This window comes from Ruditapes philippinarum, unplaced genomic scaffold, assembly GCF_026571515.1.
Source record: "Ruditapes philippinarum isolate M1 unplaced genomic scaffold, ASM2657151v2 ctg5539_1_1_1_1, whole genome shotgun sequence".
NCBI classification, from domain to species: domain Eukaryota; kingdom Metazoa; phylum Mollusca; class Bivalvia; order Venerida; family Veneridae; genus Ruditapes; species Ruditapes philippinarum.
The window spans coordinates 7,847-131,791 of record NW_026864389.1 but is presented as its reverse complement, the minus strand read 5'-3'; the positions used below and the strand labels follow the sequence as shown (position 1 = coordinate 131,791).

The 123,945-nt window shown below is 32.4% G+C and overlaps 3 protein-coding genes across 7 annotated transcripts; 2 read left to right on the top strand and 1 right to left on the bottom strand.

Moving 5' to 3' along the window:
• Positions 1-6,759: 6,759 nt before the first annotated feature.
• On the top strand, positions 6,760-34,629 carry LOC132725433 (uncharacterized). The gene is made up of 8 exons (XM_060710569.1): positions 6,760-6,850; positions 15,792-16,058; positions 16,876-17,049; positions 19,563-19,787; positions 27,888-27,947; positions 28,695-28,764; positions 29,389-29,556; positions 29,811-34,629. The coding sequence occupies exons 1-8, from the start codon at positions 6,769-6,771 to the stop codon at positions 30,097-30,099; spliced, it is 1,335 nt and encodes a 444-aa protein (XP_060566552.1). The 5' UTR covers positions 6,760-6,768; the 3' UTR covers positions 30,100-34,629.
• Positions 34,630-48,665: 14,036 nt separating this feature from the next.
• LOC132725432 (EF-hand domain-containing protein D2-like) lies at positions 48,666-58,566 on the bottom strand. Its single transcript, XM_060710568.1, has 5 exons — positions 58,495-58,566; positions 58,224-58,416; positions 56,307-56,454; positions 52,393-52,530; positions 48,666-49,758 (listed from the first exon to the last, which is right to left on the bottom strand). The coding sequence occupies exons 2-5, from the start codon at positions 58,385-58,387 to the stop codon at positions 49,603-49,605; spliced, it is 606 nt and encodes a 201-aa protein (XP_060566551.1). The 5' UTR covers positions 58,388-58,416; positions 58,495-58,566; the 3' UTR covers positions 48,666-49,602.
• Positions 58,567-58,598: 32 nt separating this feature from the next.
• Positions 58,599-112,243, top strand: LOC132725431 (uncharacterized). Of its 5 annotated transcripts, none has more exons than XM_060710564.1 (4): positions 58,599-58,681; positions 93,034-93,148; positions 106,847-107,156; positions 108,180-112,243. In XM_060710564.1, exons 3-4 carry the CDS (start codon positions 106,868-106,870, stop codon positions 109,472-109,474), a joined length of 1,584 nt encoding a protein of 527 aa, XP_060566547.1. In that variant the 5' UTR covers positions 58,599-58,681; positions 93,034-93,148; positions 106,847-106,867; the 3' UTR covers positions 109,475-112,243. The 5 variants fall into 5 exon arrangements, with proteins under 5 accessions (XP_060566547.1, XP_060566546.1, XP_060566549.1 ...); XM_060710563.1 differs by lacking the exon at positions 58,599-58,681 and adding an exon at positions 68,789-68,940; XM_060710566.1 differs by lacking the exons at positions 58,599-58,681; positions 93,034-93,148 and adding an exon at positions 93,951-94,052.
• Positions 112,244-123,945: the final 11,702 nt, after the last annotated feature.

Here is a 123,945-nt window from a genome sequence, read left to right as displayed (position 1 = left end):
CAAATTTAAGAAGTTGCTGGTTAAACCACTTCAAAGTAACATTTCTAGGAGAATTTATAAAGTTATACATAGTGTCTTCATGTAAATTAAAAATGGCCATGTGTATGTTCAAAAGTAAATTTAATCAGGCTGTCTATGTTTCAAACCATTTCCTGAATTTTTACTGCAACAAAAATATTTCATGTAAATTGATTAAAGAAGACAATTTTGAAGATTGATATTTAAATATCACAATAAGGAATCTATCATAGCATACATATTATTGGCTGTATTAGATACAGTAATTTATTTTGTTAACATTATTTTATCTTCATAAAATGAAAATTATCTTAAGTTTTGAGATTTTGATATGTTGGTATTAAATGCATGCAAAGAAAAACATTATTTTGGTGCTTTAATTGCTAGTATGTGAGAACAATGTTCTTGTCTTGAAAGGTAATGGATTGTTGGTACACTTTTATTAGATCTGATGTAAGCTTACATTGAATGTTAGTTCATAGATTAAATTTAATGTTGATACATAGCTTACATTGAATAATGGTTCATGGGAATGTAAACATTCCTTCTGAATGTCAGTTCAAATTAAATGTTGGTACATCTGCATGCAAACTTTCATTAAATGTTGATAGATTTGAATGTAAATCATCATTGGAAATTGGTACATTTAAAACTTATCTATCATTCATCAAAATGAATTATGACAATTTTCAAGTTGTGATTGTTATTCTTTTTCTGTCTTTTTTACACAAAGATGACTTTATGATGGTAAGGGCTTGATATCGGAGAAAATAAAACTTGATATATGTATTTACTTACATGGATTAAAACTAGATGTAAAGTTGATATAGTTTTATCAAGATAGAATATAGGTCACCTCGCGTTCCCAAAAAGAAGTATTTCGCATACGTAACTTAATATAATAATCAGTTCAATAAAAACAAACGCTTTTCTTAAGCTTTCGACGTTTAGTCTTCTTCAGAAAAAATGACGTTTATAAAATGACAAATGACGCAACGTCCGTTTAACTATACGCTAAACAGAACGTGACGTTAACGCGGGAATAAAAAACTTTGTCAAATAAATACAGAATCTTTCATGAATATAAATACAGCAATATACAATAAATTACACATAAAATATGGATCTGCACATGTGATTTTTTTTTTTTTTTGATTTTTTTGCATACGTAACTTAAGTAATTCTTGACGTGTATGAAGTGAATCTTAAATTATGTAATTTTTGTTGTTATTTTTATCTGTAAAAGTAAATGTTATGAATATTGTATGTTTTAGTGTTACTAAAGTATTTGTAATGTAAAATATGAGATAAAATTATAAATCATTTGTGACTTGTTTATTTTCTTTGCTTGATCTCAAATTATGCCTTAATTTGTAGACTGGTCCCAAATATTGCCTTAATCTGTAGACTGGTCTCAAATATTGCCTTAATCTGTAGACTGGTCTCAAATATTGCCTTAATTTTAGTGTGTAGACTGGTCTCAAACATTGCCCTACTTTGCTGACTGGTATATGATTAGAGAATGGAATCTGTTATGTTGAAATAAATTATGTCTTCAGTCTTTTTTAAAATAGAATAATACATTTTCCAATCATGAGCCTCTTTCATGAGGCTTAACTATTACAATATGACATAAATGTGTACACATATGACACATAAAACAAGATTCAAAAAGAAACCAATCTTATGGACAAGACCTTCTAAAATATTTTACTGACCTTGAGCTTAAAATGACCTTGACCTTCAAATTATTGAAGTCATAATTTTGTTATTTATGTACGGATTTGATTCATACTTTGACAAAACAAGACTTGTGGCCAAACGGACATGTACAATAATTTAGATGCGTGCTTGACCTTTAACCCATTACCACTGGAGCATTTTGTGAAAAATGGCTGTTTTCATTGAAAAGCCTCCTGTTACAAGTTATAGTTATAGCTATTAAACTATAAACAAGAAATGTACCCAAAGGACATGGGTGCCCGTACATTTCACTGTTTTGTTGATCTACTGATTCTAGGTCATATTTTTTGGGTTACATGTGACACAAGTTGAAAATTACAAAATCTTTTACCAAGTTAATGACAAAAACTTTACAAATACTGAATAAATCCACAAGCATACTCCAAGGTGCAGAACTACACATGCTGACCAACATTCTTGTATACTTTCAGGACTACAGGTCAAATACTTTTTGAGCTCTTCATGAACAAATCTACAATTTATACTAAGTCAAGGGCAGTACTTCTAACACAACTAAAAAAAATCATCATTCCTGTAAAGTTTGTTAATTCTAACTCAAGATACACATAACAGAACACTTGGAATGGTTTTTACTTAGTCAAGGGCAATAACTCTGAATATGGCTGAATATACTGAATAATCCACAATCAAACCCCTGGTGCACAACTACATAATGCCAACCTCTATTTCTGTAAAGTTTCATGGCTAGGTCAAATCCTTTTTAGCTCGACTATTTGATAAGAATAAGTAGAGTTATTGTAGTCACCTGAGCGTTGGTGTTGGCGTAACCACTTATACCTGAGTCCTCAAATATTTTCAAAGTTCATTGACATATGGCTTTGAAACTTTGCACACTTGTTAACCATCATTACCCCAACCCTAAAGACAGGAGGAGGTAACTGTATCAAGCATTTTGACAGAATTATGCCCCTTTTTTTACTTAGAATTTTCGTTTAAGTTTTTGTAACACCTCAAATATTTTCAAAGTCCATTGACATTTGGCTTTGAAACTTTGCACACTTGTTAACCATCATAACCCCAACCCTATAGACAGGAGGAGGTAACTGTATCAAGCATTTTGACAGAATTATGCCCCTTTTTTTACTTAGAATTTTCGTTTAAGTTTTTGTAACACCTCAAATATTTTCAAAGTCCATTGACATTTGGCTTTGAAACTTTGCACACTTGTTCACCATCATGACCCCAACCTGTAGACAGGAGCAGGTAACTGTATCAAGCATTTTGACAGAATTATGCCCCTTTTTTTCGACTTATAATTTCGACCCCAACCTGTAGACAGGAGGAGGTAACTCTATGAAGCATTTGACAGAATAATGCCGCTTTTTCAACGTAGAATTTACATATAAGTTTGCATACCACCTCAGATATTTTCATATTTTATTGACATCTGGCTTTGAAACAAGTTGAAATTTTATACTCTTCTTTGAGAGCATAATAGGACTCTCTCCAAGGCCTATAACTGTTACATGGATTTAAAGAAATTTTTTTTGCCCTTTTGTTAACTTAGAAAATTTTACATTATCAAGGCTCTTTTACTATCAAGCACTTAGAAAAGTCATGAGTTGCTGTCCTACCGACAGCTCTTGTTGAGATATACATGACACAACTTGAAAATTGCAAATTTTTACTAAGTCAAGGGCAATAACTCTACAAATACTAGATAAATTCACACACAATCAACTAGGTGCACAACTACACATGCTGATGAACATTCCTGTAAAGTTTCATGACTATAAGTCAAATACTTTTTAAGCTATGTGCGACACAGGTTGAAGATTGTCAATTTTTACTATGTCAAAAGGGCCATAACTCTGACAAAACATAATAAATCCACAAGTGAAATCCTAGGTGCAAGATTTCACATGCTAAGCCACATTCCTGTAAAGTTTCATGACCCTAGGCTAAATAATTTTTGAGCTATGTGCGACACCCATTGCAAATTTTGCTAAGTCAAGGGCAACAACTCTACAAATACTGAAAAACTCCACACACAAACATCCAGGTGCACAACTACCCATGCTGACCAATATTCCTGTAAAGTTTCATGACTAGGTCAAATACTTTTTGAGATACGTGCGATACAAAAGAGAAATAGCTCGATAGTTTAAAGCAAGCTCGAATTGCACGTTTAATGGGCTTATACAGATCTTGACAATAAAACAAGCCAATTGAACTGAACAAAATTCCTAAATATTTGTAAGATGTTATATTTATTTCTATAATAAAGATAAATTGGGATCAATTAGGTGAGGAATTATCTGATTCCTCCGAGTTAATCATAATTTATTTATTTCTAAAGAAACACGCGTACAACAACAACAAACACAACTCCTTTACATCCAAGCTTGATTAATTGATACCCTAGACGCGCCTCAATAGAAAATCCGTCGCGCTACGTCAGTCTAATCGGCAGAGATTTGGGATTTCCCTACAGTACTCTTTCGATGTAAACAAAACAAAATCGGTACGTTACGATACCGAAATCAACTTGATTTCGGTAAAGTTACCGAAATCAACTTTTCATTACCGAAATCAACTTATAAAATCTCAATTAAGCGTTTTATTATATTTTTTTCATTATAATATATTACAATAGGTTAAGTTTGACTTTCATGCAAAATATCAGTTCGAGATAATTATTAATAATGAAATTAGAAACAAATAACTAAATATCAAGATTATTCCCTGATTTGTCACGAGCCGAAATATACGTTACAATACCGAAATCGACTTGTAAAATTACAATTAAGCGTTCTATTATATTTTTTTCATTATAATATATTACAATAGGTTTAGTTTGACCTTCATGCAAAAAATCAGATCGAAATAATTAATAATTATGAAATTAGAAACAAATAACTAAATATCAAGATTATTCCCTGATTTGTCACGAACCGAAATATATGTTACAATACCAAAATCGACTTGTAAAAGTTAAAATAAACATTTTGATAGATCTTGTTTAATTAATTAATATAAAATCATTCAAACTGAACCATAAACAAAGGAAAATAATATTTAATTATAAAAATGATGATGTTATAGACGGATATGTATATTATATCATGATTACTTCCCTTGTTATTAATGTGTTGCATTACCGAAATCAAATCAGATTTCATTTCAAAGATGAGAACAACCCCTAAATAATTTGCATGAATTTCAGAAGTCTATGAAAAAGGTATTTGAGTGAGTTTTAAATTATGAATTCATATCGCTTATTTTTAATTTTTAGATTTTCCCTTTAGTCAGATAACTTAGCAGCGTATCATCTCTTTGATGTTTCTTAATGATTTCAAAATACAAGATTAAACAAAACTGTGTTTGAAGTTATCCGCCTAATTTAGATCACTATTAAAATAGTTGATTGGAAATTATCACAGTATTTAATTTAAATCTGTGGCCGAGTTGTTAAGGTCGTTGACTTCAAATCACTTGCCTCTCACCGCTGTGGGTTCGAAGCCCTACAGGGACTTTGGATTCTTTCATGTGAGGAAGCTATCCAGCTAGCTTACGGAACGTCGGTGGTTCTACTCAGGTACCCATTCGTGCCTGAAATAATGCACGGAAGGGCACCTGAGGATTTCCTCCACCAGTAAAGCTGGAACGTCGCGATATGACCTATACTGTGTCGATGTGACGTAAAACCAAAAAAAAAAAAAACAACAACAAAAACAAAATCCAGTGATTATGATTTGATTAAAATAAAAAGATGTAGCGGTAGCCAATTAGCCATTCATTATAACACCTTTACTAATAAGGAGCAAGCATACACGTGCTATATGCTTGATATGACATGTTGTGTATTACTGTATTAAGTAAGGTGCGAAGTAATTAAGACAGGATGTATATAAAGATAATAAGTCGGTATTATTATTATATATGTATACCGACAATAAATAAATTTTGATTTGATTTGATGTACAGTTGACATACAATTTAATAAAAGATTAAAATGAACCATCTGTTTATTTCGTAATAAACATTTAAATAAATGACTAAAATATAAAAATATTATAGTAAAGAGTCCCCATAACATGCGTTAGTGATTTGTTAATATATAGTTTAACTGTTCAATAAAAGAAAGACACAAACTTTCCAATTTCCAATTTTACTGCCTGATACATTATACTATTTTTATGGAACATTTTTAGTGCAGGCGAATTATATATCTGTATTCAACTTTATAATAGAAAATCATAAAGTTCCGGTTGAAGTTGGATATTTTCTTCATAAAACATAAACATGTACAAAATTTATAATTATCTTTAACTCATATTACAGAGTATTTTATTTTTCCATCATAGTCCGATCATAGCTTTTTGAAAATACGATTTGATTAGAAAATTGTTATGCACGACAATCACGTGCAGATATATAACATGCTAATGTGGCGGTATCAGACTTTTTCTTAAATCATTATATACATTGCATTCTAATATGAAATGGTATTCGTCTTCTAAGACATTACATGAAAAGCAATTTCTATCATTTAAAGGTGTACTATTTGATTTAGTCCATCTACCTGATTCTATGTGCAATCTATGAGACGATACTCTTAACCTAGTGAGATCTTTACAAAACAGTTCAACGCTGATAATATTTAGATATGGTTGAAACTTAAAAACAGAAATATGTCTATAAAATAGAGCTCTACTAGAGTTATCTAATCTATTATGTACTAATTATATACAAAATTTAACTTCACAGCTGATTTCGGTAATGCTAAACACATAACGGTTTGTTTATAACAAAGGGAAGTAACTTAATAATTACATTTTTGTTAATAACATCATTAAAATAGAATATTTTCAATATATTTTTTAACTGAAAGTCTATTTCACTATTTTTCATCAAATAATGAAGAAATAATAGCAATATTTTAACTAGGTTGGTTTTTACGAGTTGATTTCGGTAATGAAAAGTTGATTTCGGTAACTTTACCGAAATCAAGTTGATTTCGGTATCGTAACGTACCCAAACAAAATGGCGGACAGTGTTAATTGCTGTGTGAAGTTACTGTATAATTTATTTATTTTCTACAGCATCGCTGGCTTTATCTTTTGTAGTGAGTATCTATATTTGCTGAGTTAATATTTTGCTTTTAATTTAATAAACTATTTGTTCTAAAACGCTGTATCTTAACAATAAATGCGTATTTTTAAAAAATATTTTATACTGTGTTTATTTTGGCAAACCTAATTTCTGAAATTTCTGTGTTACTGCACTGAAATCTTATTATTTATTGTGTTTTCTTATCTTAAATTTCTTATAAATAAATGTTTATCCTACAGAAGCCGGCAATGGTTTCAAATAATGACTACAAAAGAGAGAAAAAATTAATATATTAGGGAAGTAGATCAATTCTAATTGGCCTTAATTAGCTAGTATTTTGCTAAGGTGGTTGTCATTAATTTGAATTTTCTTAAAACTTGAGGCTGTCATTTTTGGTTTTATCGCATACTCATGGGTACAAGTTTTCAGGTATTTGCCTGAAGTTAAGGTTTTTGAAAGCACTTTTAGGATGTTCACTAGTCATGAAATCATGAGGGTCATTTTGAAAAGTATTGACCACTTTTACCAACTACAATACCAAATCCCCATGATTTTAACAAAATTTGACCCTCAAGTTAAAATCCTGAGGCTCAAATCAGATTTGATATAAGAATGGATTTGATTATTTGTAAGCAATATAATTAGTATAAATTTTGCTTTCTGTGGAAACAAATATTCCATATTTCTGATTCATTAAGGCAAAAATCTCTCAGAACCCAGCTTTGGGATGAAATTGGCTTAGCGGTTTATGATGAGATATCATTTAAAGAAAAAGTTTACGGACGGACGCCGGATGAAAAGCAATCACAAAAGCTCACCATATTTTGACAACTAATATTTTGTAAATTGAAATTTTATTAACTCTAAGACTGCTAATGGCAACAGAAATTACTCCTGTGACCAGTGCAGTTCAAAAACTTACTGGCATATCAATGCCATCTGATCATGATCCTCAGTATTTACTATTCAGTCGGTAAAACTAAATACTTTTGAAATTTTCCATATAAAAAATGAAAAATGGTCATGCCCAGCTAGTTTAATCAAATAAAGCTATTTAACATAACAGTTATTGCTTATACATATTTAATATTTATAAGCAATTTAACTGTTATGTTTATTAAATAATTTAATAATTTAAAAGCTATTTTAATTGGATTAATTAATTGGATATGACATTCATTTATCTTTTTATATGTAAAAAAATTAAGATTTGGTTTTAACAGAATTTATTTTAGTTTGATTGTGTAGGAAGCTAATATATGTGCTTAAAGACACACTTTCTAATCGGTTCCTGGAACCAAACACTACTGAGCAATGAATGTATAGTTTCTTGCTCAAGGAAATAACAACTTGCCCTTGATGGGGTTTGAACCCACGCGGCTAACCATCATAAGATTACTAGTCTGACGCATTAACCACTTAGCCATTAAAATTTTCAATTAAGGTTTATAAAAATAATTACAAATATGTGTCATAGAATTAATAATTTTGTTTCTAAATTCTCATAAATTTGATTTTTATAATTAAAAAATGTTAAAGATTGGACAGTAATCAATAAAGAATCTGGTGAGATTGGACTGGGCAGCAACTTTACAGGCAAGGTCTTATCACTATATTTGTCTTAATTCAATCATTGAGCCAATAACACAATCATTGAGCCAATAACACAATCATTGAGCCAATAACAATAAACATGATTGTATTTTCTTGACAATTTAGTAAAAACAAATTTTTCTTCATATTTAAGTGCAGAAGGTAACAGTCTCAGTCGCTTGCATTTTCAGTATCACACTGTCTAAAGATTGATTGTTATTTTTTTGACTATACAAAAGTGTTACTGTGTACGTGTATTTCTCTATTTTGTGATATAACATTGATGACCTAGATTTGAAGTGTTCATAGGCCACATAAATAGTACACAAGTAAAATTATACATCACATAATATACTGGTACATATAAACATGCTGGAGAATCTAGGTCAATCATTTCACATGCATTAAAACCTCCTGCATATACTGTATATCACTGCCAATTTTCTCACGAGATTGAAACATTTACTTCAGTCAGTTAGTTCTCTAGTAAACAATGTCATTATATTGTGTTTGTACTATTATATATAATTTAACAAGCATTGAATTTGACAACAGCTTCATTAAAAACAAACACAATATATTTTTAAATTATTTTTTCTTTAGACTTGTAAAGAAATAGTTAAACAATATTTTCGTTAAATATACAATTATTTAATTATTCTAGAGGTTAACTTCTCTTGTTAACTACACTACAAAAGTCAAGGATGCACAAATTATATTTGACATTATTTGATATGCTTTTGTTTTTATCAATGATTTTTTTCTGTTTTGTTATCTGAACATAAGGAAGTATGAAGTAGTTATTTCCGCTGTTTTGATAGATATAATTTGTATGCCTCTTGAATCTTTGTGCTTTTGCCTTTATTTTTCTGATAATTGTGCAATACTTCTTGTTTTTATTCCGGTCAAAGTTGTTAAAAATATTGTCTGATTCAAGTTTGTTTTGCTTTAAGGAAAACTAAAATATACTGAGTCAGAAGATAAAGAATTTTCATAGTTTCTCTTCCATTTTTTTTCCTGTTCATAATTATAAATAAAAAATAATGTGCTTTTAAAATTTTTTCTTAAATAAAGATCAGTTTAAAATCATCAGTGAAAATTGGGCAGGGTTCTAAAATTTAATGTTTTGATTCAAGAACAACCATCAAAGTACATTGCCTAATAGATTAAGCCTAATAAATAGGCTTGACTGAAATTTCCTGCTGTCAAATCGTTGGAAAAAGATATCACCCATCCAACAAAAGTCTTAAACTCTGACAAGACAAGGTTGTGTCTAGCCAGTGATTTTTTCCCCTGTATTTTACAGCCGAATAAAGGCTGTTTCCCCTAACTCAAAATAGGTATATTTTCCCCTAAAAAAGGTAATATTTTCCCCTGAAATGCCCTGTGGTAACAGCATCTGACTTATTATATCCGCTAGAAGACAGAAAGCTGTCCCTATAGCCTCTGCTATGTGCCATGCATGTTAAATTGAATTGAAATTGAAAATTTATAAAATGTGTGGGTAAATTCCATTCTCAGTTGTTGGAATTTGATTTTCCCCTTTTCTGATTTATCGCGCTTTATTTTCCCCTTCAGAAAGCCACAAGTTGTTTTGAAAATTGGGAAAAAAATCACTGCTAGCTATCAATTCTGTCATTCCTGGTTGAACTGTATAGGCATACAGTTGGTATAGGCATACAGGCATACAGTTGGTATAGGCATACAGTTGGTATAGGCATACAGTTGGTACATGTATAGGCATACAGTTGGTATAAGCATACAGTTGGTATAGGAATACAGTTGGTATAGACATGCAGTTGGTATAGGCATACAGTTGGTATAGGCATACAGTTGGTATAGGCATACAGTTGGTATAGACATGCAGTTGGTATAGACATGCAGTTGGTATAGACATACAGTTGGTATAGACATACAGTTGGTATAGACATACAGTTGGTATAGGCATGCAGTTGGTATAGACATACAGTTGGTATAGGCATGCAGTTGGTATAGACATACAGTTGGTATAGACATACAGTTGGTGTAGGCATACAGTTGGTATAGGCATACAGTTGGTGTAGGCATACAGTTGGTATAGGCATACAGTTGGTATAGACATACAGTTGGTATAGGCATACAGTTGGTATAGACATGCAGTTGGTATAGGCATACAGTTGGTATAGACATACAGTTGGTATAGGCATACAGTTGGTATAGACATACAGTTGGTATAGACATGCAGTTGGTATAGGCATACAGTTGGTATAGGAATACAGTTGGTATAGACATGCAGTTGGTATAGGCATATAGTTGGTATAGGCATATAGTTGGTATAGGCCAGAGCTCCAGATAATTTTTTTGGCCAAGGGGTTTTTACCCCTCAAAATTTAGAGTGAGGGGTAAAATGCATATTCTGAAAAACTTAAGGGGTAAAATCTGTCAAAAAAGCATTTGCAGTTTTTATGAACAAATTAAACTTACTGTTTTGTTTGTTCGTTTGTTTTTATTTCTTTTTTTACAAAAACCTTTACAAATTAAATACTGATTTAATGTGAAACAATACGAAACATGCCATGTAAAGTCAGACTTCCAGAGTATACTGGAACTCAAGTTTAGGATACACAGCAAAATTATCAGGGCTTCCATTTTCAAAATTTGGAAGTCAAAGACTTCAAAATCTCTGATATTGGAAGTCACATTTAATAGGTAAAGAAGGAAATGTATTGATTTTCGGAAGTCACAGGCCAAAATGAAGGAGTAAATGACTCCCAAACTTCCACTAGTGGAAGCCCTGAAATTATTTTATTTTCTAGGAGTCAATATTTTTCTTTCTTTATTTCTGTTGGCATGTACCTTATCATGTACTCCAGTTTGAACAATTATAGTTGAAATTAGAATTAAGATTTTTTTTTATCTTTCCTTAAAAAAAAGTATTAGTCTGAGAGAAAATTGTCCGTAACTGTAGACTGGGTACGAAAATATTGAGTACAAAACTGCAGGTGAAAAACATGTTATTTAATTCCAAAAACAAAAGTTAAAGAAATTGAAATATATTTTTGTTTATATTGAGGCATAAGCATGTCAATAGATGCCTAAACAAACTTAATACTGTGTTAACTCCTATGATGATTATCTGGCACAAATTTCATCAATAATTTCACAGGTTGATCTATGGGAGTTACCTCCCCTTCTGTATTTCCTGCTACTTTCGTTTTTAACATGCGTTGTTGACAACAGAATTTTTAGTTTTCAATGCAATAAAATTAAAATACATTGTATTTTTATGCTCAAAACATTTTCTTTCTACATATCAAATGTTTACACTTCTATTCTTTCACGCATAAATTTTGACATACGAGCGTATTTTCATTTTGTTGTGCGTAACTGTGACGCACGAATTTTGAAAGTGATGCGTATTTTAGATTTTCTATGCGTATTTTACGCTTATACGCACGCTATCTGGAGCTCTGCCTATTATAGGCATGCAGTTGGTATAGACATACAGTTGGTATAGTCATACAGTTGGTATAGGCATACAGATGGTATAGGCATACAGATGGTATAGGCATACAGTTGGTATAGGCATACAGTTGGTATAAGCATACAATTGGTATAGGCATACAGTTTGTATAGACATACAGTTGGTATAGGCATGCAGTTGATATAGTGATACAGTTGGTATAGACATACAGTTGGTATAGTGATACAGTTGGTATAGGCATACAGTTGGTATAAGCATACAGTTGGTATAGACATACAGTTGGTATAGACATACAGTTGGTATAAGCATACAGTTGGTATAGGCATACAGTTGGTATAGACATACAGTTGGTATAGGCATGCAGCTGGTATAGACATACAGTTGGTATAGGAATACAGTTGGTATAGACATACAGTTGGTATAGGCATACAGTTGGTATAGGCATACAGTTGGTTTAGGCATACAGTTGGTATAGGCATGCAGCTGGTATAGACATACAGTTGGTATAGACATGCAGCTGGTATAGACATACAGTTGGTATAGGCATGCAGCTGGTATAGACATACAGCTGGTATAGGCATACAGTTGGGCCACATAAAGACAATTTGTCACTCAAAGTTAGTCAGGTCAACAGCAAGAAAGGAGAAGACTTACACTTGGATGTGACAATAGCACAATGATTGTTGTGTCTGGTCATTTATATGTGTTGTTATTCATTCTTGGATTCTCTTTGAAATGATTTGGCATGCTGAGAATAAACCAACATTAATAATTTTATCAAATTTAAATATAAATATAATACCAAAAGATTTAATTAATGTTTGTTTACTCTTATAATACTCTTTGAATAATAACTATATGCCTTCATTGCAAGTGAAATAGGGCTATTGTTTCTTTACTGGGCTCAGACTGCATGGTGCATTTGTTGGTATCTAACAACAAGACGTCCTGTTGAATTCACACCATTTTGGATAAATCTAAATGTGAATGCATAATTATTGTTTCACAAAAGAAAACAAAACTGAAACCTTCATAAACATGTATTTAAATGAGGTATTCACTGCTATCCCACCAATGATTTTCCATGAATGACATACTACCGTATCTTGAGAGTTCCTAGAAATTGTAGGAGGAAAATTACACCGGAAATTAGGAAATTATGCACAATGAGGAATTTATATATGTAATTAATTTTCTCTAATTTCCTTATTCATTTAATTGATTGAACATCATTTACCAACATTAATTCAATAGGTTGAATTGTAAAATATTTAAGAAAACATCTATAATATGTAAATTTCAATTGGCAAGTCAAAACAAGATTTGCTGGAGTTATGTTTACATTTATTTCCTGATAAGGCAAACTTGTAAGAGTACATCATGATGGTTTCAAGTTAGTTTTGTTGATAGTAGTTACACTTAAACACAACTGAAATGTTGCTGACTAAGCACAGCTTGTTACAAAGAAGATAAAACTTTAATTTGCAAAAATTATAGGCAAGTATTGTTGGCCTTCATTTCATTAGATTGGCCTGTAAAATTCCTTGAATTTTTATACCAATTCGGTTTAAATCGCACACCTATTAACAATAATAATATTTAGTGGAAAGCCTGTTATTTTACAGTTTCCGTTTTAAGTATTTAACTACATACAATTCCTTTTTTACGGGATTATTTGGGAAATGTTTCTAAAACTGCTATAACAATAGTTTTTGGCTCTAATTTTAGGTCAAATTTTCCAGAAATATGATATATTTTCAATATTTATAGTGTTATTCATCTTTTTGGTATAATGCATGTACTTAATTTTCTCCGAGGTTTTTGACCGATATGCCAAATTCTGCAGTTCACTGAACTCGTGTTTTATTAGATAAAATAAACCAGAGAACTTGTGGGAACAAAATTAAATTAACTTTTTGTAGTCTTATACATTTTGCATCAATTATATACTGCACTCGGGGGTGAGGAAAAAAAGACATTCAGGTTGGCAAGATAGTTTGATAGATTGTATACTATACAATACAAATTTTGTACTTGATATGGGATCCCTATAAGTAATAAGAAATGAACTGTTTCAAATTTAGGGTCTGCAATGTTTGTGCCTCTATTATCTTGAATATATGTTGAAGTAAGACAGATTTTCATTTACTTAAAGAAGTTTAAACACAATCATACAGGGCACATCTAATGAAATTAACAACAGAAATTGTCAACATATTTTTCAATGAATGAAATGAGAACCTTTCACAGTCCACAGACCAAGTGCAGACTGGATTTTTTATCTCGAGGGTAACTGTTAACAGTGCTTTTTAAAAAGGCTGTGTTGAGTTTTAACTTAACAGCTACCGAAAGCCAGTGATTACATGTATGTGTCTGTGACCACAGGGAAATTTGTCCTTATTTTATTAAAATTATATTGTATATTTATTGGGAAAGGGAAAAAATGACAGAAGCCCCTGTATCTGTGACTACAGCCAGTGTTTGATTTTTTCTTACATTGTATTTAAAAAAGAACATCACAAAAACTTTGGTTTTTATTTTATTCTTTTCCTTATAATAGTGTATATATATTAATTCACAACTTCATTCATAATGTCGACACATTACATCATACACTTGAACAGCTGTTGATTGAACAATCCCTTGCCATTAGTGTATAATTAAATAGCTTTAAAACTTGTTTTTATCCGAGAGACTTCATAAGTGTAACCTAAAAAATAAAACAAACATGCTTCACTGGTTTCATTGAGGTTTCAATTAAAAACTCAAAGATGAGCCACACAATCGTACGATGTGAATGCCTTTATGGATGTAGCAGAGGTTCTGAAAGGGTCTTTAAATCTGTAAGCTATTTCTAAGAAACTATTTTTTAGCCAGAAAATGTTTTTAATAATGTTCTTTTACCTCTGAGGGATGGCTTTATTTCGGGTCATTTTAGTTAGATTATGATATTATTATGTTAATTACAATGTGTATCAATCCATGTGAGTTCAAAAAAAAATTTTGAGGCCCCAATAGGGTAACCCTTATTATTCACTCAGTAATAGGTATAAGATGGTTTGGGTTATATAAGCCTACCCCTCATATGAACATGTATATCACAATTTTTATATCACATTGTAATAGTTAGAAAGTTCAAAATTCTTGTCTTAAATAAATGTGTGATACATTTGGGGGACAAGGCTTACCACTAAAGCAGTGAATTTGAATTTTTAAATGCCATTCTTCCACATTTAAGTATTGTGCATATTTTTTTCTGATATTAAATTATTCATACACATTAATTCAAGAAACAGTGATTAGCAGTTTAAACTTATTCTTGGTCCTTAGCCTGTGATGTAATTGGTCTTGTGACAAAAAAAGGTGTTTCAAGTTCATGCGGTACATTTGAAATTTTTTATTTGGTTTGACATTGCATACTAGCCACTAGGCCTGGATTATGAAAAAGGATAGTATCAGTTCATTTTAACCCTCACATTTGTTAATCATTCTTTTTATGGCAGACTTACTTGACTGAATTAGGAACAGTGTATCCCTCGTTTAGAAATGAACATCCATCGCGTAAGAACAATATGTGTTGAAATCATAATTTAATCATGTGCAGGAAGTGGCCAAACCACTTCTGGTGAAATTTGATAATAGTATTAGTATATCTTAAACCATACTTGTATAAAAAAAAAACTATTTTTGAAAAATGTTGCCTTAGAAGTGTGTCTTCCAATATATATTACAATGCTTTTAAAAACAAAGAACTTTTCTATATACAGATTTGTAATTATGATTGTTCAAAGAGTTACAGATATGCATGTGTTTATTAATGTAAAATACACTGAATCAATTTATTTAAACAGTTAACAAGTATTCCTACATACATTATGTTTCCTCTTCCATATTTCAGATGAGTTAGATAGATGCCCGAGAAACCTTCCGAGGGACCGGTATTTACGAGTACACAGGGATAAATGTTATAGATTTGAAACTAGAGAAGTGAGCTGGACCTCTGCACGAGACACATGTAGGCGTGCTGGTGGCGAACTTATTACTATCAGACGCCGAGATATACAAATTTTTGTCGAACAAACAATGAGCCAGATTTGGTCGAAAAATGGAATGTGGATTGGTGCACATGATAGAGACTCGGAGATGGACTGGTTTTGGGTTACTGGTATGTGCTAGAATGGGCTACATGTCTGTTGTATCAGTTTTTGTCACTATCCAAGACCTGTAACACTTGACTGAATTAACACTCTTGGTTTGAACTTTTAAAAAGTTCTGGTTAATAAGGTTTTGTAACCAAGCTATATCTAAACTACAACAGAAGTTTTTTATTATGTCTTCTAGTTTATTATTGTTGGTCACTGTTTTAGACCCATAACTATTTACTTTGCCTGGATTAATTTCCTTTGCAAACTTTGAGAAAACCTGCATTTAATGGTTGCCTAGTGGTTAAAGTCTTTGATATGCAGTCACTTTCCTTCACCACTGTTTGTTTGAATCCTGGCAATGGGTTCCTTCATGTGAGAAAGCTGTCCAGCTAGTGTACTAAACATCAGGGGTTCTACTCAGATGCTGGTTCGAGCCTGAAATAATGCGAAGAGAGGTACCTAAAGTACCTTCACCATTAGATATTGAAAGTCGCCACATGACCTTTACTGTGTTGGGAGGACATAAAATCCAACCAAACATTTTCCTGTTTTGAAATAGAAAGGAGAAACATACATGTACATGTAGCCATATACACAATTTTTTTAATTACCAATAGTCATCTACTGTATCTAGTATTACCCACTTATAAGGTGCATTGTTTTATAAGGCACAGCCCCAGTTATCTCACAGAGGGATTTTATGTACATCCTGAAGAGTCATTTTTTTGCTTCAAGACCTGTATGTGACTGAGTGAAAATAAACATGAAATTTAGAATAAGGTTTATCCAAGTTGCCTTCATTCAAAACTTAAATTGTATATCTTTGTACTTAAAAAGGTGAAAGGACAAAGTCAGGGTTTCAGAATTGGGACAGAGGACAGCCTAGCTGTTTTCTACTAAAATTTATGTGCCATGAAGATTGTGCTTGCCTGAGGAAAGATGAAGGTTACAAATGGCATGATTATCTGTGTAGCTCGTCTATGTATGAGTACGGCTATGCTTGTCAGTTTAGTAAGTATAAATATACTTAACATTTCTTAGATGTGTAAATCAATACAGAATAACAAAAATTTTCACGAAAAGAAAGAGATCTGAAAAAGGCTTATTATGAATCAAGAAAGCGGTATAAAATATAAGTTTTTTGGTATCACAGTAGCAGTACAGAGTATAGAGATATAAGTCATCGTTATATGACAAGGTTCATGTACAATCTGACCCGACCATCCATCAACACTACCGTAAATATCAACATAAATGTGTATGAAAATATGACTGAGTGATGGCAAGCATTCAGCAATTTAAGTACAAATACTCCTGGTAAAGAATAAATATTTACTGTATCAGTAATATGAAATATTTTAATTTTTAGATCACCAGATTTATAGTGTAATCTAGGGTCCTTTGGTCTGTACAATAGAATACAAAGTAATACACAGAGAATATTAAATGAGTGTAATTTCAATATTGAATTTATTCAACAAGTTGAATAAAATTATATTGTGTGAGCATAATATTATTTTATTCAACTTGTTCAATAAATTCAATATTGAACTTACACAAATATAATATTCAATTTATCATATACCAAAAATAAAGACCGTTTAAAGTGAAAATGAATCATTTCCATTGAGGGGCCTATAGTGTAACGCTTACATTTAGTGTGTCTGTAGACTAACTCACTTATTATGCTTGTATAACGCAATGACGTCTAATCAAAATATATGCACGGCCGTGCAATACCATTACGCTGTTGTAAAAGTGGCACGGATGTGTGATAAAATGAGATATAATATCATGCAATACAATGCTATATATTATACTAATGTAATACAATATCATGCAATACAATACATTTAACTGACTCTTTTATTGCAAAGTCCTAAATTCTCCTTATATTTGAGACATTAGACCCTGGGAGCTGCTTGCATTAAGATTATTCAGAATTTTTAAACAATTTAGCAACCATTTAAATTACTTTTACTAAAATTGGTCTGTAAGATTACTTTTACTAAAATTGGTCTGTAAGATTCATAAGGACTATCTGCTAAAAATAATATGTGTGAACACCATCGTACATTGAACATATGTCTAAATAATTTTATTCTTGTGAGTGTGATGCAACGTGATTGGTAGCCATCTTGTTTCTATTGTGTTCATTTGTTTGGAAAAAAAAATAAAGATATCATATTTGGTTTTCAAATTTCTGTTTAGAAAAAGAGGTTAAAATAAGTAGACATAGAGGATCTTGTAACCTGCTCCACATATCCTAAAATGATCTTTGCACTGAATACTCTTTGTATTCATTGTTAGCATCCAAAGTTCATATAAACATGTTTCACCAACAACAAAAACAAATCAGGAAGGAAGTTATATATATATTGATATTGTCACCTGAGTGCAGTAATAGATTAACTCCTTATATAATGTAATAGGAGTTAACTGTTTACTGCACTAAGGTGACAATGTGATTTATCACAAGTAGGTTAAAACTGTGAATGAGAAGTTATTTAGATGTTGGTGGTTGTTCTCTTTTATTTATATGGATTTCCTATTTTGGAAGCATTTTTACCTTTGAAATTAAGATACAGCATCAAAACAAATTTAGATACTGAGTTTTGTTAACCATTTACCCTGCTTGTATGGAAATTATATCATTTTGCTTTTGCCACCAGTTAAGAACCAGGCAGCCTGCACATCATTGAAGTCTGACCAGGTTCTATACTGTTGGCTGACAAACTTCATTATCTTGATATCCCCAGAATTGATAATGGCCTCTTCCAAAAAGAATTGAAAATGGCCTCTACCAAAAAGAATTGATAATGGCCTCTTCCAAAAAGAATTGATAATGGCCTCTTCCAAAAAGAATTGATAATGGCCTCTATCAAAAAGAATTGATAATGGCCTCTTCTTAAAAGAATTGATAATGGCCTCTTCCAAAAAGAATTGATAATGGCCTCTTCCAAAAAGAATTGATAATGGCCTCCTCCAAAAAGAATTGATAATGGCCTCTACCAAAAAGAATTGATAATGGCCTCTTCTTAAAAGAATTGATAATTGCCTCTTCCAAAAAGAATTGATAATGGCCTCTTCCAAAAAGAATTGATAATGGCCTCTACCAAAAAGAATTGATAATGGCCTCTACCAAAAAGAATTGATAATGGCCTCTTCCAAACAGAATTGATAACAGCCTCTTCCAAAAAGAATTGATAATGACCTCTTCCAAAAAGAATTGATAATGACCTCTTCCAAAAAGAATTGATAACAGCCTCTTCCAAAAAGAATTAATAATGGCCTCTTCTAAAAAGAATTGATAATGGCTTCTTCCAAAAAGAATTGATAATGACCTCTTCCAAAAAGAATTGATAATGGCCTCTTCCAAAAAGAATTAATTATGGCCTCTTCCAAAAAGGATACTGGACAAATACATTTAAAAATTCAGCTGGTAGAGAGTTAAATATGTTATTATAAAATAATATAACCATGTGTGGGAAATTCGATTTTTTTAAAGTTTGATATTTTTCCAGATTTGCTCCCACCACCTCCAACAACAACAACTTCTACGACAATAAAAACAACAACAACAACTTCTACTACAAGAAAAGCAACAACAACAACAACAGAACCTATCACTGTAACAAAATTACTACCGACTGCTGAAATAACTGTCGGAAATATGATAAAAGTGTTAACAACTGTATCTGATGTTGAGCCTTCAACTGTGTCTAACGATTCTATTTGGATTGGTCCTGGTAAATTAACTTGTAGAAATTACATTATTTTGTATATAACATATTTTTAATCATTTGTAATAGTACATACATAAAGCAGTAAAAAAATCACTCTACATTCCATACATTTTAACATTACAAGCTTTATTTGTTTATTTGTGAGGACACTGTAGGATTTGCTAAAATTGATTAATTTTTGGCGTCCGCGCCGAAGCGCGGCGCCTTTTATGTAATGAAATCAGATTTTGTGAAAGGGCGACAGCAACTTCTCGAGCCTTTTATAGTTGTTCATAATAAAAGCCGATCATTCCGATCGGTATGAGGGTGCTTGATTATTAATTAGTCACGATATGTACAATGAATAGCGAACTGGAGAATTTCGCAATGCAAACATTTTCAACTGAAATCACCTTTTCCGTCAATAAATCACGCTCTTCGGGGTATTTTTATTTATCACCTTGCAGCAAAATCGTGACCGGTCCATAACTTTGTTACTTGAAGTTGGATTTTAAAAATATTTCACAGAAATGATCACCATATTGAGACGACGTGTCGCGTGCAACATTTGGGTCGCTACCTTGAAGGTCAAGGTCACAGCATGACCTTGCAGCAAAATCGTGTCCGGTCCATAACTTTGTTATTTGAAGTCAAATTTAAAAAATATTCCACAGAAATGATCACCATATTGAGACAATGTGTCGCGCGCAACATGTGGGTCGCTTCCTTGAAGGTCAAGGTCACAGCATGACCTTGCAGCAAAATTGTGTCCGGCCCATGACTTCGCTATTTGAAGTTGGATTTAAAAAGTATTTCACAGAAATGATCACCATATTAAAATGGCGTGTCGTGCGCAACATTTGGCTCGTTACCTTGAAGGTCAAGGTCACAGCATGACCTTGCAGCAAAATTGTGTCCGGCACATAACTTCCTTATTTGAAGTCAGATTTTTAAACTATTTCACAGAAATGATCACCACAATGAGACATTGTGTCGCGCGCAACATTTGGGTCGCTACCTTCAAGGTCAAGGTCACGGTATGACCTTGCAGCAAAATCGTGTCCGGCCCATAACTTTGTTACTGGAAGTCGGATTTAACAACTATTTCACAGAGATGATCACCATATTGAATGGACGTGTCGCATGCAACATTAGGGTAACTACCTTGAAGGTCAAGGTAACAGCATGACCTTGCAGCAAAATAATGTCAGGCGCATAACTTCGTTATTTGAAGTCGGATTTTACAACTATTTCACAAAAATGATCACCATATTGAGACAATGTGTCGTACACAATATTTGGGTTGTTTTTAGCTCGACTTTTTTTTTTTTTTTGAAAAAAAAGTAGAGGTATTGTTATAGTCAGGTCGGCGTTGCCGTTGCCGTCTCCGTTGCCGTTGCCGTCCGAAAACTTGTACCTGGATCATAACCTTTTTATTTCTTGGTGTATTGTCTTCATACTTGGCCAAAACAACCCTTGGGACAAGACCTTTCAGTAGACCACACTAACCTTGACCTTCATCCATAAATGACCTTGACCTTCAAGGTTAAAAGTCCAATTTTTGCTTGTTCATGCTGTTATTGGCTGTTACTTTGTTATTTTTAAATGGATTGTCTTCAAACTTGAACATAATAATCTTCAAGGATATCCCTTAAAAATAACCAGTCAGACCTTGACATTCACTCATCAATGACCTTGACTTTGAAGGTCAAATTATTGAAATTTTTCATTTTTTTTGGCTATTATTGGCTGTAACTTTGTTATTTTTGAATGGATTGTCTTCAAACTTGAACATAATAATCTTCAAAGATAACTGTTAAAAATATACCCAAAGACCTTGACCTTCACTCATTAATGACATTGCCTTTGAAGGTCAAATTATTGAAATTTTCATTGTTTTGGCAGTAACTGACTGTAACTTTGCTATTTTTGAAGGGATAAACTTCATATTATAACAGAACATTCTTAAGGACCAGACCTTGTTGTTTTATCAAACCCAATTTGCTTGGGCTCTTTAATGACCTTGACCTTGAAGGTTATATTACTGAATTTTCTCAGATTGTGCATTTATCGGTGTGTGTGTGTATGTATAGTATATGTATTATATATAAATATATATATAAATGTGTGTGTGTATATATATACATATATGCAGGTATATATATATATATATATATATATATATATATATATGCATGTATATATATATATATATATATATATATACATATATAGATATATATATATATATCAAATATATATATATCAAATATATATCTATATATATATATATATATATATATATATATATATACATATGAATATAATTGCGTCATGTTTTTCTATTTTAGAAATTGCGTCATTTTTTCTATTTTTAGAAATTGCGTCATTGTTGCTATATTTAGAATTTGCGTCATTTTTTTTTCTATTTTTAGAAATCGCGTCATTGTAGCTATTTTTAGAAATTGCGTCATTTTTTTCTATTTTTAGAAATTGCGTCATTTTTTCTATTTTTAGAAATTGCGTCATTGTTGCTATATTTAGAATTTGCGTCATTTTTTTTTCTATTTTTAGAAATCGCGTCATTGTTGCTATTTTTAGAAATTGCGTCATTTTTTTCTATTTTTAGAAATTGCGTCATTGTTTCTATTTTTAGAAATTGCGTCATTGTTTCTATTTTTAGAAATTGCGTCATGTTTTTCTATTTTTAGAAATTGCGTCATTTTTGTTCTATTTTTAGAAATTGCGTCATGTTTTTCTATTTTTAGAAATTGCGTCATTTTTTTCTATTTTTAGAAATTGCATCATGTTTTTCTATTTTTAGAAATTGCTTCATTTTTTTTCTATTTTTAGAAATTGCGTCATGTTTTCCTATTTTTAGAAATTGCGTCATGTTTTTCTATTTTTAGAAATTGCGTCATTTTTTTCTATTTTTAGAAAATGCTTCATTTTTTTTTCTATTTTTAGAAATTGCGTCATGTTTTTCTATTTTTAGAAATTGCGTCATTTTTTCTATTTTTAGAAATTGCGTCATGTTTTTCTATTTTTAGAAATTGCGTCATTGTTGCTATTTTTAGAATTTGCGTCATTTTTTCCTATTTTTAGAAATTGCGTCATTTTTTCTATTTTTAGAAATTGTGTCATTGTTGCTATTTTTAGAAATTGCGTCATTTTTGTTCTATTTTTAGAAATTGCGTCATTTTTTTCTCTATTTTTAGAAATTGCGTCATTGTTGCTATTTTTAGTAATTGCGTCATTTTTTTCTATTTTTAGAAATTGCGTCATTTTTTTCTATTTTTAGAAATTGTGTCATTGTTGCTATTTTTAGTAATTGCGTCATTTTTTTGTCTATTTTTAGAAATTGCGTCATTTTTTTTCTATTTTTAGAAATTGCGTCATTTTTTCTATTTTTAGAAATTGCGTCATTGTTGCTATTTTTAGAAATTGCGTCATTGTTGCTATTTTTAGAAATTGCGTACTGTTGCTATTTCTAGAAATATGCTTAATGTTTCTATTCATATATATACAAAATATATAAACAAAACTAATGTGTCAAGACAGACCAACTAAATTTATAAAAAGGAAACATCAATATATGTTCAAACCTTTCTATGTTTGCGTTTAGAAAAAGTAAAAAGTCGAGCGTTGCCCCCGCCCGGCGGTGGCTCTTGTTACACTTTGAACTTTGTCTGTGACATAACTGTGACACAACAAGAGGTATACCTTCCTGTGTCCAAAACCTATTCGGGGAGCATCACCCGGTTCAACCGGCTCTTGTTTCATTTGTTATTCGTGTTTAGTAAAGATGCCGAGGAATTATTACAAATCAAGTACAAAAAAGTTACAAATCAGATTTTATGAATAATTCAATTGATTGATAATTTAAAAAATGATAAAGAAAAATACAAATGTACATGTATACTGGTCGGAGAGATAACTCCGACGCATAGATAACCCCGACACTTCATAAATATAATTGTTTTTGCTTTGTTTTTCAACAAATAAGCACATGATCACCTAACAGTATAGGAACAGGACAGAATGTGAAGTTTTGTTATAATTTGGTAGACTTTTTAATGTTTTTCAAATAACCTAAACTTTTTGTAGGCAAAAACTGCTTCAAAACGTTCTTTTTACTAAATTACAGTAAGGTAGTTAGAAATGTATTGACCACAGGCCACTGACTTGGGAAAGATTTTTGAAAAATTGTTTAAATATTTACAAAAAATAGATAAACCATATAAGATGTAAAAATAAATTATTGATGCTGATTTTCCAGTCATTTTTTACTTAAAATTTTAAGTGTCGACTTTATCTACTGTTGTGGGTTTAAAAAGACCATGTTTTGCATACCTCATTCAAGACCTTAAAGAAGTACAGATTCCATTTTCATACATAGTTTTTGTGGTGTAATGTAAAATCTTTGAACTGAACTTTGTTTAGGTGGTTCAATATTTAAAATATACTGGAAGATAATTAAAATATTGCAAAAAATATGTGATTTAGTGTCGGAGTTATCTCCCGAACCAGTATGGTTTAAGAATAAACAATATTATATATTGAAAGATTAACCATAGTTTACTGACTTTTTCCAGTTAAGTTTTGACTTAATTATAATCGTCGGTCAATATGACAATTGAATTCTTAAAACAGTAGTAAACGTAAAAACTCAGTATTAAAATAGCGCATAAAACAAAAAAAGAAAACAATATTCATAAAATCTGTATTTTTTATTAAAATAAATATTACAATTATTGTATAATAAACAATTATGCTCAACATGATCAACATGGTAATATAACAAATGTCATATTGTTACTAAGTGTGAACAGATACCTTAAGAGGGGGTCTTCGCTCATAGCGATAAAATAATAAGGGACAATTACACAAGTGTGGTGCTGATCATACTTTACACATATAGATTATAAATGATTGTATACATGTATGTCCGTTGCTATTAATAACCACGATCATAAAGAAATAACAAGTAATATTCTAATTTCTAGCATGCCAATCAAAGTTATAAGTAATGAACAATGTCTTTCGTCCGTTCATTCATAAGTGATGTACAATTCTGGTAAAAACCAATGAACCATTGAAAAGTTTATAAGAATATCCTGTCATCATATATCTACTAGTTCATCTACACTTGCTGCATTTCTTGCTTGGACGCCCTTTGATGCTTTGCATCAATGCTTTTCTTGTGTATTATTTTAATGGTTCATCACTACATAAATTTGTATTGGCCAAATATTGTTGGCATTCGATATATCAAATTGCATTGACCGAATCTTGAAAGCATTAGATAAGTAATTATGCCCCCACTTCAAAGAAGAGGGGGTATATTGCTTTGCACCTGTCGGTCCGTCGGTCCGTAGACCAAATGGTTTCCAAGTGATAACTAAAGAACGCTTAGGCCTAGGAACTTCAAACTTGGTATGGTGATTGGTCATGACCAGCAGATGACCTCTATTGATTTTAGTTCAAAAGGTCAAGGTCACATTGACCTTGTAAGTAAAAACGGTTTTCGATCAATAACTAAACAACGCTTAGGCCTAGGAACTTCAAACTTGGTATGGTGATTGGTCATGACCAGAAGATGACCCCTATTGATTTTGGGGTCAAGGGGTCAAAGATCAAGGTAACATTCACCTTGTAGGTAAAAACGGCTTCCGATCAATAACTAAAGAACGCTTAGGCCTAGGAACTCAAAGCTTGGTATGGTGATTGGTTATGACCAGCAGATGACCCCTATTGATTTTGGGGTCAAGGGGTCAAAGGTCAAGGTCACATTGACCTTGTAAGTAAAAACGGTTTCCAATCAATAACTAAAGAACACTTAGGCCTAGGAACTTCAAACTTGGTATGGTGATTGGTCATGACCAGCAGATGACCCCTATTGAATTTGGGGTCAAAGGTCAAGGTCACATTGACCTTGTAAGTATAAACAGTTTCCGATCAATAACTAAAGAACGCTTAGGCCTAGGAACTTCAAACTTGGTATGGTGATTGGTCATGACGAGCAGATGACCTCTATTGATTTCGGGGTCAAGGGGTCAAAGGTCAGGTCACATTTACCTTGTAGGTAAAAATGGTTTCTGATCAATAACTAAAAAACGCTTAGGCCTAGGAACTTCAAACTTGGTATGATGATTGGTCATGACCAGCAGACAACCCCTATTGATTTTGAGGTCAAGGGGTCAAAGGTCAAGGTCACATTGACCTTGTAGGTAAAAATGGTTTCTGATCAATAACTAGAGAACGCTTAGGCCTAGGAACTCAAAGCTTGGTATGGTGATTGGTCATGACCAGCAGATGACACCTATTGATTTTGGGGTCAAGGGGTCAAAGGTCAAGGTCACATTTACCTTGTAGGTAAAAACTGTTTCCGATCAATAACTAAACAACGCTTAGGCCTAGGAAATTCAAACTTGGTATGATGATTTTTAATGACCAGCAGATGACCCCTATTGATTTAGGGGTCAAATGTCAGGGTCACATTGACCTTGTAGGTGAAAACAGTTTCCAATCAATAACTTTAGAATGCTTAAGCCTAGAAACTTCAAACTTGGTATGATGATTGGTCATGACCAGCAGATGACCCCTATTGATTTTGGGATCAAGGGTCAAAGGTCAAGGTCACGTTGAATACTTAGGCCTAGGAACTTCAAACTTGGTATGATGATTGGTCATGACCAGTAGATGACCCCTATTGATTTTGGGGTCAAGGGGTCAATGTCATATTGACCTTGTACTTAATGACGGTTTGTTACCAATAACTCAACAACTCAAGTTGCCTTGGTTGATATTTTTATATTTAACTAAAAATGCTTTGGGTATACACATTTGAAGGTCTTATGTAATATGTCACTTGGCTGTCATTAATGAGGCCTACATGATTCATAAAATTTATGCATATATTATTTGTAAGATTTATAATAACTTAAATTGCTGCACACAACCTATGGGGTCACAATAATTATTACCTTGTGACTAGTCATGACCTGTAGATACTAGATAACCCTTATTAATTGTTTGTTCACTGGGTCAGAAGTCATGCATAATAACCTGATCACATGACTAATTGACTGCCGATAGGAGGCATACATGTTTTACAAACATATCTTGTTTGTAATGTATTGGACATATGTTTTTATAACTGATTTTCACTGCGTCAAGGCACAAAAGTATTATTGCATATCAGACAGAATTATGTACTGTTTACACCGATGCTAGAAAAACTTGTCTAATCTAACATTCTCCTTGTAAGACTAGTCGCATGTTTAAAATGATGTTGTTCCCACGCGCCTTTTATAAATGAATTGCGTTCTTAGGATGACGTCATCTTGCCTTTATTAGTGATGTTGTAAAACCATATGCTGCTATAAGAAAAAAGTGTTAAATAGAGGATATTGAATGAGTGTAAGTTCAATACAGAATTTATTGCACGAGTTGAATAAAATTATATTATGCGAGCCTCTAGGAGCCTCTGGCGAGCATAATATTATTTTATTCAACGAGTGCAATAAATTCAGTAATGAACTTACACGAATTTAATATTCTATTTATCACATACCCAAAATAAGACCATTTAAAGTGAAATAAGAGTCATTTTTCATTGACGCGCCTATAGTATAACGCTAACATTTAGCGCGTCTTTACACTATGTTTGTATTACGTTAATGACGTCACGTCAAAATATATGCACGGCCATGCAATACCATATTTACGGAGTCGCAAAATCGGCACGGGTGTGTGATAAATGAAAATATTAGTTTAAGAAATTTCTTTTCAAAATATTATTAATTTGTAACTCACTAAACTGTTTAGTGGAAATTTGGCAGAGCCTTGTTACCGACGTAATCAGTTACCTTTCAGTTAGATATTTCCGGTCTGTACCCGCAGCTGGTGTAAGATCCCTATAATTTGTATTGGCCAAATCTTGTTAGCAATGAGAATAATTGATTTGTTTTAGTCTAATCTTGACATTGATTCAGCTCATTTGCATTTGCTAAATGAAAGAAATATATTTATGTTGGTTGTTTGTTGGAGACACGTTAGACGGGTGCATGTATGTATTTTGGGCTGTGTATTATTTATAATTTGCTGTGTTGTTTTTTACAGGCAAAATGATCAATGTTGAAAGTCAGAGATTGTCAAAAGAAGAGTCAAATCTTAACACAGGTAACATTTTAGTCAATTTTTCATCACGGTTCAGAACTGTTCACTATATAGGGGAGAAGATGTGTTAAGCAGCCAGATAGCTCAGTGGGTAGAGCGGTGGAATGGTACTCTGAGGGTCCTGGGTTTGAGTCACAATCAGGGTGCACATTTTTCTCACCCTGTGACAGTTTCATTAATGAACTAATGATTTTAAATTTTGAGATATTTATCTTGAAACAAATTTGTGAAGTCTAGGTAGATGATCTGTTTTTGAAGCATGTCATTAGCTAAAATTATAAAAAGTTTCAGGTTCATTGTTGTTTTGCAACATTAGCTTAATTAAGGTTCTTGTGTAAAACAATATTGTATACCCATTTTAACAAGACATTACATAGGGTTAATGCCTAAAGGTTGTTACTGATCTGAAAGAAATGTCTTGCATCTGAAGTAAATGAATCATATTACATGAACACCAGCACATAAAAAGAAGACTAAGATATCATATTACCACCAACAATCCTTGATGTACATGTAATATAGACCATCCAAATTGCTGTCAGTGAAAACTTTAAATAGATAAGATGATATAGTGCCATCAAGGATCTTCAATAAAGACCATCCAAATTGAAAAGATTATATAAACATTATTTCATTTGATGATATTAGCCTCAAAGACTTCAAAGAAGGACATGATCATGATAAAAATTTAATGAGATGAATTGGGGAAAATTCAATATTAAATGTTTTTTCTACCCTTTCTAATTTTAGTTGGACTTGTGGTAGGATTTGTTCTTGTGTTCATTGTTGGACTTGCTGTTGGTACTTTCTTTTGTAGAAGGTAGGATATTTAATTATCAGTTATACCTTTGTTAAAGACTACTGCTAGAAGTACTAATGGAAGGTGTTTTCAAAATTTGAAAAATATTTATTGATATTTTTAGTTTTTACTTGAAAATTCTGTTATACCAATTTCAAAGCAGGGCATGTCCATTATACAAACAGGTAAGGCATATCCATGATGCAAATTAAGAGGTGTAAGGCTTAATAGATGATGTATGATGATAAAAAAACCAGCCGGTCTGCTTCTACCTGATTCACATGGTTCTTTAGGCCTAAATTAATCTTTACATTTCATCAAAAAGACCTTAATTCAATCTTTGCCTTAAAAATGATCCTTAAAAGTCCTTGAATTTTTGGCTTTAATTTCTGTACAAATGGTGATGCTTTATACATGCTTGAAATAAAAAAAATTGTACAAAAGGAATGTTCACAATGCTGTGTGGGTTCAAACCCTGTCAGGGGCAAGCCCTTGTGTCCTTGACAAAGAAACTTTATACCCATTGCTTAGTAGGGGTTGGTTCCAGGAACAGATTTGAGAGTGTGTCCATATCCTTATATGTCATGACCTTTTACACATAAAAATTCTTATTTTTCTTTTATTTATTCCTTTCAAAACTTATAGAAAATACAGAAAAAGGTATGAAGAGTCATTAAATGTTGGATTCAATAATGTATTGTACACTGCGGCACCTGTTCATGAAACACAACGAAAGGTCAAGGACACAAATACATTGACTTTATCTGCTGCTGCTGCAGGAGATTGTACGTCTGATGATGAAGATGATCATAAGTATGTGTTGCCATAGTTACCTTTTAAAATAAAGTGGTGTTATGATTGAAGGAAATTTTAAGAAAAGCTAATGAAAAGGATGTATCTATATTTCTTATTTATTTCCTCTGATATATTTCTTTGCTGATAACTATAACCTTTAGTATTTTATGAATTACGTTTTTTTTCCTTCAAAAAATTACATGTAATAACATTTAAATTAAATGCTTGTTTCTTCAAGTAATTTATGTTTATTAATTATGGTTGTTTTTAAGGTATGTTGATATAGATGAGGTTGCAGTTGGTGGCAAGTGTGTAGAGTTACCCCCCTGTAAAGACATTAACAGACCTGTTGTAGTTGCTTGTGTGAAAGAGAACATCTATGACACAGTCACAACACATGAGGAGGCGGGGCATGATCATGATATGGGTGGAGCCTGTAGTGAGGATGCTCCACCTCTCTGCCCTGGAGGACATGTTAAGCAATTTGCTCCGGAGTTTTTGAAGAAAGATACCGATGTGTCACAAGCTTATTCTAATAATTTATATGGTTATAATAAATAACTTGGAATGTTAAGACACATATTTTGTAGATTATGTCTTCCCCTATATCTAACATTGGATAGTTTGAAAAATCAGAAGAGTCTAGATAATCATGGATAGAGATTCATGAATGTACTGTATTTTGTTTTATAGTTATTTTATTCAAATTACATGTATCAGGTAATTAAGACATTAAGTTGGTCAGGTTGTAAATATGTAGATGATTTCATATAATAATTAGTATTTTCATAGCTTGATTTTTGACTATTTTTGACAATCAGAATCATTGGTACAATGTAGACATTTTTTATGAAATTACAAACAATATCAGGGTAGTGCTTGTGTGATTAATCATGTAATAAATTAACTATAACCACCTACAATCTGTTTCTAACTTACATTTGGCATCTACGAAAATCATGGTCACTTACAAGCCAGTATAACCATGACCAGTCTTACTAGATTGTTTGTAGTCTTACAGGATTATTTGTCGTCTGCTGCTCAACTATTTTTTAACCATTAACCTGCTGAATTTCTTAAATGGTCTCTTCCAGCTTTCAATTTTGGAACTGTCTATTATTAAATTTAGGTAAATCAAGATGAAATTTTAAAGTTGGCCAACATTATAGGGCCTGATCATACTGCAAGGCTCTTTACTGATGACAAAGACAACAGGTTAAAGTAGATCATTTTACTATTAGAGATTTTAAGAAGAAAAAAGTATATTATGTCAGTAGAATAAAGGTAAACTTCAATATATTGCTTGTTACAGAATATTGCATTTTTGTTGTACAAGTATTTAGTTTTTTGTTACTTTTAAATGATGTGGGTGAATATTCAAATTTTAAAGTTTTACATTTTTGTTGTTGTTTGTAATTTGGTTGTTATTGGAATTCACCTTATGTTAGACCAGGTGTGTTCTTTTTGCAGTAAGGTAATTATTCAATTGTTACAAAGTGTCCACTAACTAATGATTACACAATGCATTACATTTAAAGTAAGATCTAATTTCAAATACATTGTATTAGGACTTCATTTCCACTGTCATGTTTTTTTCCATGACCAATGAAAATAATTTTGTCAAAAGGAAGAAATTAACCATTGTGCAATATACAACATTTTATACTGACTGTTTTCTTATACTTACATACATGTACTTGTTAAATAGTTCATTCAGATATGTTAATAGAGATGTAGAAACTGTTAGGATATAATGGATATAGTGTATTGTTGTAGCTAAGCAATTTTAGATTATAGTGGTACATGTATCTGAGATTGTGTTTACAGATGCATATATTAAAACATTATATTTTCTGATCTCGGTGGACATAATTATAACAATAAGTTATAACTTTGTTTATATCCAGCCCTTCAGATACATTGCAATCTCAAGGAACAGACCTTTATAGGGCAATTACCTCTTTTTTTTTACAACAGTTTCATTTCTTCCCAAAGTAACACTAAATGCTTATCTTTGCTTGTATTAAGCCAATTAACAGATCTTTTTTTGCTGATTTCCTACATTTCTGATTACAATGTGAACATTTTGACAAGTTATTTTTTGTTGCTAAATTTACCAATTTTTAATCAACATTGGATAATTTGTCATATTAAAATACATGTACATGTGAACAAAAATGATGAGATAAGATACAAACTTTACTACCTTAACCATTCCAAATTTTCCATCTTATTTTCTTTTCATGTCTAAAACATTCCCTTTATTATGCTCATTCAATTTTATTTTTCATTTAATAATGTCAAGCATACATTTCTCTCTCACTTAATGTTATCTGTCCATTCACTTTTAATGGGGGTGGGGCGGGGTGATGAAAATTTGCTCTGCATTGTTTTTTTTAACAAGATATAAATATTGCATTCCACTAAGGGTGAGAGACAAGTTCTGGCAACAGAAAACAAGAGATGTTCAACCGAGACACATGATGTCAAGCCATGTGCATCAGTAAAGGTTGACATTATCTTGTCACTGGTAAAGATATTGCTCTATCACTATTAGTGGGATGTAATACATATTTCGTTACATGAAAAAAAGATCAAAATACCATATCAAACATAACAACTAAAAACTAAAACGAAGACACAAGTACACACGTTATGGGTGTGGGGGATATTTGGTATTTTTATTGGACAGACAGTGATGTTGCCATGTGACATTACAGAATGATACTCACTAACATAACATATTAGGGCTGTACAGTATATAAATCAGATGAGGTATATATATATATATCAGATTTTACTCTTTATCCATTTGTGCCATTGTAGCTTAAATCCATTTAAATCAAGTAATTCAAGTTAAAAGGAATAATGTGACAAAATCAGGATGTATTTTTTTAATATCATCAGAAATCCTAGAAATGCTATTAGGTCAGTATGATAATGTTCTGTAAATCTGTGAGCTTGTATATTTTGTTATATACCATGAAGTACTGTATGTTTAGTGTTTCTTTATACATATACATGTACATGTATTATGTTTTAATTTTTGAAAGTATTTCATGCAAATTAGGTGCTCATTCAATATAATTAACTATGTAATAATAATTATTGAGTGTAGGTTAAGAAGATATTTTGAGGAAAGTAATTTACATTACTAGCTATGTAACAAATATATATATTTGAAGTTTGGTTTATATTTCCAACTTGTTAAGTTATTTCTTTTTCTAGTCCTCCATGAAATCATAGATCAAAAATATTCTGAGAAATGTAACATGATATAAACAAACCTGCATCCATTTAAAACAGTAAATATATATACATGTATGTGTGTAACATGATAACAAGTGTCTTTAATTTTATTTTTGTTAAAGTCTTTAGATTATTCATTTTTTTATGCCCCATTTTAAAAAAAGGGGAGCAAACAGTGATTGGATGGTCCAGCTGTATGTAAGTCTGATTATCCTTGTCAGGTCAGTAATTTGAGAAGAAGTGAACTCTGTAGGGATATTACTTGTGGCCAGTAGATGACCCTTTAACATTTTTAGGTCATTAGGTCAAAAGTCAAGGTCAGTGTGACACTTAATTCTTTGTTCAAAAGAAGTTGGCCAGTCTTATGCAACTAAGTAGAGACATTGCACATGTTCATTAGATGACTTTTATTGATTTTGAGGTCATAAGGTCAAAGGTTAAGGTCACAGTTACACTGTAAAAGTCCTTGTTCAATCAGTACATTGAAATGGAATAATCCAGTCATATGTAAATAAGGAGGGACATTGCTCATGTCCAGTAGATAATCCCTATTTATTTTGAGGTTAAAGGTCAAGGTCACAGTGAGAATTCAATCAATTACTTAAGAAATATTTTGATGTGGTTTGACAAAATGCACAAGAAAATTGGCCATGGTAAGTAAATGATTCCAATTTGTTTTGAGGTTATTAGGTCATGGTCACTGTGACATTTTATATGAAATACTTTTATATAAATTATACTTGACCTTGAAATATGATTAAGCAATATGTGACAGACATAGTTACTAAGTGGTGGCATAAGATTCCTTTGGACACATTTCTGGTTTTTGAATTTATAAGTAGATAATTTGTATAGTAGTTTTTATTAAGCTGTAGTATTTTTAAGCTTATAACTTAGATCTGTATACTGCAAAAAAGTTTCAAACAACAAACTAGTTGAAAATCATCAACATGTATCTACTTGCCATTGATTTACATGTACAGGTTCACGTTCTGTTACAGCATATCAATAACATGTCGTAGGTCTCTTTGTTTCAGGGAATGCTGGGAAATATTTATACTATGACATTATGCAAGATGCTTTCAAACATTTCGAATTTTGTCAGGAATTAATTAAACTGCTTTAAATGCATTGCCATCTTTTGCAATCAGAATACAGTACATGTATATGGCCTAAACATGTTATTATGTTAACGGTGTTTTCCAGAATATAGGTTTAAAAATAAAGTATTAATATTTTGTTGTATATATTAGAAAATTGCTTAAAGATCTTGTTTAATATGATTTCATTTTATGACCTTGAGATCATTTTTTAAAGAATATGGCCTAAAGCTTAAATCTGTAACTATATGCAGTTGATGGAATAACAAGAATATAGCCTAAAGCTATCTTTAAGTACATATAGTTGATGTTATAAAATGAATATAGCCTAAGACTAACTGGTATTTTTAATAAATTGATGTTATGATAAAGTATGGTGTAAAGCTGGTATTATTACCTTATTGATGAGACTACAAAATATGGCCTAAAGATTATAATATTGCTGGTAACATCGAAATTTTAGATCTATATTCATTGACTACAGTGTTAAACCTAGACACATGTATTATGAATTGTTGTGTATTTTGATATTGATGCTTGATAAACAGACATATTGGTAACTAAAGAAAATTATTTTACTAATATAAGTAGATCTTTATTTTTCAGTCTGACTTGTTCAAGGCATAGTTAAATGTGCTGCTTTGTGATAGAATATTGTGTACATATAATATACGTAGCTAGATTTTTAGATAGTTGTATATATATTTCAGTGAATTGTTTATACTCAGTGTATTGTATATACTCTAATTTTAGATTTTATGTAATCTGTAATGACAATTAAATAGATGAGAATTCAGGGGCGGTAAAATTATTTGCGTGTATAGGTTGTCCCAGAGCTTGTACAGACAAGTGATATTTTTCCAAGAATTTACTCTTAAAATATCAAATGGACAAGTAAAGAAAAGTTTCAGACAAAACAGACAAGCAAGTCAGATTTTGCCTGGCCCCGAGTATGGAATACTTACAGTCAATTTTTTTTTATATATCATTGTATATTGCCATTATATAGAAATTTTATAAAGATAGAGATGTTGTAATATTATTAGTCATTCTCCATTTTATAAATTCGTTATATATTAGATTTGACAATTTGGGGGTTACCATTATTAGCTTATAATTGTCCATGACGCTTTTGTGCCCTAACTGTCTTCCCTATCTTGTCCCAAATATTGGTAAAGGTGGGTAAAAGGCAGACAGGGCTTTATCTATTAAACATCTCAGTACAGTCAAACCTGTCTAAAAGACCAGTGGTTTGAATATTAAAGCTTTTAATAGACATGTGACCGATGTAACTTATAAAAGAGGTCATTTCGGTCATTAATTGATAGATCAAAGCAGTGTATAGGCATCCAGTTAGCTCAATAGGTAGAGCGTTTGACTGTAAATTGGGTGTTCGATTCCCGGAGGGCGCAGCTCACTTACTTTGGGATTGATCATGAAATCTTTTCTACAGTCATTCGCACTGTAACTCTGCTACAGTATGTGCAGAAGTTTCAGTCCCTTGCAAAAGTGAAGGCAACTAGCACTGGTAAACTGCTTGACAGCCTGCCAAGGAATGATGCGGGGGCTGATCTGTGCTCTGTCGAATTCAATGGGGCTTACTGCCATGATCCAGAGTGAAAACTACCAACACTACCACATCAAAGCTGTGAATTTGAATGATGTCTTTCACTAAATGTTTTAATTGGTTTGAGAAGAGGTTGTTTTGCACAGGTTTGACTTTACTTTGTTAACGAATCTCTGTGCCAAATTTATTAATATTGTGATTATTTTGTATTGTAAATATTTGAAATATACTAGTAGTTATTTATACTTTAATAGCTAGTGCAGGGGCGTGCATGTAAGTTCTTTTGTCCTTAAAATAAGCCCAAATTAAATGATACATCTTTGATGTCTCACAGAAGTCTAAACTACAGACTGCAGTAATTAATGAGTTAGTACTTAACAAGACTTGAAATAATGGATTAAATTTTAAAATCGTTATTGTCCTCATACACAATTACTGATGTAATGGTTTACATAAAGAAAAGTTTTTTCTTGGGTTGTTGATTTTTTCCCCCAAAAAAATTAACTACAAAGGTATTGTAAGTTTATATTTGTGTCAATGTTTTATAAAAAAAGGCGAAAGTATACATCATGCCAAAGAGGTATATTACTGGTACTTTTTATAAATGAATGATGTTGTATACAATAATTTACATGAACATGTAGTTCAAATATTGAAAAATGTTTTTTTTTTCTTTTTGAAATTATTGAATATATTTGATGTTGTGATCTTGAAATATAAATCAAAGTTTTTGTTTATATAATATGTAAATTTATCCACAAATTTCAATTTACAAACTGCCATTTTAAAAAAATTCTTCATTTACATTATACATTTTTTTGTATCAGTCATCAATATGTCATTATTCATGTAGAAAATTAGTTAGAATAGATTCTTTATTATTCATTATTCATCTTCTTTATTCATCTCTGATGCTTCACTATAATTCTCTGATGCTTCATTATTCATCTCTGATGCTTTATATTTTTTCTCTGATGCATAATTGTTTATCTCAGATGCTTCATTATTCATCTTCTTTATTCATCTCTGATGCTTCACTATAATTCTCTGATGCTTCATTATTCATCTTCTTTATTCATCTCTGATGCTTCATTATTCATTCTCTGATGCTTCATTATTCATCTCTGATGATTCATTATTCAGTTCTGATGCGTAATTGTTTATCTTGGATGCTTCATTATTCATCTTCTTTATTAATCTCTTATACTTCACTACAATTCTCTGATGCTTCTTTATTCATCTCTGATGCTTCATTATTTATCTCTGATGTGTTGATGCTTCACTATAATTTTCTGATGCTTCATTATTCATTTCTGATGCTTCACTTTAATTCCCTGATGCTCATTTCTGATGCTTCACAATAATTCTCTGATGCTTCACTACAATTCTCTGATGCTTCTTTATTCATCTCTGATGCTTCATTATTTATCTCTGATGTGTAATTGTTTAGGTCGTTTTGGTACAACATAAATCTTGTTTTATTAATTCTGAAGACTGTTTAATATTCATCATTTGGACTTTTAATGTAATGTTGTAATTTAAACTATTATTCATTCAAGAAACAAAACTATTTATCCTAGCTAGACTTTGTAATATTATATTGTAGAATCCACGAATTTCAGTGCTTATCCTTTTAAGATCATTGTATTAAATATAGACTTCATAAATGTAATAATAGTTTGACTATTTGAAGATCAGTAAAGCTATTTGATAATTGTTCAAAGTTTCGTATTTTCAAACATCATATCTCATTAACTACCAAAGATATTTACTCCACGTGATCTTTCTGGATGATTTTGAAAAGGTCACTCTCCATGACATATGATTTTGACTGAATTTTATCCCATTGTGAACATAAAAAAATTCTGGTAAGATTTTGTCCAGCAAGTTTTCCCTTCAAAAGTCACTGACTATATTTTCTTGGAACTTTGCACATGTCGTCAGAATCATAATACCTGGGGCCGAGGTTATAAAGAAATATTCTAATCTCAAACTCATATTTCAGGTATTTGATTGGTCAAAAACAGGCACAGAATGTAAATTGACCAATGAAAATCCTGAGATTCGAGCTTGATCTCAGAAAATGGTTTTATAACCTTGGGGCCAGGTCTCTTTCTTTCAAGATCTTTAACTCTAGCATGATTTTTTTCTTGAATTATTTCCCTTGATAAATTTAGGAAATTTGTGTGATCCCCTTGTTTTACTATCAAGGACTGAAAATTGTTGTGTGCAATGATCTGTCAAACAGCTCTTCTTTTTGCCCTTTGTCATTATTATATATTTAGCTATAGAAATATATTAACTTGCATAAAATGATCATTATTCTTTAATTATGATAAAATCATGGTATTACCATTATCATTTTATCATGTTGATTTACTTGCTTTATTAAAAGGATAAATTTTTTAACCAAATAAATGGATTAAGCTTAAAAATGTGTTTGTTATGAATTTATGTAAGCTTGTGTCCACTTATGTTGAAGATGATAGTGCTGACTGGTTTTCCCTTATATTATTAGTTATAAAGATTTTTATCGGGTTATATGGCCCTATTGAAAATATATTGCAAACAACCATCTATATACAGCCATATGACCTACTACAAATATTTATAATGAACTATGTCTCCCAAAATTTTTGGAGACATATTGTTTTTGCCTTTGCCGTCTGTCCGTCTGGTTGTCCGTCCGTTCACATTTAGCTTATCCAGCCTTCACAGGTCAAACTACTGGTTGGGTTTCAACCAAACTTTAAAGGAGTGATCCGTACCATCCCTAGTTGTGCACATCACTGGCACATTCTGCTTCGCTGCACAAAATGGCCACCAGAGCTAAAAATAGAAAAATCTTGTCCGGCCTTCACAGGTCAAACTACTGGTGGGATTTCAACCAAACTTTACAGAAGTGATCAGTACCATCCCTAGTTGTGCACATCACTGGCACATTCTGCTTCACTGCACAAAATGGCCGTCAGAGCTAGAAATAGAAAAATCTTGTCCGGCCTTCACAGGTCAAACTACTGGTGTGATTTCAACCAAACTTTAAAGGAGTGATCCGTACCATCCCTGGTTGTGCACATCACTGGCACATTCTGCTTCACTGCACAAAATGGCCGCCAGAGCTAGAAATAGAAAAATCTTGTCCGGCCTTTACAGGTCAAACTACTGGTGGGATTTCAACCAAAATTTACAGGAGTGATCAGTACCATCCCTAGTTATGCACATCACTGGCACATTCACTTTGCTGCACAAAATGATCTTGTCCGGCCTTCACAGGTCAAACTACTGGTGGGATTTCAATGAAACTTTCAATGAGTGACCATACAATTTAGGAGACATTTGTTTTTGTGACAAAAACCCTTCTAGCTTATGATACAGCAAGTATCATTATTTAGAGAAAAAAGAACAATTTTTTCTTAAATCGACAGCAGTCCTGTATATAGAACTACATGTATATAAATGTTACAATTATCCAATGAAAAGAGACGTTACAAACATTCAGTATTATAATAGTTTGTATCCTCACAGGTGATCATGATTCAAGAACCTAGTCTGTTGTGTGAAAGTGAAAAGTAGGTAGTAACTTCTGGAATACATCTGTTCTATTGGGAAATCTACCATAATAAAACAGTTATTAAAGGGACTCCACTGAGGTTTTGTGACATGACGGGACTGGAAATAATTTTTTGAGATTATTACTCCATTTGATGTAGATCTATACTAATAACTTATGTGCAAAATATCAGATCATTAGCTTGCTCCGTTTTTCCAGAATAATTGTTATAATAGTGAAAAATGACCAAAAAATTGAAAAGGGTTTAAACGCTTTTCACTCAAATTGGACTGAGCATAGCACAAACATATGATTTTTGATATACAGTATGTTTTGTATATTTCTTGGTTATATTTTATTTGTAATTCTGTTTTAAGTGCTAATGTTGATCTATATGAGAAATTAAAATTTTATATTTTTACGCTTACAAACCTCAGTGGAGTTCCTTTAAGAATATGGGCTCAAAACTTTTATGTATGATGAAATGTAAAGTTATGCTGATGGGGTAATTGTTGTCCCGGGTTTCATATAATAGAACCCCTGTTCCCAGAGTATCTTTAAGTACCAGTATACAAGACAATTCCCACTCCATAAATAAAATTCATTGATATACTGAACTAAATACACAAACAAGAGCCGGGTGATGCTCCCCGAATTAGGTTTTGGACACAGGAAGGTATACCTCTTGTAGTGTCAGAGTTATGTCACAGACAAAGTTCAAAGTGTAAAAACAACCAAAGTGTTGTCTCAATATGGTGATCATTTCTGTGAAATAGTTGTAAAATCAGACTTCAAATAACGAAGTTATGGGCTTGATACAATTTTGCTGCAAGGTCATACAATGACCTTGACCTTCAAGGTTCTTGCAACAAGTCGATTCAATATGGTGATCATCTTTGTGAAATAGTTGTTAAATCTGACTTCAAGTAACAAAGTTATGGGCCTGACAAGATTTTGCTGCAAGGTCATGCTGTGACCTTGACCATCAAGGTACCGACCCAAATGCTGCTCGCGACACATTATCTCAATATGGTGATCATTTCTCTGAAATAGTTTTAATTCCGACTTCAAATAATGAAGTTATGGACCAGACACGATTTTGCTGAAAGGTCATGCTGTGACCTTGACCTTCAAAGTAGCGACCCAAATGTTGCGCGTGACACGTCCTCTCAATATGGTGATCATTTGTGTGAAATAGTTTTAAAATCCGACTTCAAATACGGACGGACGGAGGGACAGCCGAATGGACAACCCAACCACTATATGCTCCCCCTGAAATTTTTCGGGGAGCATTAAAATTGATGTCCAAAACAATTTACATAAAGCTGGCTTTCTCTACCACTATGGCATTCCATTTTCATTTGGCTCCCCTTCCTTACCAGTAACCTCTAAGGCTATACAAATAAGAATACAAGTCAGTCTGCTTGACTTTAGACATCATTTTGTTATTGTTTTTCTGGTTAATTTTCTTTCAGTTTTACGACATCACAACAAATTATGCGCCATGATCAAAACAGTTGCAAGGTACACGGAGGATGTGCAAGTGGTACCTGGAATGACAATAATCCGAATCGCTACAGTTTGTAACTGTCCACATTTTTTGAGATAATGTTGGCTTCACCAAAACAATTTTTCATACCAACTTTATGACAGTGATTTATAAGGGAAAACAAATTTGATATTTGATTATTTAATGAACATATCGAAAATGCATAACAGACGCTGTAAATATAGAAGCATTCTTGAGCGGCATCACAACAAAATGGACCATACAATAATGTAAATCATTCATCATTATTTTGTTCTATTTTAAAAACCAATACATTGCAATTTCATATTGTTTGGGTTTTTTTTCAAAACTTTTCATTGATAGAGTGACTCAAGAAGTTGCAAAATACGAAGATCATTTTGTGTGAAAGCTGATGTTATTCTTTCTTTATGAAGATGTTACAGAGTTAAATTCACATATATAAAATCAGATATTTATGGTATCTACATGATGATGAAGGAATTGATTGTGTGGGGAACATATTGTTGTGAGCTGTCTCGTAGAGTAATTACAATATATATAACTATAGTAACAAAAGTTGTATCCAAAGTTTACTTTTTTTTCAAAAATCAGGAAAAATCTGAATTAAAAAAAAACCTCCACAACAATAACAAACAAAACAATGTAGAAATAATGTAATTATTGCCACAATTGATTTTATTGATATATTTTAATGAGCAACCGGACACTTTTTGAACATTTTTCCATAAAGATTTCATAATTTCAAACCTAGAGACCTGAAAATTTGACACAGAACAAATAGGTTCTTCTCTTAACTAACAAACTAGTTTGTTTATTTTTGATTATATTGACACTTATATCTGAGGCTCATCAAGGAGGGTATCAAAATTACCTATATTGTCTACACTACAGTACCATGTGTCCCGACAGATATGTACATGATGTGATTTAATTCATTTAAATGCTTGGGCGTTTTAATTTTTTTTTTGACATGATATAAAATATTTCAGCAGCAAATGCTGAAGTTTTGGATATTCTATTGTTTACTCTGCAAATAATTATAGCTGGTATATGAGGTCAGGCATTGCACTCCTAACCCCCAAATTTTCAATGTCAACATTCTTGAAATAGACATTAAAATATTACCATTGAAATAAATCTAATTTCTTAATTATAGAAGAAACATGCATTTATTGTTAAAAATATTTTAATTAAGCATTTTCGGGCCGTCCGGGTTTGGTGGTTGTCCGGTTTTGGTGGTCCCCAACAGTAGTTTAGTAGGTGTCATACTGATATCATAAAGGCCACTGTGACAAGTTTAAACCTGAGGTATATCCTGACTTAATATCAATAATTTCCTTGTTCAACGGCGTTCTCAAAAATACCTACTCTTATATAACTTTGTTAGGTTTCCATCCATTTTATTTAGGCCTTATAATATACAAAAAAAAAGATGTTGTATAAACTACCTATATATACTTTTTAGAGAAAAAGAAACAACAACAACACAACAACAACAACAATAAAAAAATCCAAAATTTTAAGATTTGTTCTTTAAACGATTTCTAATATTCATTTTCTTTCAAAGGGAGACAATTCAGGTCACAATAGCTTGAGGATATTTTTCAGACAATATTATTATGACTTTATGTAACATAAATTGACTAACTTTTTGACTGATTTTATGCAACAATAAAAACATGTAATATTTCTTACTTTGAATATACAATATGATGGTACATGAACTTGGTAAAAGGTTTGAAGTAATAACAAACATCTTGATAAAACATGTTACAATAATTACTACTGATTAACTTTCACAACAAATACTTGGCACTGTCTGAAACATGACATACTCAGAATTTATTTATAAAATGAATTGTATAACAATACAAATGTATTAAATTTGTTTTCTGAATAAAAGACCTCAAAATTTTATTCCTTTTTCACACTAAAATTGAAGGCAGTAATAAAAACAACAAATAATTTCCAACATTAATTTTCAAAACAATTACACTGTACAATTAATGAAATCAAGTACCTTACATTAAAAACTAATTAGATATAAAATGAAGCTGTTAGACATAAATGTACATGTAGCACCCAGACAACATATACCAGTTTTTAATATAATTATAATAAAAATGTATCCAAACTAACACTGACCCTGGTTATAAAGTTATAAATATAACAAAACATGTTAATGAAACAATTAACAAATACCACAAATATACTGGCAGGGATGATAACTCTGACTGTGAGTTATTTTTAACATCTGCTCAATCTACTTTCATTTTGAAAATAAAACTTATATGGAGTATTTTACCTTATCTTACCTTATTTTATTAAATTTCAACAGGTGGTCGACACCTATAAGACAGTCTGTACCTTAGTTTGGCATGTTCTTTAATAAGATTAAACATTCACTTTATTGGTTGATAAATCAAAACAAATCTGTAAGTAAATTAAATACAGATATGATATGCACATTTTTAAGTGAGCCGGATGGAAATTGATAACTGTGCACATGCTTACATATTTGTAGAAATGGAAGGTAATACATGGATACTTTTTTGAAAAAAAAATCCAAAACAACCCTGCCATTTGTCAAAAATTGCTTTATTTCATATACCTTGGATTTCCATTTATTAATAGTTATATGTAATAAATTGGCATAACAATCAGTCAGAGTTATCTCCCCTTCACATATAAGATAGAGTTATGATCAGCCAGAGTTATCTTCCCTATACATATAAGATAATTATAGATTATAGATAGTATTGCAAATATATGACTAAAATAGAGGTTAACACAGATATGTAATATAAACTAAATCTGAATACATTGTGTATATGATAAAGAAAGCTTTATTATTGGTAAAATAAAATGTTTACAAATATATCATTGAAATAAAATACTGATGGATTTAATTGGGATCAAATTTTCGCGGAAAGGTCCATTTGGGGGTAATACAAATTTCGCCCATTTTTGAATTCGCTGGAAGTGACTGAAAATATAAATTGCGTCACCATCAGTAATAAATGGAAATTATCTAAGATATAGGCATGGTATTTTCTAAGCATTGCTTTTTCAATTTTAATACTTAATATAGATCAACAGTTTATTTCAACCTTGTGTCAAACATACAAATGTACAGATTAACAAAGAATTAATTCAGTCGGACAATTATAAAAAGAATTGATTAAAACTGCTGATTAGTTCACAGTTTTAAACAGCACTTGAATATAGAACCTAATTCTATTTCACCATTGTTATAAATTCTGATGATAAATTAGTTTTGTTTTCACACTTCAACTGAAATCTAAAAACTATTCTGTATTGTGTATTTCTATTGATTTTTTAGAAAAACAAAAAATATTAATCTGATTCAAGAATTCTAAGTACGCTTTATGAACTCGTAATCAATAATATAGAAATTCTAATTACATATATTGTACAGAGCTGAATGTTTACTATGTAACAATATACGAACAGTAACATAGCATTCTCTTTAACAAATACTCCAGATAAATAAAAAGAAATTGAAACCATTGACTAGTTAATTCATTTTACTCATTAATTACTGACAAAACATTTTAGTTTCTAGGGAAACAGTTTTCCCAATAATATGTCAACAAGTAACATTATACTTGCCCAAGTTAGAATATACATATTTGAGCCGCGTCACAACAAAACAGACATAATGGGTTTGCGATCAGCATGGATTCAGACCAGCGAGATCTGCGCAAGTTCTGATAGACCATCGTGTTCGTATCAGTTCTCTACATAGTATATGCCGATTTGTTAAGCAAACACACATGGTTTTGATCAGACTGCGCGGAATCATGCTGGTCCAACCATTAGTGTGGTTTGTCATTACAATGACAAAATTTGGTGCTAAGTTTCAAAAAACATTCAAGGTTCTTTGATGTATGTAAAAATTCAAATCTATTCAGGTTTCTGACCTATGGACTCTTAAGCTACAAATGTATCATCTAAAAGGTAAATTTAAAACATAAAATACAGTAACAAAAATAATAAAACAGAATATTGATATAAAACTGAAAGAAAAATCTTATCAATAGATTTCCATTAGAAACATTTTAAAAGCACTAATGATATAAACCTTATTTCTATTTAAATTTCATTGTATAATTCAAGGTAAAGATTAGTTTGTCACACATGATAATGGAAATTCATATAAAAACTATTCTGTATATGGTACTTTGCTATGATTTTATTAGAAAACAAACAAATATTTTACTGATTACAAACATCTCTATACAACTTTATAATCTATTTATATATAAGAGTTATTGCTTTTACATATATGTGTAATGGTACTCAATTTACTAGTGGTAAAACAAAACAACAATAACATAATTCTTTAACAATTTAACAAATAACTCCATATAAACAAACCAAGAAATTGAAAACCCATTTCTTTTTAGATACCGGTGACAATTGACTAGTTAATTCATTTTTACATCAATTAATTTACTGACAAAGAAACATTTTAGTTTCTAGGGAAACAGTTTTCCTCCAAATAAATGTCAACAAGTAACATTATACTTGCCCAAAGTTAAGAATATACACTATTTGAGCCGCGTCACAACAAAACAGACATAATGGGTTTGCGATCAGCATGGATTCAGACCAGCTTGCGCATCTGCGCAGTCTGATCAGGATCCATGCTGTTCGCTATCAGTTCCTCTACTTGTTATACCGTTTGTAAGCAAACAACATGGTTCTTGATCAGACTGCGCGGATCCATGCTGGTCGCAAACCCATTATGTTGGTTTTGTCATTAACTATGACAAAAATTTGGTGCTAAGTCATTCATATTATAAATTACAGTCATGACAATTCAAACAGATAGTTAACTTCAAACATGTTCAGCAACAAATGATTAAATGATTTCTTAGACATTTGAGAATGTAAAGTTAAACATTTATATGAAAAGAAAATTGTCATGGCTGAACAGTGAAATAAATCCTGAAAATGAAATTATTAACATAAACCCTGAATATGAGTTGTGTAACACAATACACAAAAAGTTTTCTACATGTCATGTGTGGCTGATGTAATTTATGTTAACAATAGTGGGAGAATAAAACGTAACAAAACAAATAACCTTTTTATAAAGGAAGTTTCAGAAAACACAGGGTATCTTTACATTCTGGACACAACACTAGATATGAAACCAAACCTTGCGATTATTTATGGCACATGATAAGACTAAGGCAAGAGTAAGCAAGAGCTGTCAGTAGGACAGCTTGCTCGACTATTCTCAGTGCTTTATAGTAAAAACAAAAACCTTGACATTGTAGAATTTTTTTAAGTCCAAAAAGGGCAATAATTCTGTCGAAAATCCATGTCAGAGTGATGGGCCTATGACAGCGGACTATAATCATGCTCTATAAAACATGTGTGAAGTTTTAACCCATCTCCTTAAGTAATAAGATACCAACAACATAAAACTTAATCAAAGATAGAAGCAGACACCTGGGGTGAGTATAATAGCTTCCCATATTCTTCGAATAATCAAGCTAAAAACATCATCTGATTTTGGCTTCTTTCTACAACAAACATTGTTAATTTTTAATTATTATTTCTCAAATACAAATATACAAGCATTTTTATGTAATTAAAACAATGAAGATCAGCAAAATATACTGAGAGTAAGCTTATATTTATATTCAAACTTACTCCAGAACAAAACAGAATAAATTGTTCTTTTGGCCTAGAAATAATATTCAATGGAGTAAAAAGACATTTAGAATTTAAAAAAATGGATGAATGGAAACTGATGAATGGCAACTAAACTATTAAAAAATGACTTACTATCAAAGGAATACAAATGAAATGTTATAAAAAGTAATAACTATAAAAACATCCTGTTGATTTATGAAGACATTACACGATTAAGAAAATAATTGCATTTTTTTAAGTAAAAGAAAGTTGTAAAAAAGTTATTACAAGAAAAAAAGATTATATCAAAGGAGAAATAAAAAAGAATAAAATAAACTCCATAGGTATGTGGTACCTAAAGATGCAGATTTTACCTTCATAATAATAAGGTTTTTACATGTCATTGATATACATGTATTATGCTGCCACATATCTTAAATACTGACTTGTAATTTTATTCTAACAGACAAAAAAACCACAACAAACGTTAACTGACAAAAAAAAAAGGTTTTTTTTTAAATGAACATTTCATTCCATTTGTTTTGTTTTTTAAATTATAAGACAACTAAATAGCAAAATAAACATGTGACTATACAGCTAATTCTAAGAGACAATTTAAGGATATAAAATTATACAGATATATAATAAAACAACATAGAGAAAATAAATAAAGATATACAGACACTTGATATACTGCTATACAGATCTTAGACTACATGTACTTAAATATAATTAACATGCTTAATTAAAAAATGCAGAAATAATTCATATATGTAATACACACATTAACAAAACTTTCCAGACTGACAATCTGGTATTATCAAAGCATCAATTTTATTTTTTAACAATACACATGCAGTTTATAGTTAGCAATTAACAAAACAACAAATATTTTCATGAAAGCAAATTATCGGCAAGCACCAAAGCAATTTCCTGAAAATTTATCCCTTACATTGTATTTACATGAATAAAAGTAATTATACATTTCAATCACAACAAAGTATATAAGTTAAGCCTTTTTTTCTTCTTCTAAAATGTGCTTCCTATACTTACAAATGCTGGTAAGATATTTGAAAACATGGAACAGATTCTTAAAAGGTTTTGATGCCCCCCCCCACCCCACACAAACATCACACCTCTCCCAGCTTCCTTGCTTAAGAACAGGCTCTGCTTATATTAAAAATTTGTTCACGAGGACATTTTCTTTATAATTTATAACAAAAACATAAAAGTAAAAGATTCATATTGCATTCAGAGATTACAATATTGCATAATATTGCAAAATTCTACACCTCAAAAATACATATAACAATAAACAGTACTGTTTGCATGCCTTTTATCTAAATTACAAAATCTCAGGTAAACTTCTATTGAATAAATGATTTAAATGTGAAAAGGTGTAATTAGGATAAAAATATAAAAGAAAGAGATTCAAAAAGTAAGAGAAATGCAATAAAAAAAGTTCAAAAGTGTTATTGTTCTTTTAAGTTTTAATAATGTTTTGATTTAAAAAATAATATATCCCAAACAGTGATTTTATTGCTAAATAAAATCACTGTTTGGAGTTCGGATGTGAGGAATTTTATTACGAGGGCATAGCATGTCACATGGTTACATTACATGTCTAAATATAGAATTTCAACAGTGATTTGACTGCATAATAACCCACACTTTCAGTCCTTCAATGTTCAGTAGGAAAAAATGGGGGTCGTGTTTTGATTAAAATATAATACCTCTTACTAATGAGTTGTCAAAACATTTACAACATTGAGCAAAAATGCACAATACTGTCAAATATTTAAGAAATTACATTTGATCTTAAATGCAGACATACTTGTCAATTCAAGGGTCATAAAGATACAGAAGTGGGCTATAATTGAAACAAATCATTTAAAATTCTTTTTAAATAGAAAATGTACATATTGATCACAGTATGGCTCAAATCAATGCCTTTATAAAGAGACAAACACTTTGACCCATTGAATGACCTTATTTAAGGGTGACCTCAAAAACTACATGAATATATATATATTTCCTGCAAAATTTCTTAAGAACACATTTTAAATGTAAAACTTCTTTGAAAAGCAATATTATCTGATCAGATCTTTCACCAAATATAAACCAACAGTGAGGCCCTGTAAAATAAAAATATTTCAAAAATTGGTGGGGTGAAATATAAAACATGAAAAAAAAATCTACAAAAACATTTCTATTCAATGAAGAGAAAACATCATTGGAAACAAAACAAGAAAAAAAAAAGATATTTAAAATAAATACTGGCACTGCTTACACTACTCTATATTTAATTATTCAGGTATCCAATTATTCAAACTTATTTCCAAGGAAACAATCTACACATTAAAAAAAATTCTTACAAATTGCAAAAAAAAATAAATAAGTTTATTACATAAGGCCCGAGAATACTCAATGCAACAGTTTTAAAAGAGATATGATCTAACTTTGGACATAATGAGATATAAGTATGTATACATGACAAATGGTGTTCTTAAAGATATGTTGGAATGAATGAAACCTCTCTGTAGAAAATTTCACAAAACTATCATGATTCTGTATGAGTTTTAAGACAGGAACTGTCCTGACCTTTTATAACACATTTTACAGATAGTAGTATTGTTTTTTTTTTCTCGTAAACATCATATACCAGTTATGTTACCATTACATACCAGTTATAGTTCTCTATCCAACATATTACATGTACTGGTCTATACAAAATTCAACCAGTACTAGGTCTCTATCAAAATTTCAAAAAGGACTAGTACTGGTCATCTGTCAAACAGTCAACAAAAAATACCATACTGGTCCTTTATCAAAGATTCAACATAATCAGTACTGTTTGTGTGTCAAAAATTCAGCAAATACCAGTACTGGATCTCTTATTAACCTGTTCCTTCATATTAATTTACAGAAAAAATACACAACTCCTTTCCACTCAAAACATAATAAATATCTCGTTCTCCTATAACACCCAGCTGAAAAACCTACATGCATTGTCTATTTTGATATAAATTATACATGTACCATAAAAATAATAGATGAAAATTATTATTGTTTATAAATGAAGTTATATTTTTAAAAAAAAATTATTCTGGTTGAAGTGAATAAATAATTAATTTAATATCATTAATAAAAAACGTGTTAGCTTATTTCTAAATTATTTTTTTACACAAGGAGTAATTAACTTATCATAATCAAAATTATCATTATTGAAAGAAATAGATAAATTTTTAAGGAAATTATCGTCAATGAAGAAATCATTTATTACTAATGGCAAGAAATAAATATTTGTGGTTGCAGTGTCATTAATGAATTATTGGTTAAACACATCCATGGTTGATGTAATTATAAATGAAATAATGTCCAGATCCATTAAAGGCACTCATGATTTCTGAGCCTCGGCCTGTGCAACAAAGAAGTTAGCTTTGTTCTTGAAATCCGCCTTCCGCACCTTTTTCTCCTCTGCCTCTTTCTTCCTTTGTTCTTGCTCTTCTTTAATCTCCTCTTCAAACTTCTTACCATGAGTCTGCGCTTCTATCTGTAATTAAACCAGAAATTCAAATCATGGTGAAAATATGAGCCGCATCACAACAAAACCAACATAATGGGTTTGCCACCAGCATGGATCCAGATCGGCCTGCGCATCCGCACAGTCTGATCAGGATCCATGCTGTTCGCTTACAAACTCTATTATAAATAGAGAAACTGATAGCGAACAGCATGGATCCTGATCAGACTGCGCGGTGCGCATGCAGGTCTGCATCCATGCTGTTCGCAAACCCATTGTGTTGGTTTTGTCATGACGCGGCTCAAATCATGGTGAAATTATAAATATCACAGTATATAAACAAGTCTTCTTGCTGTTATTGCAAGAAAGGTACAAGTTAAAATTAGGGATGGCAACGAATACAAAAATCAATACTCAAGTACTCGGTCAATTTTCCGATCGAGTACTCGGTTACTCGGATGATTTCCAGTGATTTTCAAAGTTTATTTCACAGTATCAACACCGTCCGCATGCTACTTTTGTTTTCTATTTAAATTCATAGAATTCGTAACTAGGACTGCACGGGAGACAAATTAATTAAAATTAATTCAACAACATTATATTTTACAACGTTTTAATAAATGCAATATAAAGTTTAAAACATGTAATACAGTTCATATATCTTTTTTCATCTTGAAATAATATAGACTGATCAGCGGCAACAAAAGTTTAAAAGGGTCTAAATACTAGTTACCTTTATCCCTACATTCATAATAGCAATCGGCCCTTTGTTGTTCTCAAAATAGTTACTTCTGCTACAAACTGTTACACAATTAAAGGTAATTAAGTATCATAAGAGGCTGGATGACATAAGTGACACAGGTGCGCGTGTCAAACTGTTGATCGCCTCGTTAAATTTATGATTTTCGCACCTCTGCTAGGATGTTTTGATTGCATTGAACAGGTGTTTATGAAGATGTCTGCACATCTCCGAATTTCTGAACTAATTGGACACACCAATCTTTCTAAATCGTTAAAAATATAAATTATATATTTATTCCGAGTAATCGAATATCAATTTTCGGACGTTTGATCGAGTACTCAGTTAACCGGTTACTCGTTGCCATCCCTAGTTAAAATATATAGGCTCCCAAGTAAGGTACAGTGATCGGAAGTAACATGTGCTTTTACTGGCAAGTCAGGGTACAAAATTGAATTATATATGCTCACAAGACAGGGTATAGTGATTTTGTTTATATACTGTGAATATAGATAAAGTGTTATCAATATGTAACTATTCTGGAATTTAAGAGAGTGCTATCTACATGTACATGTACTACTTAAGTGTTGTTCTGCATTATTTGTATTTGAAACAGGGAGTAAAAAAACAGTGTTTATAAGTACTGTGCCGCTATGATAATGTGAGAGTGACGTTGCATTTTTTTGTGTACACAAAAGTTTACAATCTTTATCTGAATAGGTAAAACAGGGTTTTTAGAAGCGAATATAGTACAAGATAAAAATCAGAATTTTAAATGTCTTGATGGCAAAGTTGGTAAAGTCATTGGGATGCAATACAAATAAAAATTTTCACGAGTTCGAGCCTCACAAGTTGTTTAACTTTTTCTTTTCTTTTTGTTTCCCCATTTATCAATTTTACTGAAGATGCAAATGAATCAGAAAATACGCTAACAGTTGGTCAATTTATCGATATTTTAATTTATATAGCAAGCCTGTGCGACTAAACATAATAAACACAATATGATAACTGTTTTACACCGTAATAGTGGACTTGACCGCGGCGTCACTAAATAATTATCCTAAATGTATAGTAATTCACAATCTTACTTCAGGTATAAACAGACAAACACACAAACCATCAGTTTCATATTAGCTAGTTAACTAAATGAAATGATATTTATTAAATTAATAGAGGTGAGTGATAGTAATTTTAACCATTTTCACCATAAAGTTTTATGTTGCAGCACCATTAAATAAATCCTACATAATTTTTGCACAAGGAACAAAAATCCTACTTTTACAAGTATCGCCAGTAAGAAAAACCCTATTTTTTCAAGTATTGCTGATTCAAAAAAAATCTTAAGAAGCAACTCATTTTGTTGTATATTGTTGTATATAGAGGATATTGAATGAGTGTAAGTTCAGTACTGAATTTATTGCACAAGTTGAATAAATTTATATTATGGGAGCCTCTGGCGAGCATAATATTATTTTATTCAACGAGTGCAATAAATTCAGTAATGAATTTACACGAATTTAATATTCTATTTATCACATACCCAAAATAAAGACCATTTAAAGTGAAATAAGTCATTTTTCATTGACACGCCTATAGTATAACACTAACATTTGGCGCATCTTTACACTATGTTTGTATAACGCTAATGACGTCACGTCAAAATATATGCACGGCCGTGCAATACCATATTTACGGAGTCGCAAAATCGGCACGGGTGTGTGATAAGTACCAATTACAAAACAAAAGAAAATTCAAAAATACAGGTAGCCTTGTAAATTTTGATCATTAGCTTTACAAATCAAGCCATAAAAATAAATTTTGAAGTTTGTTGTGAAGTGCAAGTTATCATACAAGTTACAACCATCTTGCATCAAGCACTAGTACTATTCCTTCAATCAAGTTCTAGCAGTAATAATGACACAAACCTTTGCAGTAAAGAAATTTTTGGCGCCTTTAACTCCTTCTTTATCTACATCTATCTCTGTAACATTTCTGTATAGCTCACACAACCCACTGTCCTCTTCTAGATCACCTGCAGCTGCTTTACGGAATATCAACAGAAACTGAAATAAGACAAAAGTAAAGAATGTAATCAGACAAAAGAAGACATATTAGCAGTAAAAACCTCGAGGAAAGAATAAGAGATCCTACATGTAACTTTGCTCACCTAAGAAAATCTTTTTCTATTTTTAGCTTAGCTTGCTATCTTGTTCAGCATGTTATATTGATTTTAATTATTTTTTTGTACAGTAAATATCATATGGATCATTTCTTATATAAATTTTTTTATCAAAATCTGCATGATGGTTCAGATTCAAAAGACAAGTTTGTTCAGCAAAATATCTTTCCTTTATTGTTTCAGAATGATATATACAAGAGCGATCAGTGATCACATGTGTCGCCTCATGATGGCCAATTTCATGTTGGGACAAGTTTTGTGACAGACGGACAGACAGAAGGACAGTGCACAACTATACTTGGTACTGATCATTCCTGTAAAGTTTGGATAAAATTGCACCAATAGTTAATGAGGAGTAGTCTGGACAAGCGTATGTGTACCTGGCAACACACCGAAAAAAACACCTATTTATCAAAAGTCCATAACTCGGCCAAAAATCATTCAACAGGAAAACCTGTGAAATGTGTGCAAGGACTTGAGCTAAGATCAATCCTGTAAAGTTTCATTGAAATTGCATTAGTGGTACAAGAGAGGTAGTCCGGACAAACATTAAAAATAAAAATTATTAAAGGGCCATAACTCTGACAAAAATCATTGAACCGGAAAATGCTGACAATATGCACAGCTAGACTTGGTACTGATCATTCCTGTAAAGTTTGGATGAAATTGCACCAGTAGATTATGAGGAGTAGTCCGGACAAGCTTTTGTGTATCTGGCAACACACAGAAAAAAACACCTTTTTATCAAAGGGCCATAACTCGGCCAAAAAATCATTCAACCGGAAAACCCGTGCAATATGCCCAAGGACTTGAGCTACAGATCAATCCTGTAAAGTTTCATTGAAATTGCATTAGTGGTATAAGAGAAGTTGTCAGACAAACTTTAAAAATAACAAGAGCTGTCAGAAGGACAGCGCGCTCGACTTTTTTAGTGCTTGCCTATAAAACAAAACTTTGACAGTTAAGGGCACACAAGACTTTAACTAGGAATTTCTAAGTACAAATCAAGAAACATTTTCACAGAGTTATCTTCTCTTGCTTACAGATAGGTCTCATGATGGCACATAAGAACTCCAACTTCCAAAGTAATATCTCAAATGGTTAAGTCAACAAGTGGACAAGAATGAAAATCTTAACTGAGTTTCTAAGTCAAAAAGGGCCATAATTCAAATAAAATCCTTAACAGAATTACCTTCTCCTGCCCATGTTTTGGGACCATGATGGTAAACAAGTATTCCAACTTTCAAATTAATATCTCAAACAGTTCAGTCAAAAAGTGGACTGGTACTAAAAACTTAACCAAGATTCTAAGTCGATAAAAGGCCTTAATTTTTAAAACAAATCCTTGACAGAGTTACCTTCTCTTGCGTACAGATGGGGGTAATGATGTGAAATAGCATTAAAAGTTTCAAAGCAATATCTCAAAGGGTTAAGGCAATAAGTGGATTTTACCCATATTCAATGTATTTTCTAAGTCAAAAAGGGGCATAATTCTGTCAAAAACCTTGACAGAGTTATGTCCTCTTGTCTGTTGATGAAGGTCGTGATGGTAAACAAGTATGGTCAGTTTCAAAGCAATACCTCCAATGGTTTTGAAATAAAGTGAGGTGGTACAAAAAACTTAACCAAGCTCAATACACTTTCTAAGTCAAAAAAGGGCCATAATTCTGTCAAAAACCTTGACAGAGTTATGTACTCTTGTCTGTAGATGGAGGTTATGATGGTGAACAAGTATGGTAAGTTTCAAAGCCATACTTGTAATACTTCTGAAATAAAGTGGGGTGGTACGAAAAACTTAACCAAGGTGTGACGCCAACGCCGACGCTAACGCCGACGCCGGGGCGAGTAGGATAGCTCCCCTTTTCATAGAAAAGTCGAGCTAAAAATTATTAAAGGGCCATAACTCTGACAAAAATCATTGAACCGGAAAATGCTGACAATATGCACAACTATACTTGATACTGATCATTCCTGTAAAGTTTGGATGAAATTGCATCAGTAGTTTATGAGGAGTAGTCCGGACAAGTTTTGTGACGGACGGACAGACGAAGGAGAAGTGATCCCTATATGTCGCCACTACTCCGTAGAGGCGACACAAAAATCAGTAGGCTGCAGATAAGTAATTATTGAGTATGATCTGTTTTCTGAACAATATCTATATACATGTTAAGCACTGTTGGCCACCTTGTCCAAAAGGTCTGTTCTTCACATATCATTACTTTACCACTACGGAAGAGTATGTTTCAATAGAAACTTGCATAACAACTCAGCTACGGATATTATCTAATACTTTACTATATTTAATGCTGATTTTCTAATGTTTTGTTCACAGACTGAAATGATTGAAAATTTTTTAATGGGAATATAACCAAGGATTACTTCTGAAGTTTTATCAAAATCTGCACATTGGCTAAATAAATATGTACTTGTTTCTATTTTGAGCTCTGATGGATAATCTTGTTTAGCTTCCGAATCACTTTTGAGTTTCATTAAAATCTGCCCTGTGATTAAGACCAATTATGCCTCAGAAATGCTTTTAATTCTATTTCTCAAAAGCTTTTTATATTTTGGTGTCCTTTCTAGTATCTAAAATGTTACTCATTGACCAATTACCTGAACCATCTTTTTTCAAAAAGTACAGTTATAGTGAACTAGTACATGTATATTGTATGGAAGTCAAATACTACTTTGTTTACATTTTGCTACTTTAGTGACAAATTATATCACATCTATCGCTACTTTCTTGAGGTAACAACCATCTAACATTCTCTAAAACCATTATGTAAACATTGAAAGATTCATGTCTGCCCCTTCTTAAATTAAAGAAGTAAATAAACTGTTTATGAAGCATAATGTGCCTTTAGGGAGATGTCATTTAAATTTTTTTTTCATTTTTCTTTGTTTTTTTTCTTGATGTGGAAGCTACATGTATTTTGTTCAGTTGACTGAAACAATGTTAGGTAAAGTCTATGAGAGGATTATTCATGTCTTCTTAGATAACAAAAGGTTAATAAGTAATTTAGTAATACATGTACGGGGGCACAGAACTTTTGGCCATTGATAGAATTACTGTAATGAAGAAAAACATTTTATGGGCAGTCACAGTGACAGTCAATGTTTTTATGAACTGATCAAAGTGTCACCTGTCACATGTATGAATATATACTTGGTCTACAATGATGACTAATCTGTAAGCTATGTATAAAGTGACATTATGCCCATCATAGTATGAATGGTCAGTGAACACGTAATAATCAAAATAACTTGACCTTTTGCCATAATTGTGTTCAATTCTATATTTTACTATGAAAAAAAAAATATATATGGAAATTTCTATAAATATCTTTCAGAATGTATCAGTAATGTTGAATTCTTTAAAAAAGCATTTTTTTATAATTTTTGCCATTTTAATATTGTACCTTAAACATACTTCATTATCAATTATTAGTCAATAACAATTTTACATGTAACAGTCAATCTTTTTGAAATAAAATTACTCATTCTGATTTCAACTCAACATGATACAAAAAAAATTAACTGTATGTCATTTGTAGGAGGGGTCCATTTGCCTGTTAAGGCACAGAACCTCAAACCCCCATGATGACTAAAGTTTCCATTTAGCAACCTGTACACACAAATAAATATTTATGATAATATTACCTCACGGAAGCTGATTTTACCATCATTGTCTTCATCTACTTCTTTGATCATAGCTTTTAGTGAGAGATGAGTTTGTGGAGCCTTCAATTGTTCCATCATGTATTTCAACTCTTCAAAGTCAATAAACTTATCCCCTGATGTGTCATACCTAAAAAATAAACATTTTATTTGAGTTTATTTATACTCATCACTAGTTGCCCATATGGGTGAGTCCTCCAGCTGAAGAATATTAAGTCATTTAAATTTTGGAGGCGAGTGCAAGATACAGATACAGAAATATATATCCCAATTCCAGGAGCTTCTCCTGGTCCTTTTGCGTGCAAAGTGTTTAAGCACTCATTTTTTTACTTATGAAAATATTTTTGAAATTTTAAAAAAAATAATCTAGAGCTGCTTTGATAAAAATCATTCATATTATATTCTTAAATACCCATTAAACCTCGAAAATGGTAATAATTAAAAAAAAACACACATTTTCAAAAGTTTTTTTCTTTCTTTTATTTTTTACGTTCTGTTACAATTTCCAAAATGTTATTCACTGGCCATATAGCAGAGCCAATTTTTGCTTCCTTTGCATTTTGGGAATAAATATCTGGGCTTTTTTTCCTTCTAAAGCAGGGGCCATTATAGGGCTGATTCTCCAAAGAAAAATTCTTTAAAATCATGCAGTTTTCCCCATAAATTGAATTTATATCAAGTTTTTTTCTTCCCCATTTGCAAATATATTGTGTAATTTTCCCCCAAAATTAAGGGCAGGGCTGCTTCCCCAACCTGTGAAAAAAAGCCCTGAATATGCATGCAGAAGGAACTAGATGCTTGGCCATTTCCTACCAGTATAAAAATATATATAGAAAGCTAACCAAAGTCTTAAACATCAAGCCAGATACTATCCAGATTCATTGGACCAAAAATTTGTGTATATACATTTTGGAGTCTGCAGTCTTTATATTATACGGCTAGATGGTTTTTTTTTATTTTTGTTAATTATAAAGACATTGTGTAAAAACGTTAAAAGATTACTGACTGTTTATAGAGCAGTCTAAACATTTATGCACCATTACCTAGTCTATTGCATTTAAAAACCAACCACTTGTATGGAACATTAGAGTAAAATGTGTACATCTATATACACATATGATAAATATATTGTTTAACAAGAGGTTCTTGCTAGGAGGAAGTGCCTGATGTCTGAAGTTAAATTGATTTATCGTATAAGTACCTAATCTCACACCCAACCTATTCTCAAACCTTTCATTCATGTGCTGTTCTTTTTTTACTAGAAGTGACTATGATGTCCTGAACTTGTGTGCATAAAAGCTTAGTTTCTGACAGACATGTCTGCTGATGTCAAATGAAAACAGTGCATAGGAACAAATATTTACATAACATATTTTATTACTTAGCGTAATTTCATACAAATTGCTATTACCTTTGTAAGTCCCATAAATACACCATTAACAATTTGTGAAAATGAATATTATAGACAAAAATATCTTAAAGCAGGTAACTGCATTGTGTAGGGTACTTCATTGTCATGTGATAGTCATATAACAATCACTTCATTGGCTAAACTAAACAGTAGAATTTTAGAGATACTTGAAGGGGTTTGAGATTAGGTTCTTTATTTTAAGAGGCCATGTTAGTTTTAAAACAGAGGGTTGTGCTTTTCCAAGATGGAAATAGAGCTTTTTTAATAGTTGAATTTCAGTCAAATTTTACAGAAATGTTACATAAAGATTAAAGTGTACATATGTAAAGAATTTTTATATAGATATATTTTTATTTACATTAAAAGACCTCTTGAATGCTTAGAGGTTTGAGAACTGGTTAGTCCACGATAATCCCTAAAGAGTAAGGTTACTGAAGTTTTTACTGGTAAACAAAGTTGTATACATTGGATAAAGCACAATGACTTACTTTTTAAATGTCTTTTGGAAATCCTGAATTTGCTTTCGTGAAAACTCTTTAAACTCTGTGTATGGATTGAACACTGTACTTTGAGGCGACAGACTTCCTTCTTCAACCCCTTCATTTATGTTCACCCTTCTTTCCAACTTTTTTGCAAGCTCGTCTGTAGCCATATTTGGAAGATCTACTTGTAGAATTTTTCCTGAAATTAAAAATAAGTAAATATTAAGGAGTAGAGAAGATTAAATCAAATATTAAAACTATTTTCGCCGTGACTTACGTTCCAATTTCCTGGTTCAAAGCAATCGCGTTCGTGTTCGAAGGGAAATCCCGTATCACGTGACAATTCCGGAAGTAAATTTTGGAAAAACACCTATATCACGTGACATGTTTCGTTCGGTGGGAATTACGAAGTGTATTTCGATGTTTTTAAGCGGTTTTTAAAGGGTAATTACACGTGTTTTAAGGTAAAGCAACGTTTCGTATAGTCTATTTATCATTTTTCTTGAAATTACAAAAAGTGTAAGTTCAATAGCCTTACTGGTTTTCCACTAACTTGAATTAACATATTTTTTTTCTTTATAGTAAATGATTTGTACCCATACCATTTCGTACTTAAAATTTTATGCAAAATAGTTTACTAGCCAACCAAAATTCCTTCAACTATTCAAGGGCAAACTAATAGAAATGGTTATAAACTGCATACGTGTGAACTCTTCCACTTTTAGCCGGAGACTTCCTTTTCGCAGGCCCGTCGTCACGATTTTGTGATTGGTGCGGCCAATTTGATTGGTTTTAGGTAGAATCTAGAGGGGTACGGGGGCATGCTCCTCCGGAAAAATTTTTTATTCTAGGATGCTCTCAGGGGCGTTTTCCCGTATATTTGACACAGTTTACAGCCTGCAGCTGTACATGTTATAGTAATATGTCAATGTTTTTTTACAGATTTAAGTGCGTGATAAGTTTAAGGGTGAAATTTAATTAAGGTTCGCATGACAGACGGACAGGTGTACATAAAAGATGAATACATGTAATTGATATTTGGCAAATGAAAAATAAACAATACCTGATGTCATTTTAATTCTTTAGAAATTAGATGCATTTTTATCTGATTGATTGGTTTAATGGTTTTAGGTAGAATCTAGTGGGGTAAGGGGGCATGCTCCTCCGGATATATTTTTATTCTAGGATGCTCTCCTAGAGAATAAAAGAAATATTACAGTAGGTGGATCATTGTTTAGCATAAATCACACAATGGTATAAGCTTAAATAACAATCAATAACATGATGGAAGAATAGCACATTACGAGTCAACAATAACCACTTTTTGTTTTGCAGTAACTTGTATTTTGTTAACAATAATCTTACACAACACAGAGTCTCATTTTATGTAAATTTTCCAAAAACACATCGCCGTCGTTCTCTGGTAGTAATGAATTCATCGGCAATTACATGTAAGTTGAGTGGATCTGTCCAGTTAACACCATTAGATTGTTCAATCGTACTAGAGACATTGTCGATCTCAGGTATGTTTTAATTCTTCTGAACGCCGAGAATGTCCTTTCACTGGTAGCATTAGTAGCAGGCATTGCTAACAAAATCTTTACAGGGCTCTCGATTGACACGGGGATCCGGGTTTTGACTAGTGAAAATCAGGAAATGCACAAATTTGACACGTGATAAAATCTGCCCAAGAGTCAATTTGCCACATGGGATTTTCAGGTATGCAATAATAATTAATACCTAAACTCCACCTCTAATTACCTATCAGATCCTACATATGTTCAAACAGTCTGTGCGAAAGTCTGTCGGTCTTCGGACCTAGCCTACTAAAAATCAGGAGGGCCACAACACAACGACCTCAGAGAACAGTGCTCGTTCTAGCACCGACTGTTTTGAAGCAAATTTCAAAATGTCGGGTAGAGTAACAGTACTATTTTCTGATTTGTCAAAATGTGAACGTAGCAGCTGAAGCTTCACATCTAAGAGGATTTAACTCAATACAGGATAAGAGCAGTACCTCTAGACGCTTGCAGAAATCATGATCACAAAATAGACAAATATCGTTTTTTTCGCCGATTTTTACATTTTTCATTCATTATCATACACAAATCGGTGAGAAAAGATGAATTAGACATATTAAAGTTCATTCCGTTGGGTGAAAAGGCAAGATGTTAGCATTTTATGATTGAAGCGCCTTGCCCGGTATATACCGGAATACTTTATTTAGTGTGGTGCTCCAATCCTTATTTTAGTCTCACACCATCTAAGATGTCTCGGTTAATATCGTTACCACAGAAATCACAAACAAAACCAAGTTCTCTTGTGGACTCGTTCTTCAAAGGTTGTACGGCCTTTATAAGTAAATTCTCCACGTTTTGAAGTATGCGATATCCCAGTTGGTCAAATCTCTCTTTAACACTGGCGTCATTATGGCAAGATTGATTGCTTCAAAGTACTTAGGCCGGAACACTTCCTGCACTGTAACGGGATAGTAGCCAACACCGTGCCCCATCTCGAATCGTGTGGGCGCCTTTCTCTTCCGCGTAACATTTGTATCGTTAACACCGATGAGATCACTCTCACTTTGAAGTTTAATCCATAAAGAATCAAAACTGTAGTCTGATCTCATGTCTATCAAACTATCTAGAGTCCGTTTTGCTAGCCGCTGACCCTCTGATGCTTACAATGAAACTTGTTGATGAGATTTTCTGAGGTTGTCTGTCAATGCTAGGATGTTGTGTGCACTGAAAAAATACTCGAACTTGACTTCGTAGGACCCCTACATATACCTGGTCAATTAATTGTGTCCATTTGTTTCTTCGCGTCATGTTTGTATATTACCGCGCATTGCATAAGGAGCCAGTTAAGTGTCAAATTGCTAATCAGCGATGCCTTGTTTTTTTTTTTTTTGTTTTACTCAATTTTGGCCAAAATATTGGTCCGGCCAAGGCCCGACCGGCCGGACCATCGACGACGGCCTTGTTTTGGGAGGCTCCCATTTTCTGCAGGAGGTGGCTAGCAGTACAGGCCCGTATGGCTAGCCAAAAGTTCTAGCCATATGTGAGTCATGTACGACTAGCCAGGACACACTGTATTGTCTAGCCGTACAACACTTTTCAAAATTTAATGAAAGTCCAAAATGCATACATGTTATTTTGTGTCTTTAAACAAACATTTTAACCAAGTCCCCGCATTTGCCCTCATGTGTTCACTTTAATAAAGATGCTCTGCCATTTTGTAAAAAAAAAATGAATACAAAGGTAATGCAAGCGTTGTAATCTTGATAAAAGTGTCAAAGTTGCATGTTACAAGTTATAACATCGTTGTTGTTTTTCATGCTTATGATTTGTTGTTTTATTTGAATGAAAGATGAATTATTAAATTATTCTTGTTAATCAAATAAATAATCATAATGGCAAAAGAAGCTTTTTCATAACGGCATGATCGGAGTGGAATAAATAAAAAGAACATTGAAAAAAAAACGGAGAAAAGCAAAAACCAATTGTATAATTTTTAAATGCAGTTGATAGATATCAGACATAAAAGCACAATCAATTAGCCTTAATTAACCCATTACTTCATGAGCATTTTGTGAAAAATGGCTGTTTTCATTGAAAAGTCTCCCGTTACAAGTTCAAATTGCTATAATACTATAAAAACTGCTTCAACACTAATCAAACTTGGCACAAATGTTGACTGGACCATTGCCCTTGAAACAACATGTTCAGGCTTAAATTTTCTGTTACCATGGCAACAAGGGGACATCTCAAAATTGCCAAAAATCACTATTTTGCGTTGATTTTTTCCATCAAAACTGGTTTAAAATTGGCCTTGGCTATAAAGGTGAGCGATTTCATTCAGAATCTTGTAATAACCACTAACTTTCACTGCTTTCACACAAATAACAGTCTGTCCTCAGGTGAGTGCTTTTGGGCCAACGGTCGGACCATTGGCATTTGATCTTCATAAAACTTTGTCAGAATGGTTACATGTACGTGTGAAAATAATTTAAATATTTCAGATGAGTTTAAACTAAAGATGTGTTGATAGGTTTACACATCAAAATTAAACAAAAATATTATTAACTCTATTTAGAGACGAAGAAAAACCTTGTTAAAATCTTTTGACATTTTATTAGACATGACTTGATATATTATTCCAAGATAAGTGTACCATTTAATGTAGGCCTGAACCAGACTGGCCTATTGTGTGCATGTTTTCAGATCATTCCCTTGCCAAGTTTTCTCAAAATATTTAAATTTCATTATGCAAAATGATCCCAAAATCAGGTTAAATTAATAAATGCATTACCTATCAATTTTCAATTTAATTCCGAGTATATAGACGATATTCAAGTTTTTTCTATAAATACACGATTTATTTTCATCCAGTGGTATGAAAATAATATTTCATGAGTGGCGGTAGCCACGAGTGAAATATGGTAATTTTCATGCCACAAGATGGAAATAACTCGTGTATTTATAGAAAAAAACTTGAATTTTCTGTTTATTATATACATTTTTCTCTTTTTTGACACTAAAATTTGAAAGACATTCCCTTAAATTTTGTGTACTGGCAGAATTTAAAAGAAAGTAGTCTGGCAAGAAACCAGTGAAAATATGGAAAATATGTTTCACTACAGTGAAAAATAAATTTTTACAGTGAAAATACGGAAAATGAAAATATGCATTTTATTTCATCAATATTTCTCAATATTTCATTTATAAGTATATAATAAATTTCTTTATTACCCATTGCAGTTTTTTTTATTTTATAAGTGCTTCCCTTGATTTTCAAATTTAATGTTTTTAGGCTTTTTGACCTTAGGGGAGGTCACATTATTTATTTGATATTCATCAAGAGTTAGAGTATAACATTTGAAATAAAGGGCAATTCATGTTATATGTACAATAAATATTTTTTCTATTAAATAACAGATTTAAGTGAAGTTTATATGCATTTTTTACCAAAGAGCTATAAATTTAAGTGGAGTGGAAGCTATGGCGTCATACATAAAATCTGTTATCAGGCAGGTTCACGTTTTTACGTGATTTTTCGAGACCACCAGTCCTTATACAGGAGAAATTTTACCGATACTTATATATATGTATGCTGCCATGTTATCTAAATTTTGTTGAGCTAATCAAAGAACAAGTTGCAAAAATGCATAAAAAGTAGTAAAGACCAAGAAGATATAAATAATTCTCTGTAATGGATAAAAATGTAAATAAAGTTGGTTAATTATGTAAAACAAGATTGTGAAAAAAAGATCATGTAAAGAATTGTGGGTCAGAATTTGAAATTTTTCTAATTTTAGAATTTCTTATCCCTGTGTAATAATAGTCTCCATTTTTAGCTCGACTATACGAAGTATATGGAGAGCTGTCCTACTCGTGTCGGCGTCCGCGTCCAGATTTCAGATTAACTTTGTCATTTCTTAAGGTATAAACTTCAAACTTCAAATATATGTTCCTTATCATCAACCACATTTCATGTGACAAGGTTCATAACTCTAGCACCAATATTTTCAGATTTATCTCCCCTTGAACTTAGAATTTTCCTTAAAAAATACTATTTTTTACTGTAACTTCTTTATTTCTTAAGGGATCAACCTCATACTTCAAATATATGTACCTTATCATCATCCCCATCTTATGTGACAAGGTTCATAACTCTAGCACCAATATTTTCAGATTTATCTCCCCTTGAACTTAGAATTTTCCTTAAAAAATACTAATTTGTACTGTTACTTCTGTATTTCTTAAGGGATCAACCTGATACTTCAAATATACGTACCTTATCATCATCCACATGTTATGTGACAAGGTTCATTACTCTAGCACCAATATTGCAAGAATTATCTCCCCATAAACTTAGATTTTTTACTAGAAAAATGTTATTTTTTACTATAACTTTTTTAGTTTTAAAGGTATGATCTAAATTAAACTTCAAATACTTATTCTTATCATCAATTACATTTTATGTGACAATGTTCATAACTCTTGAAGCAATATTTACAGATTTATCTCTCTTTGAACTTAGGATTTTCTTTAAGAATTATTATAACTTCTTTACTTTTTAAGGTATCTACTTCAAACTTCAAATATATTTCTTATCATTACACACAATCATGTTGTGTGACAAGGTTCATAACTCTAGCATGACTATTTATAGAATTATTCCCCTTGATCTTGGAATTTATGTTAACAAATGTTATTTTTTACTATAACTTAATACATAATTATACATAATTGATTTTTCTTTCATAGTTTTGTCCTCCTTTAATACTGCGTCCAGTATTTTATTAGTCGAGCTTCGCTGTCTCCTGTGACAGCTCTTGTTACTAACTATCTCCACACACTGCCATGTTATTTAAAACCTCTTTATATATAAAGCAATTCATCCATTTACCGTTGTTATTGATCTTTTTTGCTAACCCTCTTTATATGTTTATAAAGCATATTGCTCATTTTGTTATAAATCTTGTGTGCTAACCCTCTTTATAAAGCAATTCATCCATTTAGTTATTGGCGACGCCGGTGAGCGGCGTCGTCTTATATGGAATGCTTTTTATTTTTGCCTATGGAAGGAGCTGTTATTATTAGCAGTTAATTTCATGTTGAGTTAATTAGATTTATTTTGATTCGTAAAAATCAAGTAAACAAATATGTTGTTATATTTGTATTTAATAACTTTATATAAAAAGCATGTGCATTGTGATATTATTTTCACGAAATTGCAGGCTCAGTTTAACAGCTTGTCCCTTAGCTTTATTGGCAATACTAAAACCCGGATTTCGAATATCGTTATGGTCTACATTGATGCCGTATTCTTTTTCATTCATTTATTTATTTTCAAAATTTTCCTACAAGAAGAACGTTCACCTGCAAATGAGTATAAGGATAGGTAATGGAACTGTTGTAAACGATTATCCTGTTGATTTTATCCATATTACGTTTCTCTATTGCACAGAATGATTGTTTTTACAAAGTGTACCGGTATCCGGATGTTGAAAGCTATCCGATTTTCTGCAATAACTGCTGTCACATGGTCATCTATTTTTTTTATGAATACTTAACAATTAATTTGCATGGCTTAATAAAACTGACTGAGCTGCAACATTTCGTAATTTTAATGTTTAGGGTGTTCTTTTGGGTTTCATGTTTTCTCTCTTTTAAGGGGAAGTAACTCATGTTTACTAAATTATTTGTTCTTTTCTGTCTACTCTATCTTTAGTATTACTTTCTATTTTTTGTTTTTTTATGAAATTTACCAGTTGTAAGGTCATCAAAAGCAGAGAGGCCCTGATGAGTGAATATTGATATATATTTTTACTGGCTTGATATACCCTAGACCAGATTTTTCTAGTTTGTTCAGTTGGAACATACCTATAGGTATTCTGCTAGAGGCATCTTCTAATCACTATGTGAAATTATCATTTTCTATGTGTTTGTATATGAATTGTTACTAAAATAACCTTTGGTAAAAATGAAAGGTAGAATATTTAAGCTATACATATAGGTGCTCATTTTAAACACTTGATTACATTATATGGAGTTAGTTATACATTGTATAGTAAAGTCTAATGGAAGGTTAAAAGAGGGACAGTATTTGTTACTGTAAGAGATATGCATTTAATGTTTAGACACTAACACAACTTAATCTGTATGACATGATACAGACTATTTGAGATTATTTTTTACTTTAATATACTAAACAATATCATGTACATTATTTCTTTTACCGCCTCCGTGGTTGACTGGGGTTAGAGTCGATGACTTCTAATCCAGTTACCTCTGGCGTGGGTTCAATCCCCGGGAGATGCTTTGGTAGTTTAGCGCGGAGGAAGGTTGTCTAGTACTGGTGTAACTCTCCAGGAAAGATGGTTAGGAAACTACCCGCCTATATGACTGAAATACTGTTGAAAAAGGCGTAAAATGAAACAAACAAACAAACAAAAACAAAATAGTTTTCTTTCTACAAGATTATGAATTCCTGTTAATAGGATGTTATATTTATTTTTAATGGAACCTGAGAATTATTAATGTAATGTGCATACAAGTGTATCATAGTATATGGATATAATGTGTATTTCTGTATTTAAAGACTTACAGTTATGATGGATAGACTTGCATTTAAATTTATAAATGATAATGCATGTATTGATCAGTCTACAGATTATAGTTCTTTATACCCAGTGTTAGCTGGCTAATAATAGTATCTATAACAGAGTTTATATATTCTACTAGATTTTGAATTCCATCCATTAGTACCAATGTTAATGTTAGGATTTCATATTTATTTAATAGAAACTGGGAATTATTAATGTTATGTGCATACATGTATATCTTAGTATATTGATATGATGACTGATGAGACTTATAATATTTCTGAATTTAAAGAGTTACAGTTATGTCATTATTATTAAAGGGATGAGACTTTCATTTAAAGTTATAAATGATAATACATGTATTGATTGAAAATGTCCTGAAACTTGGATCAAGCAATATAATTGTTAAAGTCTCAAAAAATCATATTTTGAATGGTTATTCTAATTTTTTTCTAACATGTGCATAGATTGAAAAGGACAGCTTCTGTCTTATCTATTTGTAATGGAGGGACACCGGTCTCAATTTCCAAGCTTAGGTCTCTTGAGTCAACCCGGCAACAGACTTTTCATAGAGTAGATTTTTACTTGCCCTTGAATAAATTTGTACACTAAATTTTATAGCGGGTGATTTTTGCCACATGAAAACCAACAAAGTACAAAAAAGTAACCGGGCGCCAGACACAAAGTGGTGTGTTTGTTGCATTTACATGTTTTCGCCCAGTGCCCTTGATGCAAAATACAAATCAGCCTTCATAAAATTTCTTATCATAGAAAAAGGGTTAGTTTTTTATCCGTACAAAAAATAGATATTGTACATGTATTAGCACAGTTATGTTCACTTTCAAATTAACCTGTTATAAATAATGGCACAACCAATAGTTTACTGTCTAAGCCCTTTTTAGTAAAAATAATTATACATAATATATAAATTGTTATTTTAATTTAGACTATGAGTATGTAAGGTTTTTATTTCTCAATTATTAATTAAGAATTAATTATCTGTTAATTTAAAAATCTAAATATCTGTCACGGTTTAGAACTGTTCACTATTTAGGCCAGAAAATGTGTAAGCGGCCAGATAGTTCAATTGCTTACAGCCGCGGTACATTATTCTGTGGGTCACAGGTTTGAGTTCTGGTCAAGCTGAAAGTTTTTCTCATCCAGTGACTGTATATAACCATGAGTTTAATTCACTATGCTCTGTAAACATCAGAAATTCAAGGACATAAACCAATAGAGTCGGGAAATATGTTGTGGTTTAGAACTATTTCATTATTAAGAGAAAATGTGTAGCCGGCCGGATAGCTCAGTTGGTCTTCTGAAAGTCATGGGTTCGAGTCATGGTCAGGCAGTTTAAGTCAGGGTTTAGAAGTGGTTTTTCAACTGACACATGTTTGATTCATTTAATAGATTGTATTTTATTTGAAATGGACAAAGGCAGTATTGCATGATACTTTTAGATCTACAAAAAGCATTTGATACAGTTGATCACACTATACTGCACATGAAGAAGTTCTTTTTCTTCTTCTTCATGGAACTTCAAGCATCTGCCATATGTAATGACATTCTTACATGGTTCAAGTCTTATCTCTGATAGCAGCTGGTTGATGTGGCTGGTACTCCTTCTACTACTGCTCTGAGTACCTATAATGTCCCCCTGATGTTCATTTTAGGTCCTCTTTTATGTCTAATATATGTCAATGACATGTCTGCAACCTAAGCAATAAGCTTTTATTATATGCACAGGCACAAGTATCAGACCTGGGAAGAAAAAATATGACCAGATTGATAAAAAAACTTGTGTTCATCTTAAAATTGTCACAAACCAAAAAAATGTAAACAATGACCCCCTTTAAAATATACTTTAAGTTTATAGTATATTTTTAAAGGGGGTCATTATTTACATTTTTTTTTTTTGGTTTTTGACACTTTTAAGATGAACACAGTTTTTTTATCAATCTGGTCATACTTTTTCTTCCCAGGTCCAATACTCGTGCCTGTGATTATATGATGATGACTCAGGTATCCTTGTATTTGGTAAAATAAATCGTAAGATTAGTTAATTGACTATAAATTGTCTTTGTATCTTGGCAAGACAGAGTCTTTTCTTTTTGGTTTAAGTTTCAACTTAAACTGGGCCTAGCCTCCAGGTCACATGAAATGGTACTGCTATAAAGTACACATCTTTTGTTAAGTATTTAGGTGCAAACCTGGATCAAATTCTTTTGGCGTCGCCCTTTGATGCTTTGCATCAATGCTTTTCTTGTTGATATTTTGTGCTAATCCTCTTTATTGACCTTTTTTTACCAACCCTCTTTGTATATATAAAACACATCATCCATTTAGTTATTTATCATTTTGTGCTAACTCTAAATATGATTTCAAATTATTTAATGTTCTCTTTTACCATCCCTCTTGGTGTATTTTAGTACCATCATACATTATTGAACTTTTTAACCGCCCCTCACATTTCCAATACACAACAAGAGCATCATGTATGTTGGATGTGTCAGCTAGTAACAATATCACTGTGACTGTGCTCAGCTCAGATCAATAGTCCACCGGTTTCTGTTGTTCTTAAAACATGGATGTATAAAAACACTTGAACTTGAGGTAACATTTCTAGTTATTTTTTCCATAATTAAACTCCTGAAAACATTTTATCAAAGACATCAGCTTGACTATAGGGAATTTATTTATTTGCCTGTTTCAAGAAAGAATAGCATGAATAGCTAGCAACATTGTTTTATTCATAATTGTTTACCAGTGGTTGAATCACATATGCTGGGAAAATTGAAAACAGAGCTCTTAATCATATATTGATAAGCTTAGAGAGTTGTTTTATTGCAGTGTTTTGTTTAATGCAGTTAGTTTTACTACAAGATGTTTATTTATTGTTAAAAACCATCTATTAGAAGGATTGTGTTTTTAATGAATGAAAACCATATATTTTTTTATTGGCAGACTTTAAGAAATCTGAATTTTGGTTTTCAGTTATTTTCCAAATTGTGCTGAATTAATAATTAGATAATTATGACCTTGATGTGTACATTGTAATAGTACATTGGAATTAATTATAATTAAAGTGGTTTTAAGATCAAACAATGTAACTATGTCATTGCCAAGAAAACACTATTTTTTAATATATTATATATATACAACTGATTTGATGTACATGTACTAACTTGCATGCATAAATTAAAAAAATTAGAAGATTTTAATGAATTATCATAATTCATTTCTTTTCATTGTGACCTGTTGACTTGATAATTGGATAATTTTTAATATGAGGGTCATCCTTAGTTTTTACCCCATCCACTGTTGTTGTTGAATTAAAAAAAATGTAATTTAAATGCAATTCTTGTTTTGTCCCTGATGAAAATTTTTTGTTTTTTTTTAATCAATTACTGGTAACATTACATTACAATTGTTAATTTCTACTGAAAAATAGACTGTAGATTTATGACTAAAGAAACACAGTGAAGAACAGGGCTACATGTATATAAAACAAAGAAATCTTGACATTAAAGACATCCTAAATCATGTGTATATTGGAGAGGGGGTAGCTTATTAGGTACAAAGGTATCTAAGCTGACAGCTGTTTCTAATGAATGTTGCATGTTGAACTTACATTAACTATTTGACACTGATAGCCAAAGCTTCCCAGTCACTGACTCACACTCATTCTTTGTCTACCTGGCTGTACTATAGTCTATATAATAAAAATGTTATTGTTTCTACTCAACCCAACAATCATATAAATTAGCTGCTTATATTGTAGGCTCTTACTGGTAATGATTGTACAGCCAGGTTCAAGTTTTCCTAAATAGTTTACATGGATGAAATATGATTACAAACTGTTTTAAGTTTTTCTGAAAAACTACACTAATGATTTGGATTATAGACTAGTTCAAGCATTTCTGAAAAGTTACACGCATGATATGTGATTAGAAACTCAGGTTAAAAATTTTCTGTATAGTTACACTAATGATGTGATTACAGACTGGTTCAAGCTTTTCTGTATAGTTACACTAATGATATGTGATTACATACTGGTTCAAGCTTTTCTGGATAGTTACACTAATGATATGTGATTACATACTGGTTCAAGCTTTTCTGGATAGTTACACTAATGATTTGTGATTACAGACTGGTTCAAGCTTGTCTGGATAGTTATACTAATGATATGTGATTACAGACTGGTTCAAGCTTTTCTGTATAGTTACACTAATGATATGTGATTACAGACTGGTTCAAACTTTTCTGGATAGTTACACTAATGATATGTGATTACATACTGGTTCAAGCTTTTCTGGATAGTTACACTAATGATATGTGATTACAGACTGGTTCAAGCTTTTCTGGATAGTTACACTAATGATATGTGATTACAGACTGGTTCAAGCTTTTCTGTATAGTTACACTAATGATATGTGATTACAGACTGGTTCAAGCTTTTCTGGATAGTTACACTAATGATATGTGATTAACAGACTGGTTCAAGCTTTTCTGGATAGTTACACTAATGATATGTGATTACAGACTGGTTCAAGCTTTTCTGTATAGTTACACTAATGATATGTGATTACAGACTGGTTCAAGCTTTTCTGGATAGTTACACTAATGATATGTGATTACAGACTGGTTCAAGCTTTTCTGGATAGTTACACTAATGATATGTGATTACATACTGGTTCAAGCTTTTCTGTATAGTTACACTAATGATATGTGATTACAGACTGGTTCAAGCTTTTCTGGATAGTTACACTAATGATATGTGATTACAGACTGGTTCAAGCTTTTCTGGATAGTTACACTAATGATATGTGATTACAGACTGGTTCAAGCTTTTCTGTATAGTTACACTAATGATATGTGATTACAGACTGGTTCAAGCTTTTCTGGATAGTTACACTAATGATATGTGATTACAGACTGGTTCAAGCTTTTCTGGATAGTTACACTAATGATATGTGATTACATACTGGTTCAAGCTTTTCTGTATAGTTACACTAATGATATGTGATTACAGACTGGTTCAAGCTTTTCTGGATAGTTACACTAATGATATGTGATTACAGACTGGTTCAAGCTTTTCTGGATAGTTACACTAATGATATGTGATTACAGACTGGTTCAAGCTTTTCTGTATAGTTACACTAATGATATGTGATTACATACTGGTTCAAGCTTTTCTGGATAGTTACACTAATGATATGTGATTACAGACTGGTTCAAGCTTTTCCTGATAGTTACACTAATGATATGTGATTACAGACTGGTTCAAGCTTTTCTTGATAGTTACAATAATGATATGTGATTACAGACTGGTTCAAGCTTTTCTTGATAGTTACACTAATGATATGTGATTACAGACTGGTTCAAGCTTTTCTTGATAGTTACACTAATGATATGTGATTACAGACTGGTTCAAGCTTTTCTGGATAGTTACACTAATGATATGTGATTACAGACTGGTTCAAGCTTTTCTGTATAGTTAACTAATGATGTGATTACAGACTGGTTCAAGCTTTTCTGGATAGTTACACTAATGATATGTGATTACAGACTGGTTCAAGCTTTTCTGTATAGTTACACTAATGATATGTGATTACAGACTGGTTCAAGCTTTTCTGGATAGTTACACTAATGATATGTGATTACAGACTGGTTCAAGCTTTTCTTGATAGTTACACTAATGATATGTGGTTACAGACTGGTTCAAGCTTTTCTTGATAGTTACACTAATGATGTGTGTATGTGATTACAGTGAGTCTGGTTCATGCTTTTCTAGATATACATTGTAGTTTAATACAAATGTATATTGATGGAATGTAATAACAGTTTCTGAACAGTTTCATTAAAGACTGGTTCCAAGCATAAATCTGAATAGTTGCATTACAAAACATTGGTATTGATCATATTGGACTGTGAATTAATAGGTTCTTGCATGCATTATTAAATTATTTCTGCTCATGGCTTAACAAAAAAAACCCAAATGAAAGAGAAATTTCTATTTTTATTCTATGATTTAAAGGTTAGCAAGTTTGTATGAAACTTTAATTAGAGTATGAAGCATAATATGTATTAATATGTTATATTATACTGTCACTATTCATTATTGATCATGTAATTAAGTTACAAGAATCATGTAATTGATTATTTTAGATGGAAATCCATAATTTATTGGAGACATTTTATTTTATTTACAGTAACTGTTGTTACAGGGTCAAATATTTTACACACTGAGGATGTATAAAAACAAACTCTGGGCATAGATTCGATGATTTTTAATTAAAAAATTTCAAGCTAAAAACTGGTAAAATAATTATACATCTTATGAATACAATATTAAATAACATATAAAAAACAGAATGTTATCAAACAAAACACATGTATACACAATAAAATTAATGCAGAATAAGAAATACAATAAATAACTTAATGGTACAATTTTTTACCCGCATTTATTTTGTTCTATTTCAGTATAAATTGAAATAAAGTAAACTGGAAAAATCTTAATTAAATAGGAATGTAGAAGATTAAAATAATATTCAACTAGTGAAGGTCAGACTCATAGGAGATGACAGCTAGTAAAAAGTGAGTGGGACAGGAATATTTAAAAGAACCAATGAAAATCTTTCACACATAGAAACATATATAACAGATAAAAACAACTGGACAAATGCAACACAGAAAGAGTGACAAGTGTTCACAATATTATACGTGTGAGCTCAAAATGTGCATCAGTGACAAAGATTGTCTAGTTACTGGAAGTTAAACATACACGGTAATAACTAAACTTTCCGACTATCCAAATAAAATATTTCTGCTTAAACAAAATAATGGAGAGCCATAACTGCAATTAATACTTAATTTCAATTTGTAACACAGTAAATTACTTCTTCCAACTTGCTGAACCCAAAGTGACTAACCTTTGTGTCCAGTATAGAGCAGGCCAGTCTGCACATTTAAGCACTGTGACAGTCCGACCAGGTTCTGTGCTGTTGACAACTCAATATTTGTAATTTTGATACTAAATGAAATGGACTGTTCCAAGTTTAAAGCAGGTCAAGTCCATTAGTCTAACCTCAGCAGGTTAAGGGTTAATTATAATATACATGAAATGATGATAGCTGTCACAAAATAGGTGTATAATCTGAAGCAGCAACAATTTCCTGTAAATTGATCTTTTTCAACTCAAGGTACAAAAGTCAATCTAATTTTATGACATTTTATCAGGGCAATAAAAAGTTTAACATGTGAATGTAAAGTTTTTATACAAACAATTACAGTTCCCAGGCAATTCAGTAATTTAATTCACCAGATAAAGGCATGGAAATTAAGCATGTTAAACTTGCCTGTACAAATTTTACATTTGGAAAACACTTAGAAAGTTACTGCCTCTTTGCAAATGGCCCTTTTATATCTTCACATGTTTGGTGTAATTGTGGCATTATATATTAATGTCTAGTCACTCAACTAATGTTCAGTGGTTAGCTGAAAGCTTAGATTTTATTCTTAGGAATGTTAAATAGTGAATTCTTTAATGCCTACAGCAATTATGTTTTGTGCAGACCTAAATCTGCTCTGCCATGTCATGCACACAGACTCTTAGGGGTCAGATCCTGTCCCCCAACGTGATACGCCCCTGTAAACACTCTATCAAAAATATTTTTATAATTATTTAAACACGAATTGGACATCTGTTTCAACGATAAACAATTTTTACATATATGAAAAAAGTACCATATACCATCAAGTCTCAATAAAGAATAATTATATATAATTTATGGCAATCTTAAAGCAGACTGATTAGATTGGTTAGCTAGATGGTTGCTCTCAGGTGTGAAGGATGCTGACCGCCTCAGCTGAATATCTAGAGGGATAGGGTAGCTGCTATGTCTGGGTAGATAAATGGCTCTCTAAGGCTGGCTCCTTGGGTAGGGTAGATACATGGGTTAGGTTGACGCATGGGTTGGTCAGCTGGCTAGATGGATGGCGGCCTGGCTACTTATATTGATATGTTATGATTGCTGCTACAAAATAAATAATGTATACTGCAGTATTGTTATAAATTCTTCTCTCTCGTAATTTATAATTTCTACTAGTTCCATAATTTCACATATTTGCATAAAATAAACAATAACTGTTTTCCATTTCATTTCACCATTTATTTATTTGAAAGTGTCCTAAATTTCTAATCTACAATTAATATTTAAAGTTTCAGAGTTTTTCTTCCTCACACATGGTTGATAAGTCACTCAATTTTACTATTTAAAATCTCTTAAGATCTCATTCTTGAAACTTCCATCTAAAATCTGAATTTTGAATCTTCAATCTAGAAACTTGAATGTTAACTGCCCCCAGAAAATCTTGTCCCAGTATTTATATGAAATACCTTGTCTCTCCATATTTGGAGGTTACCTTAGTGTTAATTGACAAATTTAAGCCTTCTATATTTATGACGACAAGTGTTGATCAAGTAACTGTACCAGAAACAAACAGACTGATCCTGGAATATTTATGATGGTAACCAATGATTGAGTTCCCTAAACACAACAATTGCAGACCTCTTGTCCATTATTTATGCAGGTACCCGTTGACAGAGATACCAAACTAAAATCTCCCAGACTGATACACAGTCTAGCCCCAACAGATTTATAGTAATAAATAATGACAACAAATGAGGTCTCAATTCTCATACAAACTCAATCATTAAATCAAACCTTAACCAGGTGCCTTGCTAAAACTACAACACTCCCCCAACCTTAAAAAGCTTAATTGTCCCAATTAAGTTAATAACACCAAACAAAAATATAGAAATGAAACAAAAATCAGTGACTATTCAACCAATCTTACTCCCAAAATGAATAGAAGTTTAACAATAAAACATTCTCAATTAACATATAAACACTGCATTAACTAAAATAAGCATTATTCAAATACGAAATTCTAAGAAAATACTAAATCTACAGAAATGTTACTTCTGTTAACGACAATATTTTTTCTGACTACAATTATACATTGAATACTCAAAACAAACTAATTAAAGTTCTTAAACAGTTATTCAACTTTTAACACCGTGTTTTAATATCAAAATGAAACATATTTTGTCACTCAATTATATAATATAATTGTTCTGTTGTCCTTTTTTTTTCTATTTCACAATAATATATCCTAATTCAATCTTTCACACATTGTCTATTTCTTGCACACAAAGTCCTGGTGCCTATTTATTTCTTAATAAATTTTAACAAATGTGTAAGAATTCTTAAAAGGCACAAACTGAATATAAGATTTGTTTGGTAGTCGTCTCTACCATAGAGTCCTAAGTGCCAAAATATTAAACTTAATATTTATATATATCATAATTAAAATTAGAAAATGGCACTGATTGTTAAACTGAAAATAAAACACTTTAAAATCCAATTTGAACCAGAATCGCACAATAATATTCCAATCGAAAATAACACAAATTAATATTCCAAATTGAAAAGAATCACAAGTTAATATTCCAAATCAAAATGAATCACAAATTAATATTCCAATTTTGAAATGAATAACAAATTAATATTCCAATTTGAACGAATCACAAATTAATTCCGATAGTGTTTTATATCCAATACATATTTTTGTAAGAACAACGTTTAAAATTCCTCTTTTTTTCACTATTTTCTTTACACTTTCATATTATTCCAATATTAATTCCCTACACAATTCTGAATAGTCGAAAACTCCGAAATGACTGCAAAATCTCAGAGTACCCTTATATACCCAACATGTACTCCTTTGAAATCAAAACTTATTGAAAGATATTTTACATGATGATTCTTTATGATCTTTATGTTCTGTGCTGGTATGGTATGTGTTGAGTCCTATTCCTTTTACCTCTTCTTACTTGTTGAAAATCTGATTCAGATGCCATCTTCTGCATTGTCTTAGTTTCTTTGATTTGTGATTTATTGTTATTCTTGTTGATTCTCGCCATGTTTGATTGCCAATTTGTCATTCGATTTCCATAGTAGTGTTTCAGACGATCATGATGTATGACTTTTGATTTTGTTGCAGACCCCATTTTGATTTCAAACAGAACATCATTAATTTTCTTTGTTATGATAACTGGTCCTTTCCAGATAAAAGGTTCAATCTTCTTACTCCTACCTTTCACTTTTGATTTGTCCCAGTATAACACTAAATCTCCCTTATTGAATGAAGTTTTATGTGCTCTACTGTCATAATCCTTCTTTTGGCGATTTGCATTTTTCTTGAGAGTTTTCCTAGCAATTGAATATGCCTTAGTCATTCTATCTTCAAGTTCTATTACATAATCTACATGTCTTTGTTCTTGTTTCTCTAATATACACCCCATTGATATTTCAACCGGTAACAATACTTCTCTTCCTAACATAAGCATATTTGGACTAAATCCTGTGCCTGGATGAACAGTACTTCTATAAGCTGCAGTAATCAAATTAAGATTTTTGTCCCAGTTTGTTTGATTTTCATTAACATAGGTTGTAATCATGTTTTGCAAGACTTGGTTAAATTTTTCAGGTCCTCCATTGGCCATTGGTCTGTAACCGGATGTGCGTGTCTGATTTATTTCCAGCAATCTGCAAACTTCATTAAATAATTTTGATTGATAATTAGAGCCCAAGTCTGAATGAATATCTAAACACATGCCATATCGAGACAAAAACTCATACACTATTTTCTCGGCCACAGTACTAGCAAGTTGATCTTTTATTGCATAACACTCCACCCATTTTGTAAAATTGCACATTATAACTAGGATATAAACATTGCCATTATCGGTCTTTGTCATAGGTCCCATGATATCAGTACTGACCCTGTCCATTACATGTCCAACAGTGTATTCTGATAGAGGCGATCTTGGAGTTTTGTGAGGTCTTTTCCGAAATGAACATTTCTCACATTGTTTAATGTATATTTCCACACTGTGTCTTAATTTATGCCAATAGAACTTGCATTTTATTTTCGACAAAGTTTTTGTAATTCCCAAATGAGCGCCTGTAACTGAGTCATGTGTAGATACCAAAATTTCTTTTTGTAAAACCTTTGGAACAACTAGAAGCAAAGTCTCTTCTCTTGTGTTGAGGATATATTTTGTAAACAGCACTCCATCTTTCATCACTAGTAAGTCATAATTTAACCAGTAATTACGTATGCCTGGAGAATATCCAGCTATCTTGTCCCTGGAGGGTCGTTTGTTTTCAATAACCCATGTTATCACAACTCCTAAATCTGGGTCTGCTCTCTGTAATTTTGCCATCCCGACTGGTGAATAATTAATAGTGTTGAACTGCTTAAGACAACCCAAGTTAGATGCCTGAGCTTCATTTTCCGATGAAACAACTTCGCCACCTAGTATGGAATTTACGTCTTTGTCAACCACTTGTGTATTATTTTCACCCATGTTGAGATTGTTTCCACTTCTTTCACCACGCGAATGTAGGCTTTCACGGAAACGAAGTCGACCAATGCGATATCGAAAATACTTCCTTGCCCTTTTTATTCCATGGAAAAGTGATTTTAAACAACTCATCAATTTTATAATTTGCAGCTGCATTAACACGAAAATATAACTCCAAAATGTACATTCATTTTGTGGTTTCACTCGTAACACAACAGGTTTGATACTTTTCCCTTCACCTATGTTCCTATCGAACAAGGGAACAACATTATCAAATTTGGCAAAATCCGACCAAGACTCGTGTTTCTTCATACAGGTTACACACCCTTTGCACGGTAGATATTCCAAGATTGTTTTTCCATCATAACAGCTACACTCTTCTGGTTCACATGACATTCTAGAGAGACTGTCAACATTTGTATGTTTTTTTCCACTTCTATGTTCAATCCTAAAATTAAACTGTGACAAAACTTCTAACCAGCGAGCCATTTGATCTGTCGGCGACTTGAATGACATTAACCATCGCAGACTCGAACAATCTGTCCTCAAAAGAAATTCTCTCCCTAAAAGGTAGTGTCTAAACTGAGTAATAAAAGTTACAACACCCAAAAGTTCTCTTCTAGTTGCACAATAACGTCTTTGAGTTTTGTCGAAAGACTTACTTGCAAATATTATAGGCTTCTCAACGTAATCTTGTGCTTCCTCTGACCACTGCATTTGTGATAAACATCCACCACACGCAAAATTACTACTATCAGTGTCAACAATAAATAATCCATTGTCTTGCGGGTAAGCTAACACATCTTCACTTGTAAGTGCTGACTTTAAATCCATAAATGAAGCCTCTTGTTCTGATCCCCAAATAAACGCTCGACCGGCCTCCATTAAGCGATTAAGAGGAGCTGCCCTCCCACTATATCCTTTAATAAAACGTCTGTAATAACCGCAAAATCCTAGAAAGCTTCTTAAATTTGTCAAATTTTGTGGTACAGGCCATTCCTTTACAACCTTAAGTTTCTCCTCTGTAGGGCGTATTCCAGAACTATCAATTGTATGACCCAGTATATTTATACTTTTCTGTAATAAGGTGCATTTACTAGCTTTTAATTTCAAACCATTTTTCTCAAGTCTAGATAATATTTCATCTAATCTATTTAATGCTCCATCAAAAGTCTCTGCAAACGTACAAATGTCATCCATATATATTATCATTGTCTTCCACTGTAAATTTTTAAACACTAATTCCATACATCTTTGAAATGTGTGTGGTGACCCTGTCAAACCTTGCGGCATGGTCACATACTGATAAAGTCCTCCTCTACTTGTACGAAACGCAGTCTTCTCACGATCCCTTTTATCCAATTCAATCTGGTAAAACCCCGAAAGTAAATCCAATGAACTATAATAATTATTTCCTCCCAACGATTCAAGACAAGATTCTATTCTTGGTAACGGATAAGCACATTTCTTGCTTAAATTGTTCAAACCCCTGTAATCCACACAAACTCGTACACCACCCTGAGGTCCCTTTTTTCGTACAAAACATAAAGGTGCAGACCAAGGACTCGTGCTCTCTTCTATTATTCCTATGTCTAATTGTTGCTGAATGATCTTTTCTTCTTGTCCTTCAAAAGCCTTTGGTACACGTCTTGGTGGAATTTTGATTGGCCTGACATTTTCTGGAACTTCAATAGTATGTTTCACAACAGAGGTACGACCTAAATCTGTAGGAGAACTTGAAAATGCATTTTTATGTTTTTCTAATAGATGTTTCAATTTTTCCTTTTGTAAATTATCAAGATTTTCTGAAGATCTCTGATATAACTCTTTTAATTCACTGTTCCATTTTGTAATATCGCACTTAATATTATCCTCATTTATTTCGAAAGTTGCTGACAATTTGCAGTCATCTAAGTTCACATTTTCTTTCAATAAATCTTCTTGATTTAATTCATGCAAATATCCCAATAATGACCCCTTGGTTAATTTCACATTTCTATCAGAGGTATTAACCAGTCTTATAGGAATTGAATTGCCTTGAAGTTCCCTTGGGGATACTAGCACACTTCCCATAAAAACTTTATTCACTGGCCATTTATTTTCCAAAGGGCAGATGATGCCTAATGATGAGTTAATTGTTCCTAGATTTATTGCCTTGCCAGGTATAACAATTTCTGAGTTTGCTGGAATTGATACCTTTGACCGCGTAGTAATTTTCACCGCTCTTAATGGCACTTTCTCCACAAATGTCTTGCATTTTCTCCCATTTAATTTTAATCCTTTTTGAGCACTAAGTTCGAAATTATTTTCATTTAAAAAGTCTAACCCTATTAATCCATCTTCATGAATATGTGCAATAAAAACCGTATACTCAAAAGTTTGACCTGCATTTGTAAAGGAAAATTCACACTGACCAACTATAGTTAATAATCCATCATTTGCGACTTCAAAGCGCACTGAACGATCAACATCAGACAAAATAGGTCGAATATCTTCTGGAATTCTATAATAAAATGCAGACGATAATATTGTACAACAAGCTCCAGTGTCTATAACAAAATTTGCATTCACAGTATCAAAAATTTTTACAGGCATAATAAGCGAAACACCATTTGCATTAGCACTCCTACACTTAATTGTCTTATATACAATGTCATTGTCACTGACCAAGTCTGGGCCGTAAGGCTTGGTCTGAGTTAGTTTCCCTGAGACAGTTGATTTGATGGACAATCCCTAGCATAATGTCCGAGAGTATGGCATTTGTAGCAAGTGACATTCTTGTTGTCTGGTTTATTTGACTGACGCTGAATAAATTTCTGGTTGTTATTTGGCTTTAAATTCAATTGATTTGCTAGCTGGTCAATCTTCTTTCCTAATGATGATTTCAGATCTTTACCAAAATCTTGAAGACGGGCTTCTGTGACGTATTCTTCCTTTTTATCAATACTCCTGATCCGAGGACCTCTTACGTCATCCCTTATACTTGTATAGTTGTCTAACAATTCTCTAGCATGGTCTATTGTCTTAGGGTCTTGCATCCCGATGAACAAAGCTGCTTGTGAATCTTGAAGTCCCTTCAAAAAATGACGCAAATTTATGGTTTCTCGAGTGGCATTGTCAGCAGTTGGGTATCCCTTAATTACCAACCTTTTTACGCTTGCAACATACTCAGCCAGAGTTTCCTTCTCGCGAAAATATTTGCGATTTTCCAATTCAGCCAAATACGAAGCAGTAGATCGTTTTTCTTGAAATCTTGTAATAAGTGCAGTTTGAAGAAGATTGTAACTGTTCAATGTGTCTTGTCCCACTTGCTTAAATATGTATTCTGCAGCCTCGCCTCGCAAACTGTTTTTCAGACGGAACAGTCGCTCATTGTTGTCCCAATTGCAAGCTATAGCCATGGCCTCAAATGGATTGATGAAGCTTTCCCATGAATTTTTCCCATCAAAAAGAGTTTGTCTGGGGAGTGGAACGTCATACTTCCTATGTGAAATTCCGTTTGAATTCCCAATATTTGACTGTGAACCATTTCTTTGTGAAAGAGCTATGTCTGCTTCAAGTTGCCTTATCTGATTATTTTTCTCAATGCTAATGTCATTAATTCTCTGTTGATACTGATTCACAATTTCATCTCTCTGTAACATGGATTCTTGCTCTTTTTTTCTAATAATATCTTCTAATTTTCTATTTTCTTCTTCTGCAATTCTCAGTTTTTCATGTAATAACTCAGTTTCCGATAAAACATTGTCACCAAATTGTTCTTCCACAATAATTGAAGCTGCACCGGTTTGTTTCTTTGGTCCCATTTTAGTAATTTTATAATGTACAGTTCAAATTTACGTCTCTTCAGATAGTCACTTTAAAATCTTTTCTAAACGTGTTAAAGTCCAAAAATCCCGTTCGCTGCCACCAGTGTTATAAATTCTTCTCTCTCGTAATTTATAATTTCTACTAGTTCCATAATTTCACATATTTGCATAAAATAAACAATAACTGTTTTCCATTTCATTTCACCATTTATTTATTTGAAAGTGTCCTAAATTTCTAATCTACAATTAATATTTAAAGTTACAGAGTTTTTCTTCCTCACACATGGTTGATAAGTCACTCAATTTTTACTATTTAGCTCTTAAGATCTCATTCTTGAAACTTCCATCTAAAATCCTGAATCTTGACTCTTTAATCTAGAAACTTGAATGTTAACTGCCCCCAAAAAAATCTTGTCCCAGTATTTATATGAAATACCTGGTCTTTCCATATTTGGAGGTTACCTTAGCGTTAATTGACAAATCTAAGCCTTCTATATTTATGACGACAAGTGTTGATCAAGTAACTGTACCAGAAACAAACAGACTGATCCCTGGAATATTTATGATGGTAACCAATGATTGAGTTCCCTAAACACAACAATTGCAGACCTCTTGTCCATTATTTATGCAGGTACCCGTTGACAGAGATACCAAACTAAAATCTCCCAGACTGATACACAGTCTAACCCCAACAGATTTATAGTAATAAATAATGACAACAAATGAGGTCTCAATTCTCATACAAACTCAATCATTAAATCAAACCTTAACCAGGTGCCTTGCTAAAACTACAACAGTATACAAACATAAGTTACTTTATTTCAGTGTAGATAAAACCACTGACAAGTGTCTTACAAAATATATGGCTAAATAGACAGTGTATAAGTGCAACTGTTTTTATTGATGTTTGTAAACTGGTTGCATTCCCACACAGTGGTTTATTTTATGATGCATTTGCAAATTAATATTGTTTGTAAGCTTTTTTGAAATATTGTTTTCTTACAATATGTTTAAGACTATTAATTATTCAGGGTATTATAACTCACTGTCTGAAGATAAATTTTTGATAATAATAGTGTACAGATTGATGTGATTTGATGTTTTCTTCAGTTTCAGAAATTAAAATCTGTAATTATTTTCCTCTTACAAACTTGTATTTATCAGAATTAATTAATTATTAATATGTAAAGTTGTTAGACAATATGTATTGCTATCAAGGTATAAGCAACACAATATCAGACTTTATACAAATCTAAGATAATAAAGAAACAAAAAACAACAAAAAATCGATATGGAAAGAAAAAAGGTTGTCTGTGTACAGACCTTGAAATGTTTGTTTGTGTGCCTACTTTATCTTGGGAAACAACATTATAGTAAGTCTGGTATACATGTATATACTTACTACTGGTTGTAATTTGTCAGGTAAAATAATGATAACCTTTATCATGAAGGCAGCCAGCTGGAGTCGTAAATTCCATGGGAATTATTGTAAAACATAATTTATGGGCCTTGGAATTTCCTTGTCTAGCTGTTTGGCCTATTTTAACTTTCCATGGTAAAACATGCTTTTTTTATAGTGTTTCTGAAAATTACAGTCCAGAGTACACTAAATAATTATTTAAAAATTATGAAAAAATTTCATACAAAGATAACTTTTTAAAATAGATAATAAAAATTATGCTGAACTTGAAAAATTGAAGAATAATGATAAAATATTGGATATATATATATATATTTCCAATGTTGTGATTTTGTTAATGGAATCACCAGGTACTGTGTAACAACATTCTAAGCATTTTTATAATGGACTTGTAGCCATGCATTTTATCTTAGCAACCAACAAAAAATCTAGACATTATGATAAATAGAATGATTTGTGTAATGCTATACTGTCTAAATAGAGAATTAAAAGTTACCTGCCAATCATAGAATACATTCAAGTGTTGACAAATTATTGACAGTTTTCCTGGAAAATAAAATAGGTTTATAGAATGATGTAATGTATCAATTATTGCATTGGACAGATTAGAAAATAAGATAATCTTTTTGTCTGAGATGATATTCTTTAGTGAAATTTAACATATGTATTTTATTTTAATCATGACCATTCTTGATGTATAAATTGCAAGTACCATTTTAAACATGGTTTTTTATAAGCATCTAGTATGTTGTCTGTAAGGGTAAATTAGCACTGAACTAATATGTTCATGAATAAATCTTTCGGCATGGCAATAAAAATCGACAGATTTTGCTGTTGGAGGAGGGGTGGGGGGGGGGGGGTGGATTTTCATGATTTTAAAGAAATTTTGTTGGAGTGATGTTAGCCTGTATCTTTCTACAGCTGTAGAATTAAGTAGAAAAACACTGACCCTATAGTGTACAGTAGCTTCATTCATAAAACAAATATGCATGATAATAGAGAATTTAAACAGAATCCCTACAGAAAGCTTGATAGTTTAAAACTATGGTAGAGGAACGCCCTTTTGAAGACAAACATTTTGGTTGTTGCTTACAGAGGTTAAATTTTAATAGTGTGAGGGTTTTACACCATAATTGTTGTACAGAGGTGATTGCTCTATGGAGGGCAGCTTTGCAGAGTTTGATCATAACATATATTGAAATTCCAATCAAAGCACAAAATGCAACATTTAATATGTTATCGGTTAACCTGAAGTTTGGGTAAATTTGTAAATAAATCATATTTATTATTTTCTGTAATGCATTGTTATTTTGGAACATCTTTTATCTTGCCAAACACTTCTTTACACCAAGTTACTGCAAACTGTAGAAATTACAGATGCCAAAATATTGCTGTATATAATTATAAAAGATGCAAGCAGTAAAACAAAATTCCTGGCATTACTATGTTGGTTTTTAGCTCGACTATTCGATAAGAATAAGTAGAGCTATTGCAGTCACCCGAGCGTTGGCGTCGGCGTAACCACTTATGTTAAAGTTTTTGTAATAGTTCAAATATTTTCAAAGTCCATTGACATATGGCTTTGAAACTTTGCACACTTGTTCACCATCATGACCCCAACCTGTAGACAGGAGGAGGTAACTCTATCAAGCATTTTGACAGAATTATGCCCCTTTTTCGACTTAGAATTTACGTTAAAGTTTTTGTAATAGTTCAAATATTTTCAAAGTCCATTGACATATGGCTTTGAAACTTTGCACACTTGTTCACCATCATGACCCCAACCTGTAGACAGGAGGAGGTAACTCTATCAAGTATTTTGACAGAATTATGCCCCTTTTTCGACTTAGAATTTACGTTAAAGTTTTTGTAATAGTTCAAATATTTTCAAAGTCCATTGACATATGGCTTTGAAACTTTGCACACTTGTTCACCATCATGACCCCAACCTGTAGACAGGAGGAGGTAACTCTATCAAGCATTTTGACAGAATTATGCCCCTTTTTCGACTTAGAATTTACGTTAAAGTTTTTGTAATAGTTCAAATATTTTCAAAGTCCATAGACATATGGCTTTGAAACTTTGCACACTTGTTCAACATCATGACCCCAACCTGTAGACAGCAGGAGGTAACTCTATTAAGCATTTTGACAGAATTATGCCCCTTTTTCGACTTAGAATTTACGTTAAAGTTTTTGTAATAGTTCAAATATTTTCAAAGTCCATTGACATATGGCTTTGAAACTTTGCACACTTGTTCAACATCATGACCCCAACCTGTAAACAGGAGGAGGTAACTCTATCAAGCATTTTGACAGAATTATGCCCCTTTTTTGACTTAGAATTTACGTTAAAGTTTTTGTAATAGTTCAAATATTTTCAAAGTCCATTGACATATGGCTTTGAAACTTTGCACACTTGTTCACCATCATGACCCCAACCTGTTAACAGGAGGAGGTAACTGTATCAGGCATTTTTTTTACTATCAAGCACTAAGAATAGTCGAGCATGCTGTCCTACCGACAGCTCTTGTTATTCATGACTTTGTTGATCATATTAATGAAGCACATTTAAAAAATAACTATGATACAGTTTATACAGACAGAAAAATAATTAAGAAAAAAATATTGAAGATAAAAAAAAAATTCACCAAGTGTTTTCCAAATGTAAAATTATTTACTACAACTATAAGTTTGTTTGCATTTACACTGTGTGAAGTTTATTATGATAATTTAATGTCATAATTTGATTCTATTGCTATAGCCTCAATATTTTCTTAAAGATACAAAAGCACTTGACCTGATGTTTGACTTAAAGGTGTTTTTATTAACTTAAGAAAACATTTCTTTAACATTTATATTCAAAGTTGTTTAAACATGTAAATCCATTCTTTACACATCAACCTCAGTTTGTAAGATTATTGCTATCAGGACAGACATTTATTATTATTGGGTGTTTGTCAGGGTTTTAAAGTAAAAATTGTCACTGATATTGTTTAAACTTGGATTCAGTGTTTGAGACAGGTTTCCTCACCACCCTAGCGAAAAAGAAATCATGTTATATGATTAAACATGATAAGATGTGTACAAACATGTTTTTTTCCTCATTGACCATGTTGGTCAATCATGTCTTATAAACATGTTTGACCATCAAACATGATTGTGGATGAAAATTACAATTTGTTCAATAAAACATCTGTATTTATTTCAAGTAATATTATAATGACTTTCAGGGAGAGGTAAAAATCATAAAGATTGTTTTTTTCTGCAAAAAATCTTACAAGAAATCAACATATTCAATCATGAATAAACATGATAAATTTATAAAAAAAAAAATCAAACAAATCTCTTTTTTTTCTTGTTACTTTCATCAAATAAGTTATTCTTTTGGATAAAAAAGTATCCATACATTTCAACTTTGTGTAAAAATAGCCATAAACACTTTAATAATTACTGACACATTGACCCATTTACTACTAAGAGAATAACATAGTCATACATGATCAAACATGGCTGAACATGAAAAATTCCAAGTTGATATTTTTTAACAAATAAGCATTTTTTAAATTACATCTTTCAGTTTGATGTTCAAACTCAGCGAAGTTCAGAAAGTAGGTAATTTTTTGGTTAAATTTCCCAGTTACAAGAGCTCTGACCGCAGTGTGTAAAGCTGGTATAAATATGACTGATTCAAAACTAGTTAAAGATCTTTGGTTCAAAAAAACATAGAAAGGACTTAATAGCCAAATGAATTATTTGTTGGCACAGTTTATAATGGACCAAATCTGCAATCTGTAATTATTCACTTTTTTGTGCCCCCACTTTAGTGTGGAGGGGGGGGGGGCATTTAGGTTTACCCTAAGTTAGTCCATCCGTCCCTTACGTCAGTCCGTTCTCATTTTGTGTCGCATGTAGCTCAAAAAGTATTTGACCTAGAGTCATGAAACGTTACAGGAATGTTGCTCAGCATGATAAGTTGTGCACCTGGGGTTTATACTGTTTTGTCAGAGTTATTGCCCTTGACTTAGTAAAAACTGTTCCATTATGTTGTGTTATTTGTTCCTTGAGTGCTTGAGATAGAATCAACCAACTTTACAGGAATAATGATCAACATCACTGGGAAGCTGTGCACCTGGGGTTTTTGCATGTTTTAGATTTAATTGCCCATGACTTAGTATAAATTTTCTGTTATCAACTTGTAAAAAGTATTTGACCTGTAGAAAGTCTAAAAAGAATGTTGGTCAGCATGTGTACTTATGCACCTTGGGGTTTGCTTGTGGATTTATTCAGTATTTGTAAAGTTCTTGCCCTTTATTTAATAAAAGAATTCTAGTTTTCAACTTGTGGCATGGTTGCCCAAAAAATATTTGACCTAGAGTTATAAGATTAACCAAACAGTGGAGTGGGGGCACCAATATCACGGGCACTTTTAGTCATAACAATTACACTATGACATTCAGGTGTGTATGACACATAAAACTAGCTTCATAAAGAAACTAAAGCTTGGTTCTAATATTTGTCAACACAAATAACAAAAGAGAAATAAATTCAGAATAAATTAAGAAACTAGGCAACACAAACAATTCATTACATATATAGTGTACTTCTGGTAAATCTTATCCATGAAACTGTCCATAAGAAACTATAGATATTTACTTGTGAAAATATCTTGAAGTCAGGGGCAGTAAAAAAATAATATAGCCGGTCTCTGTATTAGGGTAGGACGTAAAACGAATAAATTTTCCGAAATATATGCCCAAGCCTTAATATATTTATAATCTCTTTAGGAATGAAAGTTCACTAGCCTTTGTTGATATAAATTAGTTTAATAAGAAGCTTTTTATAAACTTTGACATTGTTTTACTCCAGTTTTACACTGTATACAAAATCTTTTCTATTATTTATTTAGGATTTGATTTAATGTTATATAATGATGGTAAGTTTTTACAATTGTTACTAAAAATGTGTTTTAAGGTAGTCTTACTGTAATATGCTTGCCCGCCAAAAAATCTAACATCGGTCAATATCGAAGCTAATCTATTAATTCTGGAAATTAATTTTTTTTTCGTGAAATATTCAGGGCATTAAATTGTTTACAATAACTTATTCTTTATTGCTATGCACCAAATTCCGGTTATTAACAGTTAAAAATTATTGAATACTGAAGAGTGTATAAAATAACGTTCTGGAATTTGGAAATGACCGGTGGCCAATGTTAGAATTTTTTTTTGGGGGGGGGAAGGGCATTACAGTATGACTATGTAAAAAAACTATGTGAATTAATAACTTACAGTCAATGAAAATTTTCAATTCTGGATAATTATTCATATTTCCGGTCTGTCTTTCTTTTTTAATACATAAAGATAAATAAAAAGTTCTTACAAACAGAAAACAGGATTTTCAAGCTTAATCTTATAATAATATCTTAATTTCAACCCCTTGGCTAGTGTTTTTGCACCATATTGCCAAGATGAAAATATTTCAGTGCACTACTAAACTGCTTTGAGAGTGGAAGATAGTCATTACCCACTGAATACTGGAATTTCTGTAATGCTGTTACTTTGTAATACCTCAAAAATATGTACAAAGTTGATTCTTTTAATTTATTTCTGTTATTTTTATCACAATAGCTTCATTCACTGTTAAACATGTTTTGCATTTATATATTCAATTTATTATATTTGTATACAAACAGTCAGTCAGCTGAGGTGGAAATTTTTGTACCTTTTAATCTTTCTAAGCCGGTCTTTGAGCAACTTTTGGCTTTTAATAATTATGACTAAGGATTATTGAGCAGGTCAGAATTAAAAGTTTAAGAGGATAATAAAACTATATAAATATTGATAGACAGAAATTCCACAGTTGTAAAATAGAAAATAGAATGGTTGTTAACAGTTTTCAAGGGGTAAGGGGACATTTTGACATAAAAAAGGGTCAAGGTCACAGTCACATTTTGTGTAAAATATTCTATTTATCACATACCCAAAATAAAGAATGTTTAAAGGGGAAAAAAGTCATTGACACGCCTATAGTGTAAACGCTAACATAATGCGCATCTTTGCAGTTTGTTTGTATAAAAACAAATGACGTCACATCAAAATATATGCACGGCTGTGCAATATTGTTTTTACAGAGTCGCAAAAGTGCCAATGATATGTGATAAATTATGTCAGAAGAAACTGTTGAAATGATTTTCAAGTTTTCAAGTTAGCAACTTCAGCAGAAAATAAGGTATTTTAATATCATCTGTTCTGCAGCACATGATCTGCTCAGCAGTTAAACAGTTTGCTCAGAATATTTGCATCTGCTCTATAAAGCCATGTTAACAGATTTACTGTGAACATTTGTTCAGCCTATGATGGCAAATCAATGAGATATGTCCATCAGGATACAAACATGCTGTACATTTACATCATCAACAATATAATGATTAGGTTGACAATTTTAAAGAAGAGCAGAGCATATTTATCCTATATATATCTTTGCTACCTTACATTGATTGATTACAAATAATAATGTTGGTGCTATTTCATTTTCCATTTACCTTTTTTTAGGCATTCACTTGTTATATACATGTACAATGTATAAATTGTTTGTCACCTTGGTGCCAATATGGGTAACTCTTATCTGAATTCATACTAAATTACTCCCCTTTATGACAATAGTTCTGAATATTGTGGAGAGTTGAATTCAGTTTTTATGCTGGTTTATAGAGAATAAGACCAAACCATTTATCAATCAGTCTCATAATTATTAGATAAATCATTAAATTAATCAGGTAGTTTGTATCAGTGATAAGTCACCCTTCAAAGTTTGTGTCCGTAAATGGGTCTAATAATTTCACTGATGCAGAGATCGGGATAGAAACGCGCAGTGAGCAAATTGCGCATTGGAACAAAACACTGCACATTTAAATGCAAATATAATGTACAGTACAGTGCTCTGTAAAAGATTGCATGGTAAAGTAAAACTCTTACTCCAGATTAAATTTTGTCATTTAAACTTCAGCAATTTCCTTTTATAAGAATATCAAGCTAAAAGTTAAAATCTGTAAAAAATACAAATATTTATACAATTGCCGAAATAGGATTCACTAATTTTGAAATGCCAATACAAACAATACCTACACACAAGGGGCTCTAATCCCTGGCATCTTAGGTATCCTTGCTGCTGGAAGTGAATGTTATAATTATATGGGACGAGTGTAGGCCAGCCACTTATTACTGACCAACTTAAATACTTATCCTGATATATTCTTATATTTATCATCTGAATAATAAGATGCAACAAGTTAACTGTTTTATGTGAGAGTCAGACAAAACTGTTATTTTTTACTGTATGGCAATAGCAGTAACATGGTTTTAGGAGTTTTTTTCACTTGGCTGCTTATTTTGCATAGAAATATAAACCTAATTATAGAGACAAAACTTAAAACAGTCTCAGCAGTTCTTTACATATACTGTACATGACTAATACAAGATAATAAGATATGATTCCACTTATTTTGCTTGTCATTCAACACTGCTGCAGCATTTGTCATTGATTTACTAAAATTTGTGATTTAAGAACGACCACATTCCTATAATATGTATCATATTGATGCTGTTGTGTGATATGTAACTCTTACAACACTTTAAATTGAAACAGATGATTTCAGCAGCCAACAGAATAAAGTCAGTGTCACTGTACATTGTAATCACTGTAGCATTCTCAAAACAAAGCTCTTAGTTAGAGCTCTAACATATTACATTGTGACAAAGTTATATATTGTTGGATGTAAATTAAAAATTTTGACATAATATTGCAAATTAATGTATATTTTTGCACAAATTAGAGTTATAAAAGGCCTAAAAAATACCAAATTGAATCTTAAAATTCTATGATAACCTCACATTTGAAATAAATAAATGTAATAAAAAATCTTTGTACTGATGCCAGGTTTTTTTCTGGCCCATTTTGATGACCGATATTGGATCATGTTCCCAGTACCAAAAAGTTTTGTTTTTATCTCCAAATTTCAAGGAGAAAACTCCCAATTCAAGAACAAAATATAGAATTACACACAAAGATAAATAGTGTTTTTCATAAAATGCCATTTCATTTGCCTAAAAATAAGCAAGCTGTGAATTATGATAAAGTTTGAAACAGTTCAGACCTGTATTTCATTTGGAAATGTTGCTACCAACATAGTGTTGTATTTTTAGCTCACCTGTCACAAAGGGTGAGCTTTTGTGATCGCTTATCGTGCGGCGTCCGTCCGTCGTCCGTCCGTCCGTCGTCCGTCCGTAAACTTTTACTTTAAATGACATCTCCTCATAAACCACTAAGCCAATTTCATCCAAACTTAACAGGAATGTTCCTTTGGTGGTCACCTTTAAAAATTGTTCAAAGAATTTAATTCCATGCAGAACTCTGGTTGCCATGGCAACCGAAAGAAAAAACTTCTTTTAAAAAACCATAAGAGCTAGAGCTTAGATATTTGGCATGAAACATCTTCTAGTGAGTGTCTACCAAGTTTGTTCAAATAAAAGCCCTGGGGTCAAAATTGGCCCCGCCCCGGGGGGTCATTGATTTTCCCTATATGCATATAGTAAAAACTTAAAAAATCTTCTTTTAAAGAACCCAAAGAGCTAGAGCTAAGATATTTAGCATGAAATATGTTCTAATGGGTGTCTACCAAGTTTGTTCAAATAAAAGCCCTGGGGTCAAAATTGGGCCCGCCCCGGGGGGTCATTGATTTTTCCTATATGCATATAGTAAAAACTTAAAAAATCTTCTTTTAAAGAACTCAAAGAGCTATGGCTAAGATATTGAGCATCAAACATGTTCTAATAGGTGTCTACCAAGTTTGTTCAAATAAAAGCCCTGGGGTCAAAATTGGCCCCGCCCCAGGGGGTCATTGATTTTCCCTATATACATATAGTAAAAACTTTAAAAAATCTTCTTTTAAAGAACCAAAAGAGTTAGAGCTAAGATATTTAGCATGAAACATGTTCTAATAAGTGTCTACCAAGTTTGTTCAAATAAAAGCCCTGGGGTCAAATTGGCCCCGCCCCGGGGGTCATTGATTTTCCCTATATGCTTATAGTAAAAACTTAAAAAATCTTCTTTTAAAGAACTCAAAGAGCTATGGCTAAGATATTTAGCATCAAACATGTTCTAATAGGTGTCTACCAAGTTTGTTCAAATAAAAGCCCTGGGGTCAAAATTGGCAACGCCCCGGGGGTCATTGATTTTCCTTATATGTGCATAGCAAAAACTTAAAAAATCTTCTTTGAAAAAACCCAAATAGCTAGAGTTAAGATATTAAGCATGAAACATCTTTTAGTGAGTGTCTACAAAGTTTGTTCAAATAAAAGACCTGGGATCAAAATTGGCCCCGCCCCGGGGGTCATTGATTTTCTTTATATGTGTATAGCAAAATCTTAAAATCTTCTTTGAAAAAACCCAAATAGCTAGAGTTAAGATATTAAGCATGAAACATCTTCTAGTAAGTGTCTACAAAGTTTGTTCAAATAAAAGCCCTGGCCCGGCCCCAGGGGTGTCATTGTTTTTAACTATATGTGTATAGTAAAAACTTTAAAAAAATCTTCTTTTAAAAAGCACAATGAGCTAGAGCTTAGATGTTTAGCATGAAACATCTTCTTATGGGTGTCTACCAAGTTTGTGCAAATAAAAGCCCTTGGGTTAAATTGGCCATGCAACGTTGGGGGGCGGGGTTGGGGGGGGCCTATATACAGGTGAGCGACCTCAGGGCCATCATGGCCCTCTTGTTGTTTGATGGGGGTCAATTTAGTCTCTGAGAGGCTGAAAATGTTAATTTTGTATTATAATTTGGCAATCATTTTTTACCTGTGTCATTTTGGCATCCTCAGTGTTAATGATCAATATTGATCCTAATTCTGATTGGGCATTATAAACATTGCAAGCTGCATGGTATTGTAATCTGTGGTTTATTTCATCAAAGTTTTGTTCCATTCAAATCTGCATTGTTAAACATCTTGTGTATTGGAATAATTTACACGTGCCTTTCTTCTTCAGTAAAGGGGAAAAAATGGGAACTGAATTCAAGAACTTCCACCAGTTTGTTTTGACCTTGAAAGTCACAAAGATGGAGAAGAGGAAAGATTTTATAAGAATTATATTTTAATGTCAGGTAAGTGAATTGTTCATATTTTCTTGGCACAAACATCATGTTTATTTTGCTGTTGTGTACAGCTTTGAATATCGAGCCAAGTTACTAATACTTTGTAATGATAGGTTTTCTATTAAAGCATTATAAAGTGAGATTTCGTAATAAAGTGTTATCAAGCGAATCAGTGGAATGAGTTAAATGTGAAACAACAACATAAAAGGAATTTCTTTCTTTAATATCACATGATGTTACATGTATGAAGAAAAAATTGACAAAAATCATCTTTTTAATGCTATTTTGGAAAGTACAAATCACATTGTAGAAATAATTACAATGATGTTTAATTACACACCTTAGATTATGTATAATGATCATATTATTATTGTAAAAGTTTTTTTTTAATGAAAGTGTGTCACTGTTATAAAATACAAAGTATTTTTCTTGCATTATTGAACAGGTGGGTGGGGGTATGAGACTAACTCCTTCATTGAGAGATTGCTTACTTTCACCTTTTGTCTTCATAAAATCAGATAAACAAAGGTCAAATAATGAAAGGTATCAATGGTAGCTATATTATATTGGTGCAATATTTAAAGGTATGTGTAAATAACAGATAAACTGAGGAGATATATCTCTGTATATAGGAGATATGGAGAACGTTAGAGAGGGAGAATGTTATCTTGCTATCAGCTTATCAGCCCGCTGACTGGGGTTTATTGAGGGGGGAGGTTTTGAAGTAACTTGGTATCTTTATCCATATATACATTCTGATTTTAAAGAGATAAACCACCATTTGTTAATAAATGAGACTAAGTAAAGCAAGAGTTGTTATTGGGATTAATTATAATTTATATATAATTTTTATATTACTTAAGTTTGTGTTGAAAGGGAGTAATATTTAAAAGGGAATAGCTTTATCTAGGAGGTGAGAATTTTTGTTAGACAAATAGAAATATGTAGATAACTGTAATATTTAAAGACAAAACAGCTAGAGTTTGGCGAGTTAATGCTATAGAATGACATTTTGACATTGTCCTTATCTTGCCTCATTAAGATAACAACTTCTTTTACATTTACATTTATCTTAAAGAAACTCGGAAAAAGAGCCCCCGTCCATTTTAACTCTTAATGCCTTAGACAGTAAATAGTAAAATACATGTATTTAACCTTATTATGTCTATTTTCAAATATCAAGAAATGTCTTTGTCCGGTGTGCAGCTTGCTCACACAGCTCTTTTTCATCTTTAAAAGAAAAATCATTATATTTGTTGATAAAGTTAATTGATAAGAAAACAAAGACTTAGGTGATAATGTAATAATTATGGTAATAGTTGTAGATATGACATACAAGTTGAAAGATTAGATACTACTGTTTTATACTGACACTATCTTTGTTGTCCATTAGTTCAGTTAGATATAAATGCTATAAAAATATGAATCATTTTGATGTTACCATAATTGATCTTAATATTGGTGTGAACCTACATGATTTTTAGCTCGTCTGTTTCAAAGGAAAAATTTAGTTATTATGACCACTGCACCATTGTTGTCATGTGTAGCCTATTTAACATGAGCATGAAACTTTGAATACTTGCGTATCATGACAAGTTGCAGTTGTTAGACAAGGGGCATTATTCTGAAAGCAACATTTTTGGAGTTTTGCCCCTTTTTAGCTTAGAATTTTTAACAGCTAAGTGTTAGCACTGTTGTGGTGCTCTTGTTATAGTGATATCTTTTATAATTGTTAAATACTTTCATCCAAAGGGTTGTAACTTTACATGTGTATACCATCCATGCACCATAAATTCTGCCCACCTTAACCTCTTTAAGGTCAAAGGGTCAAAAGTCAAGGTCACTGTGTCCTCCCATATATGAAGTTTATGAACCATGGCTTTATAACATAAGTCCTTCAATCTTCAGCCTTCAACTTACACAGAGGTCAAGGGTCAAGGTCACCATTACCCAAAATAGCAAATATTTACTATGAAATCTACAGAGTGTAGACGGTTATATCTACTAAGTTGCCCATGATACCTGAACTTCTCTCCACAGAGAGGCACCAGATGTGTTTTTACACCATGACTCTTCTAAATAGACCCCCCCCCCCCCCCCCCCCCCCCCCCCCCCCCCCCCCCCAAAAAAAAAAAATTTAATAAATACAATTTTATGATTGTTTGAAGAGGCCTATCAGTGTAAAATAAAGTTAATAATTAATATAGAGAGTGTGGAATTCATTGTACATGTATGTACAATCCAGTGCTTCTGAAGACAGAAAATATTTTATTATTCTGTAGATAGTTACAAAGACATTTAACATTGATACTCCCTAATTAATACAGTCTTATTTAGATGACTTTATTATGTTGTTATTTAATTTAGAATTGTCTGTGGTCACATTATAGTGATTCAATATAAAAATGCAATAATTTAACAGAAAATTTTCAAAATAGAATCACTCATTCAGTCAGTCAGTCAGTCAATAAATAAATCAATCAAACAATCAATCATTGATCAATCTTTATTCAGCAATCGACTGGTCTGGCTAAAAAGATATGAGTGGCACTAGTTCATTATAAGTGACAATCAAGACAAGTTGTTGTTTTTTTGGGTTTTTTTTTACAAAATTTATAAAAAAAACACCAACTTTTTGCCTGCAGACAACAACTGATGTATACCAATGCTGTACCAGTGCAGACCAAGATCAGCTAGCTGGCAAATCTGTACAGTCTGATCATAGTCTGTGCACTGTTCACTATTTCATTTGTGTGTGAAATTTTCCTTTAAAAGGATATATGTTTTTGTCCAGATTGAAAGATTGACAAGTGCATACAAAATATTTAGTGGTCTAAAGGTGCCCAGATTGAAAGAAAGACAAGTTCATTCAAGATATGTAGCAAGCTAAGGGTGTCCAGATTGAAAGATGGACTAGTGCATTTATGATATTTAGCGGGCTAATGCTTAATAAGTGGTTATAAAAGTTTTTTGTCTTTGTATTTAATTTGTTAAGACAGAAGGCAATGATTAAGATGTACAGGAATGTTTTACAATTTTAAAGGACTTTGAACGCTATGACCTTTTAACCATGACAATAGAGTGAAAGTTAATACATTTTTCCTCCTATGTTATAATTACTGTAATGTAATCTTTGTTTGTAAATGGGAGTTATTGTTTATGTGCAAGTTTTGTACTTGTTTCGGATATGCAACGCGTGTAATACATCTCTGTTTTGTCTTTTGATGTCTTGATGTTAAGATGTTGTTAGTGTTGTGTAGATATTATCATAATGTTATAATAACCAGGCTAATGTTAAAATATTCCAGTGGATTGATTTTAACATGTGTTATTTATAATAATAGCTGTACAAGATGGAACTTTTGTTGTAAGGTAATGGCTATTTTTTTTTTTTTATTTTGTGTGTGTTGTGTTTTTGTGATGATTTGTTCATTTTTTTGACATGAGAAACATGTGTTTTATGGAAAATTTGTTGTGATGAAAGATTTATTGTTTTATTTGAGGTTTGGTTTTTTTTACCATTAAAAAAAAAGAGCATTTACTGTCATTCTGCATCTAAAATTTTAATAAATTTTTTTGTTTTCCCATTGAATGTTACCATTAAATTTCTCTCTAAATAATTTAACAACATGGATATATTATGATATGTTAATGGCATAATTTATATGATAAAGCAACAGTTATAGTAAGTCTTGTTGTAAAGTAATAATATATAGTTGTAATATATTTGATATTGACAAAATCTTCTCTCTTACTGTCAAGAAATAATTGATGAATATAGCATCAGGGCACTCAACTGTAACCAACAGTAATTATACCCCCAAAAACGAAGTTTGGGGGGGTATATAGGAGTCACCCGGTGGTCGGTCGGTCGGTTGGTCGGGCGGTCGGTCCGTCCAGACGTCCGTTGCATTTTCCTTGTCCGGAGCATAACTTGAAGACTAATGGTTGGAATTTAATATAACTACACACAATGGTCAAGCACATTGAGAGGAAGTGCAGTGCACAAGAACCATAACTCTATCTTGACTAATTACAGAGTTATTGCCCTTTGTTACTTTTTCTTGTCTGGGGCATAACTTGAAAACTACTGGTTGGAATTCAAAACAACTTCATACAATTGTCAAACACAATAAGGGGAAGTGCAGTGCACAAGGACCATAACTCTATCTAAAGTAATTACAGAGTTATTGCCCTTTGTTACTTTTCAATTTTTTTCTTTTGTCCGGACCATAACTTGAAGACTAATGGTTGGAATTCAATATAACTACACACAATGGTCAAGCACATTGAGAGGAAGTGCAGGGCACAAGAACCATAACTCTATCTTGACTAATTACAGAGTTATTGCCCTTTGTTACTTTTCCTTGTCCGGGGCATAACTTGAAAACTACTGGTTGGAATTCAAAACAACTTCATACAATTGTCAAACACAATAAGGGGAAGTGCAGTGCACAAGAACCATAACTCTATCTAAAGTAATTACAGAGTTATTGCCCTTTGTTACTTTTCCATTCCTTTCTTTTGTCCGGACCATAACTTGAAGACTAATAGTTGGAATTCAATATAACTACATACTATGATCAAGCACATTGAGAGAAAGTGCAGTGCACAAGAACCTTAACTCTAGCTTGACTAATTACAGAGTTATTGCCCTTTGTTACTTTTCCTTGTCCGGGGAATAACTTGAAAACTACTGGATGGAATTCAAAACAACCTCACACAGTTGTCAAACACAATAAGGGGAAGTGAAGTGCACAAGAACTGTAACTCCATCTTGACTAATTACAGAGTTATTGCCCTTTGTTACTTTTCCATTCCTTTCTTTTGTCCCGACCATAACTTGAAGACTAATGGTTGGAATTCAATATAACTTCATACAATGGTCAAGCACATTGAGAGGAAGTGCAGTGCACAAGAACCATAACTCCATCTTGATTAATTACAGAGTTATTGCCCTTTGTTACTTTTCCTTGTCCAGAGGATAATTTGAAAACTACTGTTTGGAATTCAATACAACTTCATACAGTTGTCAAGGACATTAAAAGGAAGTGCAGTGCATAAGAGCCATAACTCCATTTTGACAAAATACAGAGTTACTGCCCTTTGATACTTTTCCTTGTCCAGAGCATAACTTAAAACGTACTGGTTGGAATTCAAAACAACTTCATACAACGGTCAAGCACAATAAGAGGAAGTGCAGTGCACAAGAACTATAACTCCATCTTCAGTATTTATAGAGTTATTGCCCTTTGTTTCTTTTCCTTGTCTTCTGGACTTATTACAGAGTAATTCAATAAAACTTCATCAATGGCCAACCACATTGAAAGGAAATGCAACTTACAAGAACCACAACTATCTTTAATTGCCCACAATTATAACTCTATATTTCAATTCTTTTACAAGGTATTCTGTTACTAGTAACATCCTCATTTCCGAAGCAGTCTTTTGGGGGGGTATTAATCACGTTTAGTGATAGTTCTAGTGTTAGCATTTACTACCAGTATAGAGCCAGGAAGTCTGCTTGGCTATCGGACTCCATATAACTGTTGGGTGACTTTAAATCTTTCAAAATTGATAATGGACAGTGTATCATAAATGGAAGCTGTAATGGAAAAAAACAGTTCAAATAAAAAATTCAGCAGATTCAGAGTTTAAATCGGTGTCATTTATTTGTTTTATTATTATAATTGCTCCAGTTACTGATGTCTTTTATCAACCAGTCATCCACCTTATTTATCAAACCTCAAATCTGAAAATGTATTCACAACCACCCAATCTTAACACTGAATTAGGGGTTTTCATTATTAACAGATTGGTGATCCACATAATCAGTTAAAATGCTGTTAAAATTGGTTTAATTTTCAGCCTGTAGATTAAGATATCCCCATGACCATTAGCAAAATCTTTTTATTTTTTCGTTGGCACATCTAATAAACATTTAGTTTTTAACTAGGTACATAATTTTAAATGGCTAGCTTACAAATTTTGTCAATATGGCTTTATAGCAATAGATCAGGCAATATGTGTTAGCTGCATATCAGACAATTTGTGTTAGCCAAACATCAGTCAATTTGTGTTAGCGACACATCAGATAATATGTGTCAGCCACACATCAGACAATTTATGTTGGCCACACATCGACAATATGTGTTAGCCATACATAAGACATTATGTGTTAGCCACACAACAGACAATATGTGTTAGCCACATATCAGACAATTTCTGTTAGCCACATATCAGACAATTTGTGTTAGCCACAGGGACAATATGTGTTAGCCACACATCAGGCAATATGTGTTAGCCACATATCAGACAATATGTGTTAGCCACACATCAGATTATTTCTGTTGGCCACACATCAGGCAATATGTGTTAGCCACATATCAGACAATATGTGTTAGCCACACATCAGACAATATGTGTTAGCCACACATCAGACAATATGTGTTAGCCACATATCAGACAATATGTGTTAGCCACACATCAGGCAATATGTGTTAGCCACACATCAGGCAATATGTGTTAGTCACACATCAGAGAATTTGTGTTAGTCACACATCAGGCAATATGTGTTAGCCATACATAAGACATTATGTGTTAGCCACACAACAGACAATATGTGTTAGCCACACATCAGACAATTTCTGTTGGCCACACATCAGGCAATATGTGTTAGCCACACATCAGGCAATATGTTTTAGCCATACATTAGACATTATGTGTTAGCCACACAACAGACAATATGTGTTAGCCACACATCAGACAATTTCTGTTAGCCATACATAAGACATTATGTGTTAGCCACACAACAGACAATTTCTGTTAGCCACACATCAGACAATTTCTGTTAGCCACACATCAGACAGTTTATGTTGACCTCACATCAGGCAATATGTGTAAGCCACACAACAGACAATATGTGTTAGCCACATATCAGACATTATGTGTTAGCCACACAACAGACAATATGTGTTAGCCACACAACAGACAAATATGTATTAGCCACACATCAGACAATTTGTGTTGGCCACATATCAGACAATTTGTGTTAGCCACACATCAGACAATTTGTGTTAGCCATACATCAGACAATATGTGTTAGACACACATCAGATAATTTGTGTTGGCCACATATCAGACAATTTGTGTTAACCACATATCAGGCAATATGTGTTAGCCACATATCAGACAATATGTGTTAGCCACATATCAGACAATATGTGTTAGCCACTCAACAAACAATATATGTTAGCCACACATCAGACAATTTCTGTTAGCCACACAACAGACAATTTGTGTTAGCCACACATCAGGCAATATGTGTTAGCCACACATCAGACAATATGTGTTAGCCATACATAAGACATTATGTGTTAGCCACACATCTGACAATATGTGTTAGCCACACATCAGACAATATGTGTTAGCCACACATCAGACAATATGTGTTAGCCACACATCAGACAATATGTGTTAGCTTTCAAACTCTGACACTAAATCTAGACAAAATTAAATTTTTATCTGTATGTTGTATTGTTCATGTAAATGATAAGGATATGCTATTTTATAAGTGATTCATTTTGTCACTTGTCTATTACTCATTGATTATAAATCACTTTTTAAATGTCAATAAATGTAAAAAAATTAGTTAAATATGTCAATTTCGTATCTAACCTTTATATATTAAGGTTTTAATGACATTACTTATTTATCACCTAAACAAATTCTGTTCTAAATACAAGGAAAATAAAGCTATAATTATGTAATTAATTGTAATGTGTAACTTCATTACTATGTATAATATTTACAGATATCTATAATGATAAATAACCACATGATGATCTCTAAAGTTAAGAATAAAACAATTGCCTTTATCTGTCTGATTAAGGTGAAATGACATATAAAATGTCAAAGTTAGATATCATTGAATGTTTTCTCACTGATTTGTTAATAACTTTGTTTGTGGATAGAGGTGGTTAATTACTGATGTCAATGCTAGAGGGCAATTTGTGAAGAATGTTTTAATTGATCAAGGTGTTAAAAATAGAAAAAAACTGTCAATTGAAATTAGTGCAAAATTGAAATGACCTAAAAAAAAGTGAATTAGTTTTGACAGGAGTATAGGTTGGTGTTTTTTTTTTAAAATTAATATTTTCTTTGACTTAAATAATTAAATAACACAGTATTGTTTAGATATATAGAGGATATTTGTTTGTTTTGCATGTAAGATTGAAATATAATTTCACTGAGTGAACACCAGATGAAATATTTTCACGAGTGGCGTAGCCACGAGTGAAAATATAATAGCTGGTGCTCACGAATGAAATATATTTCAATCTTATATGTAAAACAAATAAATTTTCTTTTTATTTCATGCGTTTTATGTGATTTTAAGTAATTTTTACTGATTTTGCCGCGTAACGTCGCGCATTCTCCTTCGTGACGTCATCACATCATGACGTCACATCAACAAGTTTGAAATATAGTTCTGTTAAATTTCTTTAATTTTGTTACATTTTTAACATAATGTTTGGTGACCTCAACTTTCTTTTCCGAAAGAAGCAAAATTTACGCATGGCGGCATTTATTTTTGCCTGTTATTCCATTCAGTTTTGATTTTCTTTTCATCCGCATTCAGATATAGTCCGGCTACAGTGAAAATTATATTTTATAAATTTCACTAGTGGTTTATCAGAAAATAATCATCTGATATATTACAATAAAACACTGGAAAGCATGAAATAATACTAATTAATTAAACTAATTGGTATAATATGACTGTATTAACATTGCATCTTGTTTCTAAATGGAGGACAATTTAGAGTGATATGAAGAGAGGAGGAACTGGATGTAATGGTTTTACTGTAAAGTTCAAGTTTGAACATTTTATTGGACTTGTCATTTATCAGCTCTTCTGTTTCATCTTCAATTATCGCTGCATCATTGTTGTGCAAAAACTTTAATGTAGCTTGTTTCTCAATCCGTTTTTATGGTATCAGCACAAAACTTGGACTACTTTATAATTATTGTAAGACAAGGGACATAATTCTGAAAGCAATATTTAAGGTGTTAATTTAGAATATTTGTCAAAATTACCAGTTAAGTAGAATAATTTTAAAAAACATTGATTGGTATCAAGATAAAACTTTATAGAATACATGTTTAATTTTTAAATTGACAAGATGTATTGCAAGGGTCATTATTCTTAAAGAAGTATTTTTGGAGTTATGCCTCTTTTTAACTAGAATTTTTGTTAAAACTTCTTATCAAGTAGGATAATTTAAAAAATATCAATGGGATTACTATGAAACTTTGAACACTGACTTTGACAGGGGGCATTATCCTTTAGAAGTTCATGAACTTTTTAGCTCTACTATTAGAAGAAGGGCTATCCTATTCATAGTGGCATTGGCACCCGCATAACTCTTCGGGTTTTTTATGCAACATCTTATCTCATCAACAGGTATTTGCTTGTAACTTTACACACTTAATTATGAATATAATAGTAGGTCTTTTTTCCAAGGCCCATAACCCCAGTATGGATATTGACAGAATTATGGCCCTTTCACACATAAGAATTTTTACCCCCAATATAGTTCACACCATTCCTAAAAGGATCCTGCATTCATTATCCCCTTTAAATGGCTACTGGGATGCACAATTCTTTACCACTTGCATCCAAGTGGATGCAGAAAATTGTAATGCTGATTCCATAAGTTAATAAATATTACTTAATATCATACAAATCCATTGCACCACATGAGTGTATGTTACATTGTAAGCACCATGATTTAGTAAGGTGTCGGACTATATGTATTTGAATTAGATTTTGGACATCCTGAATTAATGGTCATTTGTGGTTGGACCCTTATTGTTAATGAACCTGCATCCATTAGACACCTAGAAATTAAAAATGATCTAAATCCCTGATTGTTGCATTGTATCTTTTGAAAGATTTAAACAATTATCTTATAATTTGAATCACAAGTGTCATGACAACTGTATGCAGTCCAAGAAAAAAAACTTTCATAGATCTTAAATAAATAATATGATAATAAAATAAATAATATGATAATAAACATAGATCAAAGAATAATTTTAGATTTAATCTGTGTTATATATCTACAATGGAATGGCATGTTTGATGTTTATAAACTGTTAAATATAAACCTGTGGTGTTAGATACAAGATGAAGATGATTTGATTTGCAGATGTACAGACTGATAAAAAAAATGGTTAATTGGCACAGTAAACGCTTGTTTCAACACAAGTTTAGGTTTCCACTTTTTTTTGTTGTTGATATTTCTGTATCCAGATACATTAGATTTTATTTAAGAAGTGGTTTATATATTTTTCTATATTTTTTTTTTGAAGAAGAAGAATATAGGAATTTGGTTAGTTATGTGGGTGTTGATTATCCATCAATTATTTTATTAAATATATATAACATTTTCTGCACTTTTTTAGTACTGTGCCATATAAACTTTTTGCATAGAGAGACAAAAGAGTTAAAAGCTTTAAAGAAAGAAATGGGGATATCATTATAACATTATCATGTTTCCTAACTAAATTTTCCTTAATAAACAAGAAGACAATAATTATGACAGACATAATTTTATGTCAGGAACAAAGATTTAGTTAAGCCCTGTTTCTTGTGTCAAGTCGTGAGAAAATTTACCAGCTGTAGAATTATCTCATGTGCAGGAATGTATTTTATAATGCAGTAGAATGATACCTTGGCGTGTCAACATGTCCACAAAATGTATGTTATTGAGTGAATAACAGATAAAGTTTGACTCTTTGTTATACACATGGCTTAAAGCTGCTCCTCTCCAGATCGGAAAAAAATATAATTGTATACAATGTAGGTTCTGCTTTGGATGTTTTATTTAGAATTAAAGTAGCTTATAGGATTATTTGTATGACTGACAACTTTGTCAACATTTAGACTTTATAAAACTACAGTTTAGGTGGAAGCTGCTTAGGATTGGGGGGGGGGGGGGGGAGAAAATTCATATTTTGTTGTTACCAGGGAAAAGTATTTCGAATAAGCACAGAAATGTATTTTTGACATGTCTTATCTATATTGTATGTATGTGTTTGTTGCAGGAATAATTAGAATGATTACTTAGAAGCATAACAAGGGTGTATGCTGGATAAAGCATGATAGAAACTAAACAGTTCTATAATAGCCAAATTATATATCTATGATTTATGATTTTTCTATAGTCAAAAAATATTGACATGCTAAAGCTAGATTCAGAAATATTTTTGTTCTGGGTCAGAATTTGCTTTCAGAGGCGAGATATTGCCCAGACACGAAAATAACACAATATTTCGTGGCGCAGTATAATTAGTTGGACTAGATTTTTCAACTGAAGCTTGTTGATCTAAGTAAGATTAAAAATACAAAAATAATAAGATGTATACATGGGTTTGAAGATTTAATGTTATGAATTAACTGTAAAAAAGATAGGATTCTTATAATTTGTCAAGATAATAAACATTACTCATTTATATTTTTAAAAAAAAAACAATCACTAAAATATCAGTGTCATTTAAAGAAAATGAAGATAAAGCTTTACATGCATTGTCAGAAGGTCTCAAAAGAGAAAGTTTAAGGGAGTTAAAGTTTAACAGATTTCAGATTTAAAATACATACAATCTACCAATAGAATACACAGATGTACAGCTATTCAAATAACTTTAGGTCCAAGCATACTGGTTTTAAAAAGCCATCCGGTTAGCTCAACAGGTTACTGTAAGAGTGTTGAACTGTGAATCGGGCAACATGGGTTCGATTCCCGGATGGTGCAGGTCACTTTTAGTGTGATAGATCATTAAATCCTTTCAATGGTCATTCGCACTGTACCTCTGCTCTGGTATGTACAGAAGTTTCAGTTCCTTGCGCTAGTACTGGTAAACTGCTTGACAGCCTGCCAAGGAACGTTGCGTAGGTTGAACTGTGCTCTGGAATTGCGGCTTTCTGCCGTGATCTGGAGTAAAAACTACCATCACTACAAACCACATGCTGGTTTAAAGGAATTAGGCTTAAAAATGTTAGATGTGACATAAATGTAAGGGTTACTCTTTTACAAATTGTCTTTAAATATTCCACTGCGCTTATATGACATTTAGGCAGTTTTGCTTCCATAAGTAAATGTTAGCATTGATTTCATGGCGACAGTGGTAACTGAAGTTAAAGAGATGAGAAGAGGTACTTTGCTCTGCACATAAATGTAAAATGATTCCAATTAAAGTTGTAACAAGTGTCTGCTTAATTATTAATTATGTTAATAGTATAGGATTGATAATGGTGAAGAAAAGGGTGCTGCTATCAACATGGTTTATATTTCACTGGATGATTTTATCATATTAATGCCAGCTGTTTTAGCAAGCTCTGTGTACTGGGTCTTATCTTTAATCTCCTATAATAACTAAGTACATTCTAAGAAACATGTGTTCTCATCAGATCTAAATATTTTGTCTCTGTGTGCTAAGAATATGAAAAATAGTCAATGGTGTAACTTATTTTGAAGAATCAAAAAAGGGGCGATGGATATATTTGAAAATGGATTTAATATACATGTATTTTGTGGAAGCTCTATTGGCAAGTAATCTTTGTAGATTTCATTGTCTTATATCATACATTATTGTTATAAAGAAAATAATTCAAACTTTTATGATTGTCATGTGTATGTGTAGAAATGTTGAAAAGTGATATTTAGATATTATATAGTTTCATAATGTATTATAAACAAATCCACTCTTGCAACAGTTCATTTAAGAATTAAACTGAACTGGTCAGAAACAGAATAACTATGGCTTAATGTTTGAATACTTGTAGTTCTATAACTTCTGAAGCAAGTTTATTTTAAGTTATATAATATATCATAGTTAAAAAATAGATGATGAATTATCATTGATTACTTTCAATAATTACTACTTAACTGAACAAAATGTAATATAACATTCAATAACATATCATTAAATAGCAAATTTTCTAAATTATAACAAATCTGTCTACAATCAATATTATGTCATCATTTTAGTTTGATGTACTACTTGATATATAGTTAGCCCTGCTAATACATTGTTGCTGACCAGTGCTTATAGTATACTTTTCATCTATCAGTGTCCACCTTTGTTGGGTACAAGATTTTTGGACTACCCTAATTGCAGTATATTATAGTAGAATAATTAATACGGTATTGTAATTGTTTATGGCCAGAACTTGATTTTGTAGTCAAACATACAATGTTCACATTATAACTGATTTCTACCACAGATTTTGGAAAGAAAATTGCCTGTTGTTTTATATCACCTCACTTTTTCACTGAACTGTTTGACATATACTTAGCTGCTTTCAAACATGGTACACTTCTTTATGAACTTTGCAAGATTAAATGTATTTGCACTGTAATTTTGGAGAGTGTTGTCTTGTGGACATCTTGTGTGATGACTTGTAGTTAATTATTTAGAAACTTGTTTGTGAGCTATTGCACTTGATTATTTCATGTTAGAAGACAGGAAAGGTGGTGAAATATGATATATTATAGGATACTTTTCAAACTCTTTTTCTGAAATAAGGTATTACCATATATATAATTATGTGTCAAGTCAGTATGCGCTCTTTATTTCTAACACAGGAGTTAAAAAAGTTCTATGTGGCATTTTATGAAGTAAAATAACTTTATATTTTAGATGATTGAGTAGCTGGTAACCATGGCAATCCAGCGAGAGTTGAGTAACCAAGAGGAACTTGTCCATCAGTTAGATCCTGAACCAGTCTTTGATTATCTGTTGCAACACAGAGCTTTGGACCAGTCTACAGTTGAGGTGATCAGAGATGAAGAGAAGCTTGCAGACAGGAATATCAAGCTCCTGCAGCATCTTGAAGAACTAGGCAATCCTGCTGTTGAGTTATTCATAAATGCCTTACGTCAGTCTGGTCAGATGCATTTAGCCAGTTCTCTTGATGTGGAACACAGAATTAAACCTGTGTATGGGAAAGGTAACCATAAATTTTACTATACTCCCACCACATAAGGTGGAGGGGCTATACTGGAACTACAATGTTTTATCCGTTAGGCAGTTTGTCCACCTGTCTCCGCAGTGAAGGTCAAATGTCATACAATTTATGTGTATTTCTTCAAATCATATTATACCTCTTGAAGGATTTTCTGGGCTTGGCTCTTATGTTCTCCTCAACAAGGCAATAGACAGAACCATGCTGCAGCTGTGCTAGCTCAAGGGCAAGGTCACGCTTGAAGGTCAAGTGTCAGACAACTATTTGTCCCCTTTATAAATCCTATACTGTTACAGGATTTTTTCAGAATTGAAGATTTGTTAATTAACTTTATATCAATAAAGTGATGTGCATACCCCATGCTGTCATTATGCAAGGCCAAGGTTATACTGAATGGTTTTATCCAAGGTAATTCCAAAATATAAATCATGTCAATAATTGAATTTTCATGAAATTGGCCAGATCTTTATTATGTGTAATAATTAATTTATATGTAGACAAATTCTTCATGTGCTGAAGTATGACCTTGACCTTGTATTATAATTGACCTGTCATAGACAAAATAATTAAAAAGGAATTTGAGTTCTATAAAACTAAGTATAGGGGCGTCTGTGACCAAGGGTAGTTGGCTTCAAACCACTTGACCCTTACCGCTGTGGGCCCGAATTCAGATAGGGACTTTGGATTCTTTCATGTGAGGAAGTTATCAAGCTACCTTATAGAATGCTGGTGGTGCTTCTCAGCTGCCTGTGTCTGAAATAATGCATGGATTGGCACCTGAGGTCTTCCTCTACCAGTAAAGCAAGGAAAGTCGCCATATGACCTATACTGTGATGTAAAACCCAACCAAAAAACAAACAAACTTTGCTATAACTTTGTTATTAATTTTTGCATTTGGTTTATACTTTGACAGACCAAACTTTCAAATGAGAAATTAATGAGCTTTGACAGACTTATAAAGGATTCTATCAATTCACCTTATAACTATTTTTTTGCTGTAAATTTCAGGGTACTGGGAGAAACAGAGATACAAAGGCCAAATAACCATATCATTCCAGTTGGTCGCAGCTAAAGTTATGGTGCGTAAAGATTCCGCGGAGGATAAGTCTCCCAAAATAGTTGATATTAATGCAATGTTAACTCCTTTTAAAGTAAAACATTCCTATGAAAATATGACGCGTTTTGAAGATGAAGGGACTGAGCCGAAAGCTCGTAAAATTCTAGAGTACTCTTACGATGAGGATGACGATAAATCTTCTTGTTGCTGGTGCTGCCTGCCTTTCTTCTGTTGTGCTCCAAATTCACGTAAGAAAAAGAAACAAGAGTACGAAAAAAGTGCTAATTCAGTAATTGTGACCTCTAAAATTGGTGCTCACTTAGAAAAAAGTAGTTCTGATATTTCATTAAACTTTTGTGATGTTATGGTATCCTTGCCTTCACAACCTGCATCCCCAATTAAAAGTGGATCAACTTTTTTCAAAACACGAAAAATGTCTCCAACGAGTGAGTTAAGTTCCAGTCCAGAAAGTCCAATGTCTTTGTTGCCAAAGTCAGATTCAGTAGACAGGAACTCGAACAATCAATTAAACGAGGCAGTAGTTAACGCATCCCCTGTAACTGACACTGATGTTGTGTTTCGTGTTAACGAAGAGGATGTCAGTTTTAAAAGTACGAAATCTGAAAAAGTTGAGAAGCCAAAGAAGAAAAATAGTGCGAGGAAAACAACTAGTGATTCTATGTTGGAAATAAAAAATCAGAAAAATGGTCATATAAATAATGAAGGGAAAGGTCAGAGTATTTCTGATAATAAAGAAAACAGTGATCCACTGATAATTGGACTTGAAGGAAACATTAAAGATAAAAATGGGAAATGTAAGCCAAAGATTTCTCCACCTAAGTCATTAAAAACAGTAAAGTCAAAAGGAATGACGCGATCAGAGACATACGAGCTAGTGGAGCGATGGAAAAGTGAAGGATTTGCATATCAGATGGCCCGGGACCAGTTCTTTTCTTTTTTTGATAGCAATATCCAGAGTCGTATAGTACGATATTTTGAACAAGAACGTAGTACTCTTGTACTGCAAATTAGTGTTAGTGATAAAATGGCAGTGTGCACGATTTGTATGACGACGAAGGAAGTGCGAAAGCTGCGAGAGGATTACGAGATGGGTGTACTCCATGATGAACTTGTGCAATGTGTTGATCCACAAAATGTTGTCGATAAATTGGAATGTTGTGCAATTCATCTAAGAACTGTTATCGATGATGAAGACTTTGCTTTATCATATCAAGAACTAAGTTAGGACAATGATTACAAGGATGGCATCAGTCAGTGTTCATAGGGGATATTATGATGGTTTGGTGTTCACATGTTTAATTTATGAATTATGTTAAAAGCAAAGCTAGCTTTAATCTATGAATCATGGCTTTGTTAAAAAAAGCAAAGCTGGCTTTACTTGCAAACACCTGAATAATAAATCCATGTAAAGTCATGGACAAACAAAGTCAACTTGTATATATCATCTTTATTTATACATTTCATTTGTCTCTAATTTTAACAAAAACTTAATTCACTAGTAAAATCTAGCTTGACAGTAAAAAAGTTATGTACAAAATTTGGATGCAAGATTAGTCTAAGATGATCTTATGGATTTTTAGTTTTAAACAGTAGTTTTTTGCATTGTTTATTTGCACACCTTTTGTATTTCTAGTTACTAGAGTTTTTGTTTGCCACATATAGTTTTAAGATTTCCTACTTATGAGTGTGTCTGTAATTTGTATTATGCTGCAAGAATCTACATTATCCTTCAGAAACAAACTTCTTTTGAAAATTATACTGTTTAAATTTTGGTTTTAGAGAACAGTGTTTTTTTTTTCTCACTTTTGGGGAAGGGGTTTGATGCCTTTGGAGGGGAAAATGGAATAGGAGGGGAATTTATTTCTTCACAAATGAGGAGAAAAGAAAAAGAATTCAGTGCATATTTTATTATACCACTTACCACTGTAAGATTTACTGTTGATGTGACATTGTATTCTTTTCGGTAGAAAAGGGGAGCAACTCTCGCAACACAAGTTGAAAATACGTCCCTTTTTTTTAATATACGGATTTAAAATATCGACAGCAGACACCGGAAGTAGCTCCCCTTACTTATCGGGAACGATTTGTAAACAACCTTGCTTAACAGTAAGTCTTACAGCCATATAATCAAACATTTTTTGGCAGTTAGTTGCAAAAAATGATATTCATTACAGGCAAATTTAGGCTGCCATAAGGGGGAAAATTTTTGCTTTGAAGAGGGAAAAAAACATACTATTTTGAGGAGGGAATGAGGTCGAATTTTGCAGAATATTTTGTTGAACAAAAACACTGGATAATGTAAGATGCTTGTAACCTGAAGAAAGTAGTGATAAATTTGAAACATGTCCTTAAAAATAGCAAAATGTAAACAAATTATTATTTTGAATTCCATACAAAATACTAATTCACAATAATTACACTTGTTGACAAAATGCAACAAATGAAAAAGATGGTTCAGGTAATAGGCCAATGAGTATCTTTTGGATACTATAAAAGTACACCAAAATTATAAAGTTTTTGAGAAATAAAAATAAAAGCATTTCTGAGGCATAATGGGCATTTAAATATTCTCTAGTAACATTGCGATATATTATATTAATGTAATTATTATCATGATAATATTATATTAATATTATTATTATTTTAAGTATTATTAGTGTCATTCAAAATAAGACTAGCAAATTAAGTTAGAATATTATACATAACCAAAAGATGTCTTTAAATATATAGAAATGTTTTAACACATATGATTTTAACATATTATTCTTTTTCAACTGTATTTCAGTTTATTTGAAATGGCTATTAAGATATACATGTACTTTTATAAATGATGGCATAGTTTTAGATAGATTCTTATTATGAATTTTGTTTTATTAAGAATTTATTTGTTTTTAACTTTAAAATACTACTATTACTAGGAAAAAATAGTGACAGAAAAACTAGTGACAAATCTTTGTCAGGGCAGTATCCAGGGTTACCAGAAGGGAAAAGTCAGGGCTGTCACAAGGTTACCACAAGGGAGCAGTCTGTCAGGATACAACATTAGGTTTTAGGGAAACACTTATCTACCTGCAGATACAGATATAGACTGACTCGGCCATTTACTGGCAGAATAGGTCTGTCACTATTGTTTCTGTCACTTACATTATAAGTATGTGGGGAAAAGAGTTCTAAACAAATAAAAAAAGACATGTTATTTCAATACAAGTTATTCCATTGAAAACAATGGAATTACAATGTTTCTATATTTATTCTATACAGACATAAATTACCTCTGTATATCAAACATGTTATTTTGTTTTCATTTGACATACATTTTGTTTGTTGTTTTATTTCAATCAGTATTGTCTTTTAAATGGTAGTCAGTTATTTTACAAAATGTTGGCCAAAATATTGTGGTCCAATTCTTAGCATTTCTTTCTCATTTTAAAAGTTGTTCTTTCAGTTCAAATTGTTGTCTCTTGTTTTGTTTTGATTAAATGTTAATTTGAGTGTCATGTTGAACAAATTATGTTGTGATGCCGAATGTCTTCATGCCTATCTGTATACAATTTTATGTGCACTCTTCTCCATTTAAGCCCATTTAAGGATAGGTAAGTAGCCACTAGTAAAGAATCAGGCCAGCATGCACATGAGTTCAGTCAAAAAAAGGGGGGGGGGGAAGCTGGGCAAGTCCAATAAAAAAAATCAGCAGGCAAAGAGTCAGTGTCTAATTTCCATATCAATCTTAAAGCTGCATGCCTCAAGATGAGCCATAATATTTCTAAGATTTTAAGAAAAGTAAATAGATTCAAGTACAATGTAATAATTTACATGTTAAATATATGTGCGATAAATGACTGATTTGGCAGTTTTTATCACCATATTTCTACTGCATGACTAACACTATAAGGGCTATTTTTCATATTTTGAATTCTTCTTGGTAATTTACGTAGATTGTAAGTGCTGTTTGCAATGTGCAAATTATTTTCACAATAAGACTTCACAATATTTTATTATGCCCCCATTTCGAAGAAAAGGGGGTATATTGCTTTGCACTTGTCGGTCCGTCGGTCTGTCGGTCCGTCGGTCCGTCGGTCCGTAGACCAAATGGTTTCCGAGTGATAACTAAAGAACCCTTAGGCCTAGGAACTTCAAACTTGGTATGGTGATTGGTCATGACCAGTAGATGAACCCTATTGATTTTGGGGTCAAGGGGTCAAAGGTCAAGGTCACATTGACCTTGTAAGCAAAAACGGTTTCCGATCAATAACTAAAGAACTTTAAGGCCTAGGAACTTCAAACTTGGTATGGTGATTGGTCATGATCAGTAGATGACCTCTATTGATTTTGGGGTCAAGGGGTCAAAGGTCAAGATCACATTGACCTTGTAAGCAAAAACGGTTTCCGATCAATAACTAAAGAACTTTAAGGCCTAGGAACTTCAAACTTGGTATGGTGATTGGTCATGATCAGTAGATAACCCCTATTGATTTTGGGGTCAAGGGTCAAAGCTCAAGGTCACATTGACCTCTTGGGTAAAAACGGTTTCCGATCAATAACGAAAGAACCCTTAGGCCTAGGGACTTCAAACTTGATATGGTGATTGGTCATGATCAGTAGATGACCCCTATAGATTTTGGGGTCAAGGGGTCAAAGGTCAAGGTCACATTGACCTCTTAGGTAAAAACTGTTTCCGATCAATAACTAAAGAACCCTTAGACCTAGGAACTTTGAACTTGGTATGGTGATTGGTCATGACCAGCAGATGACCCCTATTGATATTGGGGTTAAGGGGTCAAAGGGCAAGGTCACATTGACCTTGTACAGTACGCTCACCGCGGGTTTTGCTTTTTCCGCGATACCACCGCGGACGATTTTTTTCTATCGCGGACAAACGCGGGGGCTCGTCCGCGATGAGAAGCCTGATTTCCCCGCGATCCCAGGTGTTCAGTTGTTTCCACCGCGGACAAAATTCTGACGACCGTTCTTCATTTATCGATAAAATCAGTCACCCGTTTCCCGCGGGGGAACGCCATGGTCAGTTGGTCAGTATTAATTAACCTCCAATAATAATAGACGTTTTATTATTTTTTAACGTCATCTTTTTTACACAATGACTTGAAAATTGACCACAATCGTCTCCTTAACCCATTACTTCATATACACGCCTTTTAACGCCTTTTTTCACCCCCCTTTTTTTGTTGTCTCAAATGATGAAAAAATGCCTTATTTAGGCCCCAAACACTTGTTTTTGTTTGAGAAATGTTGTTAAAAAAAAGTGACCTCTTTTTCGGCGCGGCCCCCAACCAAAAGATACATCAGGGGGTTGCCAGAAGGGGTATGTGCCCCCTTCTGTTTTGGGGGTTTGAAGGGGCGGAGTCCCCCTCATCGCCAAGAAAATTTTGGACTTGTGAGAGGCTACAAATGACCCCAGATTGATCAAAAGGTAACGTGTAACCAACGCTGAAAAGCATTTGACTAAATATCAATCCATTGAGAAATTTTGATGGAAAACATCAACGCAAAATAGTGATTTTTGGCAATTTTGAGATGTCCCCTTGTTGCCATGGTAACAGAAAATTTAAGCCTGAGCATGTTGTTGCAAGGGCAATGGTCCAGTTAACATTTGTGCCAAGTTTGATTAGTGTTGAAGCAGTTTTTATAGTATTATAGCAATTTGAACTTGTAACGGGAGACTTTTCAATGAAAACAGCCATTTTTCACAAAATGCTCATGAAGTAATGGGTTAAATGTTATTATACGTTAAATTATTTGAACGGAATTTGAAATAAAAATAATTACAGCTGTACCTCTTTTTGTTGTTGTTTTTAATATTTTTGTTATAAACGTCCACAAAACTATTCGTCCACATACCAATATTTTTACAACTGAAATCGTCATTTATCACTGTCAACTTTACTTGTTCATTCCTTGTGGTTCTATAAGTATTATTGCTGTTAAACTATATGGGAGCCATAAATATGATACTCAGTAAAAAAAAGGATATTTGTGCTGATTTCTCAATGATGACTGACGCTACAGTACATGTGCTGTAAGAGGTCGATGAGTGTGAATACAAGACAGGACATAAATAAAATACATGTACATATATTAGGAATAAAAGAAAAATTGTTGAGGGTTACGTTTTCAAAGTTTTTAAATAAGAAACAAAAGTTGGCATATAAATTGTTGTAGTATCTTTTCCATAAATGTCATATGCCGATTTTTTCATTATTTGACTTCAAGTTTCTCACTACCATGAAGTTGCGACGACAATGACAACCGGTGTTTGACCGCCGCGTTCCTCCGCAATTTACCACTGCGTTCCGCGGGGGAAACGGTTTCAGCTGCCGATTTATGTCCGCGGTGTTGAAAATTTTCTGTCCGCGGGGTCACGCGGACAATATCTGAGCAAATTTTCGTCCGCGGTAAACCTCATCCGCGGGGTCACGCGGGTTTTGAAAATGTCGCGCTGAGCGTACTGTAGGTAAAAATGCTTTCCAATCAATAACTTAAGAACCCTTAGGCCTAGGAACTTCAAACTTGGTATGGTGATTGGTCATGACCAGCAGATGACATATTGATTTTGGGGTCAAGGGGTCAAAGGTCAAGGTCACATTGACCTTGTAGGTAAAAACGGTTTCCGATCAATTAACTAAAAACGCTTAGGCCTAGGAACTTCAAACTTTGTATGATGATTGGTCGTGACCAGCAGATGACCCCTATTGAGTTTTGGGTCAAGGGGTCAAAGGTCAAGGTCACATTGACCTTGTAAGTAAAAACGGTTTCTGATCAATAACTTAAGAACGCTTAGGCCTAGGAACTTCAAACTTGGTATGGTGATTTGTCATGACCAGCAGATTACTCCTATTGATTTTGGGATCAAGGGGTCAAAGGTCAAGGTCACATTGACATTGTAAGTAAAAACGGTTTCTGATCAATAACTAAAGAACGCTTCGGCCTAGGAACTTCAAACTTGGCATGGTGATTGGTCATGAGCAGCAGATGACCCCTATTGATTTTGGGGTCAAAGGTCAAGGTCACATTGACGTTGTATGTTAAAACGCTTTCCGATCAATAACTAAAGAATCCTTAGGCCTAGGAACTTCAAACTTGGTATGGTGATTGGTCATGACCAGCAGAGGACCTATTGATTTTGGGGTCAAGGGGTCAAAGGTTAAGGTCACATTGACCTTGTAGGTAAAAACGGTTTCTGATCAATTAACTAAAAACGCTTAGGCCTAGGAACTTCAAACTTTGTATGATGATTGGTCGTGACCAGCAGATGACCCCTATTGAGTTTTGGGTCAAGGGGTCAAAGGTTAAGGTCATGACCAGTAGATACTTGATAACCCTTATTAATTGTTTGATCACTGGGTCAGAAGTCATGCATAATAACCTTATCACATGACTAATTGGCTACTGATAGGGGGCATACATGTTTTACAAACATATCTTGTTTTAAAATACATTTTCAATTTTTTTCGGCAATTAGCAATCTGGAGGCTGTCATTTAGTGTCTCTATACATGTAGTAGTGTTTATATTAGGTTTAACCACTTAAGGAGTATTTTTCTACTTTTAATCATGATTCCTGTAACAAACATCTAGAGGTACTCCAGCACTGTAGTGAGTTAAATCCAAAGTCAATTAAGTTTGTTAACTAAAGTATGCATATATAGACTTTTCACATTGGCTGTGCCACTGTACCATTTTCTGTTTTGTGTGTTTTAATGTTTGAATTGATTTGAAGAATTTGATTTTAACCCTCGAAACTTCCTTTCTTAAAGTGTTCTAAGTAATTTTTTAGTGCAATTTTTTCAGCTATGTTTATACATGTAGTTTTTATATATATAATTTTTTTTACAATATTTCTAAGCATTATGTACTGCCTTTTATTACCTCATATTTTCAATTTGTATCTTCTTAAACTTGTTTGTAGAAATGCTGTATGTTTTAATGTTTGTTGAAATACTGTATATTCCATGGATAAATTCATTGAAAACAGTTTTATAATGAATGGTTACCAGAACTTGAACACCAATGATGCACAGTACTGTTCATTTTGTGTACAGTGTGTTTAACTGTGTTCATATAGAGTAACAATAGTGGCTGTAAGTGTAATGCAGCATTTTGTTACCACCACCCCACCCCCTTGGAATAGCATGGACTTTAAATTTTAGATTCTCAAACCATTGGTTTTGGTCACACACCATTGTTTGTCATTTCACAGGTTGATACATCTAATAAAGTGTTACTGTAGGCTATGTTAGAGTTATGCAAATAATTCAATATTTTTTTCATGATTTGAATTTTTTTGTTGTTGAAAGTTAATAGTTAATTAATAACGTGCATGTAGATCATTATATAATGGTAATCAGTAGATCATGAATTACTTATGCTTCATGTTGTCAGCTTATCCAATACAAGGCATATTTTCTAGTCTCAAGTTGAAGGTCACTGGAATTTTACATTGTTGACCATATTAATCAGAGTTGCAGAATTACAATATTTCAAAGGACCTGTAATGAATGATAAGTTATGTAAAAGAAGTTACTAATGATATATAATATGTTTTTAAGTAAAATTCTTCCAGATGTATAATTTTCTTATTATAGGACAAACAAGTTTGCGTTACCTGTAGTATAATACAGTATAAATATTTTGATAATTAAGACAGATGTTGTCGCAGAAGCTATATTTTCTCTCCTGTTTGCTGTCATAATGTTGTTGTTGTTTTTGTTTGCTGTAATACTATACCTGTGTGACATTTTAATAGTTTTTTGACAAATGATTGTGATTTTTTAAGTGACATGTACCAAGTACATTATAAAGCCTAATAAAAATAAAAACTATATTTCAAACACATGTTCCTTATTTCTTTTAATATTTTGAATTCTTTGTAAGAAGAGCCCTACCTACTTGAAGGAAAAACAAACTGGAAAGCAATGGAAGGTGACCCTTGTTTGTCTCTTTATGCACCATAGATGTAATAACTGACTTCTGATATATATATATATATATATATATATATATATATATATATATATATATATATATATATATATATATACAATGTATAGGAAACAATAGCTTTATGGTAATTGGAATGTTTGTAGTTCAGGTGCCGAATAATTGGAACTACATCTGCATTATTAAGATTACGTTAACGTCGAATGTCGCAAATGTTATATCCAATTTAAGAAATGTGCAAGCCATTCTAACATAATACACGACATAAATCATTGTTCGATTTATATGGATTAAAGATAAAAAGTATGTGGCTTTTATATTTCAATGTATCTAAGTTATGATTACCTTCAATGTAGTTACTCTCCCAATTAATATATGGTAGATTGCTCACATCAAGATCGCCTCCTATCCATTATACCACGGCATTCTAAGGTTTTAAATTTCAGAGCAAAACCTTCCGATGAAGGATAAGTGGCTAAATAGATGGCCTGTAGACAAACCCAAGTTGTCCAGTGTAATTTTAACGTACACTGATTCACGAGTTCCTGACAGTCCACTTTCTCATAGATTAGGTCCTGCTTGATAGCCAGAAGAACGCAACCATACCCATCCTCTGAGAAATATTTCTGAGCAACTAATACTTGAAGTAGCATTTAGCCAGGTTAGTATCTTTCATTACGCTGGTCACCAATTAGATATATTGTTGTTTTTTATGCCCGTTTTGCTAATGTCGGTCTGTCTGTCGGTCTGTCCGTCGGTAGACCACATGGTTTCCGCTGATTATCTTGAAAAGTATTTAACACAAAGTCTTCATAATTTACATAGTGATTGGTCATAACTAGTAGATGACTCCTATTGATTTTGGGGTCAAAGGTCAAGGTCACAGGGACCTTAAATGTCAAAATGGTTTCCGCTGAATATGTTAAAAAGTATGTATCACAAAGTCTTCATATTTCACAAAGTGATTGTTCATCACTAGTAGATGACCCCTATTGATTTTGGGGTCACTAGGTCAAAGGTCAAGGTCACAGGGACCTTAAATGTCAAAATGGTTTCCGCTGATTATCTTGAAAAGCATATATCACAAAAGTCTTCATATTTCACACAGTGATTGGTAATAACTAGTAGATGACCCCTATTGATTTTGGGGTCACTAGGTCAAAGGTCAAGGTCACAGGGGCTTTAAATGTCAAAATGGTTTCCGCTGATTATCTTGAAAAGAATTCATCACAAAGTCTTCATATTTCACATAGTGATTAGTCATAACTAGAAGATGACCCCTATTGATTTTGGGGTCACTAGGTCAAAGGTCAAGGTCACAGGGACCTTAAATGTCAAAATGGTTTCCGCTGATTATCTTTAAAAGTATGTATCACAAAGTTTTAATATTTCACACAGTGATTGGTCATCACTAGTAGATGACCCCTATTGATTTTGGGGTCACTAGGTCAAAGGTCAAGGTCACAGGGACCTTAAAATGTGAAAATGGTTTCCGCTGATTATCTTGAAAAGTATTCATCACAAAGTCTTCATATTTCACATAGTGATTGGTCATCACTAGTAGATGACCCCTACTGATTTTGGGGTCACTAGGTCAAAGGTCAAGGTCACAGGGACCTTAAATGTCAAAATGGTTTCCGCTGATTATCTTGAAAAGCATATATCACAAAAGTCTTCATATTTCACACAGTGATTGGTAATAACTAGTAGATGACCCCTATTGATTTTGGGGTCATTAGGTCAAAGGCCAAGGTCACAGGGGCCTTTAATGTCAAAATGGTTTCCGCTGCTTATCTTGAAAAGAATTCATCACAAAGTCTTCATATTTCACATATTGATTGGTCATAACTAGAAGATGACCCCTATTGATTTTGGGTCACTAGGTCAAAGGTCAAGGTCACAGGACCTTAAATGTCAAAATGGTTTCCGCTGATTATCTTTAAAAGTATGTATCACAAAGTTTTAATATTTCACACAGTGATTGGTCATCACTAGTAGATGACCCCTATTGATTTTGGGGTCACTAGGTCAAAGGTCAAGGTCACAGGGACCTTAAAATGTGAAAATGGTTTCCGCTGATTATCTTGAAAAGTATTCATCACAAAGTCTTCATATTTCACATAGTGATTGGTCATCACTAGTAGATGACCCCTACTGATTTTGGGGTCACTAGGTCAAAGGTCAAGGTCACAGGGGCCTTAAATGTCAAAAGGGTTTTGGCTGATTATCTTGAAAAGTATTCATCACAAAGTCTTCATATTTCACCTAGTTATTGGTCATAAGTATTAGATGACCTCTATTGATTTAGGGGTCATTAGGTCAAAGGTCAATGTCACATGGGCCTTAAATGTCAAAATGGTTTCCGTTGATTTTTCCATAATTGAACACTTCCATGTACCCATTTTTGGCAAGTTTCTTTAATAAAATTACCAATTATGTGAGTCAATGGCTAGAAAGGGGGTATATGTGTCGTTCAACATTCTTGTTAGTTATAACATTTAATACTTTCATTGTACGAACTAATTGTGTACAAGTCTTTTACGTGGACTTCAGTAAAGAGGAGGATATAGGGGGTCAATGCTGCTTGATATTGACATTCTCAAATTGTTGACTGAATTTTCTGAAATATCTTATTACAACCGGTTCAAAAGGACTGGAAGCATACCACATTTATCAAACTGCCAGTCGAGATCTGTGAGTCATAAATGGCTGTACTCATGGACATGCAGTGGACATATATAGTACCACTACTTACTGTCATCACTTACAATAGCTCGTTGTCTCTATTTCGCTGCCTTTTCGCATATCTGACATGAATACTTTGGTCTTTGAGTCCTGTGCAGAATGTACGAAGCAAGTGCAAAGTGAATATACCTCTGTCTTACTGTTGTAACCATCAATGAAAGGAAATACGGCTTTTTTGAAATGACTTATAAGCCACATAAGCTCATTATTCACACACAATTTTTTTCTTTGTGTTTATATCTATTGTGATTTTAAGCTTCCTGAATTCACGTAACTAAAGTACAGTTTAAATAAAAAAGTCATGTTACAAGGTGTTTAATTTCTACTACTTAAGACTTTAAAGCTTATTTTATCAAAGACAGTTTAGGTAGATAACATTTAAACTGAGATTCATGTTGTGCAGACAAATTTGTTCCAAGTAACCCGATCCGTTTCAGTGTTTTACTAAAGTCAGAAATTAAGCAAACACATTTCTGGTTAATTTATTGTGGCGGTGTTAATAGTTTTCACTCTGAATCACGAATGTAAGCCAAGAGCACAGTTCCTTGGCAGGCTATCAAGCAGTTTACCAGTACTAGCTGCTTTCACTTTCGCAGGAACTGAAACTTCTGTACATGCCAGAGCAGAGGTACAGTGTGAATGACCGTAGAAAGAATTTCATGATCAATCACAACGAAAGTAGTCCGGAAATCGAACCCCAGCTCACCAGATTCACAGTCCAACGCTCTACCTACTGAGCTAAGGCCATAGCCCACAAGACTGTACTGAGCAACTATGAAAAAAAAAAGGTCACAGGGTGAAAAATCATGATCCAGATCTCAATATTCAATAAGAACCTTTTTTATTATTATTGAATTACTCCTTGATGAATTTAGTTAAAGTCTATCCATTTGTGTTCATTTCCATCTACTTGTTATGCTGCTAGGTATGTCCTTAATGATGATTTAACAGATAAGCCACATTGCCCAAGTAAAAGATGCCAACAGTATATATAAATCAGCACCTTAAACAAAGGAATATATCACTTTTCTGTTGTTATAAAAGTTCTTAAAGCCCTTTTCCATCCACTTCAATCAACTTGTAAATCCTTGGTTTGTTGTCTCAATCTACAAAACCTATTGATACATGAAAAGTAAGTTAGGATAGAAAATTATAGACTTGAAATTTCTATTTAAAAAACAACAAATTTTCCTCTGCTTTTACAAGGGCTTGGAACCTTCTTGTGCAGCTGTTTTTGTCTCATTAGTTTTTAAACATCTTTACCAAATGGGACTGAAAAAGTGCCACAAGGCAGCATTTAAATTTGGTTGTTTTTTTTTTCTTTGATGATCATTTGTCTAAACGAATAAGTGACGAATTTTGAAGAATTGGGGTATGTAAGGTATGCCTGCCATAATGGCAGCTGTTGATAGTTTAATTTCTTTTCTTTTGTCTTCTTTCTTCATCCATTTGTTGTTTTATGATTTTCCTCCATTCTTCAAAAGTGATGTTTTCTGAATTTTTGGCAATATATTTTAAACATGTAAGTTTTATGGGTTGTTGAATTTTTTCTATTTTGTCCACATTTGCTGCAATTGACAAAAGTTGGAGTCTTGTATGGTCTAGTTTTTCTTGAAGTAATTGAAGTTGTTGGAATAGGTGATGTTGTTGTTGATGTTGTTGTTAATGGAGGACTATTGCAGTTTGTTGTCCTGGAAGAATAATTATTTGTTGCTGCTCCATTATTGACAGGATATGTTATGACGGTTTGCTTCTGGTGTTTGATTTACTGAAAGTTTGGTAATCTGACTTCCTCTTTCGGTGATCCTCTTGTGTGCCAGTCCAGCAGTGCATGGATTATCCTTGAATTTGTATGTTGGAGCCTGATTGGAAGGCAGTGCTGCTGGTTTCTGACGGGCCTCTGGCAAGTCACTTCCGGTCAAAGCTGGCTTTGGCATATTAATTCCCTGCAAGAGGACCTTCTGTTCATGTTCTTTGTCTGCCTTGTTGTACCTGAAATACAAATGCACAAATACATACTGTTAAAATGTGCTGAAAAATTGCCTCAAGACATTTGGAAAAACATAAAATTGATAAAAATCTAGATGTCAACCCTTGATTAAACAAAGTACTTTAATATTATAAGGAGAGTGAATCCGATTGCTCACTCGTAGAAGCTTGAACAAAGCAGCAAACAAGTTTCAGTGAAATTCTGGAGAAAAATTAAGTATATTTAACCTGGCTCGGCTTTCATGGAAGAGTCTTTACTTTACTAAAATTAATCTAAAGATAGTTACCTCAGAAACATGTACAAAAAGGGAAGTTGAATAGCAGTAATCAGAACCAGATACAATACTAATATTCAATTTCAAAAGTAAAAGACTATCAAATGGCAAATGAGTTTAACTTATAAATAACATCTATTAGTAAAAATTCATCTTTTTCACATTTTCCCTGTTTGTTTTCAGTGTTGACAGATCAGGGGTACATGGAACTTTTTATTGAAATATATAATAGCTTCTTAGCCATTGTTGTAGTGTCTTCTTGTTCAGCAAAGGCAGCTGTATTTCTGGGTTCTCTGCATGGCCTGCTGTGATTTTTAAAAATGACCTGCCTGACTGTTATGAAAGCCCCTGAGGACAAGACGCCATCTGGTCCACACAGTCCCCTCACACTTCCTGGTCCCCAGGATACAGCTTCATCAGAAGTTCACAAGTGGCCCTCTGTGTATCCTATTACAGTTTCGGCCACTTTGTGCTGGGCCTTGGTTAGGTCCAAGGAGAAACTCTAAAAGGGAGCAGAAAAAACAGATAAACTGTTTTATTAAAACAAGCCAATGAAGTACAACTTATTTTTGGGAAACAAAAACATAACATTGTAATTTTTAAAAAAAACTTTTTTTTGTTTTTAAAAAAAAATTAAAAAAATTTTTTTAAAAAATAAAAAAAAGGGGAAAAGGTTTTTTTTAAATAGTGTGCATTTTTCAGTCATAAATTAAATTTAAATTTAGTTTTTTAAATGGAAATACAAAAAAATTTTAAAAGTTTTTAAATTGGGTTAAAAAAGGGTTTTAAAATATTTATTTTTGGTTTATGCTTTCAAACCCCTTTGGGTGCATTTTTTCCCCTGGGCCCCACCCAAATTTTCCCTGACCAGGGGTTTTTTTTGTGAACCTCTTTGGAAAAAACTTTTCCTTTTTTTCTTGAAAAGTCAGAAAAAACTGTTTCCCAAAGGTAGGTAAGGCGTTCTAACCTTGGGTCAAAAACTAAGAAACTTTCTTATATCTCTAAGTTCAACAAGGAACTCAGGCAAGGTTAAGGGCCAACCTTATTTCATTACCTGGAACATTGTCTGCCCCAAGGACCCTGGAATACAAGATATTTTATGTCATTATTACATCAAATATTATAAGGAGCTGCAAATCCTATTACAGTATAAAGATTTGAAGACTGTTATGGATTAAAAGAACTTTGAGTGACCAAAAAATTGAATAATTTATGTAGTTATCTGAAACCATTTCCTTAGAAACAACAGGCTACAAATCTTGTAAACCATAGTTTTTATTGATCTGGAAAAAAAGTTTATGAAATCCTGGCATCAGCAACCATAAAAATAAAAAAACAACACATTATACTCAGAAAAATGTTAAAAGATGCAACATAATTTATAACTTTCTATTTTCAAATAAATTACAAACCTTGTGATAAGCATGTCTCCTATCATTATTGCAGACAGAAACAATAAAGAGAAACCCATATTAACAAAATAAATGAACACTTACATGACTGCTCTGATCTGCGGGCTGGAATCTTCCAAAAGATGGATTACATATCGCGAACTGGAAACTGGCAGGATTGAACTTTTCTTTTAGTGGTTCCATACCTGTATAGGAGATTATTGTGTTTAATTATCTTTTCAAGTAAAAGCAACCACTAAGACAGGGACATGTAGCTATGAACTCTGAACAGTATTCAATTGATTATGTGCTCAAGAGGTCATTCAATAAAATAGCAGCATT

Excerpts from the sequence above, each read along its gene's own strand:
- LOC132725433 (XM_060710569.1), top strand. The coding sequence starts at position 6,769 with ATGGCGGACAGTGTTAATTGCTGTGTGAAGTTACTGTATAATTTATTT. Across the intron at positions 6,851-15,791 it reads CGCTGGCTTTATCTTTTGTA|ATGAGTTAGATAGATGCCCG; the intron begins GTGAGTATCTAT and ends TCCATATTTCAG. Across the intron at positions 16,059-16,875 it reads GGACTGGTTTTGGGTTACTG|GTGAAAGGACAAAGTCAGGG; the intron begins GTATGTGCTAGA and ends GTACTTAAAAAG.
- LOC132725432 (XM_060710568.1), bottom strand. The coding sequence starts at position 58,387 with ATGGCTACAGACGAGCTTGCAAAAAAGTTGGAAAGAAGGGTGAACATA. Across the intron at positions 56,455-58,223 it reads TTCCAAAAGACATTTAAAAA|GTATGACACATCAGGGGATA; the intron begins GTAAGTCATTGT and ends TTTATTTTTTAG. Across the intron at positions 49,759-52,392 it reads AAAATTTCTTTACTGCAAAG|ATAGAAGCGCAGACTCATGG; the intron begins GTTTGTGTCATT and ends GTTTAATTACAG.
- LOC132725431 (XM_060710564.1), top strand. The coding sequence starts at position 106,868 with ATGGCAATCCAGCGAGAGTTGAGTAACCAAGAGGAACTTGTCCATCAG. Across the intron at positions 107,157-108,179 it reads TAAACCTGTGTATGGGAAAG|GGTACTGGGAGAAACAGAGA; the intron begins GTAACCATAAAT and ends TGTAAATTTCAG.